At 43.0% G+C, this 114295-nt stretch overlaps 2 protein-coding genes and 1 long non-coding RNA gene across 3 annotated transcripts; 2 read left to right on the forward strand and 1 right to left on the reverse strand.

Annotated features, from left to right (window-relative positions):
• The first annotated feature begins 3158 nt into the window (after nt 1-3158).
• UBE2B (ubiquitin conjugating enzyme E2 B) lies at nt 3159-16813 on the forward strand. Its single transcript, XM_061151315.1, has 6 exons — nt 3159-3325; nt 5415-5495; nt 7336-7361; nt 11517-11606; nt 14148-14236; nt 15497-16813. The coding sequence occupies exons 1-6, from the start codon at nt 3282-3284 to the stop codon at nt 15623-15625; spliced, it is 459 nt and encodes a 152-aa protein (XP_061007298.1). The 5' UTR covers nt 3159-3281; the 3' UTR covers nt 15626-16813.
• Nucleotides 16814-24345: 7532 nt separating this feature from the next.
• Nucleotides 24346-30583, reverse strand: CDKN2AIPNL (CDKN2A interacting protein N-terminal like). The gene is made up of 3 exons (XM_061151316.1): nt 30303-30583; nt 28862-28961; nt 24346-24710 (listed from the first exon to the last, which is right to left on the reverse strand). Exons 1-3 carry the CDS (start codon nt 30539-30541, stop codon nt 24699-24701), a joined length of 351 nt encoding a protein of 116 aa, XP_061007299.1. The 5' UTR covers nt 30542-30583; the 3' UTR covers nt 24346-24698.
• Nucleotides 30584-41798: 11215 nt separating this feature from the next.
• Nucleotides 41799-90086, forward strand: LOC133061396 (uncharacterized). Its single transcript, XR_009693980.1, has 3 exons — nt 41799-41891; nt 50629-50909; nt 90050-90086. It is a non-coding gene; the product is annotated as an uncharacterized LOC133061396 (long non-coding RNA).
• The last annotated feature ends 24209 nt before the right edge of the window (nt 90087-114295 follow it).

A 114295-nucleotide genomic window follows, 5' to 3' on the forward strand; every position in this document is an offset into this window, starting at 1 on the left:
AGACTTCTTGTAAAACGAGACTTACAAGGAAGTCTTGTAAAATTATAGTTTTCTAAGTTACCTAGTTATCTTAATGTTACATAATCTGTTTAACCTCAGCTGTCGACATTCATCCTTAAAACAGGAATAAGACGATTCATAAGAACATTTCTTGAACACCTCTTACATGCTTAAAATTTTTTTCCCTGAAGTCATAGTAATTCTCTTTTTAAAAAATTCCCTTTCTACACGTCAAAACTCGTAAAAGGCCCTCTTTGGAAAAGCAAATAATTCAAAGGGCTCCACCACAAAATAGAGTGACATACAAGGCACCCCACCTCCCGGAATCTTAATTGTCTAAGAACTAGACATGGGGTTCGGATTGAGTGACAGCCTCCAATGAATAAAAAGAATATCACTGGAAATGCCCAGGCAGTGCTGTTTTCGTTACGGCTTTCATTTTCCTGCTAAAAAAAAAAAAGTTAAGCGTAAGAGGCCAAATCTCACTTTGCTTCTGAATAAGAGAAAGCGTTATTATTATCCAATAAATTCTAGTCCAGTTGGTCTTACCCGAACATGCACATTAAAATCACACCTAGAAAAAAATAAAAAATAAAATCACACCTAGAGAGCTTGTTAAAAGGCCCCAACCCCAGAGATCCTGATTTAAATGAGTTAGGGTAAAGAAATTGGTATTTTAAAACATTCCTAAGTGTTTCTATGCTGCGACAGCTTTTATTGAGAGACGGAGGGGAAAGAAAGGTAGTTATGGTTTTTGCTTATCACCATAAAAATATTCAAAATTGTCTTTCCTTTTGAAAAGTTTTTCAACTATATTTTCTATGAGTATCATAGTAAATCTTATACTGGACCCAGACTTGTAAAGCACATTTATTAAATATTTGTTGTTGACTTATAATGTTGCCAAGGATCAAAGCATGAATCAGAGTCCCTGCTCTCAGTGAGCTCACAATCCAGAGCAACTGAGTCTACCCTGTAAAATTATAGCCTTTTTAAATCTATCCTTTCTACAACTAGGTTATGACAGGGTTGGTAACCAGGACAACGTATGATTCTTGCTTATACAATAAAGCTCTTGGACTTCAATGAAACTTACTTGATTTGATCAAAAGCATTACTTCATTCTGGAAAACCATGAACTGTAGATTTCCAAAACAATTATAATTGCTAAACAAATGACATGAGAGATTGTTTTTTTTAAAAATTCTCTTTAGCATTTCACTGTAGGGTAACCCTAACAGTTAGTATGTCTCCATCCTTAGCTATAGGGAAGCTAAGAATTGCTATGCTGCTGCTGCTAAGTCACGTCAGTCGTGTCCAACTCTGTGCGACCCCATAGACGGCAGCCCACCAGGCTCCCCTGTCCCTGGGATTCTCCAGGGACGAATACTGGAGTGGGTTGCTATTTCCTTCTCCAATGCATGAAAGTGAAAAGTGAAAGTGAAGTGGCTCAGTCATGTCTGACTCTTAGCGACCCCATGGACTGTAGTCTACCAGGCTCCTCCGTCCATGGGATTCTCCAGGCAAGAGTACTGGAGTGGGGTGCCATTGCCTTCTCCGAAAGAACTGCTATGGCAGGAAGGAAAAAAAATGAAAATAAGAAAATAACTTTTTGACTTAGAGTATCTATCAAGGGCTATCTATCAAGTATTAGATCTGGCTAACTTGATCACTAAGGCAGTTAATGAAAGCAAGAGAAAGAATTCAGGGGTTGAAGAAAGAGAGGTACCAGAAAAGTAGGGGAAATTAACCTTTTCTAGTTCAATGAAAGTATGCCAAACGCCATATTCCTCATTCTCTCTTCCTGTAACACCTTTGGTTGAGGAATCACCCAAATGGACTTAAAGAGCTCAGGGTTCAGCCTGAGAAAGTCTTAAGAACAGAATTGGAGGCGATAGAGGAAGGGAACTCAGTGACTAGAAATAATGTCAGAATTCCAACGGCCAATATCTCTGAGCCCTGGTGGGGGACATTTCAGGCCATTAACTTACTAGTGTTGCAAATCTGAAATAAGTTACTCAGGTTAGATATACAACCCCTATCCACGACTGCATGATCTCTCCCCCACATGTGAGTCAAATTTTTAGGTTTGACAACCAGTCACCTACACTCCCTTTATACACACACTCTATGATCAAACCCACGCATTTCTTGACAAATACAACGGTACTCCAACTGTAGACAAATCCAAGGACTCTGACACAAAGCCTCAAGTAAGAGCAGACTCATAAAGGAAAAACAAAATTCCGTAATCCTGTGGGGATTGTAAACAAACATTAAACAATCTGCACACTGTTCTTTCATCTCTGCCCAGTATTGTCAACCCTGGAAACACACTGCAATGCTCATACAGTAATATTTGGTGGCCCTCAGGAAGCATTTCAGGGGATTTCGCTTTGTATGGGCCTCAGCATTCAGCTGAGGAAAATGGAGGTCCCTTCACTCTTCCTCAGATGCCAGATTTGATAAGCCATTGAGCCAACCAGAGGGGAGTTTTAAATCCAAACTATTTGGGGCTCTTTTATTTTTTTTATTTTTTATTTTTTGGGGGGGGCTCTATATTAAAGATTTAAGAAGCAAGACAAACTACTGCTTCCGACACAATCTCATCAATAGCTGTTCACAGGACAAACTGGACAAAGAAACTAATAAAAGTGCATACCAGCCCTCAGCCCGTAAATTTAACTACCGGGCCGAAAGACTTGGCTGAAAGTTAGATCCAGGCGACGTTCTCACGTGATCTGTCCTAATGGCGTCATAGGGACACGTGGTTCTAGATACTTCGTCCCCTCCCCCCGGAGGTGGATTGTTGACAACGCCGCCGGCAGTCACGTGACCTTACGTCATCCCACCTCCTTTCCCTGAAATCTCTGGCCCCGGATGCGTCCCTCTCTCCCCACCCGGCTGAGCCTAAACTACTGAAAGAGGGGGAGACGGGTTGGTGTTTCAGTTTCGGTACTTCCTAATCACACCCTCCAGTCTGAGCATAGAGAACAGTAATTGGTCGATTCGTTCAAGGAGACAAAAGGAATAAGGTCCCTGCTGAGGGGCTCCCATAACTACCTCTCCTACGTCCCGTTCCCTTCTCCCCCACCCCTCCCTGCATGGTACCGGCGGAGGGCGGAGGGATCTGGAGGCGGCGGAGGGAGACGTCATTGCAGGGTTGTTTGTGCAACCTCGGCGGCGGCGGTGACCCACAGTGATTCGGCCGCCGCGCCGGGGGGTGGGGGGGCTGCGCGGGACTCTTTTCTTTCAGACTGACCGCGGGGCTGCTGGGGAGCATGTCGACCCCGGCCCGGAGGAGGCTTATGCGGGATTTCAAGCGGTAAGGGCCTTCATTTTCGCCTCAATGACGACTCCTCCCCAAAGCTACGGGGCTAGGGTGGGGATCCGGGACACCTTCCCCTCTTGACCCTAAGAGGGCGGCTGTGGGCCCAGGGGGACAGACGGAAGCCCAGTTCTAGCTCCGTTTTAGCACTCCCTTTTCCTTGGTTGTTCACTTGTCCTACGTAAGAAATGTTGATACTTCCTCACCGCCACCCTACCCCCACAAAAAAGTAAAAAGATGGCTATGGTCTGTCCTACGATTCCCTGCTGCCCATTGCGGCCAGTTGCCTGATACCTCGCCCTAGCTTTCAAACCTCATCCTTCGCCTCTGCACCCTGCGGTGCCTCTCCTCTCTGCCCTAAGAGCGAGCCCTTGCAGAAGCCTTTCCACCGCTAGGTACACCAGTCAGCTTTGTTCGATGGCCTTGCCGTCTTTCCGACTGCCAGGGTTGGGGCCAACTCCCGCCTCCCTCCCCATTCTTTCTGCAGCGAGGGTGGGGTCTGATGCGCGAGGGCCGGAGGTTGTTAACCCATCCTCCGAAACCCGACTCTTTTCCCCCCGCCCGCCTGTAAAGGACCTTGAGAACTGGCTTAGAGGGCTGGGAGTCGGGCTGGCAAACCCGGCTGCCAGTGCTTTCTGGAACTCAGCTCTGTGGCCTGGTGTATAAAGACCTATCTATAGCCTCCAAAGTCTGGAAGAATGCCTTCCTGGAGGCTGGCGCTAACCTGATGCTCCCTGAGCCTCCTTTGTGAAATACGGTTTTGTTAGGAGGTGTTCGAGTTGATGAGGAGGAAGTGACTACCCCCCCCCCCCCCAGTTGTTTTCCTTTGAATGCTTACAGGTACGGAGAAGAAAATATCCAAGAAAACTTAGCGTTACGCCCCCGTGCGCATTTTTAAGTGTTTTTCTAGGGAGACCTGCCCTGCTTGAGAGAAAAAATCCAGTGTAAAAACTTGGATTGGCTTATCAGGAAGTAACCTCTCAGCTTCATTGTAAACCTTTAAATGAGGCACTTGGAAGCCATTGTTTGGGGCTTTGCCCAGTTTGGCCTTGAGTGTATTGGTAACTCAGCCTTTATCTTTGGTGGGCGATAGCACGCAGCGTATCTTCCAAGGGTTCTTTTCGTCCTGACTTGTACTGCTTGAGGTTGACTTAAAGCCATTTTGGGGGGACTAATTCCAAAAATCATATACCACATGACGGTGTGTTTGTGTGTGTATATGTATATTTATATTTAGTGTCCCGTTTACATCCCCCCCCCCCCCCGAAATGACAGTTTTAAAAGGAGATACTCCTTTTGGTGCAAAGCTCGGTTTCTACAGCTTGAAACCATAGATTTCAGATTAGCTCCCATGAGTGAAATTCCATGAGGTTCCTGGCCTTTGGTACCCTGATTTCTCATTGCAGCTCTTTGCTTGATTCTGAGTTGTGTGCTTGGCATCTTCGGTAGTTTTCCAAGGGTCTTCGTTTGCAAGAATTTGTGACAGGTGTTGGAAGGTAGCTTTGTATATGGACGCATGATCTGAGAGGTAAAATGCAGTATTGGTGCAGAGCTTTTAAAATAGGGACTGAGGGAAAACCTAGCCAGAGCTCTGCCCACTCTAAAAGCTACTAACTAAAGCGAATGGAATAAAGTAGCTCTACTGTGCAAAACTAGTTTGCTGATTAAACTGGATGTAAGTGTTTTTCAGTCATTTAATGTTTACACTGAGGTGGGGTCTTTATATTTTGTTTGGGGGAGAGTTTTTTTGGTGGCCATGTTGCCCAAGTAGCTTTGGTTAGGACACACACAGCCTTTGCGTGTTTACAACAGCAAAATTGATGGTTGATAGTGTTTTTTTGCACTTGAGGTTTTTCCTTTGTTGTTATTGATAAAAGTAGTTCTTGAACAGATATCTTAACCTTGGTGATATTTGAAGAGGGATCACTCCCAAGCCATTTAAAGTGGTATGGTTTATTCCAGCACAGCACAAGAACAAGAAAATGGATTTAGTTTGTTTCTCAAAGTAGGTGGTTCAAAGATGTTTGATTGGCCTTCTTAGTGGCCATAATGTTCAACTTTTAAAATTTGTATTCTGGGTTTGTAGATTGCAAGAGGACCCACCTGTGGGTGTCAGTGGCGCACCATCTGAAAACAACATCATGCAGTGGAATGCAGTTATATTTGGGTGAGTTGAAAGAAATAACAAATGGTAGGTATGGTGATTCTTTTAAGAAATTGAATGTGTAACAGCTAGGAATGGGAACTGAGGGATGAGGGATCTTACAGAAACTGTAAGGTAAAAAAAATTCTGATAAAGAGTTTTGGCAGTCAAGTAAAATTTGATTTTATAATCACTGGGTTTTATTTGATAAAAATATCATTTGAGACTACAGGAGAATGATAAGTTAGTTTGTACAAAATGTGCCAAGCAAATGTTTAGTATGCATTCTACTAGAACTGTAAAAAGAGTAGGAACCAAAAATATTGATAACTTCCGCCATAGTAAGAATTTAAATAAAAAATGTTTCACAGCTTAATGAGAAATAGCTGAATGGAGCCTTTTAAAGTGCAGTCTTATATTTTACATATAGTATATATTGCACATAGGCTTATTTGTATAAAAGCATTATTTCTTAATGCTCTTTCTTTGGTTTTCCTGAACTGGATTTTATTTTCTTTCACTCTTTAAAAAAAATTTTTTTCTTTATTATTTTTTGCTGTGTGTGGATTATCTCTAGTTACAGTGCCCTGACTTCTCATTGCAGTGGCTTCTCTTGTTGCAGAGTGAGGCCTTCGAGCTTCAGTAGTCGGAGCACACGGGCTCGGTAGTTGTGACATGAGGGCCCTAGAGTGCACGGGTTCAGTAGCTGTGGTCCGTGGGCTTAGTTGCTCCTCTGCTTGTGGGATCTTCCCAGACCAGGGATCGAACCTGTGTCTCCTGCGTTGGCAGGTGGATTCTTGACCTCTGGACCTCCAGGGAAGTCCCTTTGTTGCTCTTTCTATACTAGCGTTTTGCACTAAAACTTAAAAGGAACACTTCTGTAAACAGAATTCTGAATTGCCATTGACTCCATTTTAAGAGTCTACATTAAAAATTAGTGGGGAAAATGAGTGTGGTTCACCCTTCTAAAGTAAAGTGATATTAAATTTAGGCTGTTAACATGCTGCTTTGAGATCTTGAATGTACCTTGCAAATAATAATTAAACCATACTAATCCAGCTTTGTAAAGCAATTAAAAAAAAAAGAGCCAACAACAAAAAAAGTAACCTTCATGTTGCTGCTCAGGAAAGATGAGGTAGGGATATGGTACAATGAAAAGTTGTGGGCAAAAGAAACTGGCATTCTTGGTGACATCAGATAAATTTAGTCTAGTTGAAGGAGAGCTATTTCTCTTTTGAAAAGCAGGACACTTTGGTATCATAATTGCCTTAAACTAAAGGGTATTGACTTCCATCTTACTGATAATATATCGAAAATAGGAATTTTTCTCTTAAGAATACATATATTTCCAAAAGGATTGATATTTATAAACTGAATTCTTTTTGTGCAAAAATTATGGCAAGTTTCTTTTGTTTTTTGTAAAACCATTCTAAAAGGAAAACTTGGAAAATGAAGTTACTATTTATGTCTTGCGTTTGTTGTTAGTTGCTCAGTTGTGCCTGACTCTGTGACCCCATGGTCTATAGCCCGCCAGGCTCCACTATCCGTGGAATTCTCCAGGCAAGAATGCTGGAGTGGTTAGCCATTCCCTTTTCCAGGGACTCTGCCCAACCCAGGGATCCAATCTGGGTCTCCCACATTGCAGGCATATTCTTTAATGTCTGAGCCACTAAGGAAGCCCCTTTTATGTGTATATAAATAAAAATATCACCAGGACTAAGGTGATATTAAATTAACAAATACTCCACAAATTATCAGAATGAGCTCCTCTTTCTCTTGTTTGAGTTTATCCTTTCCACTCTTTGAAAATCAGGAAAAAGCAGAAATAAAAACTTTTTTTAATCAGAAATCTTCTTGTTTTCAGACCAGAAGGGACACCCTTTGAAGATGGTAAGTCATTCTCAATATGTTTTCCATAGTATTAAGAGGCTTCTTTTAAGTAGGAAATTATAACACCAATCTGTTTAGTTAAGGCTGTTTTCTATTAATAATAGGTCAGATTAAAACTAAAGAATGCTACTGAGAATTTATAGTTTACAAAGAACTTTCTTCCCATGTCAGCTTGATCACCTTCATTGCTAGTTCATTCTGTTACTTTTATATTGGCTCTTGAACTCTGGCCTACGTGGTGGGGTCTGTGTTGAGAATAGTTTTAAATTTAAATGACCTCATAGCGTGCTAGAGGTGTCCCTGAGGTAGACATCAGAAGAGTAATAATCATGCGTTTTTAACTTTGTGTGTGTTGATCAGTGCTCTTAATTGTGTATAACTGCCAGTAGTTTCACTTAACAGCTAGCTTTTGACACCTGTAAATAGTTAGCATTGTACAGAAGCTTTTGCATCTTAAATTCAGTATTTGACCAAGAGCCAGAAAAAGGGAAAACTTGTTCTTATGTGTATTTATAGTTGAACTTATTAAATTGATTTTAACCAGATAAAGTTTCCCTAATATAGCATGAATTTTAAAATGTGTTAAATAGATTTGTCTTAGCACAGCGGCTCCAGAATTAACCCATCAAGGTTATTTATACAAATAATGATTGCAGAAGTATTTTGAAGGAGAAAACCTGAACGTTCAGCAGAAGAAATGGTTAAGCAAAGTATTAAATATCTAGACTGTAGAATATTATGTACCTATTAAAGAATAAGGTAGATCTGGTTGTATGTCTGAGGAGACAAAAGTTGCAGAATATATGTTATAATACCACAGTTTTACTGACTAGCATACATGCAAGTGTGTGCATGTGTTTAAAGGCTTGTATACCATACTGCTATCAGGGGTTACCTCTAGATGGGGGTGGGGGGGTGGGTAAGGAGTTGAAGAGAGGTACTCAAGGGGTTCAGCTTTTGACTCTATACCAAGGATTCTCAAGGGTGGTCCACAAACTCAGGAAAAAAGTTTCCTGAGACCTTTTCAGGGGTTCCCTGTGATCAAAACTGTCTTCATGGCAATAGTAAGGCTTTTTTTAACCTTTTTTATTGTATTAACAGCACTGATGGTACAAAAGCATTAGTGACTAAAACTGGCCCTAAGCAATTTAGTGCCTTGGCACATACTAAGACAGTGGCACCAAACTGTGCTGGGAGTCGTATTTTTTGCTTTTTTTTTTTTTTTTTTTAATAAAAGATGTCAGTTTCACTTTAAAATGTTTTGATGAAAAAGTGGGAATTACTAATATTGCTAAATTCTGACCATTGAGTATGCTGCTTTCTGATATTCTGCTTGATGAAGTTGGAAGTATGCAAACGGCACTTCTCTTGCATACCAGTTTGGTGGTTGGAGGGAAAGCAGATTCTGTAGTTGTTTGAGTTGCAACTTGAATTACTGCTTTTTTCATGAAACATTTTTACTTGAAAAATGACTGACAAACTCTGGTTATTTAGATTTGAGTATGTATTTGGTTGCCATATTCTTAGTGAAAGTGTCAGTTGCTCAGTCGTGTCTGACTCTTGGTGACTCCATGGACCTCGCCAGAGGAGCTCGCCAGGCTCCTTTGTCCATGGAATTCTCTAGGCAAGAATATTGGAGTGGATAGCCATTCCCTTTTCCAGGGGATCTTCCCGACCCAGGGATCAAACCTGTGTATCCCACATTGCAGACAGATTCTTTACCATCTGAGCCACCAGGGAAGATTTTAAATTAAGTTGAGGAAAGTGATTGACAGGATTTGTTGCTGCTGATAAATTATGGTTTCCCAATTCTTTTTTCTCTGATGAGATTAGTAGATGGTATCACCGGTTGTGACTTTGTTTTTGATGGTGTTTCTCTCTCTCTTTAGTCGCTAAGTCATGTCTGACTCTTGTGACCCCATGTACTGTAGCCTGCCAGGCTCCTCTGTCCTTGGTATTCTCCAGGCAAGAATACTGGAGTGGGTTGCCATTTCCTTCTCCAGGTCATCTTCCCGACCTGGGAATTGAACCCGGGTCTCTTGCATTGCAGGCAGATTCTTGACTGACTGAGCTATGAGGGAAGCCCTGGTGTATACAGATATATACAAAATAAAATATGACAACATTTAGATGATTTGGATAACTCAGTGAATTGGTATTTTCCAAATGGCCAGTGTGTTAGAAAATTATGGATGGAGAAAAGATACATGCAATGTGCAATAGTCATTAATCTAAATGATGCAAAAAGTTTATATGGCTTCAAATTTTATGTTGCAGCTAACCTTTAAAAACTTTACCATTTCTTTTATGTAATATCAAAAAAGAATGTCTACCTTTATCTGAAAAGGCTGTGAAAATACTCCTTCCTTTTTCCTTTACATATTTGGAAGAGGCCTGATTTTCTTCATGTATCTCAACCAGAACAGCATGTTGCAACAGATTGAATGCAGAGGCACCTGAGAGAATGCGGCTGTTTTCTCTTAAGCTAATCATTTAAGAGATTTGCAGATAAATAGTGCTACACTTCTCACTAACTTGGTGGGGGAAATATAGTTATTTTCATTAAATGTTACTTAGGTTAATGTGTAATGAGTTTACAGTTAAGTATTTGAAGATTTCCCTGAGTAATCATTTCTAACACAACAAGTATCAACAGTTGTAGCGCATGGTGTGCTGAAGACAGTTTATATCAGTTGTGAGAATGGATTGTTTAAAAATTAGGGGAATTTTTTTTTTAATTAGGGGAATTTTTACCAACCAAAAAGTTGAAATATTTTTAAATGCCATATATGGAAGTGCCATAAAATGGTGTGCTGTTGCATGCATCTCTTCCCATCTTCACGTTCAGTAACCTCACATTTGAAGCTTGGTATGATTGGGAGTAAGAGTATAAAGAGGTCCAGAGACCCCATAAATATGAAGAAAGCAAGCTTAAAGCTGTTTCATATTTGTGTTTACCTGAAATGTTTACATTGTACATTTTGTAATGAAGGAAAATTAAAAGTAAATATAAAAATATATAACATTAGGTATTAAAAATATATTAGGTTATAAGGCTCTTTGCTAATGAACTATACATTTCATAGAACTTCTTAATATATCAGAATGTGAATTAAATAGCACCTTTGATTTTGCTTGTATCTTTGGCCTCCCTAATCCCAAATTTCCAAACAACAAAAAATTTAAAGAGGTAGAGGTTATATATTGAATATATGAACAGTGAAAATAGAATGTTAAATATTTTACTAAATACATGCCTCTGATCTTGGTAGACTGAAGTCATGAGTTTAGAATTTAGGTTGAGAATTTTTTTTTTTTAACTGATAAAATGAGAAGCTTGTGGAGACATCTTGAATGGTTTAAACTTTTATTAACTTCATTAGGAATAGGCTTCAACTTACTGAGTAAGCCCATGGGCTTACTATTGGAGCACCTGTCCAGCCTTCAGGTGTATTTCCTCAAAGTAAAACGTCTCTGGGTAGTGAATAAACACATAAAACTATATTTTAATGGTGGTTGTGTCTGCTAAATAGATTTGTAATTTGAGTTGAGAGCTCTTTGTACACTGAACAGATTGACTTTGTTACAAATGCATAATTTTTTTTTTTTTAATGCCTGTCTCTTGACCAGCAAATAATGATTTAGGCTGACCAAAAATGTACCATATTGGTTTATAACCAACAGTAGACAGTTAGACTAATGCTTACTGATTCTTAACGTACTTAAATGATGGAAACAGAAAAGACTTTTTCACATTAGTGGCCATACCTCCAGTCTGAGTCCTTTGTCATATGATGGTTAGCCCCTCTCAAAATCATTTGGCACCTCCTTCTAAGTTATAGTGAATTATCTGTAGTTACTCAAATGTGCATTTAAAAGTTTGGTAGCTAGGGCAAAATTGCCTGCCAAAAATATGACAATGTTCTCACCAGTAGTATATGTTAAGTGCTTGTACCCCCAAATGCTTGCCAATTTTGTATATTATCAATACATAAATAGAAGTATATTTAGTGTGTTTTATATACTAAACCAAAATTGACATTAATTTTTGTGTGGTTGTGCAAAAGCCAGCGTGGGGTTGGGAATTCATTGGTGACAAGATAGAAAAGTTATACTTGTCATTACTGTAATTATTTTGGTTTGTTTTCTATCTAGGTACTTTTAAACTAGTGATAGAATTTTCTGAAGAATATCCAAATAAACCGCCAACTGTTAGGTTTTTATCCAAAATGTTTCATCCAAATGGTAAGTAGCATTTTATTAACTTTTGCAGATGATAGGAGGAAGAAAGCATTGTTTCATCCTTTTAGGTGTTGCCCATGCTTTTCATTATTAGGGCCCACCTCTCTATGTTGCTTCCATGTCAGTATTAACCATACTTTTTTAGTTTGGAATCTTACCAAGGTTCCTGATTTGAGGAAAGTTTTGTTTTAATAATTTCTGATTTTTAAAAGTAATATCTATTTATTTGTCAGCATGTGAAAGATACTAAAAAGAATTTGTAGCTTAAAGTTGAGCTGTAAAACTACACACAAATTTTCAAAATTGAGATCATGTTATATGTAAAATTAAGTAAATATCCTTTTTCTTTTTTTGGGGGGGGCTGAGCTGTGTGGCATGTCGGATCTTAGTTCCCTAACCAGGGATGGAACCTGCGCCCCCTGCATACGGAGGGTGGAGTCTTAACCACTGGATCACCAGGGAGGTCCTTTGGTTATTTTTGTTATACCTCCATATTAATAGCATGGTTTCCCTTTTTTCCCACTATGAGTGGAAAACTTCATTAACTTCCTAGTTTACTTTTTAAAAAAAATCTCTATTATTAAAAGATTCACATACTGTGCTATTCACCCATTTAAGTTGTATAATTCAATGGTTTTTAGTATCTCGACTGAGTTGTACAGTCATCACCATAATCAATTTTAGAACCTTTTTATCACTCCCAAAAAAATCCCATTCCTGTTAGCAGTCACTCCCCATTCCTATCCCCCTGCCTCCCTGCTTCTCAGCCATAGGCAATCACTGGTTTATTTTCTCTATGTAGGTTTGCTTATTTTGGACATTGCATATAAATGGAGTCATATAATATATGTGGCCCTTGGTAATTGATTTCTTTCAGCTGGCATAGTTTTCAGGTTCATCTCTTGTAACACATAACTATTTCATTTTATTGCTGAATTATAATCCATTGTATGAATAGACTACATTTTGTTTATTTATCAGTTGATGGAATGTTCGGTTTCTAATTTACTTTTGGATTACTTCTCAAAAATAGTTACTAGTTCAAAACTTTAAAATGATTTTGCATTTTCATGGGTTTTACAGAGGTGATGATTTTTGCTCTGAACTTGCTAAGTTTGATGTTCCTCTGGGGTACACAGTAAGCAATTGACTATGCTGCTTTAAAGCTGAGAGTTAAATCTGGTCAAACGCTAACAATTGGAAATACCTAGCACATAGATAGTAATTGAGGCCATGAATAAAGTTGCCCCCAGAGGTTGTGTAAAGGGTATAGATGGAAGAAGACCAAGGATAGAGTCCTGAAGAAGGACAGTATCAAGTGTAATTTACCTCCTCTCCCCAAAAAGGCCTCACTTACTCCTGTTTTGATGTAGAGTGATCAGACTTGTTCTGTGAAGCCTTCCACAATTTGATAGTGTCGATAATATTTAAATGCACTTATTCTTTGTCAACACAGTGATCCTATTTTTGTAAATTTATTGTACATATACATAATCTAGCAAGTGGATAAACATTTATGTTCATTGTTTGTATTATCACATAGTCAGTTCAAGAGGGGGGAAAAATCCACTCAAATGTTAGACTTTTATTTATTTATTTATTTTTTTAAATGTTAGACTTTTAAAACAGTAATCACTTGATTCTTACTTTTATTATGAGAAGAATGCATACTTACTGGAAAAACAAATCAAAGTACAAGGGAAGGTAAATAAGATCCTTCATAATCCTGCTATTTACAGATATCTGCATTTTGGCATTGAGTCTTACAGATGTTTTTGTGACTGCCTGTACTTCAAATTAAAGTATTTGTAAATGATTCTTTACAAGAAATGGAATTATATAAGTAATTGGAAACTTATTAATGTAATATATTAGGGATGTCGTTCTACATTAATTAACATATGGTAGATGTGTATCATTTCTGGCAGCAGTATTGGTATGTGCCATTAATAATATACTGTTACTTAGCCAGTTCCCTCATTGTGGACCACAAATTGTTTGCAGTTTTTTCACTTCTGTAAAGAGTATTATAGAGAACATGCTGTAAATAAAACTTTGCATGTGCATCATTATTACTTTTAAAGTAGAATTGCTATTTCAAAAAATTAGCTCCCCCCCAAGAGCTTTATTTAGGAATATTTAGAAGTGTGGAATTTAAACAGATTTGCTATATGTTATTGGAGAAGGAAGTGGCAACCCACTCCAGTGTTCTTGCCTGGAGAATCCCAGGGACGGCGGAGCCTGGTGGGCTGCCGTGTATGGGGTCGCACAGGGTTGGACTTGACTGAAGCAACTTAGCAGCAGCAGCTATGTTATGTGTTGAAAAAATTTAACTCTCACTCAGCCTCCTCATCAAAAGGTATGTTGTAAAGAGTCCTTAGTTTGAGACGGATTTTCCTGTGAGACAGAAAGTTTTAGTTATAAACCAATGTTTAAGGCTTCTGACTGAGCCAAGCATTTTGTTCGTGGTTAAAAAAAAATTACTGTTTAATTATTAGATATAATCAAGTTAACATGTAACCAATTGTAGTGTTGTCTTTGCAGTGTATGCTGATGGTAGCATATGTTTAGATATCCTTCAGAATAGATGGAGTCCCACATACGATGTATCTTCTATCTTAACATCAATTCAGGTAAGCATGTGTTAGAATGCATCTTAATTTTTCAAGGTTCTATGGAATATAATTGATTCTTTTAGGATCAATTTAAAGGCCAAGTGAACAAACTAACCTTCCCAACACTAAGGTTACCAGTGGCAGACCTCATACAAAATCCTCAGGATTTTCATACAACTGATCTGCGTTTTGATTAGTGACCATGTTGGATCAAATCCATGATAATTTTCCTGATAAAATTAAAGTATAAATTGTTCTCACAGATCAAGTGATTTTGTTTTGTTTCTTCGGGGGTTTTTTTTGTTTGTTTTTTTCTGCATCTTGAAGCCTTGGGGTCTTAGTTCCCCAACCAAAGATAGAACTCGTGCCCCCTGTGATGCAAGTGCAGAATCATAACCACTGGACCACCAGGAAATTCCCTCACAGGTCAAATATTCATGCCTAGAAAGCATAGCCAGAGGTTATGGAAAAAGATGAAAAAATATTGGGGAGAGAGAAAGATAACTGTTTAGTAAAAACATAGAGACATCAAGAAGCTGCAGTGCAGAAAGGCATCATTTTGCCCCATCCAAGAAATGCTGTTTCAAAGGAAAGTAATGTAACTATCCACCAAAGCACTCTGGCAGAATATTTCAGAGTTGACCTTGAATGACAGTTTAGGGGGAAGGTTTGGGGTGGAGTCAAGTTTTAGTTACATGCATTTGAGAGGAGCAGATGTGATATTTTGGTTTGTGGCCTTCAAGTTTTTCTGTCACACTTCTGTTTTAATTTGAGTCATAAACAGTATTTTCAGCCTTCCTGTTATTAATATATTCCCTTGCTCCTAGGTGTGTATTAAAGGAAATAAGGTATACTACCCAACTTACTGTCAGGAATTTGCAAACCTATCACAATAATAGAGTTTAACTTTGGAAAATGTTAGTTGCTGAGCTATTTTATAGACATTGTATATTAACCAAGTCAAATTGTTTAGTTCCCGTTTAATAGCGCAGTATGCTGAAGAATATTTGTTCTTTTCCAGTTTCTTTGAAATTAGAGGTCTTAAGGCAATTGAGAGCTACCTGTTTTGAAAACTTAAGTTTTGTAGCAATAGGAAACTTCTTCCTGTATTTATCAAACTATTTCTGAAAGTGTTTAGATCTGAAAATACATGAGACATACTAATTGCTTCCATTAAGTAATTTCTGTTTTCTATAACTTTTGTGCTCCATATCTGACCCATGTTAATATAAAAAAATAACTCTACATATGTGTTTTTTCTTCTCTCTTTCCTTCTAGTCTCTGCTGGATGAACCGAATCCAAATAGTCCAGCCAATAGTCAGGCAGCACAGCTTTATCAGGAAAACAAACGAGAATATGAGAAAAGAGTTTCGGCCATTGTTGAACAAAGCTGGAATGATTCATAATAGACAACTGGTCTGTTAATCTTTTTCATCATTGTTGTGTATAATTTACCTCTCAGTAGAAAGGCTAACAAATTTTAAGTGCCACAGGTTTTAAGGATTCTGCAGAAAAAAAGTCCTTCAGTTTAGAACCTACAAAAGCTTGTGTATCTTGATTAATGTACTTTTTATTGCATGGTGTGAACTAAGTTATTGCTTACATAAATTTGTAATATATCCTGTTTGTATTTTTTTCCAAGTGTATAATGTTGGTGTGGAGTTTTCATGACAGAATATACACATTTTGTAAATCTGTACTTTTTTCAAATATTGAATGCCTTATTTTTGAATTCTTTAGATTTTTAAATTGGAGAAAAGCACTTAAAGTTTTTTATATATGAATATTACATGTAAAGCTGTTAAAATACATACTTCAGTGCAAGAGACTTTGTCACTTATTTCCTTATCTAAGTAGGAGGGGTTAATAAGTCTCTAGCTCTCTATCAATTGATTGTTTCATTTCCAATTTCAAAAGAACAGATTTATATTTTATCAAGAAATTCAGATTTGATTCTAAATACCAATTATAATCTCAAACTTTATTTTGAATGTACCTGTATTAGTTTTAGTTGAGCAATTATAACTGGTTTGATTCTGTCCAACTCTGTATTTAGGCCACTTATTACTGTTTCTTCATGCACTACTCTTACTGCTAAAGTGTACCCTTTGATTTCACAATTCGCACCTCCACCATGGGGTATTGGCACCTCTACCTTGAGCAGAGAGCTTATGCAACTTACTTTGCTGCTTGATAACACTGTAAAAGATTTTTGATAATGAAGAAAGTAAAATGATCAACATTTAACAAAAATCCATGCCCTACAATTAACAATATAAGAATTTGTTGCATTGGTTTGAACAAGGCAGATATTTGGAAGGAATCTTAGTGTAATTTAAATATTTGAAAACTGCCTTTTAATGCAATTGCCTGTTTATTCTGGAAAAATGTTTTAATACCAGGGCCTGTTGAGTTGCTTTCTCTTGTGGAGATTTTTTTTTTTTTAATCTCCTAAGTTGTATAAAAGCTGTACTGCATCTTAGTTTACTGGATAAACTTAAAACACAGTATTTGTAGAAAGCTTATTCCAAGCTATCCTATGCCTTCAAATAGTATAGAAAATGGAAAATATACAAGTAAATTCTGTTGAACCACCTGTGTAGTCTTTATAGTAGTTAAAACAGCTTATTTCATTAACCCCAAAAGTTTCTTGCACATTCATACTAGCTTAATTAGCTAACAGCATCTTTTCTATTGGAAGATGGATTTTCTTTTCTACTGGAAGACTTAGAAGGGCAATTTCTATAGCTTCTATTAAGCAGAGCTTAGGAAGGAGAAGTGCTGATGTTTCCCTTTAAAAGTTAATACTTGGGAAATTTGGGGATAAGTGTATGATCTCAGGGAACTTTTGATACAATTGAGAGTTAACTCACTGGAATTATTGCCCACGCCCCCTCCCCCCCAAAAAAAGACATTCTGTTTAAAGGTAGTTTTTCGTCATATCAAATGTGTGATACTTTTATATTCAGCTCTAAAACAAATCAGTTTCTTTAGACATTTAATCCAGTGACTGACTCTTAGATTAAATGTGCAGTAGCTTTGATAGTCTCCCCTCTTAATATATTAAATGCTATTTGGATAATACTTCAAAATTTATTTTCATCCTTAACCTGTTTTCTTTCCCCTGTTTCATTCTGTGCTTCCAGTACAGGGGGTGCAGGTTCAGTTTCTGGCTAGGTCACTGAAGTCTCACATGCCATGAAGCACAGCCAAAAAGTAAAAATAAGAAATTTCAAGTACTGCTAGATAGTTATAAGGAAATTATATCTTACTTTACAAAGAGTTAATAAGCTCTAATTCCTAAATTCAACACATGTGCATAAACCTCATACCTAGTCCCCATTCCTATTGGAGAAAATTCTTAGGAACGTTCCACCTTTCAGTTACTCAGGTTTTTTCTTCAGCCTTGGAACAGATTCCTCATTTGGTTGAATACCAGATGTATTTTAGTTTACAAAGTCATGTTATACAAAGAATGTTTACTTTTAACATTTACTACATAAAGTTTATAAATGTATGGCAAGAGGCTAGAACTAATTTATTCATTTTAGTACAAAGTTGGATTTCATGTTAATGTTTAAGTACATTTGTGATGGGTAATTCCTCTGTAACAGTACTTCTAACACATAACTCTGCAAGGCACCATTCTAAGCACTTTAATATCACATTTCAAACTTAAGTAATCTTATGAGGTGCATATTATTGTATTACAGATAAGAAAACTAGATACAGATCAAGTGACTTTCTCAAGGCCAACCAACCAGTATGTGATAGAGCTGGGATCTGAACCCAGGCAGAGTCTGGTCTTTTAGCCAGTAACTGTACTGGCTAATAGCCAGTAACAGTATTCCTTAAGAAATATTAAGGGATTGAGTTTAGTTTTAAAAATTGTACTGAATTTAAATAGTCATCCCAGCTTGTGAAAATTCATAAGTTAGAGTTTTGTATAGACTTGTATCTGTCCAGTGAAGAGGTTTTCAGCATTTTCCACCTTTTTTTAAAATGTAAAAAAAGTCTGAATATAGGAGCACTATCTAGTCTCTGATAGAAAGCACTTGACTTACAGACCCAATTTTTTTCCCCTTTGTAGAAATATCAAGTCTGTGCAGACATAGTCACCCCCCCCCCCAAAATTTAAAAATTCCATGAGTATGAATAACTTTTGGAACTGATCTAAAAATTCTTTTTCATGTTGGTGGAAGGTAGTGAAGAAAGTTACTGAAGATGGCTTATTTAGTTAATAATCTGTTGTATGCCCAGTAAACAAGGTACCTGTCTTAATTTATTCATTTAGTACTCTTTTAAAAAGAGAAGCCTGGTGTTCAAAGCACAGTTATGTTATGAGGTATTTTGATCTCTCAATTCTTCCAGGTTTTAAGAGAGAGAAAATTTTTAGGTTTCGGCAGTGTTTATTACAATTCCTTTCTGCTGCATTCAGCATTGCTGAGTCCCAAAGGAACCTGGTATGTGGGGATTATGTATGTAAATAGAAAAGTCAATAGGTGGAAAGCTGTTAAAGAAACTGTCCATAGGGCAGGGGCCTTGTGCAAAGATGGTAGCCCTGTCACTCCATTTACCATCTAGTTAGGGAAAAACTAAGCTATTGTCTGATAAGGGGAAATTTTAGTTATCTTGTTACTCTAGTATATGATATAGAGCACAAAGATATATTAGAAACAAAATTTTGTTTGAAAGAATTGAGTTTATCCTTTGAAAAAATACACAGATGTGTGTGCTGTTCTGAGTTTCCTGTTCATAGCCTGGACTGGGCTTTCTTTTAGTTGGGCCCAAAAGCTGAATAAGATGCACCCTTTGCAAATCTTAGCTCAGCAACATTAGCTGGTTGAAATCAAGAGCCCTGGAAGGAACGGCTCCAAGCTTCCTCTCTGGCACATGGGGGACTCAGACTTGGGTTAGAAGCCTGCATAGACTGTCAGGAACTCTGCTATTGACGTAGGGCTAAAGCTTGGCCACAAGATGCTTTTGTTTACCAGTGACTTCTGGAATCGTGTTTGGGAAGACTAAATAGTGTGTCCTCTGCTGAGTAAAAGGAAATAACCTTTTAGCTAGAGAGGTCTTTAATATGGTGATGGTCTTGGTTTGGTTACAAGTGTGATGCTTCTGTAGTCTTTTGGGATCAGTTATAACTGATCTAAAGTCTTACCTGGAAGACTGGGATCTTTAATGTACCACTGGGTTAGGAATTTTGTCTAGAGGAGACCAGAGCCTCTCTCTGAAAGGATCCACTCATCAGCCTGATCTACTTTAGTTGCCATTCTTCCTAGAATGCAGGAGAGCATCTGTGGTGTGCTGAACGCTGCCAAAGTGCAAACACAGCACACTTAAGGTAGACTTCTTAATGCTGCTTCCTATCTGAAGCCCCCCTTGCGCTTTCCCCTTTACAAAGGCCTTATGCCAAGAATCCTGCAGCCCACCAGCTGAATTGGACTAGTGGCACTCTAGAACAGAAGAATGCAGATGCAGAGAGTGCAGCTCTTTGGCTAGCCTCTGTGTAAAGTCATCCTACAAAACGTGAGTTGGGAGATTTTCTGTTTGTGTGTTGGTAATACAAAGACAACAGGAAGCTTCTTGTTCGGATAACCATCCTGGGCAGAAAAGAGGAAAGAATCCAGAGACTTCAGCTCGGATCTTAAGCTTTGCCTAAAGGCTTAGAATATGGCCTCCAAAGAAAACTAGATTAGTGACCTTGCTGTATTGTAGTGACTGCACCTGCATGAGCACATAAGGCTGCTGTTTCAGGTGGAGACTCTGGAATATCAGCTGGAAAACTGCCTTTAGAAGACAATCCCAGGGGTTGGGTACAGGAAATTTTTTGCAAGTCAGAAATACGGGTGAGGGCAGTCCTGGGGCCTGGTGGTGAGTGGATGATACCATCTGTTAGGAAGAAAGTTTCCTTTCTAGCTTTTAGCCCTTACAGATCTGTTAGCCCTTACAGATTGGTTCTTTGACAGGGGCTGGGCATTGTGCACAAGGGAGCTTGAGGACAGACCACAGTCACTATGGCACCCTCTGAAGACTGAGGTATCAGGCTGAGCCATAATATAAGCACCATAGAGTGGAGCTAAACACTCGGAACTGCTTTCCAGATAACTCTGACAGTATGTGCACAGACCTGGGCAGGCCAACAGGACAGCAGTGAACCTCCAGGTCCATGCTGTGAATCCTCTGGGAACACTTTTTAATTAGTGGCTTTCTGTTTTTTGTTAGAAAAGTAGAACATTGTCATAAAAAATAGTAAGCACAGAGGTAGAAGGAAGCATGAGTCATTCTCGCCACCTGAGAAACTGAAAACAGCTGGCTTAAGGGGAGTGAGGACTGTGGGTGCTGGTCTAAGACCAAATTTTTCCAGTTGTCTTGAGGCCCAGAATTCACACCCAAGAGTGATAAGGAATCTAGGCAATTTACCGTGTGATACTCTAGGGCAAGACGTCTGCCATTCACCCACTACTAGGGCAAAGTCCACATTAATAGAGAAAGGAGCATGTTCACAGCCTTTAAAAGCCCCAGACCCCTAGATGTAGGGATTCCAAGGCTGGCCATGTGCTGACCCCTTTCCTCCCATCCTGCTTCTTGCCCACTGTCCAGAACAGCACGGTATTTGTGCTGCTGCTATTGTTATGTCACCATGTCTGCTGATAATGCTGGCACCTAATGAGTGCTAGGTCGCATGTTAGGTCCACCCTTTTGCAACTTTGGGGATGAAGCCTGGCATGGAGGGGTGATTATGGGTGTTTATTTTTATCTTATGTAAATTTTAGTTGAAACATTTCATATCTTCCCACCAGGGCCTCAAAGGAAAAGCAGGGCAGAAATGAAACAGTGGGAGCTCACTAAGGGCCAGGTACTAATACAGTTTTTCTATGGAATCCTCCAATTAAAGTAGGAATCATCCTAACACCGAGGAACTCAAGAGGAAGGAATTACTACCAGTCCACAACTACTAAGGATAATGAAACAGTCTTAATGTCAAAGGGAAAGAAAACCGCAGCCCTAGCAGCATGCGGTTTTGGCGCTAGCACTGACAGCAGAGCAGGGGCTTTAGTGACTGGGCCCATGCAGCCCACGGATGACTCTCCTGTTAATCGCCCTTTACTAAAGCACAGGTGGACCAAGACCTGTCTCAGGCTCCTAACAGCATCTTTCTCCCAGGGAAATAGGTTGAAGGGCCTTATTCAAGGATATTTTTGGTTTGCTAACCTACTTTTACTTGGTTGGGAAAGGACAGGACTTGGGCTATGACTGCCTGGATTATGTTCTAAAGAGGCATCCTTGTCTGACAGCATGTCAAGGGGAAAAAACTGGTTCACATGCCAAGGTCTAGAACAGGTAAGAATTTGCTCCACCTAATGGGTGCTCTTAATAGTCTCAAGTTTAGTCTCTGATTTCCAAGGGAATCTGCATACATGATGTAGTCTTGTTACTCCATCTCCTCAGCGGGAACTCTTATCTATGAGCAAGGCTTCAGGCCCACCTCCATCTCAGGTAGGAGCACATGCGAAAAGCTCTGCCTCTACTGCTGGCAGTGTGAAAAAGCCTTCCAAACCAAAATGAGAAAGGCAGTGAAATATTGCTGTGCCTTGCCCCAGGAGTCTTAACTTTGAAGAGACAGAGTAAACTTTGGGAAAGAAACAGAACTTGCTTGGCTTGCTTTTCATTTAAATAAATAGGTTCTCTGGCTATTTATTGATTTTAATGAAAAACAAGCCAGGTAAGGTTCTGTTTCTTAGGGAATGTGTGTGTATACTATCAATGAGGGCAGGTTTTTCTTTTGTTGTTTTTTCCAGCATGTATTTGTTCATTGAAGGAAGCTATTTCCATATGATCACAAACCTTTTAAGTACTAAAATTCTTGCCTCTCAAGGATTGTGTTTATTCTTATTACTACAGAACTGAAAGGTGTCCCTAACCTAGTCAAGAATGAGAGACAGGGCTATATGACAAGATGACTTTCAGTCTCCTTCCAGACATACGGGTACCCAGGCAGAGACTTAAGAGCTGGACAGTTGGGAAGCGCGGTAATATATCTCATGTCAGATACCACAGTGTGTATTTTCACACTCATTTACTACAGATAGCAGAGCAACAGAGGATGGGCAGTGACAGTTAATGTGATTCCACCCAGTGCCCATAGAATAGGTAAGCCACAGATCCAAGTGGATCCTGGAAAAGCTTAGAGGGAATCCTTGCCTGTGCACAGGTAGAAGGGGATTGATCAGGTGGGCCAGACTCCAAGGAATGTTTCAAAAAGCAATTTTCTGGATAACGTGAAAGGGCAACACTATTAACTGAGCACCCTAAACTGTACTGTTAATATAGATGACTCAAACACAGGTCTGAATTGCACAGGTCCACTTATACATAAATTGCTGCCAGTAAACAAGGACCTGCAGTACTACATGATCTGCAGTTGACTGAATCCATGGGTTCCTCTATCAATTGTAGTTGCTTCTCAAAAGGTCTTGAAACTTAGGTCTTTAACAGATGAGAACCTCTCCTAGTCATTACTTGCATACTCTACCATGTCCCTTTGTATAATCTCACTTGATCCTCTCTCTATTTTGTGGGCAAGACTATATATGAGGAGACCAGTAGCTTGCAGCTTGTATCTTACCTGTGAGCACCTGTTTCAAATCCAAAAGTGGGCCATTTTACTTATGCTATAAGGAGTGCTGCAATGCAGAATTTTAGATTTCTATGCCACTTTCTATTCCAAGTAAAACAAAGGATAAAAGTCTAAAATATTGATTAATTTTATAGGGGATATAGCCAGAGGTAAAGATAAGATGAAAAACAGGCAGCTTATCCTGGGGAGAGTAATGGGATCTTGAAAAAGAAAAAGGATATCAAGTAAAAAAGAAGTCTCAGTGAAGCATGGACATTAGTTAAGCGTCTATCAATACTGGCTTGTTAATGATAACAAATGTACCATACAAATGTAAGATGCTAATAATAGAAACTGCAGAGCATACAGGAACTCTATAAACTATTTTTACAAGACTTCCTGTAAATTGTTCTAAAATAAAGTTTTTTTTTAAAAGGCAGTTTAAGCTGAGGAAATAATGAGAGAAAATCCACTAGAAAATGACATCAGAAAATTTGATTAACTGGCGAAGTCTCCAAAAATAAGCTGAATTTGCAATGGATGTGCTCCTGATAAGATACTATTATTGACTATTTTATTGGGGAATTATATCTTGTAGAGACCGGGGCTAGCTGGCTCTTAATCTTAATCCTTGTCACAGGTCTTTGTGGTAGCTATTTCTGATGATGATTTTCCAGGAAAGGCCAAAGGAGAAAAGTGGTTTGTGAGAGGTCCCAGGGTCTTCACTTGGCCCACCCTAGTGGTCACTACAGATCAGAGCTGGAAGCTGCACAGAGATGTGGTGTGCTATTTGGCCTCAGCCTCAAATCATGGGTGAGAGTCGACCCCCTTCTCTGCTTCCAAGCACCAGGCTCCCAGTCACTCTCCTCTTTAACACTTCAGTGTCCTGAGTTCACCAGCAGATTACGCTTGGGCAGGCCCCTATCATATCTTGCCACTATCCCCAGTACCAAGCACAGTGATAAGGGAATCCTGCCGTGACTGACTGTTACACTGCTGTCCCTACGTCAAGTCGCGGTATTTATGCCTAGAGATAAGCATGTTAAGAGTGGGTACTAAATAAGAAAGAGGAACGGGGCGGGGGGTAAGAAACATACATCAACTGAAAGAGGAAAATTAATGAGAACTTCAGAGCAAAGCAGCACTGCACTAAATAAGTATTTCTTGAGGGACTGTACAAGGCAATTCCTCAAGTCTAGAAAACCAAACCTCAGGCTCCCTCCAGGAAGAAAGAACATGGGCTTTTTACTCAGCAGCCTGGAAGGCCTTACAGAGACCAAGCTGTGGAATCTTGTTTCAATGAGGGTTTTTTTTTTTTTTTTTTTTAAATAAGGCTGCCTCTATGAGCTGGTAGATAACCTGAAGCCCTATGATTTTGATTTTCACTCATCTCTAAAAGAGGTGAAATGTGTGTGGAAACGGTATATGGATGGTATAAACTTCAGCTAGAAATAAGGGATATGATTTGCCTCAGTCAGCAGACAAAAAAGACTATAAGCAAAATCACACTTAAAGGTACATTGTTGAAAAATCCAAAGTGTATAATTCTTTACCTGCCATTATTACATCAACATAAAAAAAAAATAGGCATTTTAAACATTTTGACCAACAAAAATAAGAGGGCATGATTTATAAATACATAAATACCCATGCATACTTTTACAATGATAGCTATTAGAAAAATGAGAACTTTAAAAATGCCAATCCAGACAAGATTCCCTTTCATTCCAATTGCCTCTTTCCTACATGTTGTTAATACCAAGAGTCTTAAGAGGCCGCTGAGGTCAATGTTGCATTCATGCCAGCCTCCTTTCCAAGCCTGTAACTAATGATGAAAGTGTGATGAATCTTCTGCCTTAGCTTTGATGCTAGGGAAAAAAAGAAAAAGTTAGTAGCCACGTAGTCTAATGAATCAAACTCATAAGTAAAAATACAGCAGTGATACAAATTTTATGTTCTACCCAGATGGTATGTAGGTAGACTCAGAAATTATTAAGATTTTACTATATACAGAAGATAGAGCAAAAAACTGACCATACCATCCATTTGGAAGCCAGATTTTTTGTTTTGTCACCTGTGATCTGTTAATGTTCACAATTTACAGTGATAACAGAAATACTTAAAAAATAACTTTTTCCATGGCATGCTCTGCAATGAAGGCTTAAAAACAGAATCACACAAACCCTTTACTGTTCTAAATTAAGATCAGTTGAATCCAGGTAGTAATTCACAACATTTCACATTGACTCAGGATATTTAGAAGATGTAAAGGTTATGTGTTTCTGAATTTCACACTATTATAAACTGTAAACGCATGTCTTCAAATAGTGGTGAACTGAAGCAGATACATTCTTTCTGGGTACTTTCTAGCACCTTTGGTAAATTTAAACTTGGCTTTAGACAACTTTTAAGTAGGGTGTAAAGAAATCATTTTGGCTGTCACCTATCTGAATGGATTTCCTTAACATTTAGCAGTGAAAGTGAGTCAATCAGAGTCTTTTTAGCAATCAGTTTTCAAGGTATGACCTATTTCCTGGCATAAGCCTGTCATATCAGTCTTTGAGAAGTGAAGAAGCAAAATTCCTCAGCAAGAGCAAAATATAAGAGGTCTTTCTCCTTTGAGAAGAATGCAGTTATCACCTAAAGAAACCATGTTTATTCCAAAGGGAAAGAGAATCCTGTAAGCCCTCTCTTCAATTTCCAATGGGACAGACCAAGACTACAGCAGCAGCAGAGCTGCCCCTGGCTTTGGCTGTTTTAAATCTGCTCTTTGACACTAGTGTTGGTAGGTGATTCACTCATGCTGGGCACCAGGCAACAGACTGGCCCGTAGGGTCAGACACAGCTCTTCTGGCTGGTTCTATTTCTGTGGATAAAGGGAAAAAGAAAGGTAGCTCCACAGAGCATTTATCTTAGGATCCAAGACAAAACCTGATTTAACTACTCTGGCAGGCTGAAAAAAAATTTTTTTAATACTCACAAATACTTCCCATCTTACTAGAATCACATCTTCCATCAGTGAAGTGGCTGCTCCATTACTTTAGAGCTTGCCAAGACTGGATATAATGTACAAGAGAAATTCTTAGAAAGGCAAGCACACTTTTCTAACTTCTCTTACACATTTCATATTTAGTCACTTTCCATACCGCCATTTTCCCTCTTGGATAAAAATGTTCTCAGGAAAAATGAAGTTATTATGTGGACAGATTCTTTCTTTGGCCAATAAGGATAACTTCCTAGTCAATCACTGCTTTTTCTCCTTAAGACAATGCCTTGGAAATAATATAAACAGCCTCAGTAACAACACCATTCCTGAGTGAGCTGCTGCACTTGATAAATTATTACTCATTAATGGGTGAAGTGGTCGATCACAAAGTTCTGCTGGTAGGTACCTTGGGAGGGCCGTTAGATAATTCAGATTGTTCAATGTATTTGTGTGTGAATCCCCTTTTTTCCAGAGAAAAATCATACACTGCAACTGTCTTGACAAATACCACCTGTCAGAGTCCCATGCTCATTTCTTTTATCAGATTTGCCCACACTGCCCCCTCCTTAAAAAAAAAAAGCTGGACAGACCTCAGTTTTACTGGCCTTAAAAGTGCCAAATAGCCATAAAGTATTTTTTTTTAATCTTTAAAGAACTTACATCTCTAAGTAATCTTCACTATCCAGTCTCTGGATACCAATGATGCCAGGCGATTCATTTTCACTTGGTAGCTAGCTTCAAAACCCAACTAAAACTCTTAGAGCTAAGAATCAAGTCTGGGCAGAACCATAACTGACCTTTTCAAGTGCATGGCTCAACATCAAGGTTCTTCATTTTGTTTGTCTCTGGGCTGGCAATGGTGCTTAATGTTTGCCAACCTCTATTACATGCAAAAACCTCAGGCAAGACACACAAACTGCTGCAAAGCCCCCAGGCCTCTCTTTCCAGTGGGCATGCAGGGTGGCTTTCAGAAGAGCCGGGACAGCCTTCAACACACCACAATTCTGTCATGGAACAGGTGAGATGACTCATTCGCAGGACAGGCTTATCTAAAAGACTCTTTACCAACTGGCAAAACACTACACATGCTCCAAGTATCTCACTTTTCAGAATCTACTTAGCTTCATTTTCAGTGACACAGTCTAAAATCAAACTCGGTTACTAAAAAAACCTAGGTTTTATTTGAAGGAAGTTCAAACATACATAATCCAAAAGTGCTATAGAAATGCAGCTACCCTGAAGGCTTCTTCCAGGTAACTAGGTGCCAGTGATTAGTCTGATGGCAGAGCTGGCTTCAGGGATGCCAAAGTTCATCTCTGAGGACTCTACTCTGGAGGCTGATACTGTGCATTAAGTGTCAAAAATGAACAAGGGATTCAAAAATGAACCCAGGACAGGGGTTCCCTACATTTTTGAGGTTCCAGACCCCTTTACAAAATGTTTTAACAGTTTAGAAATTCTTCCCCTCACCACACACACATACTTCTTCACTCTGGTCTATGGATAATGTTAGGGACATGCTTGTTAATTACAAAAACTCCTTAGTCTCATCTGGAGTCTGAAACCCAAAAATCATGAAGTGTTACGACCTCCAGTATCCCAGCATGACTGTAAAGAGAGAAATATAATATTTATGAGAAAAAAAGATCTTGGAGAGGGCAGACCACCTCTTAGGAGCAAAAAGTCAAGGAAAGAATTGCCATGAGCAGTCAGGAAATGAAAGCTCATCCTATTCCCTGCCTGCCCTAACCCATGGGGTGCAATCAGGTGGCCAGAAATTATCTAACTGTCCCATGCCTGGGCCCCAGGAACCTCACGACCTGGATACTAAGGGACTTACCCCAGGTTTTGTTGTTTTGTTTTTAATATTTTATAGAATTCCAAAAGTCACAAATTCCCAATTCACAATGGCTCCCTGGCTACAAACAGTGGCCCTGTTAACAGCTGATATGAAAAACAAAATAGCCCCTTGAACTCAACCTGAAACTTTTGATTCCAGATTCAGTTAAAAAACAATACTTTTAAAGGGAAACTATCTGAAATCAAGTGGGGTTTGCTGTTTGGGGCTGAAGTACTTTCGGGGCAGCTGAAGATTTGATTAGTTCCCGAGACCCACACTGAAGGGAACCTTTTTCTATGCCCTGCTTCCCAAAACAAGACCCAAGTGGGGTGAGGCAAGTGTTTGCCTATGTTTCTGAGATGAGAACTAAAAGAGGCTAGCAGTCTTCGCTCTTTTGGTCAATTTTGTAAGCATTTTCTGAGCACCCTCTCTAGTGTATGCCTATATCAGGTTTCAGAGTGAAAAGGACTAATATCTTAAGCACCATCTCATCTCTCAGGAAGCTTACCATGTGCCCTTAAAAAGGTCTGGGTGAAGTGCTATGGGGGATGAGGAAACAATTAATTCCTAAGGAGACCAGGGCAAATAAAAAGCCTATCTTGGGAGACAGTGGAAAGCAGTTGGTATCCTCTGAGCTTTCTTCTGCCACACTCTATGGCCCCTGCCCCCACAGGCAAATAGAAGGCTTGTTAGGCAACAGCTCACTATGGAAAAAATTCACAGCCTCAGATCAGACCAAGCCTGGCAGAATAGGAAACAGTTATGATGTGTGGATATCACACCATCCACATTTCCATCAACAAGTCAGAGGCCAAACAAGTCTGGTGGTGTCCTCAACCACTGGGGTAAGGATAAGTTAATGTTATCAATAAGATTTTTTAATAAGTGGGAAACTGTAGCACTCTAACCAACATTTTCTTAAAATTCAAGCAAAAAGCTCAAAAGAGAATGTTCCTAAAGGAACTGAAGAGGTTGAATTTATATGTTACTCCACCCACAATGTGTAATTTACCTACTGAGTTGTTATCTGGTTATGAAAAGGTTTATACCAGTTACAGAGGAATAAAATCAAAGGGCTTAGATTGGGGTAGTAAACAAGAACATTCAGAAAACAATACACTCTAATACATCACCATAAAGGCAGGGGCCATTAGCTCTATACCATTTCAAATGCACTTGGAACTCCTGTTTACCTTTTTCATTAATTCACTTCTGGTAGTAAACTGCGGCAGGTCTTCCACTTCAATCCCATCAGCCATTTCCATCACCTTGTCTAAAAGGTCTTTGTTGTAACTGCACAATAAAAAGTAGTAAGATAAAAACCCTGGAAGAATTATTGTCACGGTGGGCTAAAAAGAAATTGCAGGTAGCTGGACTATAAACTCAACTCTCAGAGGAACAATTTGATGCTACTGGGGAAACTGATAGATGTTCAACATCAAGTTAGAAAATAGTTCTTCCGCATATGGCTACAGAAGCAGCACTAGGAATGCCAACAGAGCAGGTGTTGTAAGATTTACAAAACAAGACTTACAAAAATAGAGGCACTGTACATCTGGCAGTACGTATTCATGGATGTGGTATGAGGGCCAATTTTTTTTTTTTGGAACATGTGGAATACTGATCTAATGAAAATAACATTACTTGTTCATTTGTCCAATATTCTTACTTTTGCCTGATCTTGCATCTTGTTAACTAAAATGTACTAGGGGCACCTGGAAGTCAGAGAAACGGGAGGGATGCAGCTGGCACTGCTTCCCCAAATCCTGTTCCAGTAACTCCCCAAATATGAAAGCAAAACCAAGTGGCTTAGGACTGGAGGGCCATGTGACCACACAGCCATAAGGAGCACAGAGACCAGAACTAAGTCAACTAAGTCATTTCATTATCCTAACAGAATTTCAGGAAATGCTAAATAAAAGGATGGAGCCTAAAGATTTGCCACCCGCTTCATGGAGTGGTAGAGTGCCATATCAAGCATTTCAAACACAGTTCCTTGAAGGCATTTATTATTTTCATAAAAGGAAAGGCAAAGAGGCAAAGACTGCTCCTTGCTACTGGGTCCAGCAGACTAGGATGTGAGAGAAAAAGCCAAGGGCCACAAACTACATCCTGCCATATATGGTAAAATCCACCAATCTTGCCAGAAGCTGCATGGTCCTAAGTAAGTCTCTTTCCCTCTCTTCAGCTGCTTATGTAAACTGGGGATCTCAGTTTCTGTCCCTGCACGTTTGCCACGTGGAAGAAAGCAGCTAATGAACTTAAAATTATGCACTCAGAAAGAGGATGGTTTAAAGTAATTACAATAATAATACAAAATATTTGTCTTTTGTATTACAAAATAATACAAACTCGATCGCCTAGCATGTATAGGGCTCTTCTTGCTAGATGACAGCCTGTGCTAAGTGCTTTTCATCCTTTAATACTGTAGTCATCACAATTCATTTTCCAGATGAGAAAGTCGAAGCTCTGAGAGGTTAAGTATCTTTTCAAGAACTGGCTAAAGTGGGACTCTGCCTTAGGCCTGGCTAGTACGGGTGGAGACTGGGGACGGGGTCAGCCTTGGGCAGGGGTTAGCCCTGGGGATAGGGCTGCGGGTTGGGACAAGGTCAGTTAGCCGGCAGGGGTCCGCACCTGCAACCCAGGAAGAGGTGGTTGGCCCAGACCATGGAGAGGGACAGCAGCTGGTCCAGGCGGCCGCCGCCGTCGGGTGGATCGCGATAGTCGGGCAGGTGGCGCAGGATGAATTCCATGCGGGCCTTCCATTGCTTCTCGCTCTCCGAGTAGGAGCGGAACTGCTCAGCGAAGTCAGTCGCTCGCCGCACACCCGAGATCAGCTCCTCCACGGCAGCGGCCGCCTCGCCACCCACCATGGCGCCCTCCACCGCTAACGGCTGGACCCGCCCACCGCCTTCCCGACGTGCACTGCGCCACCTCACTGCGGCTAGAGGAGCACGGGCGGCGCGCGACTGCGCAGGAGGATTGGTCTGGAGCGCCCTCGGCGGGCGTGGCGGCCTCACCCAGCCCGAACCGGCTCCTCAGACCTGCAGCCGGCGCCTCTGGAGTGGCTCTACCTCAGGGCCTCAGGGGCAGTTCTCACTGGACCCGGTGGGAAACCAGTAGGGAAACGGAGGCCTTCCCAAACACAGAGCAAGGACGGCCCTCTCCCATTCAGCAGCTGGATGTCAGTCAGGGCTTTTACTGCGTCCTTGACCTGGGAATTCCCCGAGCACCTGGCCGGCGGACCGTTGCCCACAGTTCCGAGGACTTACAGGTGTAGCTGCTCAGGGTCTACTTTTATCCATTCCCAGAGGCCTTGACACTCCACCCACCTTGTGGCCTGCTTTCCTGGAACCAGCCAGCGATCCAGCTGAGTGCTTGCCAGACCCTTTGCTAGCTGCTGGGATGGTATGAGGGCAAACTGAATGCACTCCTCTAGTGAACTTTAGTCTGCTGGGCGAGATAGACATTATTAGTGAATACTTAATAATTGCTTAAGGGAAAGTTTTCAGCGTTGACAAAGTTTAATAAAAGAGAGACTCAGTGCCAGGAGCATGAATAAGCAAGAGACCTGATGCAGACTTGGGGGTCAGGGAAATGATACTGGAGAGCTGAGGAATTTACAGGAGTTAACTACACGGCAAAGAAGTAGGGCACCGCAGGAGACCCTCAACTGGTGAGAGAACTGCAAGATCTGTATGACAAATCCTAGAGTAGGGGAACAGTGGAGGAGATAAGGATACAAAGATCACCAAGGACAGTAGATCATGAAAGGAGTTGTGATCTAGGCCCTAAAAGGAATGGGGAGCCACTGAAGGATTTTAACCAGGTATTTCCAAAAGATGTTGGCAGGAGCCATAATGGATGTGTCTGGAGGAAATGAGCAGGTGAGTTAGCCTGACTCTGCTGTCAGTTCTAGGGTCAGGTAGACCCACTGACAAACGAGCTCATAAATGCTGAATTTCACATCTCATTCAGGTATAGGAACTGGGAAACCATTTGCACTTCCGTCAACCTGGGGAAGTTATTGAGCTAATAGGCTTCCCCATCTTCCCCCATCAAATGTGGGTTAGAGTACAGAACTAAGACTAGAATCCAGGATCCAAGGCTTCAGTGTGAGTCCAGTATTGTGAGGCTTAGGAGCAAAGCAACCAATGAGTTGTCTCCTGCTTCCGCAGCTTGTGATGAGACTTCAGGGCCTCTAGCAGGCAGAAAACAGGTATAGAATGGAAATATCAGGCAGTCTCACAAGTAGACTGTGCCTGCAAAAACCAGCACCAGGCTCAGTGATGTCCACTGTGGTTAACAGTAGGAAGGCATGCTACTCTTACCCTGGTTATTGGGAAGAATGTGAACAGACATGTGAAATCAGACAGACTCAGCTTCTTCACATCAGTCAGCAATAGGTGCCCAGAACTGGGGTTCCCGAAATTAAGTGTACATTACATCACCTGAGGAGCTTGTTAAAATAACAGATTCCTTAAGAGTTGCCTGGTGGTCCAGTGGTTAGGATTTGGTGCTTTCACTGCCATGGCCCAGGTTCAGTCCCTGGTCAAGAAACTGAAATTATGAAAGCTGTGAGACGTAGCCAAAAATAGCAGAGTCCCAGGCCCATAACTGGATTTTGCGTCATGGCTCCAGGAAATTGATTCCATCTGCAGCTGACCAAACTTTGAAAAACATTGATGAAGGTTCTTGGGGCCAAATTCTTGGTCACCTGATTGTATGATGGAGAGGTTGACCCAGAAATAGGAACCTGGACTTTGTGACCAACAACTGCAGCTACATAGCTAACTCGTGTACAGGCTAAGAGGTCATCTGGCAACTAGCTCATTTAGAATCATCTTTAATAATGATGAGACATATGCATATGTGTACCTACATATAGACATGTTCATACATGCATGCAGGTTGTAAGAACTCAAATGTACAGAAATAGGTATTCTTTTTTATACTATGATCTTGTTAACATTATACTTTCAAAATGTAGCCTAAAAATGTTAGTTAATATTAACATTTTCAGGGCCCTGTGGCAAGTCCAGTCCCTGCCCAGGTTATTGTTTCTAACTCATTTCTGTGATTCAGATTTTCTTAAAGTGAAGTACTTATATAGACAAGTACAGTTTTCCAACCTTATCTTCTTTTTAAAACATCATTGTGTGTGTGTGAAAGTTGTTCAGTTGTGTCCAACTCTTTGCGACTCCATGGACGATAGCCTGCCAGTCTCCTCTGTTCATGCAATTCTCCAGGCAAGAATACTGGAGTGGGTACAATTGAGTATTTTAAATGGATGAATTTAGTGGTTTCAATATATTCACAGATTTGTGCAACCATCAACACAAATTAAATATAAAACATTTTCATCACCCCTAAAAGAGACTCCATACACAGTAGCAATTGCTGTGCACTCCCTCAAGCCCCTGGCAACAACTAATCTACTTTTTACCTCTATAGGTTTCCTATTCTGGGCATTTAACATTAGTGGAATCATACAATGTGTGGTCTCTTGTGACTAGCTCTTCACTTATGTAATGTTTTCAAGATTCATCCATGTTGTAGCATGTGTTAGTATTTCATTCCATTTTTATGGCTGAGTAACTTTCCATCATATGGATACACTTCATTTTGTTTATCCTTTCATCAGTTGCTAGACATTTGGATTGTTTCTACACCTTGACTAGTATAAATAGTGCTACTGTGAACATTCATGTACCGCACTTACAAGCTAAAAGTTTCCCTTGTCATAGTTTCAGTGGATGCTGGCAAAATATTTAAGACTCCTAAGACAGAGACAAAGAATTCTCTGAATCACAGTACAGCAAACAGCATAAGCTTCATGTTTGCATTGGCTCCTCTTGTCCCTTAAGTCCCACGGGGGTTATGACAAAAGGTCAGCAGTGGATAAGGTACAAAGAGGTACAGGCAATGGATTTGTATGACTGCTGAGGAACCCCAAGTTTAGGGAACATCAATCTTTTATAAGGGCTTCCCAGGTGGCGCTAGCGGTAAATAATCTGCCAGCCATGCAGGAGATAAAAGAAACGAAGGTTCTATTCCTGGGTTGGGAAGATCCCTTGGAGGAAGATGTGGCAACCTGTTGAGTATTCTTGCCTGGAGAATCCCATGGACAGAGGAGCCTGGTGGGCTACAGTCCGTGGGGTCGCAAAGAGTCAGACATGACTGAATGCACGCACACAATCTTTCATAAAAGGCTGCAAGCAAACCTGCTCAACATTTGCCCTAGAGAAGTACATTATCTTTTTTATCTGGACAGTAAACAAACTGACCCTTTATTTTGAAGATAGACACTATCCCTAGACTGCTTCGTGGACAAATATCCTTGAAAAGACAATCTGGAGCTAAAGGGCAATTAGTGTCTAACTCTAATGGGAATGACTAGAACGGGAAAGACTAGAGATCTCTTCAAGAAAATTAGAGATACCAAGGAAACATTTCATGCAAAGATGGGTTCGATAAAGGACAGAAATGGTATGGACCTAACAGAAGCAGAAGATATTAAGAAGAGGTGGCAAGAATACACAGAAGAACTATACAAAAAAGATCTTCACGACCCAGATAATCACAATGGTGTGATCACTCACCTAGAGCCACACATCCTGGAATGTGAAGTCAGGTGGGCCTTAGAAAGCATCACTATGAATAAAGCTAGTGGAGGTGATGGAATTTCAGTTGAGCTATTTCACATCCTGAAAGATGATGCTGTGAAAGTGTTGCACTCAATATGTCAGCAAATTTGGAAAACTCAGCAGTGGCCACAGGATTTGAAAAGGTCCATTTTCACTCCAATCCCTAAGAAAGGCAATCCCAAAGAATGATCAAACTACCGCACAATTTCACTCATCTCACACGCTAGTAAAGTAATGCTCAAAATTCTCCAAGCCAGACATCAGCAATACGTGAACCGTGAACTTCCAGATGTTCAACCTGGTTTTAGAAAAGGCAGAGGAACCAGAGATCAAATTGCCAATATCCGCTGGATCATCGAAAAAGCAAGAGAGTTCCAGAAAAACATCTATTTCTGCTTTATTGACTACGCCAAAGCCTTCGACTGTGTGGATCACAATAAACAGTGGAAAATTCTGAAAGAGATGGGAATACCAGACCACCTGACCTGCCTCTTGAGAAACCTGTATGCAGGTCAAGAAGCAACAGTTAGAACTGGACATGGAACAACAGACTGGTTCCAAATAGGGAAAGGAGTACATCAAGGCTGTATATTGTCACCCTGCTTATTTAACTTATATGCAGAGTACATCATGAGAAACGCTGGGCTGGATGAAGCACAAGCTGGAATCAAGATTGCCAGGAGAAATATCAATAACCTCAGATATGCCGATGACATCACCCTTATGGCAGAAAGTGAAGAGGAACTAAAAAGCCTCTTGATGAAAGTGAAAGAGGAGAGTGAAAAAGTTGACTTAAAGCTTAACATTCAGAAAACTAAGATCATGGCATCTGATCCCATCATTTCATGGAAAATAGATGGGGAGACAGTGGAAACAGTGTCAGACTTTATTTTTTTGGGCTCCAAAATCACTGCAGATGGTAATTGCAGCCATGAAATTAAAAGACGCTTACTCCTTGGAAAGAAAGTTATGACCAACCTAGATAGCATATTAAAAAGCAGAGACATTACTTTGCCAACCAAGGTCCATCTAGTCAAGGCTATGGTTTTTCCAGTGGTCATGTATGGATGTGAGAGTTGGACTATGAAGAAAGCTGAGCACTGAAAAGTTGATGCTTTTGAACTATGGTGTTGGAGAAGACTCTTTGAGAGTCCCTTGGACTGCAAGGAGATCCACCCAGTCCATCCTAAAGGAGATCAGTCCTGGGTGTTCATTGGAAGGACTGATGCTGAAGCTGAAACTCCAATCATTTGGCCAGCTCATGCGAAGAGTTGACTCATTGGAAAAGACCCTGATGCTGGGAGGGATTGGGGGCAGGAGGAGAAGGGGGCGACAGAGGATGAGATGACTGGATGGCATCACCGACTCGATGGGCATGAGTTTGAGCAGACTCTGGGAGTTGGTGATGGACAGGGAGGCCTGGCATGCTGCAATTCATGGGGTCGCAAAGAGTCGGACATGACTGAGCGACTGAACTGAACTGAGTGTCTTAACTCTTAAGATGTGCAGATATATAAGACACCCATGGAAAATTGTTTCCCAGCATAGGTTTTTTTTTCTTTTTCTTTCTTTGCATGTGGTCGTCTAATTGGTCCAGTTCAATTTGTTGAAAAAGACTATCTTTTTTCCATTCAATTATTGTACTTTAATATCTTTGTCAAGAATTAATTGACCACCTATGTGTGAATCTATTTCTGGAGTCTGTTCTGCTCCATTGATCTATGTGTATATCTTTTTACCAATACAATAGTGTCTTGATTACTGTAGCTCAAAGAGCAAGCTTTTTCTGTAAAGGGTGGGCTATTATAGAATTCCTGTTAGATACTTTCCTTTGTTTCTTTTTTCAATTGTTTAAAAACATGAAAATCATTTTTCGGCAACTCCTGCTGTAGCTTTATGGTAAGTCTTTAGATCATGTTATTTGAATTATTCAGCTGTGTTCTTTCACAAAATTGTTTTGGCTATTTTAGTCTATTGCTTTTCAATACAAATTTTAGCATCATGGAGAAGGAAATGGCAACCCACTCCAGTATCCTTGCCTGGAAAAGTCCATGGACAGAGGAGCCTGGCGGGCTGCAGTCCATGGGGTTACATGACTGAGCATGTGTGCACAAGGGTGGAGGGAGATGGGTTGGTAGTAGAACTAAAAAAAAAAAAAAAAAAAAAATTAGCATCAGTTTCTCAATGTTTAGAAAAACAAAGCTGCTAGGATTTTAATTGGGATTGCATTGAATCTATGGATCAATGGAGGAGAATTAACATTTTAGCAATATCGGGTCTTCCAATTCATAAACATGGTATATCTCCATTTATTTAGGTCTTATGGTATATTTTAAAATCTGTTGAAACATTAGATTTAAACACTTATTTGCCACTTTACTTTTTATTCTTCATTCATTCTCTACTTCTTACTTTCTATTTGTTTCACTCTTCTTTTACCTGAAAAATTTGTTAACATTTCCTTTAGTCTGTTAGTGGCAGCTCACTTTTTGTCAAATTTAAAATTTTTATTTTCCTTCTATGTTAATTGTTTGGCTGAATATAAATTACCCCCAAACCTAGAGACTTAAAACAATAACTGTCTATTGTCTCACAGTTTCTGTGAATTAGGAATTTTGGCATAGTTTAACTGGGTGGTTCTGGCTCAGGGTCTCTGATGAGGTTTCAGTACATTTGCTGGTTAGTGCTTTAGTTCTGTGAAGGCTTGGGTAGGACCACAGGAGCCACCTCTAAGATGGCTCCGTCACATGCCTGTCTCAGGGCTCCGTTTGTCCTGACATGGACTCTGCAGGGCTGCTCGTGTGTCCTCACCTGGTGGAGCCCTTCCTTCAGAGCAAGCAAACCAAGGAGTACGGGAGAGCGGCAATATCTTGTATGACACGGACTCATAGCTTCCATACCATCGCTCTAACTTAGAAGTAAATTATTAAGTCCACTACATGTTTGAGGGCAAGATTATTTTAGGCTCCACCTTTTAAATAGAGTGTCAGAGAATTTGTGAATGAATTTTAAACCACTACATTTTCTTTTATTTAAAAATTTTTTTCTCTTCTCTTGTTTTTCCCTTTTCTTTCTTCTCTTTCTTCTTCTTCTGACTCTTTCTGCCTCTCCGCTCTCCTCCTTCTAAGATTGTTTTCTAGAATATTCTTCACCAATTATTTTAATTGTGGGCCTAGAAACTTTTAAGAGAATTCTAAAAGATACTTTAGAAAATACTCTAGAATACTTCTATTCAATTCTTTTACTGCTGATAGAATTTAAGCTGTTTTAAGTAGTTCAAAATGGAGTCACAGTGGCCAATGTGAACTTCCATATTAGTTGTTTTGAAATGTCTGATGTAGAATTGTGAGTGTCTTAGTGTTAGAAATTAAAAGTGTTACTTTAGATAAGAATTTTGTTTGGTAATCTGCAGAAAGACTTCATTGGAACAGAAGGAACACTGAATAGAGACAAGACTCCCTGTGGTGTAATCATTATACCCTAATGGTGGACTCCTTAAAATAAGACTTTAGATTGTCTAAGCAGGGGATGCAGGTTCAGTCCTGGTCAGAGAATTTAGATCACATCTGCTGTGGAGCAACTAAGCTCACAACTAGAGAGTCTGTGCACCATAATGTGCTGCAACTTAAGACTTAACATAGCCAAATAAATAAATTTTTTTTTTTAAAAAAGGTCATTGAGTCAGGTGACTTGAAAGCTCTTTGCTGGAGGACCGGATTCTAGTCTGCTGAGAGCTGTTCATACCAAAACTGCCAGAGACTGTTGGAGTAGAGGGTGACTGCTCACTCAGGCTTGTTGTGAGACCTGTTGAGGGATTGGGGATCACTGCTGAGATGTCTCCTTCTGGGGACTTCCCCTTGGAGTGGTTCGTTACCCTTTTCTATTTTCACTACTTTGACTGAACTGTGTTGTGTGTTAGTTGTGTGCAACAGACCAAATGATTATGCATTGAGTATTGGCTGTGTTTCGTACATCTCCAATCCTGTGTTCTTACCTGGCCTTACCGCTGGGCCCTGCCACAAGGTGTCTTTGTCTACATGTCCTTGCATCTCTATATTGTATTATGTGAAAGTTCCTGCTGTGTTATTTGGTACATATTCATAGTTTAAATGTTCATGATGAATTTCATAGCCTTTGGCATTTAAACGTACTTATCTTTATCTTGTTTGAAGCTTTTTGTCTTGAATTTTGTGTTGTCAGATATTAAGATTTTTAATGTTTTTATTTTTCTGGTATGCTTGTCTTTGCCCATCCTTTCATTTTAACCTTTCTGAGTCATTTTGTCGTAGATGTATATAGCCTAGAGTTGGATTAGGCTTTGCAATCTATTTTGAAAACCATTCTAAAAATAGATGAGTTAAACCCACTTATATTTATTGAATTGACAGATATATTTGGTTTCAATTCTGTCATATTACTTTATGTTGTGTTTTCATTATGTGTTTTTGTATTTGCCCTTTTTCTTAATGTAGTTTTGATACTTAGGAAGGTTTGTATTTTTGCTCTAAAAGTTACCTTTGTAAAATACCCTGGATCCACTCTTTCTGGGGACTGTATCTTGATTCTCTACTATGAGCAACAATAAAATTACCTTTTAATTTCACCCTCTCTGCCTCAAGCCTCCTCTGCCATTCAGTCAATAGAATTAGTGTTTATGTTGAATATGATTAAGCTTCTACTTGATTTGGAAACTTTAAATACTATCCTTTGAATCAAATAATTTGAGGTGATCAGTAAACTTATTCTTACTCCTATTTTCTCTTTAATTTTTTATTAACAATGAGAAATGTCTACAATATTAAGTAAGGCATGTAACATCTGCATTCTGATCTGTCACCCTAATCTCTGTATTTGTTTTACTCTTATTTCTACAATTTAATACAGCCAATGCTCAAGGAAGTTCCTTTAATCCTGATTTCCTCAGGCTTGCTCAGGAGTGCTGCAACTGCTGTCCCATAGTTCTAGCAGGTGCCTCTGAAAAGGCTCATGAGAATAGTATTCTCTGATTTCTTACAGATTTTTAAATGTTTGTCTGCAGGCTGTGTACTTGATCAGTTTGGCTGGACAGAACTCTTGGCCTGTACTTTACTTTCTTTGAGAGTCTTGCAGGTTTGGGTCTACTGTTTATAGTAGTGCTTGTTGCCCTGGAGAAGTGGTTGAAATGTGGGGCTGGGGGAGCTCTCTGTTGCCAGTGATGAACTTCTGATATGGACCCTTTGAGAAATCACCTGTCCCCTGGATTTCAGAGCTTGGTTCAGGAGAGCTTCTGTTTCTCAGATTTCTTTACAGCCATTGTCTCTAGGAAAATTGGACCCACATTTTAAAGGTTTTGTATTTTTTTAACAGTGCTTCCCAAGACTTTTCAATGTCCCCAGCAATTCTGCTTTTTTCAATTTAGACCTTGTTTTCATAGTTCCTTTTCATAGTAGAGTCCTCTCCTTCCAGAAGGGAATCATTGCTGAGATTTCTGAGCTCTGTGAGGCTATTCATCCCCTCTTTACTCAAGGTTTTCACCAGGTTTCCTGCTCGTTTTCACCTCTGGCAGGTCTTTAAAAACACTTTGGAGGTTGCATTTTTCTCCTGGTTTCACCAACTACGTAGTTGACAGGTCTGCTGTTGTCCTTGTTAAGTATGGGACAATTCAGAACTAAACTGTTCCTTCAGAAATGGAACATTTTCCTATTTTGAAATTATAATAAAAAATATTATTTCCACTAAGACATTCTTTCAGCTAAACCTCTGTGGACATCAGGGTTTTTTTTCCTGCTGACAAACTCCTAAAAGTGAAATTCCTGGTTCAGAAGGGCATGCACACTTTTACTATGCCAAAGTATCCCCTAGAAAGTTTGCACCTGAGTTTCCACATCTACCAGCCAGAGTCTTCCTCTTTAAAGCTGGCGAACAGTTTCTGCAATCACTGCTCGGCACATTCTAATGTTTCCAGACTCTCTTGAGCAAAACCTCCCTTCTCTTTGTGCAGGCTCCCACTTTGTGGCTGGTGCTCTGTAAAAGACCCCCCTGCCTAAAGGCCATGGCATGGAGGCCTGAGACTGGAAAAACAGCTAGTCCTTATTTACCTTCCAGCACTTTCAGCTCTTCTGTTCTGATTTTGGTCTTGAAAATGGAGGCCAGTCCAACAGGTGAAAACACTCCTGGAAATGGCTCAAGGCCTCCTAGTGGGCGGTCTGATGAGAGCACTGAACCAGGGACTCCAGGGCTTCCTTTTTCTCAGCAAATAACCTAAACTTATAATGGTCCTGGAGGTATCAAATGAAAAAACATACTTAGTTTCCCTCCATACGTGACAAAACTATTCCAAAATAGCCAAATGGTCTGGAGAAACGGCTTTATTCTTACTCGTCCTGCTTTGGAAAAGTTGACACTGGAGGTGCCTTAAAAATACCGAGTGGAGAGAGCTCTTGGATCTGGCCTCTCAAGCCTTTGTAGAGAATGGTTTTCCCAGCCAAAGCTGGGAAACATTAAAAGTTTTGAAACTCTGGGATCCACGGCTATTAAAGAAATATCTAAATTCTAAATATTTTTCTCCCAGGGCTTCTCTGGTATCCTGCCTAGCCAACAGCAGAAGGCTCTCAGAGAGACAAATAATATGCACAACTTTTTTTAGCCCGCTTATGATAATTATCTCAAATTAACATCACAAGGCAGTGAAAATTACATTCCCCAAAGGCTTCCTACTGCAGGAAGTTACTCTGCTCCTTACTGCAAAGGTAGTAAAGATTAAAATCAGGTTAGCTTCTGTTGTGCAAAAGTTCGTTAATCCATTATTTATATTCATATAAGATGGTGGGTTTTTTAAAAATCAAAATCATGAATGCTTTAACCTGTTGTAAATGTAAGCTTAACTTTTTTTTTTCTGTTGAATTAGATTAGTCTTCTCTCTGATAGAAATGTTAAGATTGGTATCCTTAAAACAGCAGTTGAGTGGCTGCTTTTTAACCTACCTGAATGGACGTTCAGCTTTCAGATCACAGAAAGTTATAGTTCCTTGCTATTTTGTACGCCTCGGGGCATACCAGGAGTTGAGTTTGCCTTATTTTAAGCACAGTACTGATGAACTGAAGTGCTGACATGGAAGGAGGTGGAGGAGGGAAGTCGGAGACCAGGTTACACGGGAGCAAAGGACACCATTGGAGAGGCCCTAGGACGGTCTTCCTGTCTTTGAAGGGCTGTTTTGTAAAAGATGGTTCATTCTTCGTTGCTTTTTGAGGTAGACCTAGGGCCAAAGAGTGAGAACTCTATATTAGATTTCATCTTTAAATAGAAGAACTTTATAAGAGATGTCTGAAAAATAAAAAAAGCTTCCTTGACTCAAACCGAGCTCCCAGCCATCGCACATCTACAATAAATTCATGATTGAACCAGATACATAATTAAATATTTCACAATTTAAAAAAATATGATAGGAAGAGCTCAAAATGTCTTTTAAAAAGCAAATTCTCTTGTTACCTGTTAATTTTGCAGAATAGGACACTGTGGCTGATCATCTTAATCCCAGTTGGAGTTCTGAAACCTGGTTGCCTTTGACATCTACTGACAAAAGGGCTACTCACATAAGGTATAATTAATAGCAAAAACTTAATAATGCTTTATATTTGCGTTCTCCCTCATTTTTAAATATCCAAATGTTAGCTCTTTCTCTTTCTCTATATACATTTAGGTATGTGTATTTCCAAATTATGAATTTATATATTCCAGAGATAATTTTAGCTTTCAGGAGGACTCACATATCCTTTGTATTAATTCTGTTAACCCCAAAGAACCGTTTCCCAACATTCCTACCATTGGTCAGTGGCGGAAGAGGACTTCCCCACAGTTCAAGAACAAAATTCTCCATGAGAGTGAAACTCTTAAGTAAGCACATAGTACACTTTTTGTGTAAGAAATTTGCTGAAAGAGGTAGTTCTTCCAAACAACCCATCAAAAAATGGGCTGAAGACTTAAATAGACATTTCTCCAAAGAAGATATTCAGATGGCCAACAGGCTTGATTGAAAAGATGCCTCACATTGCTAATTACTAGAGAAGTGTAAATCAGAACTACAGTGAGGTATCACCAGTGTGACACCAGTCAGAATGGACATCACCAAAAAGTCTACAAATAATAAATGCTAGAGGAGGTATGAAGAAAATGGAACCCTCCTACACTGTTGATGGGAATGTAAATTGGTGGAGCCACTATGGAGAACAGCATGGAGATTCCTTAAAAAACTGAAAATAAAGTTGCAATATATCCAGCAGTCCCACTCTTAGGCATATATTCAGAAAAGACAAAAACTCTGATTCAAAAAGATCTATGCATCCCAGTGTTCATTGTAGCATTATTTACAATAGCTAAGACATGGAAGCAACTTAAGTGTCGATCAACAGATGAATGCATAAGTATATGATATATGGCACAGTGCAGTATTAGTCATAAAAGAGAATGAAATAATGCCATTTGCAGCAACATGAATGGACCTAAAGATTATCATACTGAGTGAAGTAAGTCAGAAGTAAGTCAGAGAAAGACAAATATCATATGATATCACTCATATGTGGAATCTAAAAAAATGATACAAATGAATTTATTTATAAAACAGCAACAGACTCACAGATATAGAAAACAAATTTATGGTTACCAAAGGGGGAAGGGGAGAGGAAGGGATAAATTAGGAGTTTGGGATTAACAGATACACACTACTATATATTAAATAGATAAATAATAAGGACTATATTTTATAATAATGTATAATAGAAAACAAGGACCTATAACTTATAATGGAGTAGGAAATGGCAACCCACTCCAGTATTCTTGCCTGGAGAATCCCATGGACTGTATCCTGCCAGGCTCCTCTGTCCAGTTAATTCTACAACTCACAGCCTGTTAATTAGCCTCACAAGCCTTCTCCTTATAAACCAATTTAGGTCGCAAGAGTCAGATGTGACTTAGTGACTCAATCACTCCCACCACCATACCTTATAATAACCTATAACTGAATCTCTTTGCCGTACACCTGCAACTAACACAACATTGTAAATCAGGTATACTTCAGGGACCTCCCTGGTAGTCCAGTGGTTAGGAATCTGCCTACCAATGCAGGGGACACAGGTTCGATCCCTGGTCCAGGAAGACCCCACATGCTGCAGGGCAGCTAAGCCCAGGCGCCACAACTGCTGAGCCCAAACACCACAACTACTGATGCCTGCATACCCTGGAGCCTGTGCTCCACAACAAAAAGAAGCCACCACAGTGAGAATTCTATGCACCACAACAAAGAGTAGCCCTGACTTGCCACAATTAGGGAAAAGTTCACATGCAGCAACAACGACCCAGCACAACCAGAAGTCGACCCAGCACAACCAGAAGTAAATAAATAAAGCTGAGAGACTGAGATTATTCATTATATAAAAAATTGTACTTCAATAAAAAGGAGATAGTCTTTCAAAAAAAAAAAAAGGAGATAGTTTTTCAATAAAAAGCAAGAAAGGGCAATTCCCTGGTAGTCCATTGATTAGGACTCAGCACTTTCACTGTTGGGGCCTGAGTTCAATCGCTGGTTGGGCAACTAAGATCCTGTAAGCCATGTGGCCTGGCAGAAGGAAAAAAAACAACTAGCAATTTTGGTTTTTTATTATAAAAAAAAAAGGCAAGAAGGGATGATATGAATGTGGTTTTAATCCTGAATGTAGCTAAAATAGGTTTGTTTCTTATCTTGCCCTGTCTCTTTGCAAGAAAGAAAATGCAGCGAAGGGATGGTGATGAATGCAAGAGCCCTAGGCTCATCTCTTATGTCCTGAGGGACAGATAGAGGCAGGTTGCCAGGTGCTGGGCCCTGGGGTGGACACAGCTGCCAGTCACAGGGCAAGAACTGCACTTTATAATACTTTGGACTCACCAAGACTGGCCAAGGACTGGTTGGCACCATGCCCTAACTAGATACCAGATTGCTTCTCAGCATCTAACCAGTAAGTTTTGTCACATGCTGTGTCCTCTTCCACACTGTGACTATTAAGTGCAGACAAACTTTCTGGTTCCACCCTGTCTTTAGCCACAGTATTAACTTGTGGGGCTAATGGAAGAGTCACATTTTAATGTGCCAGATTTAGCGCACACAGAGAAATACCTAAGCTTGGTTAAATTTGGATTTCAGATAAATAATTTTTTAGTATTAGTATATCCCAAATGTGTTCTCTCTAGCAACCTACTGCATTTTTCCAATCAGTATTTAAGAGTTTGAAAGGAAAAATGAATGAATGAATAAATGAATGGTCAGGAAGAGCAATAGGACAGAAACAAATCACAGAGGTGTAATTAATGAAAATTTAACACTTAAAAAAATAGTTTGTCAATTTAAAATTTTGTTGTTCTTCAATTGCTAAGTTGTGTCCAACTCTGTGCAACCCCATGGATTGCAGCACACCAGGCTTCATTGTCTCCCAAAATTTGCTCAAATTCATGTCCATTAAGTCAGTGATGCTATCTAACCATCTCATCCTCTGCTGCTGCCTTCTCTTTTTGCTTTCAGTCTTCCTCAGCATCAGGATATTTTCCAATGAGTCGGCTCTTTGTATCATGTGGCCAAAGTATTGGAGCTTCAGCCTCAGCATCAGTCCTTTCAATGAATATTCAGGGTTGATTTCCTTTAAGATTGACTGGTTTGATCTCCTTGCTGTCCAAGGAACTCTCAAGAGTCTTCTCCAACACCACAGTTCAAAAGTATCAATTCTTCAGCGCTCAGCCTTCTTTATGGTCCAACTCTCACATCTATACATGATTACTGGAAAAACTATAGCTTGGACTATATGGCTCTATGTTGGCAAAGTGATATCTCTGCTTTTTAATATGCTGCCTAAGTTTGTCATAGCTTTTCTTCCAAGGAGCAAGTGTCTTTTAATTTCATGGCTGCAGTCACCATCTGCAGTGATTTTGAAGCCCAAGAAAATAAAATCTGTCACTGCTTCCACAGTTTTCCCATCTATTTGCCATGAAGTGATGGGACTGCATGCCATGATCTTAGTTTTTTGAATGTTGAGTTTCAAGCCAGCTTTTTCACCTTTCTTTTTCACCTTCATCAAGAAACTTTTAGTTCCTTTTTACTTTCTGTCATTAGCGTGATATCATCTGCGTATCTGAGATTGTTGATATTTCTCCCAGCAATCTTTTTTTTTTTTTTTCTCCCAGCAATCTTGATTCCAGCTTGTGATTCATCCAGCCTGGCATTTCTCATGATGTCCTCTGCATATAAATTAAATAAGCAGAGTGACAATATACAGCCTGTCGTTCTCCTTTCCCAATTTTTAACCAGTCCATTTTTCCATGTCCAATTCTAACAGTCACTTCATGACCTGCATACAGGTTTCTCAGGAGATAGGTGAGGTAGTCTGGTATCTCTTTAAGAATTTTCCACAGTTTGTCATGATCCACACAGTCAAAGGCTTTAGCGTAGTCAATGAAGCAGAAGTAGATATTTTTCTGGAATTACCTTGCTTTCTCTGTGATCTAGTGAATGTTGGCAATTTGACCTCTGATTCCTCTGCTTTTTCTAAACCTAGCTGGTACATTTGAAGTTCTCAGTTCATGTACTGCTAAAGCCTAGCTTGAAGGATTTTGAGCATTACCTTGCTAGCATATGAAATGAGCACAATTGTACTATAGGAACAGTAGTTTGAACATTGTTTGGCATTGCCCTTCTTTGGGATTGGAATGTAAACTGACCTTTTCAAGTCAAGTGGCCCCTGGGTGAGTTTTAAATATTTAAATTTAAAATATTTTCTAATGATTTTTCTTAATTTAAAAAATTTATTTATTTTTAATTGAAGGATAATTGCTTTATAGTACTGTGTTGGTTTCTGCCAAGCATCAACATGAATCAGCCATGGGTATGCATTTGTCCCTGTTCCTCCCTCTTGAACCTCCCTCCCACCACTCTCCCCATCCCACCCCTCTAGATAATTTTTTTTATTTTCATAAAAATAACACATACACGTCCCCAAATTAAAAAATCAAATAGAACTAAAAGGCACGTGGTGAAAAATAGTGACCTTCTATCCCACCCAACCCTAACTCCCTGCTTGATGCCTAGCGGTACCCAGTTAAACTTTCATCTGTTTCTCCCAGTTTTAACCTTTCTAAATCATATATTATAGTGTTCATTCGTTGATCTGTCAATTTTAAACATTACCCATTTATTTGTAATTATGGAATATGAAGATTGATTTCTTTTACTCTCTTCTACCTACATCCTCCTTCCCTTTTCTCCAGCTTCCCAGTACTGTACATCACAGATATTGATTAATCAGTAATCTGTGTTAACATTATTATAGCTCTGTAAATTGTTTTGTGTTGCCTTTATCTTCTTTTACATTTTAAGTGTTGTGGGTTTATAGGTAGGTAGCAGTTGCCTCAGACTTTTTTTATTGACTCAGTTTTTGGTAAACTTATTGCTAATTCTTGCAGCCATCTAATAGCCCCTGAACATAATTTCCCACCTCTTCACACCTGTTAGGTAATCCATCTGGCCCATCTGGCACCAGATATCCTTCACCATCATCCTGAGAATGCCTCTGCCCTCTCCTGGGTGTTTCTTGCTCATTCTTGGACTGTTCTCTTATTTGGGTGAGAGAGTATAAAGTATTTCATTCTTCTTTTATCTGGGTGGAGAGCTTCCTAAGAAAGGGAGCATGAGAGGCAAATTATTTGTGATCTTCCGTGTTTTCAAGTATTTTTTGTTCTACCATTTCTCTTAATGGTTTAAGTTTAGATTTCTAAGCTAAAATAATTCTCATTCAGAATTCTGAATCTGTGACTCCATTATCCTCCAGCTTCCAGTGTTGCTACTGAGAGGTCTGGTGTTATTCTCATCCCTGATCGTTTCAACTGACCTGTATTTCCTTTCTGAGTTCTTTTGGAGCCTTTTCTTTATCCCTGGTGTTTTGACATTTCATGAAAGTGAGTCTTGAAATAGAAATCTTATTTTCTCTCCCTGAATATTTCATAGCATTTGTAAAGCTTTCTTCTCCTCTCTAAACATATGCATTCTTCCTCCCTCCCCCACACCTACCTTTCATGTCTGAGGCTTTCATTAAATGTCTGGGGATCTTGGCTCTCTGATCATATTTAGGAACTATGTGCTGAATAGATGATTGGATAGTCAGCACGCATGGGTGGATCTTGTTTGTCAGTGGACTTCCCTGTAGAGGGTGGCTGGTCATGAGCTGGCTCTTCTTCTGGGGGTCTGTATCCATATCATGTATGTATCTATAGGTCTTTCCCTTGAGTGTGCTGTTTCTTCAGAAAAGAGTTCTTGAGTCTTCAGTCTAGAATATGCCTGTTTATCAAGCTTCCTAGAAACAGGATGAGAAAAAGGGGCTGGCAGTTTACCTCTTAGTTTCAGAGTTTCCATTTATTTTCCCCATATTTTCAGTTTTGTGCTCCATACTCACCTTCTGCAGTGCCTGAGGAGCTGACCCAAGTTCCCCAGTGGGCACTTCATGCTTCCTGCAGGAACAAGCGAGGTGGGATTTGTGCCCTCATGCAGTCTCCACCATCCCCTCCTGTGTGCAGCCCTGCCCGCCCTGTCCCAGAAACCTGCCCACTTCTTATCCGGAAGCTCTCTGTAGGCATCAGGCCTTCAGCCTCCCTGTGCTGCCATGTGGCTCCCCACTGCTTCCTGTCTTTCAGAAATGTGCTGAGGTACTCCGTCTGCTGCCATGTGTTCCCAGCTGCCACGTCCTCCCCTATTTGCATAGACTTGTCAATATGTAACTCTTTTTATTCCTTTATGTTTGTAGTAGGGCTTTGGGAGGGAGCAGACAGAGATTCTTGAGAGGTTCTTCTGTCATATTTGTTCAGAAGTTCTTTAGAGTCCCTTTTCACTTTGAATTACTTGGGGGGAACAATTTCCAGCCATATTCTGAAATAACTTCTGCTGTCAGTCAACACAGTCACCTTTTCAAAAATTGGAATATAGTTGCTTTATGTTGCTGAGTCTGTTTCTGCCATACAGCAGAGTGAATTACCCATACATATACATACATCCCTTTTTTGGATTTCCTTCCCATTTAGGTCACCACAGAGCACCAAGTTCCTGTGCTATACAAAGAATACTGTATATAGTAGTATATATAGATGTCAATCCCAATCTCCCAATTCATCCCACCCCATTCCCCAGCATAGTCATTCTTTATTTTATTTTGAGCTAGGTGTTTCTTTGTGGGAAATGGAGCAAAGTCCACATACACACATTGTTTAATCATGTTAGTAAGACACTTTTGACCTTTTGAACAAGATCCAAATGTTCTTCTCTGCTTTTGTCTAGGAATGGGGTCAGAAAAGCATGAGAGGCAGTTTGAAACATGGCCTTGGCACCAATGCTTACTGGACCTGCTCTGTCTTTTGGACTTGAATAAAAGCAGGGAGAATGCTGAAATACCATCTTCTTTGAATTAATCATGAGCCCCACCTCTCCTGCTATCTTGTGTTTATACATTACTGCTACTGTGTTATATCTGCTGGCGGATCTCCTTTCATCTTCTGGCCATACAAAACCTTCTTCATTTAAAGCTGCACGTGTGGCTCTTGAATTAAGAGGGCATTTTAGCAATAATTCCTCACTCCTCTTATTGAAGGGCTCAAAGTCTTAGGAAAGGATCACTGCTGTTTCAGTGTGCTGTGGCGGCTGACATCTTAAAGTCCAGACAAGGAGAGAGAGCAGGGTCAGGAGGGTGTTACAGGGAAGGATGACTCTGTGGACGGGGCAAGGGTTAGCAGAACAACAGTAGATCAGGATGGAGAGGCTTTTGAAGGCCACACTAAGGACTTTGCACTGTCCTGCAGGCAGTAGGGAGCCACCCAAGGAATCTTGAGCAGGAGAGTGACATGAGACAAACTGAGCTTTAAGATAATTAAGCTTATGGGACTTCCCTAGTGGTCCAGTGGTTGAGAATCTACCTTCTAATTCAGGGAACACCAGTTTAATCCCTGGTCAGGGAACTAAGATGATACACACCAAGGGGCAACTAAGCCTGCATGTCACGACCAGAGAGAAGCATGCACACCACAACTATAGAAGCCCATGTGCTACAGGGAAAGATCCCGCATGCTGCAACGAAGATCCCAGGGCAGCTGAGACCAGGCCCAGCCAAATAAATAAACACTTTTAAAAAGGAAAAGAAATTTAAGCTTATAGCTGTCAGTGGGAGGGTTTGGAGCAGGGAGAGGTTGGAGTCTAGGTGGCCCATTAGACAAAGGGTCTCTTAATCCTGCCACATAGATGACTGGAAGAGCGTTATAAAAATGGGTACCCTAGCCTTACCCTGCCGGATTTTGTTTCATGTGGTGTAGAGAGGGGACTAAGGATATGTGTTCTCAGTACATTCATCAGGTGCAGCACTGAGCTGGAAGGCTATTGAAACAAGCCAATAAAGGGCCCTGGACCTCAAATATGGGGCTGTGACTCTGGGAGGTGAAGGAGGACACAGACTGGTGGGAGGCTGCCCTTAGGGTGGGAAGTAGGGGGAGAGCAAAGGGGAGGGATGGAGTCCCACCTGACCTCTGACTATTTAAGGCCTGAGGGGAGGGAGGCATGAGGAATACCATCAAGTTGGGCCTCAAGAGCCAAATGGAGGCCGGGCCCCTCCTGCAGGAGAATCTAGAAGAAGATCATAATTAGGAGAAGATGACGATGGGGGACGTTCGTGATGCCAGAGAGGCCTGGGATTTGGGGGAAGATGACTACGAGCATCTGGCTCCTACTATAGTCATGGAATATGTGAAGCTGGGAAAAGGAGACTATTGTTCAGATCCTTCTGTTCGCACATGTGCATGGACACATGCATGGCTACATGTGAACACAGAAGTAGACACACAGTCTTCCTCTGCAGGAGGCAGAAAGTGTGGTGGTTCAGAGACTGGGCTCTGGAATCCAGCAGCCCTGTCCCTGAGACTCTGGAAGCCTCAGCCTCCTTACCAATAGAAAGCCAGTGCCACTAGCAGTTAACTCAATATGGTTGTTGTGATGACTTGATGAGACGCTGCATGCCAAGGCTGGGCACAGAGCCTGGCACGCAGGGAGCACTCCATAATGGTAGCTCTGAGTAATACTAAAAAAATGTGATCTGACTTCTGAAGCCAGGGAGCCATAAAATATTTCATTCAGTGTATCTCACTTGTGAAGCCGGAGAGCCATAAAGTATTTCATTCAGTGTTAGGAGACGAGTCCACAGGAAGGCATGAAAGCTCTCATTTCTTGCTACCCACTCCGGGTGGCTTTCTCTGGGTGTGTGTTTGCTGAGTCCTTTGCCTTTTATTTCTAGGACTTCTGGAGAAATGACAGTCCCTTGCTACTGTGTTTAATTGGAGAGGATCTCAGAGATCTGAGATTATAATTATGACGCCCTAAATGCCGAGCTCTTCAAAAGTCTGCCATTGCCCTTGCTGTCACCCTGAACAGCTCTGAAAATCCAATCCCTGCAACCCCCAGAGCATGCCCTGGGTCTCTCAGCCACGCCTCACCTGGGAAATCTGAGTGATGGTGACGTGCAGGCAGCAGGAAGACACGCAGTAAACCCAGGAGCCTGTGATGAGCTCAGAAGAGGTGAGTTGATGATCTGCTATTTATAGCCCCACTAAGAGGCTCTGGCCGCCAGCTCTATGTGAGGCTGGGTGGAAATGATGCCTTCGCAGAGCTGAGAGCACAGAATGAAATTGGTGATTCATGGGCAGCAGTCACTTGAAATACAAATGCTCCTATGTCCCAGCCTCACCAGCCTTTCAGATGCCCACTTAGGAAGCATGTAGACAGAGTTGTTAGTCTACTGCCTCCACTGTGCATGCCTTTGGGCAGGATGCGCGGACAAGGAGGTTCTGCCTCAATAAGGGGCCTGAAAAGGGCAGCAGTGCTCCTCAGAGTAGTGCAAGAGCCTGAGCCTGCCCCTCCCAGGGCCTCAGCCAGAGCCCAGGTCAGGACTGAGTAAGAGGCAAGAAGCCCTGGGCTAGCCGGAGGCCTGCCGGTCAGAGAGAGAGGACAGTTCCTGCTCCTGCCCTGTCTCCAGGGGCAACGCTGGCCACAGAGCAGCTTCCTGGTGACTCTTGTTCTGCTGAACATGCAAATATGGACTTTGAGGAAATCCTGATAGCTTTTGTCTCCTCCCAATTCCATAGCCCAGTACCTGTCACCTGAAATAGCTGTTGTTTATTTTCCTTGGTAATATCTTGGCTTCCAGGTCAAAGTCTACTTGGAGGCCCCAACTCAACTCACAATCTGTGACGAATGTGGTAGGGGGTCTCTTAACTTCCTGCAACCAAGACTGGATTGAAAGGGTCAAACCAAGATAATGGGAGCACAAACCAATCGAGCTCTGGAGCCAGACTGTCTGGGCTCCAATTCTGTCTGCACATGTACCAGCTTCGCGGCCACCATCACATGCCTTTCTTAGACTCAGTTTCCTCCCTGGTAAAGTAGAGATAATAACAGAACCTACCTCACTGGGTTATGGGGAAGATGCAAAGAAGGAACATATGCGAAGTGGTCAGCGCATCACTAGGCACTCGGAAGGGCTCAGTAAGTGGGAGCTGCCACTGCTGCGTGCTCATTCTTGCTGCATCATCTGGGCCCCTACAGTGACACCATCCTCTGCTCACAGCCTTTGGCACCAAGATTTCTCGTGAAGGTGGTGTCCTGAGCCTCAAGAAACTCTCTGTCCATCACAAGCATCCCCCGCTTCAGGCTGCCCTGTATGATGGAGCTCACCCCCAGGCAGCTTGGCTTTGCATGGCCTGCCCCTGCCCTTGCCAAGGAATCAATTGTCTATCTTTGGTTTGGGCCATGCCTGGGCATGACCACTCTACTGTTTCTCTCCTCTGGGCCTAGGGTGTCCCTTGGGGGATTAACTATCACACCCCAGTGAAGGACTTCACCTGAGGGCCCCAGGTATTAACTCGAGGTTGTAGCCAGCAGTTTGCCTACCAAGAGAGGGCCTGAGCAGTAGGCAGGTTGGGCCCACCTCACCTACCAGTTGGACACACAGCACAATCTGCTGAGTCATGAAGGCCCATGAGGCCTTGGCTGTACATTCTCTCATCTCTAGCTGTCGGCCAAAACATAATTGTAGTTGTCACTTTGGCAGCAAGATGCTGTGTGATATGTCCTAATACAATTGCCTCTGCTCCATAGCACTGAGCTCTGGGGAGGTGGGAGGAATCTGCAGCTGCTCCTGTGGAGAGAGCCATTCTAGAGAGTGGTCTGTGTGATGTTCAACCAGGTGCAGCCTCAAGGGTGGTGTGAGCACCAGGGTAAGGCCCCGCATTAGAACAGGCATTGGCACGCCTGCATCTGCATCTGTATAGTGTAATTCTGATTACATCAGTTAATAAGAGAGAGGCTGTCTTTGAAGTGAGGCATTTGGGGCAGCTACAAGGTTTGGAAAACAGCCTTTAGACTTATGCACAAGTTGGACTCCAGTGTGCCTGAGCTGAATGAGTGGTTAGACAGTGGGGTACGTGATGTTGGGAGATGGTGCCAGAAGTATACCTGGGTCCAGATTGCAAATCTAGGAACTTGAAGGCCAGGCCATGGAGCTTGGACTTGATCCTGCAGGCACTGGGGAACCACTGAGGGTTGAAGGGAGAAAATGATGTAGTCATATGACATTGGGTATCTGGGCTCAAACATCCCAAGTAGTTGTGTTAGGAGTGAAGCTCACCCTCCCTGTGGCAGTGGAGGGTGTTCTGGAATGCCTGGAGCAGCAGCCCCAGGATTCAGGGGTGACCATGACGCTGTTCTTAGTAGGTAGTGTGGGAAGGGTCAGCTCTGGTCAGGCCAGCTGCGAGTGTACAGCGAGTGAGAGGAGGACTGTGTTCCTGCCTGCCTTCTTCATCAGTTTTCCTAGACTAGAGTTCAGTAGCAAAGCACCTGTGTGCAGATGTGCCAAATGCAAGGGATGGCACACACTCATGCCAAAAGTTAGGGGCTTAGAGATGGTCCCACTGCCTGTGGGTATTGCCTCCTTCACCACACACACACTAAGAGAACAGCAGAGACAAACATCCAAGCCTGGAGAAATTCCTGGAAGGAAGCTTCTATCTTCATGAACTTAAATGCCAGTTTATAGGTTGGTTAATGAAGACAAAAGAATGTGAAGCCATTACTAGTGGATGAGCCTCCCTTGAGCGTGGAAGTCAGAGTATATCTGGACCATCATGTAAGTCAGGAGGAACACAGGATTCAACTGACAAAAATTGTATGTACCCTGCTCAGAAGCGCATTGTTGTGCAAGCAGTGGTTTGGCAGTGATTCTTTCCTTCCAGTGGCCAGCCAGGGAGGGCGGGATGCCTCTCAGTTGTCAGGGGAGGAAGGGGAGGGAGAAGAAGGAATGTTCCCATTCTGGCATGATCTTCCATTAGTGTTCCCTGCGTTGGGCTGCCAAGAGAGCGAGAGGGAGGGGACGTGACAAGTATTGAACAGTGAGGAAGGTCCCTCTCCTGGACAGCCCTGACACAGAGTGTGTGTGGAGGGAGGGTGCCTGGAGCCCTTTGACCTGTGGGTGTAGCCTGAACCTTATCCTCTTCCCTGAAGACAGGCAGTACATCATAACCACCACTGGCTGCCCAGGGCTGGCTTGGAGCAATATGCCAAGAGGTAGTTTTTCTTATTTGATTTGCTTTTCCCTTTAAATTTTAAAGTATCAGATTTTTTTTTTTCTTGGCTGTGCCTAGATGTGGCATGCAGACTCTTATTTTTTTCATATTTGTGGCTTATGGGATCTAGGTTCCCCCACCAGGGATTGAACCTTGGGCCCCTGCATTGGAAGCACAGAGCCTTAGTCACTGGATCACCGGGTAAGTCCCAACAAGTATCCAATTTAAAAATTTTAAAATATAACATACAATCAGCAAAGTTCAAACAACTATATGTACAGCTTAACAAATAACTATAAAGTTAATGTTATTATTTTTTTATAGGGAAAAGTTTAAAAAAAGAAAACAGATGACCCTTAAACCTTTGCCTGGCTAAGGTGGCATCCACTGAAATTCTTATAACACAATTTAAAAATTAAAATAGTACAAAAAATATAAAATGAAAAGTTAAGTGCCTCTACCCTCCATTTTCCCCACAGGTGAACTCTAACAGCTTCTTGTGTATCCTAAATTTTTTTCTCTAATCATTAATATTTCTAAAGTGAGTATGTGATCATACAAACTTTGTCTGTATTTAATGATAAATTTTAAAAGAGGATGTAATCATGCCTGTCCCATGATATAAAATTAACATGTCAAAGATTTAGTTTAACTCATTAATTAATGACAGAACCACTAAAACATTACAATCAATTCAAAGGAGAACTCACAGTATCACACATGATAGTCAGATAAGGAATGCTGAAATCATTTCAGAAATAGATGCAAAATTGGCCAATATGCACAAGGCAATAGTCAGTTGTCTTCCACTAGACACAATTTGTATTACTGTGAGCAGGAATTATTTGCATTACTATCAAGTTTTACAACTTCACTTCCATCTTTAGAGCTGAGAAATGTCTAGTCAAAGACAAACAAAAGCAGAAAGAACCTAGGTGGGTAAGTTATTCAGGATACCCACTAAATTCAACATCTTTCACAGTTTTCACTACACTTGTAATTGGCTCCCTCCCTACTTCCCTCCTTGGAATTCCCCTGCCAACAACCCTTGTTGCCCTGTTTGTACCAGCTGACGTGTTGTACGTGTTCCAGATTATGGGCCAGGGCAGAAAGCCTAGCATGAGAGGACCAACAAGCACCCAGGCTGGGCCAGCCAAGTGCTCCTATAGCCCTGACACTGCTTCTTTGGTGGTGGGCCCTGGAGTTGTGAGTCAGGCTGACTCAGAACCGGTGATCATGTTGGGTCTTGTAAAAGATGGCTAAGGGTTTTGTGAAAAAGGCAAGAGATTAGAAATGCAGGGAGGTCCATTTCTCCATCAGCCTGGAAGGATGTTGCGGTTGAGCTGTCGAGAAGAAAAACTACGATGTCCACTGCTTTGGCAAAACCTCAGATGTGTGGCCTCCTGGCCAAATGTCTGCGATTTCATATTGTTGGAGCATTCATGGTCCCCCTGGGGTTTGCAACTTTCTATAAGTTTGCTGTGGCGGAACGAAGAAAGAAGGCATATGCAGATTTCTACAGAAATTATGATTCCATGAAAGATTTTGAGGAGATGAGGAAGGCTGGTATCTTTCAGAGTGCAAAGTGATTTGGAATATAAAGAATTTCTTTGGGTTGAGTTCCTTGGAAGTTTCCTGTGTTCCTGAACTATGAAACTATGACTATCTGGGGTGAGAAATAGTCTCTCAATAAATAAACAATTAACAAATAGAAATGCAGGGAGAAAGGGCCTGTAGTCCAGCACTAAAGATGGAATGGTTGTCCAATGAGCTTCCAGTTCCTGAGATGACTGTGCATTTGGATTCTGTGAGAGTCCTCTTTATACTGGAGTCAGCTTGGGTGGGTGTCTGTTTCAATAATTCCTTACCCAAGGGAATAGCTGACATGCAAGATATATGATGACCGAAGGAGCTGAGGTGGTGTCTGAGGCAGTTTCTCATAGAGTCCAGGGTCTGTGTTGGCACCACAGGGCGTTACGTCAGCAGAGTGGGTCTATGACATGGTAGAAAAGAACAAATACCTGCCTCACAGTAGAAAAGAAGAAATACCCTTGGGCAATCACCTCATCTCCTATGAACAGGTTTTCTTATCTTAAAAGTAGGAGGCCATGCTTCTTTCTGGCCTTCTCCCAGGGTCCCATGAAGGTCCAGTGGGAGACATGAGTGTGAGCCTGTTGCCAAGGCCAGTCATGTGGTAGGAAGTGAGCCCACAGTGCTCCCAGGACAGGAGGAGTCAGCCCCTCTGTGCAGAGTGCTCTCGGAGGAGTGCTGTGGGCAGATTTGTACTGTAGAACTGTCACTCTGGCTGCCGTGGAGAGTGGTTGGAGGGGAACAGACTAGAGGCATAAATACCTGTTTGGCAGTGGCTCCAGGCATCTAAGCAGAAGTGATGACCTGAACTGAGGAAACAAGTGGAGGGAACTGATTCAAGAAATGTTTTGGCCAGGATTTAACCTGAGAAACGAGACAATGATGACTGTCATGTTTTCAGCAAGAACAACTACGTGGTTAGGGTGTCGCCATCTCAGAAGAAAGAAACCACAGGAGGAGAAGCAGATTTGGGGGAGGGGGAGAAGCTGGACATTGGTGAGTTCAGTTTGAGATGTGGTGAGTATGAAGGACCTATCTGCATGTGGGTAGGGGCATCCAAAGGCAGATGGACACACACAGGTCTAAAACCTAAGGAGCGGGTTGGGCTGTGAAGCTGGAGGGAATGTGGACACCGACAAATTTATATGAGTGTGGCTGGGCAGGATAGGGCAGGGGAAGGAGTGGAGAGGCATCATGCCTTCAGCCCTAAAATTCACAATTGTTGAGAATGCAGGTCGGGGAGTGGCTGAGGGCAAGGAGAGGATGTTTGGAACACCTGTTAGGGGAAATAGCAGAGAATCTGACCCAGGCCTAGCAGTACAGGGGCCCTGGTGGCTCATAGAGGTCATAAATCTGCATTGATGTTGACCTATCCTCCTTGGGGTTTTCTCCAGGACATGGAAACCAGGAAGGTAGGTCGGACTGTAGTGCCTGGGCTGCAGTCTTGCAAGACAGTTGTGGAAGAAGGTTTACTTCCTTCTGAGTGTGTAGCCAAGAGAGCTAACTGTTCACAAAAACAAACAAACAAAAAACAAAAACCACAGTGTATCCCTTGTCCTTCCATAGAACAGAGCTGAAGCTAGAAAGGGGCTTCCCAGCAGGGGCTACATTTCCCAGCACACACTGCTCCCCTCACATCTGCTACATATGAGAGGAGTCAAGTGACACATTCTGGCCAGTGGGATGTTGATCAGGGACAACATCTGTGATCAGTTGTTGATCAGTGTATTTTCTAGCCCCAAATAGTTAAGAAGCAGATGTGCCTTCTCCACCCTTCTTTTCTCCTTTTAGTTTGAGGTCCCCTTGGAAATCACATGTTGGAGACAGCAGAGCCACAAGGTGGAAGGATCTTGGTCCCAGAATCATCACTTGGAGGACAGATACCACCAATTAGAAACACCTATGTGAACTGAACAAGAAATCAGTGATACTGTCTGAGCCAATATACATTTTGGAATTTGTTTGTTATAGCATCTAAGCATTACCTTAACTAGTACAGGGTTTAAGAAATTTATTGGTTGTTCAGATGATTCTCCAGACCAGGTCTTTGTTAAAGTGCCAGAGCAGGAGTGGAGAGCAGACTAGAAAAATCTAGAAAGCCAGAGATCAAGGCCTCTGGTAGAGGAGGCTAAAATTTCAGAGAGAAGGTATTCCGCAGTGTGGCAAGAGCCAATGGGAGAAGGTGAGGAGTCTTAAGCAGGTCTGGGAACCATAATGCTGGGGGTCAGGAATCATGTTGGGTGCTTAGTCCACTTGGTAATTGTGATCTCTGATAAAGCAGGACACTGATAAAGCAGGAGAGGGAGGGTCAGAGGGCTGACCATTGTCTTGCAACCAGGGCAATGAGAAGTGTTTTAGTTAAAAACTAGGCTAACAGGGCTGACATCACTCTGCCCTGTCAACTGCCATGGTTGAGTGGATCTGAGCAGGGTGTCTCATCACTGGTGAGAATTTGTTCAGTAGGTCACGGAGATGCACACCTGAAAGCTGGTCCATGAAAGGAACACCTGTAAATTCTGAGGCAGGCTGGCTCCATCCGGAAACAGCCAGACCCACAGCAAGAGTGCTTTCTTCAGTCAGTAGAGCAGCTTGGCACTCCCCAGATTGCTTATTTACACATATTTTTGAGCCTCATGGATATCCCATATAAAGACAGTGTCTCTCTGCCAGGTAAGGTCACCAAAGTGTTAAATAAGTGAGAGCACTCAGGAGGGGGTGGAGCCAGGGTCTCCTCATCCTTGGCCAGTGCTTCTCATTATAAAATTTCTTTTACAAACATTTTTAGACATTAACCACCCATCATCTTGGGGAGATTTTGGCCTCAACATGCCGCTAGCAGCAGAAATGACGGGGGTGGCCTCCCAAGGCACTTTCAGTTAGCAATTCTTAAAAGAGTCTCTGAATGAGTGATTCCAAAATAAAACTAGGAATAGGAATGACAGAAAACTCAAGATAATAGCTGTGAAAATAAGAGAAGTTTATATCTCTTCAAAAAACATCAGAGATAAATGTAAGGGTTGCTAAGGCCCTCCACAGTTTCAGAGGGTCAAGACTCCTGTTTTGTTGCTCTCCTCTATTGTTGTGTAAACAAATGACCTCAAAACTCAGTGGCTTAAAACAACAATAAATATTTATTATGTCACAGTTTCTGTGTCAGTAATTCAGGAGTGACTTTTTTGGGTGGTTCCAGCTTAAGCTTTCTCATAAGGTTGTAGTCTAAGGGAGCTGTGATCACTTGAAGGCTTGACTGGCACCACAGCATTGCTGGCAAATTGGTTCTGGCTGTTGGCAGGAAGCCTCAGTTCCTCACCACCTATAATCCTCCATAGGGTTGCTTGAGTGTGCTTACAACATGGCAGCTGGCTTCCACTAGCCTAGAGCAAGTGATCCAAAAGAGAATAAGGCAGAAGCTGCAATGTCTTTTATGAAGGACTCTCAGAAGTCACACTATCATTTCTGCAATACCCTATTAGGTACATGTCAGTCCTGTTGAATATGGGAGAGAATGAAACAAGGACATACCAGAAGTTGAGAATCACTGGAGGCCATCTCAGAAGATAGGCTACCATATCTGCCATCTTCACAGAGTGGTTTCATCCTCATGTTCTAATGCAGCTACTCTTACTCCAGCTATCATATCACAAAAGGTGATTTGTGGCTAGCATGAAGAAAGTAGGGTATGCCTTTTCCTTTAAAGATACTTTAGAAGTTGGATATACCATCCTACTTATATCTCATTGACCAAAACTTAGTCATATAGCCTGAAAAGAGGCTGGGAAATGTAGTATTTATTTTGGATGCCATGTGCTCAGCTAGACCAGATATCAGGGGACACATGGCAGTCTCTCAGCAATGTTCCTGTGTATATATAGTTCAAAGGATGGAGTGGGAAGGGGAGCATATAGAACATCACTATCTTAGGTTACTGGCATGGCTAAGGACTTCTGACCCATCTTGTCTGGGAATTGTGTGTGTGTGTGTGTGGGTGGTGCAGGGACAGGGGAGGAGTGCATATAAGTACTCTACTCGGCAATTAGAGAATCTCAGTGTCCAGAGGAAATAGTCCTTAGAAGAACTCAGGAGACAAATGAGCGTTAAAAACAAACCAAGTCCTAGAAACCCAGCCAAGAGTGGTCCCAAGAATTAGGATGATCCAGAAAGTGAGGAGATTGTCACAGGAGATGCTGTGAGAGCCACCTTACTCTACACCCAGACCTGCAAGTTTAAATAAATTCTAAGCAGCCCTATTTATGATCCAAATGCAGAAGCACAGATGGGTAACTCTACCAGCTGTGTTTTTAAAAGATCATATGATTCCTGATCAATGAACCGAAGAGACCAAATGCAAATGTGTTTAGTGCTGAGCTGCAGATTTGCCCAGAGACCTCTTAGAGACCAGAGCCAGGGCTTGAGCAGCCAGCTGGGTGCTGACTCAAGTTGGGGGTGAGCCCAGCTTTGGAGCCTGGCTAAGCAGAAGATGAGCCGTCAGCCAGCCAGAGAATTCTAAGGCTTGAGAAGCCCACAGAAAGCTGCCCTGGCAGAAGGAGGGCAAGGCTCTGACTTGGCCAAGTGACCAGTAACAGAGGGCACTGGCATTCTAGAGGAATGCAAAGTCTGGAGCAAGAAGCCTAGAGCTGGGGCATCCAAGGGGGCAGCTAGTACTGCCAAGGCCCCTGTGGCCAAGGCTGGCTCTCTCCTCACTGCCAAGGCCTGCCTGGACCTTGGATCTTTATCTTGAGGGTGGAAGAGATGGATTGGGGATTTTGCTTCATGGAGGGTGGCTGCGGTCTTCTACCTGCCTGGTGAGTTTCGAGTGCCCTGCCCATTTCCCAAGCTGGATACTGTCCTGGGTCCAGAGTCCACTTCCAGATGGAGTGTCAGGACACCCTGAGTAGACAGCATGCTCACTTCCCCTGGGTCACAGCCCATGGGCTGTCAATCATCACCACACTGCTACTGCACAAGGGTCAACCCCTACAGCTGCAGCCTTCCCCTCTCTGCCTTAGTCCAAGTGCGAAGTTCACTGAGAACTTGCTGGACCTCTACAGGTCTGAGGACCTTTTCAGGAAAGACATCTCTAGGTGTGACTGACTGATATCCGGTTCCAAACTCAGGTTGGGGTAGAGAGCTGTTGGAGGCTAAGGGTAACTGATAGGGGGTGGTGAGGAAGGATAAAGCATCCCCAAGTGGCCTGGAATTGGCTTGGGAATTCTAGGACTGTGCTTCGTGGCTCTGTTGCACCAATCCTTGCTGAGTTCCTGCTCAATGAGGCAGACACTAGGCTACCCACTAGGGACCCAGAGCAGAGGAAGGCTCACATGACATCACACCAGACCATAAATAAAGCAAAACAGCAGAGGGTGCAATATGCAGTGATAGGCTAAATACAAGACATGGAAACAACGGAGGAGGGGAGCGTGCTAGTAGAGTGGTAATGGAACGCTTCACTTCACAGAAGAGGTGATACCTTTCTGAAAGAGCAGGAGTTCCTCAGTCTCCGTGGGGCCAGGTGAGAACAGGCCTCCAGGCAAAGGGAAGAGCAGGCCCCAGAGCTCTTAGCTGAGAGACCACCAGAGGTAGAGGAAGAGATTTTCCTAGCCTAATGTGTTCATTAGACTCTGAAGGGTCTGGGCCCTTTCGGGTTGCAGTGCCCTTGATCTCTTTCCACTAAGCACCTCGGAGGAGTCAGAGAAGGGAGAAAGTGCTCTCTCTCTGTTCATTGGGTTTTCTTTCAACTTTGAATCTTTGGTACCTGGTCATAGAAGTGGGAGAACTATAATTATGAAGAGGAGAAGGGAGGGTTCTTTGATTTTGAAGAACCTGCCCAAGGCCCAGTTCATTCTGGGTAGGTCCTTAAGTGCCCCTGGATGGCTCCTTAGGCATGATTGTCCCCAGCAGCCTCTGATGGAGCAGGAGGCAGGGCTGGGAGGTTCGCAGAGTGGGGGACACTAGCCTACCCTTCCTGCTGTCAGACCCAGTTCCTTGGGGTGTCTGCGCCTCTCTGGAACCCTTGGGAACCCTCAGCATTGCCAAAGCACCTGACCTGCCTCTTGCAGGTGACCCTCCAGTGTAAGAATAGTCATCTGGCTCTAGTTGGCATATACTAGTAACTTTTTTGGTGGTATACAGGCTTGCTTTTCCTCTGGGAAGCAGGGAAATGTGATATGCAAATGAATCACTAGGTGACCCAAAATCAAACAGCTGCTCTGGAGTTCTTCTATGAAGGCAAAAGGAACTAGAGGCCCCCAGAGGTTCAGTTGGCACCACCTTCTTTCCGGGTGAGGGTGGGCAAGTGAGACTGAACCAAAGGTACACTGAGATGTCACCTTGTCTCTAGCCACAGGGGAGCCAGGAACCTCAGGCAGAGCTGCAAGTGCCCAGCAAGGCTTTGGGAAGATTTATGGTGCAGGTAGAGGCTGGGTCCTCAGTGCTGAGATTCTGAGCCCAGTTTATTCATCCAGAAACCTCTTTCTCCTGATTGTTGCTCTTCTCAGTGGGCAGTACAAATAGCCTCCTGACAGGTCTGGCCTTTCTCTCATTTTTGCCATTTCCAGGCCCAAGGCCTAGCTTAGGTCACATCTTTCTGTTTCAGAAGCCCCTTAATATAAATTCTTGGTCTGGCATTCAAGACCTTACATCCTATAGTGCTAATTCACCTCTCATAAGTCTTCTATAAACTCCTCCTCCAGCCCAGTGTATGCCCATCCTTTTTTTGTCCTCGGCTCCTAAAGCTCTCTCATTTTTGAGCCTTGCATCTTGCCTTTCCCTGGTCCAAAGTCCCCCTAGCTGCTGCTGCCCTCCTGACCAGGCCCAGCTCCAGTGGAGTCTCACCTATCAAGTCTTCCTTTTCACACTCTGAACCTATAGCCTATGGGATGAAACTTTTTACTAGATTTGTATCTTTAATTATAGGAGTCATCCATGCTTGTAAAAACATTCCCACATCATAGAAGTGAGTGTGTGTCCTACCAGCTCTCCTCTCCCTAGAACTCACCCCAGTCAACTGTCAGGCAGGAGATAGAGCCTTTGAGAACCTTCCATCACCACTTGACATGGTGGTGGTAGGGAGGAGCAGAGGTGGTGGAAGTTTTCAGAGAGTGGTGACTTGTGTTGGCTTTGGAAAAAAGTCCTCAAGGTCCGACTATGGGACCCCTTGATTTCTTTAAAAGAACAGAGCCCCAGGGAAGCATTTCTCATTCACAGGCAGATATTCATTCTGTTCACCCAAGGGCCAGAAACTCAAGTTCAGAGGCAAACAGGCTGCTGGAGAATCCTCTTGGCCTAGCACAACCTCCACTACAAGGCCAGACTGAACTGAGCAGGAAGTCAGGCAGTTTTAATGGCATGGTCTTGGTCAGATAGAGAGGGAGTTTGAACCCTGGCCTTCTTTTCTCCAAACTGGGCCCTTGCCTGACCCCTGTACATCCATGTTTTGGCTGGTCAGCCTGGAACCCCCCCACCTACCCTGGTCCCTGCTCACAAAGCAGTGTTTCTCCTGACAGTGTGGCTCAGGAGAAGAACCTACCAAAGGGACTTTCATCCTCCTTAGAGTAGGAGCTAGAGGAAGAAGCAGGGCTGTGCTGGAGTCTCCTTCTCCAGGGGTTCCAGCCCATGTTTCCAGGCAGTTTGAGGAACAGGGGGTAGATGTCTTTCCTAAATGACCCTAGGTATCACATTTCCACCCAACACACTCCAATTCAAATAAATGTTTAAAAAAGAGAAGGGACTGGGGCTCACCAGAGTGGGACTATGTGTGTGTGTGTGCTAAGTTGCTTCAGTCATGTCTGACTCTTTGTGACCCTATGGACTACAGTCCATAGCCTGCCAGGCTCCTCTGTCCATGTGGTTCTCCAGGCAAGAATACTGGAATGGGTTGCTGTTTCTTCCTCCAGAGGATCTTCCCAACCCAGGAATTGAACCTGAGTCTTTTATATCTCCTGTATTGGCAGGCAGTTTCTTTACCACTGAACCATCTGGGAAACCCTAAGGTATGACCAGCTAACGTCAATTTAAGGATGTCAGGGAAAGCTCCAAGGTATTGGCATATAAACTGACACTTGAAAAATAGGCAGGAGGTGGTCAGGTGAAGGTGAGAAGAGTATTCCACAAAGAAGGAACACTACTAGCCAAGGCCTACCAGTGAGAGGGAGCATGACTTTCGAGAAACTAGAAATTCACTGTGGCTGAGCCTAGTATGTGAGAGGGATGTGGTTGGAGAAGTCAACTGCTTGGGTGTGCAAACCTCAGGGCTTTGTCCCAGTGGCCACAGGAAGTCAAGGAAGGGTTTTAGGAAGATAAGTGACATTTTAGACAGATGACTCATGGACCATGAGCTGGAGGTAATAAGTTTGCAGGAAATGAATGCCTTTGAGTGAGCAATAATGGTAGCCTAGACTAGGGCAGGCACAGGGGAAGTTGAGAGGAAGTAGAATTCAACACAGCATGTGGGGGTGAGGGAGAAGAAGGAATCTGGAGCTCCTCGCACACATGTAAGGATTGAAGGCCAGTGGCCAGTGATAAGCTCCAATCTGGCCATCTAGCCTGCTGACATCAGTGCAGACCTGATTGGGCCCCCAAATCTTGATTCAGGCATATCATGTACACACAGAGGCTGGCAGACACCATAATCCTGTGGAAGATACCCCAGGTCCACAGATGGGCACTCCCAGCCAACCCAGTGCTCACCTGACCTACAAACTAGATATCCTCATCAATCAGCAACACTCAGAAATCTTTCTTTGAATAAAGAACAGAGATAGTTCAGAAACAACTCCATTTCTCCCCCTTCTCCAACCTAAACTGCTGGAACAGTGTCTCTGGCAGTAAAACTCCTATTTGGCACTCAATCTTTGGCCTCTAGTCTTAACTAGACTTAACCAGAGGCTTTCACCAACCACAGGGACCTGAAGAGGCTTCAACAAAGTTGGATACACCTTATATGTTCTTTGCACAGTTCTGATATTCTACACTCTGTGGTCTGTCTTTAAGTTCTCCTGGGCACTTGGAGAGCAGCCCAATAGGGGCTGATAGTGTACCTGAGGCCATGACACTGGGCAGCATTGAGCTGTAGGGAATAGTGGAAGAATAGTAGGAATCCCAGACCAGTTGGTTATGGTCTCCAGCTCCCCAGGTGACCCTTCCTCTTTGGGTCTGTCCCTCCAGTCCCCAGGCCTTTGCACATGCTATTCCCTCTGCCTGAAATATGCTTCCTTTTCCCTTTGTCTGTTTGACTCATCCTTCAGGTCTCTGCTTTCTCAGGGAAGACCTCACTGATTTCTCAATCCAGGTCATATTCTTTAGTTAAATATTTCCCTGGAGTCATGTTTTATTACTTCTTTCATGAGGGGTTTTTGTTTATTTGGTTGTTTGCTACCATCTGCCTCCCCCAGCAGACTGTGCCTTCCATGAGAGAGGGGCTCTGTCTTACTCATTGTTGTATCCCCAGCCCCTGGCAAGGGACCTGACCAGTAGTAGGCAGTGAATGAATGCATGAATTAAGAGATGGCTAGATTTCACTTGGCAAAAAAAAGCTGAATTGGGTGAGACCCTTCCTAGCACTGACAAAATCTTCTAGGCCTCTGTCATTTCACCTCTGAAATAGGAAGACTGTTCCCTGCTTGCTGCTTTACTTCTGTATCTAAAATGACTCCAGATAGCCTGATAAAGTTTGGGATGCTTTAAAAACAACTAGGATAAAGGTTCTCATTTGGCTCAAGGACCTTATTTTCTGATCCCTAGTCATACATATATGAACCCTGAGACAGAAATTCAGGCTGTGCCAGAAACACCAGAGCCCTCTGTCAGAGCTGAAGTTACACAGCCCCTTCCGGAGGGGAAGAGTTGCCAGACGCCCCATCCATGCCTCCTAGAGGTAGGGCAGTAATGGCTCTCCTATGTGCTGGTGGCCAGGCAGGCGGGGTGAGTGAGTGTCAAAACTCAGAACTGGGAATTAAGCCCCATTATGGGTTCAGAGTGCTCCCTACTCATTTATCCATCTGTTTGTCTTCAGCGATGGACTGAGTGTAGGAGTTTTTCTGAGGCAGAGCCAGAGATAAGGCTTAGAGCCCAGTGAGTCATCTCTCAAGAGTCTAGGCTGCGCAAGAAAGCTGCCTGCATCCACCATTGCTTTCACTGCTGCAGGTGGACCTCACCTGCTGAGGTTTAGATCTGCTTATAAGATGCACCAGGATGGGGAGACCATCTCTATAATCTTCACAAAGGTATCCTCAGCTGAAAGGTATCCCAGCCATCCTCTCCCCAGGGGCTCAGAACTACCCATTCTTATTCTCCCCAGTCATGAGGATACATGCTCCCTCTGGAAGGGGTAGCTGGCTGGACTAGAAGAATGAACTGGTCAGGGGTCAGAGTGACCCAGCTACATCAAAATTAGCGCTAATATCCCTAAGAGCCAGGATAGGGAGTTCCAGGTCCTAACAGATTAACAAGGTTGTTCAGGAGCTGAAAAACCTAAAGGAGGGAAAGGAGGAGCCATTTGATTCTAGAGGAGCCATTTCATGGCTTAGGAATGCAATGCCCATTATACAGATGGGTAAACTGCTGCCATGGAGACGTGCTTCTGATAGAGGCCTAGGAGGGGCCAGAAATTTTGGTATTTTAGAGAAGAGTAGCCTCTTGCCCCATCTCTTCAATATACTAAGTCTGTGCCTTCTCCTTCTGCTCGGACCACCATTCATTCTTACTGCACTGCAGGTTCCTGGCCACACTGGGATGCCTCTAGCTAGCCTAGGCCCTACTTAAAGTCACAAGGGTCAGTATAATCACTGTCAAAATCTTGACACTGTTTTCTTCAGATATAGAAAAATCCATACTAAAATTCACATGGAATCTCAAGGGATCCTGAATTGCCAAAACAATCTTGGAAAAGAACAAACTTGGAGGCCTCATATTACTTAATCTCAAAACTTACTTCAGAGCTATAGTAATCAAAAGAGTGTGGCACTGGTAGAGAGGCAGACACATAGACTAATGAAATATAATAGAGAGCCTAGAAATAAATCTTTGCATGTATAGTCAGATGGTTTTTGACAAGGGTGCCAAGACACCCTTGAAAGGAAAGGACAGTCTTTTCAAAAAATAGTTTTGGGAAAACTGGATATCTACATTTATTTATTTTGGATATCTACATTTAAAAGAATAAAGTTGGATCCTTACTTTACACCATATACAAATATTAACTCATAGTGGATCAAAGACCTAAACATAGAGCTAAACAATAAAATTCTTTTTCTTAAGAGTAAAATTAAACTTTACAGTAATTTGTTTCTATATACAAAGAATTATAGTTTATGCTTACAGGGACTCCTAGCAAAGGGCACCCCTCTTTTTCACTAAGAGTTTCACTTACTGCTGAATCTATAGGGGCAAAGTGGGGACAAAAAAGTTGATTGAACTCACCTGACATGCCTTCTGCCCCTTTCTTAAAAATATGAAGATAGGTCTCTATTGTCAGCTTGTTTTTTTGCCAAGACTTAGAAAGTTGCTCTTCTATGAGCTACTATGTGCTACACTCGCCCATCTTCAACCCTCTCACCTACATGCACACACAAGCAGCACCCACCTCAGACCTGGAGACCACATTAAACTATAAAACTCTTAAAACATAAGGGAAAAGCTCCGTATCATTTGGATTTGGCAATGATTTCTTGCAAATGACACCAAGAGCACAGAGAACAAAAGGAAAAATAGATAAACTGGGTTTCATCAAAGTTAAAAAACTTTTGTGCATCAAAGGACAATACCAATACCAATATAGTGAAAAGGCAACCCACAGAATGGGAGAAATATTTGCAAATCATATAAAGGGTTAATATTCAGAATATATAAAGAACTGCTACAACTCAACAACAAAAAACAAACATACAAATTTTAAAATGGACAAAGGCCTTGAACAGACATTTCTCCAAAGAAAAGAAACACATGAACAAGGTATTCGGTATCACTAACTATTAGGAAATTTAAAAAAATAAAATCACTGTGAGATACTACTTCACACCATTTGAATGACTACTACTGAAAAAAAAAAAAACTAAACAGAACAGAAAATAGCATGTGTTGGTAAGGATGTGGAGAAATTGGAACCGTTGTGCATTGCCAGTGAGAATGTAAAATGGTGCAGCTGCTGTGGGAAATGATATGGCAGTTCCTCAAAGAATTACCATATGATCCAGTGATTCCATTTCTGGGTATACTCCTAAAATAACTGAAAGCAGAGACTTGAACAGATGTTTGTACACTTGGGTTCACAGCAGTATAATTCACAATAGACAAAAAAGTGGTAACAACTCAAATGCACATCAATGGATGAATCAATAAACAAAATGAGGTATACACATAAAATGGAATATTATTCATTCTTAAAACAGAAGGGAATTCTGACATATATGACAGGACAGATGAACTGTGAAGATATTATGCTAGGTGAAATAAAACAGACACAAGAAGACAAATATTGTATGATTCCACTTGTATAAGGTACCTGGAGTAGTCAAGTTCATAGAGACAGTAGAATGGTGGTTGTGGGCTAGTGGATGATGCTAAGGTATGCGGAATTATTGTTTAATGGGTACACAGTTTCATTTTGGGATGATGAAAAAGTCCTGGAGATGGATGGTGGTGATTGTTGTACAGTAATGTGTATTTACTTAATGTCACTAAACCATTGTTGTTCAGTACCTAAATCATATCCAAATCTTTGCGACCTCATGGACTGCAGCATGGCAGGCTGTCCTTCACTATTGCCCAGGGTTTGCTCAAATTCATGCTCATTGAGCCAGTGATGCTATCTAACCATCTCCTCCTCTGTCACCCGCTTCTCCTTTTGCCTCCAATCTTTCCCAGAATCGGGGTCTTTTCCAATAGTTCTGTGCCACTAAACTATACACTTTAAAATAGTTAAAATGGCAAATTTTATGTTACATATATTTTACCACAATAAAAAAAGAAAAAGTTGAATGAGAGTCAGGCACCTAAATCTTTAAGTGTCCTTTTTTGAGAGCTTACTTCTGACCCCTGACCCTAGGAGATAGTGGGAGGGGTGGGGGCAAAGGAAAGGGGCTGTCTATTCCCCACCTCCACCCCAACCACCCTTTATTCCTACCTCTCTAACTCGTGGTCGTTTTGTATGTCTGTTATGTGTCTGTTGTCTCGATTGTGGCTGTCATTCTGAAGTAGGTAGACTCAAGAATAAAGAAGTGTGACAGTAGGAGGTGACAGGTGTTGGGAAGATAGATTCAGGTTCAGCAGAGAGTCTCAGAGCCTTGGAGGTGGCTGGCAGATCAAAAAGTCTTCCTCGTCTTAGAAGATAAGTAAGTGACAGTTAAGAGGTCAGAGAGATGGGAGAGTCATAGTCAAGCTAGGGGCACGCAGAATAAGGCCACTGGCAACGGAATTCTGTGGTCAAGATAGCAGGAGGTGAGGCTGGAGTCATATTGGGCAGGACATTTACCCAAGGGGACAACAGCCCCCTGGAAGGTCTGTAGTAGGAGAGAGATCCATTTGACTTACATTCTGAGAAGCTCACTCTGGCTACTGGGTGAAGAATGAACAGCAGGGGGCATGGGTGGGAGCAGGCAGACAGTGAGAAGCTGCTGCAGACATTCAGAAGAGAGATGGTGGTGGCTTGGCCTGGGTGGTGCCAGTGGAGGTGGAGGGCTATGGACAGATTCTAGACAGTGTCAGGAGGAAGAGATGCCAAGACCTGCAGCTAGATTGGCCATGGGGCTCAGGAGCTCGCTGCCTCTGGGATGTGGGTGGCTAGGTGGGTGGTAATACCACTTACTGAGATCTAACCAGTTTCAAGGACAGGTTGAAGGGACAAGGCTGGCACCTGGTTGCTGAGAGTTGAGGGATCAGTTCACCTTTGCTGATTACACATCACAACTCTTATACTCAGAAAGTTCTTTGAGTCTAACCCTGACCTTCCAGTTGCAATTGGAGCTCCAGCCATTCCAGGCTGCCCTTGGTGAGTCTGCTTGGAGCTGAGTGGGGCTGAGGCATGGGCTGGCGGCCAAGGGCTTGGGTGGCAGGCATGCCTCTTGCATGACCGCTAACATGCATGCCAACCTGCAGTGCCCATCAGACTCAGACCCGGGTAGACCTGCCAGGGTGCGTGGGCAGGGGGACCCAGTGCAAGAGCCTCCTGCCCCAAGCACTTCAGGTCCACACATGCCCTTCATCCTGCCTCTGGAGTCCTCTCTCAGATCAGAAGCATCCCCCAGGGCCCTCAAGAAAGGCTCTTCTTCATGAGTCCTTCAGAGGTAGGAGGTGGAGAGCAAATCCTCTGATCTTGATGCCAGACACAAATTCCAAGAAATTACTCACCAAAGGGCAAAGCTTCAGAACCTTGGGCAAGGGGCCTTGCCCCGTGGTCTGATCCGAATAGCTGGTCTGCATGGGCTGTGGCTCTGGGGGCTCTCAGAGCTGTGCCAGGCATAACTTCTTCCAGGGCTGGGCTGCCCTACACCTCATCTTATCAAACTGCAACTGGGGACTGGGGAGCCATGGGCAGAAGCCCCCTTGGATCTGCCCCCCAGCTGGCCAACAGGGACCCTCAAAGCCCACAGACCTACCCAAGACTGACTTGCCATGTATTTGGGGTCTCATTAGCAGCTTCCTCATCCCTAATCCCTATCATGCCCTTCTGGAAAGTGTTAATCAGTGCTACAATGGCCTCCATCCTGGAAGCCTGCTCCCTGACACCCATAGCGAAGGGTCCCAGTCTTGGCCTTGCATGAGTTTCCCATTCCCAGAAGCTGGGATCAGATGACCAGCCTACTCAGGTTTCCCACCCACCGCTTAGCTCCCCTGGGCCTGGCTCACAGGGCCCATGGCCACAGGCCATGTCTGGTGTAGTCACAGGCCTGCCGAAGGGTAAGGGGATGAGCACTGGGAAGGGACGAGGTGACCTGGGTTCCAGCTGGCTGGGGCCGAGCCAGGGAGCTGTCCCAGGAGAGATGACATGGTGGGAGTCATGAACTCTGGAGGAGCAGTGTGGATTCCATGGCTTCTCCTGCAGAAGCTTGTGTGATGCAGCCTTGAGAGGCAGGTCTCTAGGGGACTAGCCCTGTAACAGAGTGCTCCTTCCCCCTGATGCCTCCTGTTCCATGCTTTCATGGCTTGAGTGGTGAGGACACCTTCATTATAGGAGCGGGGTCTCCAGGATCTTCAGCCCCGGGCCTGGTTCTGCCTGTAAGTCAACACAGAAACACCTGTCTTTGACCACCTCTCCACAATCCTGTGAGCGCCTTCAAATCACCCTGCTCCTGGCTGGGCTCCTTGATTTGCTCGAGAGGGCTGCATGGGGGTAAAAGGGGCCCACAAAGTGTCCAGGGTCCACTTCAGGCAGGGGCTGGGCCTGGCCATGTGCAGAAATGTTGTAGGGAGTGAGACTTGCCAGGGACCAGCGAGAGTGCTAAGAGAAGGACTGATGGCTACAAGGTTAGGTCACCTGGGGGAGACTCAGCCACAGTGTGTTCTCCCAGCAGCCACCTCTGATGGCTCCAAGGGCTCCCCCACATCCTAATCACTTTCGTCTCCTGCCTCAGCCACTGCCAAGAGCACTAGACTCTCGAGGGTGAGCAAGCAAGTGAGCTAGCAAAGTCAAGACTGTGCCCTCCTTTCCTGCCATCCTTCTGCCCCAGGTTCTAGGCATAGGATAGAAGTGCCCATCCCTGCATGCCATCCTACTCTGTAGTAAACAAGGCAACCCACACGCCAGGCCCCTCTGCTCATAATATTGTGTCCTGTGACTCTCCTGGGGGAGGTTAGCGCTCCCTCTATTTCCATGTCCATACACGGACCCTGGCCAGCGTGCCCTCCATGCTTAGGGAACCCCTCAGGAATTTTCAGCGGTCAGGCCATTTGTTTCTCTGTTCCTGGTAATGCCCTGAGACAGGAAACCCCACCTGCCTGAGGAGGAAACGTCAGGCAGTGACGAGAGATGGAGAAGGGCATATTACTGTGAAAAGGAGTGATGGGAAGGTGAAGACCCTCTCCCCTTTGCCCCTTGTTTACCACCCCTCTCTGGCCAGGTGATTCTCCCACTTGCCACCACAGCAATCTCTTGGAAGAAAGAGGCTGAAATCTCTCGGGGCTCTGGATATTTGGAAGATGGGGTCAGGGATAGGAGGACTGCTAGAAGAAACCCCCAGGGAACAGCTGTGACCTAGGAAGGATTCCTCATGGGCCTATCAGCTTGCTCTAAAACTGCATGGTAGGCAGCCTCCTTCGGGTCTGAGGGACCCTTACCCTCCCAAAGGAGCCTGATTTTTGCTAGGTCCTGCAGGGTCAGGTTAGTAAGCCAGGTACAGCCTCCCACACTTTTAGATGAGCCCTCAGAGAGTCAGACATCTGGGTCTCAGTGTCACTCTGGCTACTTGCCAAAGCTTCCTGTGTTTCTGCCCCGCTGAGTCTCAGTTTATGCATCTATAAAATGGGTATCACCATTCCAAGGGCTCAAAAGAAGTTGATTAAAAAAAATTTTTTTTTTAATATTTCCCTTTTCTGCCTGCCATTCATTCCAAAAGCCTACTCTCCTTAGCAAGTTTTGGTTAAACACTGCCTTAGTCAGATACTCTTGAAAGGTGACTGGGGACATAATGAGCTTCTCATCTTTTGGGGAGGATGCATTTTTTCTGGTGTCACTGGACCCTCCAGCCCCCTTCCTCAGACTGGCCATAAGTTGAGACCTGTAGGCAGCACCGTGAAAGGCAGCATAGGGCTGCCCCTATGCTATGCCCAGATGATTCCAATCCAAGGGACTGCAGCCTGGGCAAAGATGTCAACACAACATTCCTCTGCTAATGGGAGCTTAAGCTTTCACTGGCCCAAGCAGGACTCTGACTCTCCGCCATGCCATGCTTGATATCACTGACACCTGTTGGCTGAGCTCTTATTTTGCACCAGGCAACTTGATAGGCTAGAAGGCAGGCAGTGGGCAGAAAGGAAGGTTAGCCATGCTTCGATGGGTCCCCAGAGACCAGCGGTATCCTCATACACATGGCACTGAGGTTCCACGCTAGCAAAATCCTCAAGTAAGGAACTTTCCCTGGAGAGCCAGTCAAGGAGGGCAGGGAGGGTTCAGCCAGGTCTCCAGGCCCCCTCACACCCTTAATGAGGTGGCAGTGCCATCAGGTATCTGGTCCAGCAGGCTGAACAGAGAGAGCAGTCCTCTCACAGTTAAGGGAAAATAGGATGTTGGGTATGCTAGCAAGCTCAAAAGCAGAGAGTTGGCAATAAATCAAGAACTGAAAAGCAATGTCAGTGCTTCAAACTAAATTTCCGAGCCCAGGAAACAATTGTGCATTAAAATCCATTGAAAGGAAAAAAAATCTATTAAAACTTCAGGAGAAATGCTTTGCTATAAATTAGATTTTTCTGCCAACCAGGATAATTCAATAATTTCCCCTTGACATTCTCGAGATTGCTCTTTGGGGGGAATTATGATGCTTTGAAGTTGGGAGTGATTTGTTTCCAAGAAAAGATTAAGAGTCAACTGGGAGTGGAGGTAAGAGGGCAAAGAGGGGGCTCTTTTACTAAAAAGGAAGGGGGGGCCCTTTGGGCGTTCCATGCCACTGGACAGAGATTATTCACAATGGCCAGGAGGACTGCAGTGTAGGGCTTGACCAGGGCATGCCCCAGGCCAGACATGACTCTGACAGGAGAGTGTGTGTATATGGGGGCGGGGGGGGGGGTTTGGGAAGCTCTTGGGGTCCTCCAATATCATCTTATAGTTGGGGCAGCCTCAGTCTTAAGGCTTTCCTAAATGACTGTCTAAAACCGTCCTCAACCCTTATGGAACCAAAGTTGGTTTCAGGTGCCCAAGGTCACTTTTTTTTTAAACTTTTTAATTTTATATTGGAGTATAGCCAATTAACAATGTTGTGATAGATTCAGGTGAAGAGCAAAGGGACTCATACATATACATGTATCTTTCTCCCCCAGACTGCTGTCCCATTCAAGCTGCCACATAACATTGAGCAGAATTCCATGTGTTGTACAGTAGGATCCAAGGTCAATTCTTAGTTCTGGGTGCAGGACGGGCAGAGGTGGCAACCTGCCTCCCTGTCTTCCTTTTCTCCATTGCTGTGCAAGAGTAAGCACAAGCCAGGACCCCACCCCCATATCTTATTTATCTCCTGTAATTTGGGGCTTTGATCCTAGCCCCTGTCAAACCCTGATCTCTCTGCACAAGATCCAATACAGTCAAGATGCCAGCCTGTCTCTGGTTGGCCAGAGCCACTCTGACTGGACAAGGTAGCTGGCAGAGGAGGGTGCCAGGAAAGGGCAGGGATCTTGGAGGACTGGGCACAATCAGACAGGCCATGGGGTGCCAGCCTCCAAGCACCTATGGGTGAGGGGCAAGGGACCGGAGTCAGGACTTGGGCAGGACAGGGCTTCAAAGTCAGTCTGCCTGGCTGTGAATTCTGGCTCCTCCATTGGAAAGTCTCTTAACCTCTCTATGCCTTGATTTTGGTATCTGTAAAATGGGGTAATACTAGTTCCTACATTATAGATAGAACTAAATGTGACAATGTGTATGAAGCCCCTAGCACCATGCTTGGCACACAGCAGGGATACTTAGGATTAATGGTATCTTTAGGACAGTCTTTCCCACTGCAGGAAATCCATCTCCTGCAGCCCTTTATTTAGGCCCCCTTCTCCTTTCTCTCCCACCAAACCTTGCCTGTCCCTAAGGACGTGCTAGTCACTCAGTCGTGTCTGACTCTTTGCGACCCCATGGACTGTGGCCTGACAAGTTCTTCTGTTCATGGGATTCTTCGAGCAAGAATACTGGAGTAGGTTGCCATTTCCTTCTCCAGGGTCCCTGAGGATTACCTCCTCAAACAGAACCATGAAGAATGATGTTTGCCTGTAAAGCTGGGCTGCCTGCTGGGCACTATCATACAGTTGTGGTTGGGAAAACTTTACCTATGAGTGGTCATTCATTGTTGCTACTAACTACCCTCACAGGAAGGTTGGTTGGTATTAAAATTCTCTCATTTGGCAGAGGCTCTGGGAGGTAAACTGACATTGTTCAAGGTCACATATCTGGGAGAAGAGGTTGGAGCTGGGACTGGGGCCCACGTCAAACCAGTTCAACCACAGAGGACTAGGCATATTCATCTTAAAATTCATCTTTCCTTCCTTCTCTTCCTTCCTTTTCCCCATGAATCATTGCCTCCCAGAGCCCACGCAATGGCCACTGAGGCAGAGTGGCAAACTGAGGCAGGGATACGTGGGAGTCATTTTCTTTCCAATATTCTCTGCGTCTCCAGGAGGAAGATCACAGGCCCCAGCAGAAAGAGGTCAAAGGGGAAGGAAGTGGGAGAGTCTGGGAAAGTTTCCATTTGAGCAGCTGTCAGAACAAGCCATTCACTTGGACACTGCCTGACTCACAGAATAGAGGAGTTCTGAGTTTTAAAGGTCATCTCATCCCACCCTCTTTTTGAATCACGTCTTCCACAGGTGCTCCCCCACCCTAGATAACAGGGAGCTCACTTCCGCCCAGAGCCAGCCCTGGGGTGTTCTGTGCTCCTCCACCCCTTGTGGGGCTCGCTCTTGGCTTTCTGTGGCACGGCCCTGGCCCTGACCCTACACAGGCAGGGACCAGCCAGCAGTAATGGGGTGCTGGGTGTCGCCTGCTTCTCACTTGGCAAGGCCCGATGTTTGGGGAGCTACTCTGTGAGCAAGGCAGGGCCTTTCCGGAGACCACATCTCTCCAGAGGAAAGGGCTGGGTGCTGGCAGCCCAGTGTTCCCTGGGGACCTAGCCCTGTGCCTAGGAGTTTCCCCTCAGAATGGAGGTCAAAGGGAAACTTAGGGCTGGGGAACTTTGCCACCACCTGAAACCAGGCTGGGAGTTCAGCAGATGCATAATCAAGACCACTGCATTTGCCTCAAAAATGATAAATATTTGTACTGAGTTAGACCCCAGGCCAGGGGATGTCCAGGTTTCTGGTTTTGCCTAGGAAAGCACCCTTATGGACCCGGCTAGCTACCTGGAAGGGCAGGATATGAGAGACATGGGAGCTGGGAAGGGGCAAAAGGTGTCTGGGGGGTTGGAAACTGGCCCTTACCATTCAGTAGCTGTGTGACCTTGAGCAAGTCTATTGGCATCTCTGAGCCTCAGATTCCTTGTCTTTGAGTGGAGGTAATGGTAGCGCCTACTTCAGAGCTTTGCTGGAGATAACAAGACAGGATGCCGGCGAAGTGCCGAACATATAGTGAGCGCTCTGAGAGTGCCAGCTTTTGTTGCTATTTGCAGCAGACGGGGAAACCCGTGGGAAATCCGGGCGCATCTGGGAAGCTGGGGGCGGTGGGCCGGTCTTCCCGGAGCCCCGGGGCGGGGCGGGGCGGCGCGTCCCAGGTTGGGCCCCGCCTCCCCTGTCCCGTTCCTCTGGGCCGGCGGAGCCTCCTTGCTGCCGCCGCAGCTGAGTCACTGCGGCCCGGCCGGCCGTTGGCCTTATCTCAAGAAGTGTCTACCCCCTGAAAGCCCCCGGCCGGCCCGCCCGGCTACAGCTAATTTGGTCAAGTCCCTCCGGCAGTTCTGGAAAAATTCCCGGGCCAGTCAGTTTGGGGTTCTTAGGAAAGAGGGACCCTCCTTTCGGACTCTCTGGAGGTATCCAGGAAGCCCCCGGCCTAGAAAAATCTCCCTGTGCCTCTTGGCACAGCGCCTATCTTTCCGCCGTTGGCTAAACTTTCCTTGGGATTGTAAGCATTGACTACTTCAGGCTTCTCTTTTTAAAATGCGCATTCCCACTCAGTGCATTAAAGGGAAAACCAGAAGACTGGAACAGCGGGGAGGCTGGACCCTAGGAGCCAAGGAGGGGAGGGGTACTGAGGGGCCCGCCTGGGATTTGGCTGCCTCCTAGGCTCCCTCAGGCCCCGCCTGCCCGGCTCCCAGCCCCCAGGACTCAAGGGGAAGTGGTGGGAGGGGGAGGGGGAAATCGAGCTGACAGATTCTGTAAACAGAGCCGGTTTGGGCCTCCGCCAAGGACTGGGTGTCCTGGCCCTTGCTGGGTGTGAGGCCCATCCGCGGCTCTGCAGGCCGCCCCGCCCTGCCCGGCTGCCCCGGAGGTGCCCGACCCATAGGCAGCTCCAGCCAGGATGTGTCTTGAGTTTGGGGAAGTTGGCAAATTCCCACTTGGGAAATGTGTCCCGAACTGTGGGTAGGGGCTTCTTTCTGAGAACTGTCACTGATAGTTCATTCACCAAGTGCCAGATTGAGGCATGGAGACAGCCTCTGGTCCCTGCCCAGGGTAGAAGCTGGTACCGGGTTTTCCTCCATCCCCCCCTCTCCACCTCTGATCCTACCCTGCAATGTTCTGCTGCTGCCTGAAGCAGAATGTTAGGAGGCTGAGAGAGGAGGCTCAGGTTCTGAGAACGCTTCAAGACCCATTCCTGCCCCCATTGGCTTGTTGTCAAGTGTAGTATCCCCTGCTTTTGATCTCACAAGAGCACCCAGAGAGCAGCAAGAGATGACCTGGAAAGGAGGAGAGGGAAAGGACAGGCGTCCAGGGGTAGGGATACTCAAGGATGGAAGTAATAGCCAGGAGTGGATATGTGGGAAGGGCGCGCGGGGGGGGGGGGGGGGGGGGGGCGGGGCGGTCTTTGAGTGTTTAAGGAAACAGGTGGCTGAGGGATATGGCCCGCCAACAGGTGGAGACAGCTGTGGGCTGTGCCTTGGAGGAGAAGAACAGGCAAGATGTGAAGAGGAGTCCTGGCGGCAGGAGAGGAGAGAGGTTGACCAATGAAATCTGTAGGGCTGGCTCCAAACGCCAGTCATAAGTTCTGGACTTCATCGTTAGGGCGATGTGCCCCTGGATGATAACGGGTGGAGTGGTCAAAAAATGAGTCCCATGGACAAGTACGTTTGGGAAGCAGTGTTTTCATAAAACATAAACACCATTCACTGCAGACTTTACCTGAGCCTTTTTTTCATATGCTAGTTAATGAGCATCTTTGTTCTCCAAGAAAGGGACAAAGTATGCAGAAGACCCTCTGCCACCTTAAACCCAGCCCCATGGGACTTGGTGCTCTTCTGATACACACTGGGTTAACAAGTGTATCTTCCTTGCTGGCTGTAGCCCAGGTGGAATGGATGGCACATGTAGTCACCAAGGAAATCCTGGTCTTCCTAGAAACCCAGATTCAATGACCATCTCCTCAAAGGGAAGTGAGCCTGTAGAAGCCCAGGCAAGGGGCCATGGTCATAACAGAAATCTTTGAGTCTGGCAGACTCACAAATCTGGGGTACAGGCTCCAGGCAATATCCTGTTACCAAAATCAGGTTCCCAGGTTAACTTTGGTGAATCAGGGATACCTGGTCATGGTTATGGAACCCCATGGCCTATGCAGAAAACATACTGACTAGAGGTTATAGGTTGTGGCATTAAGGCTGGCTGAGGCTGCATTCATTGTAGTTCCTCCATTAAGACATATGCTGAGCTGAGCATTATATGGCCAACTGTCTGACTCCACATAAAGCAAAGGAGCAAAGGTAGTCCTAAAAAATTAGGCTTTCTCACTGCTTTAGTAAAGCAGTGGCATATAAGCTATGCTGCTCAGGGACCCCTTTGACAAAGTGTAACCAACACAAAGACCTGCCTCCTCACTGGAAGGTAGAGGGTGACTAGAAGAGATAGTGGAACCTGCATAAGACCTTCCTGGACATTTCAGAGCATTTCTTGGGGCTCCCAGAAATCCTTGGGGCACCAAGTAGAAGGCTGCAGAAACCTTGATTGAGCAGATGAGAATCAGGGATATATAAGCTGGAACCACGCCTGGGTCCCCTTTGTCCTCACAGGCTGGGGAAGCAGTGTGTGTACCTGTATCCTTGCTATACCTGCAAGTTGCTCCAATAACTGCTAAGACATAGTATGGTGATGACATTTTATGTGTAGTGTGAGAGCATGCTGAGAAACAAGAGGTCCGTGGGAGCTAGCACCTCCAGGGAAGGGAGCTCCAAGATGAGGCAGGGTGTGGCAAGTCTTTTCAGATGGCTAAGTTATAGTGCTACAGAGAAAAGAGGATTGGCTTGGCCGCTCCAGCCAGCATCAGGATAGAAGGCTGGAGAGGCCCAGAGAGTCATCATCACCAACTTCTTTGAGAAACTGGATCTTAGGCTTAGAAATATAGTGTGTCTCATGAGGGCTTGCAAATCCTCAAGCCCTCCCCTGCACTGGACCTCACTCCTGCTCCTCATGAGCTGATGCGCCTCCCAAGTCTTCTCCATGTATTTTCCTTTCCTCCTTGCTCACGTTACTCCCTAGCCTGTTGCTTTCCAATACCCCAACATGGCACTGAAATGGCTTTGGCTGAGTATTACCAGAGTCCTCCTACCTGTCAGAGCCATTGATGTTTTAAAAAATAAACAGCTTGATTGGGATCTAATTCACACACCATACAATTCAGCTATTTAAAGTATACAACTCAATGGTTTTTAGGATATTCAGAGTTGTGCAATGATCACCACAGTCAATTTCAGAACACTTCATCACCCTCCTCAAAAAACCATGCCCATTAGGAATCGTTTTATTTGTCCCCTCATGCTCCACTTCTAGACCTAGATTACCACTAGTCTACTTTCTGTCTTTATGGATTTGCCTGTTCTGGATATTTCATTTAAATGGACTCATATATAATATGTGACTTCTTTCACTTACATAATGTTTTCAAGGTTCACCCATGTTGTACCAGGTATTAGAATTTCATTAATTTTTATGGCTGGATAATATTCCATTGTACGGATATACTTTATTTGATTTATCCATTCATCAGTCATGGACATTTAGCTTGTTTCTACATTTTGGATATTGCGAATAATGCTACTATGGACATTCACATATGAGTGTTTGTGTGGACATATATTTTCATTTCCTTGGGTATATTGCTGGGAGTAATTGCTAGGTTATATGGTGACTCTATGTTTAATGTTTTGAGGAACTGTCAGGTTGTTTTTCCAAAGCAGCTGTATTGTTTAATGTTCCCATCAGCAGTGTGTGGGGGTTCCAATTTTTCCACATTCTTCCCAGCATTTATTATTATCTGTCCTTTCTTTTTTTAAAGATAGAAGTATAGTCAATTTACAGTATTGTGTTAACTTCTGCAGTATAGCAAACTGATTCAGTTATATATATATATATATATTCTTTTTAATATTCTTTTCCATCATGGTTTATCACAGGATATTGAATATGGTTCCTTGTATTATATAATAGGACCTTATTATTTATCTATTCTATATATAATAGTTTGCATTTGCTAACCCCAAACTCTCACTCTGTATATGTCCTTTTGACTACAAGTTATCATAGTAATATGACATAGTATCTCATTATAGTTTGATTTGCTTTTCCCTGATGGCTAATGATGTTGAATGTTTTTTCATGTGCTTATTGGCCATTTGCACTATGTGTTCTTTGAAGAAATGTATATACAGATCCTTTATCCATTTATTTAACTATTTGTCTTTCTATTATTGAATTGTAAGAGTCATTTATATATTCTATATACAAGTCTCTTGTCAGATACATGATTTGTAAAAATTTTCTTCCATCATCTGGGTTGTTCTTTTTACTTTCTTGATGATGCTGTCTGCAGCACAAACTTTTTTTTTTATTTTGACATAGTCCAATTTATCTCTTTTTTTTTTATTTTGACATAGTCCAATTTATCTCTTTTTTCTTTGATTGCTTGTGCTTTTGATTTCATAGCTATGTAGCCATTGCCTAATCTAAGTAACAAATATTTATTCCTATGATTTCTCTTAAGAATTTTAGAGTTTTACATGAGACATGTAGGTCTTTGATCTGTTCTGAATTAATTTTTCCAGATGGAGTGAGATAGGGATCTGACTTTTGTGTGTGAATATTTAGTTGTTCCAGCACTATTTGTTGAAGACTATTCTTCCCCTGTTGAATTGTCCTGCTACCCTTGTAGAAAATCTGTTGACATCAGGAAATTTCCTGGCAGTCCTGAGGTTGGGACTCTGTGCTTTTGCTGCTGAGGACCCAGGTTCAATCCCAGTATGGAGAACTAAGATCCTACAAGCCATGTGACACTGTGGGCAAAGAAAAAAAAAACAAAAAAACAGTTGACCTTAAATGTAAGGAAGGGTTTATTTCTGAATTTTCAGTTCTGTTCTGTTGATCTGTATGTCTGATCCTTATGCCAGAATCACACAGTCTTGTTGACTGTAGCTTTGTGTAATAAGTTTTGAAAGCAGAATGTGTGAGTGAGTTCTTTTTTTCCCTCCAGGTTGTTTTGGTTGTTCTTGCTCCCTTGCATTGCCACATGAATTTTAGGATCAGCTTGTCACTTTCTCCAAAGAAGCCCATTGGAATTTCATGGAGGTTGCATTCAATCTATAAATTACTATCTCAACAACATTAAGTCTTCTGATCCATGGTTATGGGATGTCTTTCCATTTATTTAGATTTTCTTTAATTTCTTTCAAAAATACTTTGTAGTTTTCAGTATGTATCTTACAGTACCTTGTTAAATTTATTCCTAAGTATTTTATTCTTTGTGAATTTTTCTTAATTCATTTTTGGATTATATTGCTAGTATATAGAAATACAGTAGATGTTTGTGTATTGATTTTGTATTCTGCAAACTTGCTGATCTTATTTATTAGTTCTAATAGTTGTTTAGTGGATTTCTTGGGATTTTCTATATATCAGATCATGTCATCTGTGAATAAAGATGGTTTTTCTTCTTTCTTTCTGGTCCAGATGCCATTTATTTCTTTTACTTGCCTAATTACCCTGACTAGAAATTTCATTACAGTATTAAATAGAAGTGGCAAGAGTGGACATTCTTGTCTTATTTCTGACCTTCAGGGGAAAGCATTCAGCCTCTCCTCATTTCTTAGAGTTTTTTGGTAGATGTTCTTTATCAGGCTGAGGAAGTTCCTGTCTATTCCTAGTTTGTGAGTGTTTTTAGCATGAAGAAGTGTTGAATTTTGTCAAAAGCTGTTGATATTATCATGTGGTTTTTCTTCTTTATTCTATTGCTGTGATATATATATATTAGTTTCAGACGTTAAAAAAAACAACTTGTGTTCCTGAAATAAATCACACTTGGTCATGGTTTATAAACCTGTTTGTATGTTGCTGGATTTGATTTTCTAATATTTTTTTGAGGATTTATATATAGATAGATAGATATAGATATATTCATAAAATATATTGGTCTGTAGTTTTCTGATTTTGATACCAGAGTAATACTGACCTCCTACTGTTTATATTTTTAAATGACTTGGTTTTCATATTGCAGAAATAAGAAAATACAGAAAAGTATAACTAAATTTAAAATTACTCTTAATCCCACAAGTAGAGTACCACTGTTAGTATTTAAAAGTATTTCCTTCCCATTTTTCCTATGCTTATACATATTAAAATAAGAAATTGGCATCATGCTCTGTAGGAAGTTTGGAATGCTGTTTTGCTTTTTGTAAATGTTAAAATTACATTTGTGAGCTACAGTGGAGTGTTGTTCTTGTTATTATTTAGTTGCTAAGTCATGTCTGACTCTGTGACCCCATGGAACTGTAGCCCACTAGGCTACTTCCTCTGAGTTGTCATTTCCTTCTCCAGGTGATCTTCCCAACCCAGGGATCGAACCCGTGACTCCTGCATTGGCAGGTGGAATCTTTACCACTGAGCCACTAGGGAAACCCAATGTTATTCATCCATAAAAAGTAATGACAGTCTGTAACATGGATGAACTTTAAAAATATAATGCTATGTGAAAAAGTCAAACACAAAAGTCATATATTGTATGGTTCCATTTCTTTTTTTGTTGTGTGTGTGTCTCAGTATGGTTCCATTTCTCTAAGATAGCCATAAATTAAGGTAGATCCATAGAAACAGAATGCAGATTGGTGGTTGCCAGAGGCTAGAGACTGTGTGTGTTTGGGAGGTGGGAGGACTGTGGAATGGAGAGTATGGAATGCTTAGTGAGTGCAGGGTTTACTTTTTGAGGTGAGGATAATGTTTGGAACTATTCAGAGGTGGCGGTTGCACAATGCTGTGAATGTACTAAATGCCACTAAATTGTTCATCTTAAAATGATTATCTTTAAAAACAAACAAACAAACAAAAAATGATTATCTTTATGTTAAGCGAATTTTACCTCAATACAAAAATTGTGAGCTTTAGTGTATGTGATAAAACTCTTTAAAAGTGTGATTTTAAAATATTTTATTAGATTTTTTAAATTACAATATGTGCATATTTTGTTATGAAATAAAGTAATAGTTAAGGTTTATGTGCAAATCTCAGAATCTCATAATTTCTTAGCAACTATAGAATATTTCATTAGAGATATGCTTTATTTTGTTATATATATATAGCTCTTCTAAAATTATTGTCATGTATCATGCTGTAGCCATAACACTGTTTCTTAGAAGTGAATTATTTCCCAAGTTATTATTTCCTAAACCAATTATCATTTACTTAAAATTAAATCCTGTAAGTGAGTGGGTCAAAAGGGAGGAATCAACATTTATAAGATTCTTTAAGTTCACTGCCAATTTTTTTACACAGTGCCAGCAGTTATTATATTTTAAATAAATCTTTGCTGAAAAAGGCAAAAAATAAAGTTTTATAAGATACTGTAGGGGAATATCTTCACAATTACAGAAGAGGGAAAAATTTCTTAAGCTAGACTCACTCAAAGAAACATAAAATTAATATGTAAATTGAATTATTCTCAAATTAAAGTTCCCTGTTCATCAAAATGTTATTACAAGTTAACTAGAAAGATACAGATTCAGAGAAAATACTGACAAATCATATAACTAATAAATGGCTTGTATCCAGATTTTATCAAGAACTCCTATAAATTCATAAGAAAAGAACTGAGTGATTGCAAAAATATTCTGTATAAAAACTTTAGAGTGTACCTAAAGTAGTATTTAGGGGAAAATCTATAGCATTAAATATATGTATTTGAAAAGAATTGTTGAAAATATCAGCCAAAGATGTATTTCAGGAAGTTATATTCAAAGAAAGTAGAAGAATGAAATAATAAACAGAAGAGGAGAAATCAATGAAATAGAAACCAAACATACAATAGAATATTTTAATACTAAACTTTGTTTTTCAAAAAAATAAGAAAATTTAAATAACTCTTTATTATGAGACTAATAAAGACAAAAGAGAATAAACAAATAATAGTAAGAATGAAGAAGAGGATATTACTAGAGAACCATACACATTTAGAGGATACTGGGAAGATATTAAAGAACAACTTAATGCCAATAAATGTAAAAAGTTCAAATAAAATGGAAAAAATCTCTAGAAATAATAATTTAGAAAAAGTGACTCATAAAAAAGTGACTCATGAAGAAATGGAAAATCTGAATAGTCCCCTAAATATTAAAGAGATTGAATCAGTGTCTATCTATATATTTACTTATTTAAAATTGAAGTATAGTTGATGCACAATTTTACATGTTACATGATTCACAATTTTAAAGGTTATATTCCATTTATAGTTACTATAAAATACTGACTATATTCCCTGTGTTGTACAATATAACCTTGAAGCTTATTTATTTTATACATAATACTTTGTACGTCTTAATCCACTACACCTATCTTGCCCCAACCCCATTCCATCTTCCCTCTGGTTGTTGTTCAGTCACTAAATTGTGTCCAGCTCTTTTCAATCCCATGGATTGCAACGCAACCAGGCTTCCCTGTGTTAACCACTAGTTTATTCTCTGTCTGGGAATGTGTTTCTTTTTTGTTATATTCACTAGCTTGTTTTATTTTTTAGATTCCACATATAAGAAATATTGGGTTGACCAAAAATCTGTTCGAGTTTTTCAGTTTTTACCATAGATATGATGGAAACCCCCAAATGAATTTTTTTGCCAACTCAATATCATACAATGTTTGCCTTTCTCTGACATTTCACTTAGCATAATATTCTCCAATTTCATCATGTTATTGCAAATGGCAAAATTTCATTCTTTTTATGACTGGTATTTCACTGTATATGTACATTTAGACATTTGTCTATATGTATATATATGTGTTACATACATATATAAATATATATACACACATACACACACATATATATATCACATCTTCTTTATCCATTCTGTTGATGGACACTTAGGTTGCTATTATGTCTCGACAATTGTAAATAATGCGCTGTGAACCTTGGGGGAGGTGCATGTATCTTTTTTATGTAGTGTTCTTGTGGTTTTTTGTGGATTCCACTCAGGAGTGGAATTGCTGGGTCATATGATAGTTCTATTTTTAGTTTTTTGAGAAACCTCTGTACTGTTTTCCATAGTGGCTGCACTAATTTGCATCCCCACCAACAGTTACAAGAGTTCCTTTTTCTCCACATCTTCACCAATATTGTTATTTGTGTTCTTTTTGATGATAGCCCTTCTGACGTATGTAAGGTGATGTCTCATTGTAGTTTTGATTAGTGTTTCTGTGATGGTTAATAATGTGGAGCATCTTTTCATGTGCCGGTTGATCATCTGCATGTCCTCTATGGAAAAAATGTCTATTCATGTCTTCTGTCCATTTTTTTTTTGATCAAGTTGTTTGTTTTTTGATGTTGAGTTGTAAAAGCTATTTATATATTTTAAATATTAACCCGTTATTGGTCACATCATTTGCAAATATTTTCTCCCATTCAGTAGATTTTTTGTTTTGTCAATGGTTTTCTTTACTGTGCAAAAACTTTTAAGTTTAGTTAGGTCCCATCAGTTTAATTTTGCTTTCTTTTCCTTTGCTTTAGGAGTCTGATCAAAAAAATTATTGCTACAATTTATATCAAAGAGTGTTCTGCCTATGTTTTCTTTTCTAGGAGTTTTATGGTTTCTGGTCTTATATTTAGGTCTCTAATCCATTTTGAGTTTATTTTTGTATATGGTATTAGAGAATGTTTTATTTCATTGTTTTGTATGTATGTGTCCACTTTCCCCTGGAGAAGGCAATGGCACCCCACTCCAGTACTCTTGCCTGGAAAATCCCATGGATGGAGGAGCCTGGTAGGCTGCAGTCCATGGGGTCGCTAAGAGTCAGACACGACTGAGTGACTTCACTTTCACTTTTCACTTTCATGCATTGGAGAAGGAAATGGCAACCCACTCCAGTATTCGTGCCTGGAGAATCCCAGGGACAGGGGAGCCTGGTGGGCTGCCGTCTATGGGGTCTCACAGAGTCGGACACAACTGAAGTGACTTAGCAGTAGCAGCAGCAGTCCACTTTCCCCAGTACCACTTATTAGAGACTCTCTTTTCTCCATTGTATATTCTTCCATCCTGTGTCATAGATTAATTGATCATAAAAGCATGGCTATATTTCTGGACTCTCTACTCTCTCCCGTTGATCTATGTGTCTGTTTTTATGCCAGTTACATACCGTTTGATTACTATCACTTTGTAGTATAGTCTGAAGTCAGGGAGAGTGATTCTTCCTTCTCTGTTCTTCCTCAAAATTATTTTGGCTGTTTAGAGTCTCCTGTGTTTCCATACAAATTTTAACATTATTTTTTCTAGTTCTATGAAAAATGCCCTTGGTAATTTTTTTGTCCTTGGTATTCTGATAGAAATTGCATTGAATCTATAGATTGCCTTTGATAATATGATCATTTTAACCATATTAAATATTAATTTTTCCAATCCATGAATACAGTCTATCTCTCCATCTGTTGTGTGTTGTCTTCAGTTTCTTTCATCAGTAGTTTATAGGTTTCCAAGTACAAGTCTTTTACCTCCTTAAGCATGTTTATTCTGATATACTTTATTGAATCAGTAATTAAAATCTTCCCCAAAGAAAACTTCAAAGCCAGATAGCTTTACCTGTGAATTATAGTGAACATTCAAGGAAAATAAAATTTCATTCATACAAAAACTTCTAGAAATTTAGAAGTTTCTACTCTCCTAAAACCAAAGTTACACTCCTCAACTCATTTCATGGAACTAATATGACCCTAACCCCCAAATCTGACAGGATCAATATAGGAAAACTAAAGGGCAATAGCTCAGTGGTAAAGAGTCTGCCTGCAGTGCGGGAAACACAGGAGATGCAGGTTCAATTCCTGAGTCAGGAAAATCCCCTGGAGGAGGAAATGGCAACCCACTCCAGTATTCTTGCCTGGAAAATTCCATGAGCAGAGGAGGCTGGTAGGCTACAATCCAAGAGGTCACAAAGAGTTGGACCCAACTGGGGATGTGTGCATACGTGTATGCATGAATGCATACATTTATGAACTTATGTTCACTTATGACATAGATATAAAAATGCTAACCCCCCCCAAAAAAATGCTAACCAAAGTATTATTGAACAAAATTTAGGATCATATAAAAAGTATTACTGGACTTCCCTGGCAGTCCGGAGGTTAAGACTCTGCGCTTCCAATGTAGGGGGCAAGGGTTCAATCCCTGGTCAGGGAACTAAGATACCATATGCTGTGTGGCATGGCCATAAAGAAAAAAAGAGAAAAAAAATCTTTTAAAAAGTATTATTAAAAAAATTAGGATCATATGACCAAGTTATAATTAATTCTATGAATATGTTTTGTTTAATATTAAAAAATATTAATATAATTTATCATGTTAACAGATTAAAGGGAAAAGTTTTATGGTTATCTCAATAGATAAAGCAAAATTATTTAATAAAACTCAACATCCATTAAATCAAACGGTGAATAGTTAAAAAATTTTTGCCAAACTGGAACTGGGAAGAAAATTCCTTAATTTTCTAAAAGCTGTCTTTTGAAAAAAAAACTAAAGCAAGCATCGTACTTAGTGGTGAAACAGTGAAAGTTTTTCCTTTTGAAAATTGGAACAAAACAAAGATATCCATTACTACCACTTTTTTTCAACGTTATACTGGAGGTTATAGCCAGCACAGTGAAGAAAGAAAAGGAATAAAGACTGGAAAAAGAAAGAAAACTGCCAGTATATATAGATGATAGGATAGTGTACAGAGGGATTGAAAAATAATCTATCAGTAGTTAGAATTATTAAAAGAGCTCAGCCAGTGTCCTGGACTTTAAAAATCAATGTACTTAATAGCAGCAACTAAGAGAAAAGTTTTGAAGGATAGCATTTGTGATATCAATTAAAAATGCCAAATCACTAGGAATAAATCTAATGAAAGTTAAGTAAATCTTCAATGCAGAAAAAAGTGAAAGCATTTTATGGACAGAAATTAAAGATCTTAGTAAGTGGAGATATGATGTTCATGGCTTGGAAGACTCGATATTACAAAGATTGTCAGTTCTTCCCAAAGTAATCTACAGATCCAATTTTATTTCTAATAAAAACTCATCAGGATTTTTTTTGTGAACTATGACACAAACATCTTTATATGGACATGCAAATTTATATGCAAAAGGCCAAGAATAGCTAAGTCATTCTGGAGGAAAGAACAAGACTAGAGGAATTGCTGTGCCAGATTACTATACAGTTAGAGATTAAGAGAGTGTGGCATTGAATAGTGTGCATGCTCAGTCACTCAGTTGTGTCCTACTCTTTTGTGATGCCATGGACTGTAGCCCACCAGGCTCCTCTGTCCATGGGATTTTCCAGGCAAGAATACTGGAGTAAGTTGCCATTTGCTTCTTCAGAGGATCTTCCCAACCCAGAGATCAAACTTGAGTCTGCTGTGTCTCCTGCATTGGCAGGCAAATTCTTTACCACTGAGCCACCTGGGAAGCCCCAGGTGTAGACAATTTTAATGGAATGCTTCCCAGGTGGTGCAGTGGTGGAGAATCCTTCTTCCAGTGCAGGTGATGCAGGAGAAGTGGGTTCGATCCCTGGGTCGGGAAGATCCCCTGGAAAAGGAAATGGCAAGCGGTTCCAGTATTCTTGCCTGAGAAATTCCATAGATAGAGGAACCTGGCGGGCTACAGACTACAATCCATGGGTTGGCAAAGAGTCAGACACAACTGAGCAACTGAGCATGCGTGCACACACACACAATTCTGTGGAATAGAGAGAACATTATGGAAACAGACCTGCACAAATCCAGATGCTTGATTTGTAACAGAGATGGCGTGTGTAGCAGTGGCAAAAAGATGGACTCTCAAATAGACTTGGCTGGAACAACTAGATATCCATATCAAAAAAGAATTAAATTGGGACTTCCGTAGTGGTCCAGTGGTTAAGACACCAGGCTTACACCGCAGGAGGCAGGGCTTCTATCCCTGGTGAGTGAACTAGGATCCTGCATGCTGCACAGCATGGCCAAAAAAATAGGAGGAAACAAAAATAATTAAATCAGACCCCTATCTCACACCATACACCAAAATCGACTCCATGGGCATATAAGTATAAAAGACAAAACTGTAATTTTAAAATAATAATGTAGAAGGATATCTTCATAATCTTGGGTAAGGAAAATTTTCTTAAACAAAGTGCAAAAAGCAATACTATAAGAGAAATACTAATAAAATGAAGAATCACTCTTTATCAAAGACACTAAGAGAGTTAAAAGGCAAGCTATAGAATAGCAGAAGATTATTGCAAGAGATAAGATTAACAAAGGGCTTTTATCTAGAATATATACAGACTCATTCAATTCAGTTCAGTCGCTCAGTCGTGTCCGACTCTTTGCGACCCCATGAATCGCAGCACGCCAGGCCTCCCTGTCCACCACCAACTCCCGGAGTTTAATCAAACTCATGTCCATTGAGTCAGTGATGCCATCTAGCCATCTCATCCTCTGTTGCCCCCTTCTCTTCCTGCCCCCAATCCCTCCCAGCATCAGGGTCTTTTCCAATGAGTCAACTCTTCGCATGAGCTGGCCAAATGATTGGAGTTTCAGCTTCAGCATCAGTCCTTCCAATGAACACCCAGGACTGATCTCCTTTAGGATGGACTAGCTGGATCTCCTTACAGTCCAAGGGACTCTCAAGAGTCTTCTCCAACACCACAGTTCAAAAGCATCAGTTTTTCGGTGCTCAGCTTTCTTCACAGTCCAACTCTCACATCCATACATGACCACTGGAAAAACCATAGCCTTGACTAGATGGACCTTGGTTGGCAAAGTAATGTCTCTGCTTTTTAATATGCTATCTAGGTTGGTCATAACTTTCCTTCCAAGGAGTAAGCGTCTTTTAATTTCATGGTTGCAATCACCATCTGCAGTGATTTTGGAGCCCCCAAAAATAAAGTCTGACACTGTTTCCACTGTTTCCCCATCTATTTGCCATGAAGTGATGGGACTAGATGCCATGACCTTCGTTTACTGAATGTTAAGCTTTAAGCCAACTTTTTCACTCTCCTCTTTCACTTTCATCAAGAGGCTTTTTAGTTCCTCTTCACTTTCTGCCATGTGGGTGGTGTCATCTGCCTATCTGAGGTTATTGATATTTCTCCCGGCAATCTTGATTCCAGTTTGTGCTTCTTTCAGCCCAGCATTTCTCATGATGTACTCTGCATAAAGTTAAATAAGCAGGGTGACAATATACAGCCTTGACGTACTCCTTTTCCTATTTGGAACCAGTCTGTCAGAGGCGGCGGCCGAGACGAGCTACCCCACGCCCGAGGTCAGGGGTGGCGGTCAAGAGGAGCAACCCCCACTCCGAGGTAAGGAGCAGCCATAAATGGCCTAGCCTTCATATCCTTCCTTTGTTCACTCACACAATACAGGCTGTTCTGGGAAGAGACAGGCACCATCTGCAGCTCCAGTGAACTCCGAAGAAGCTTGCAGGTTTCTGCTGATCACACTCGCTGCAACTGGAGAGCAAATTCTTCCTTGAGGAGGAATCTGGGTGGCACATCTTTGCAACTGCCAAAGGCCAAACTGGCCACAACCTAAATGTCAACTGCAGAGAGGTTAAACTCTGCTGTGTTCTTACAACATACCCATAATTCCCCAGTGTTTCTTCATGTACCTCTGAGGCCCATCTGTTCCAGGGCAATGCATGATCCTATCCTTGCCAATACTTAATATGGGCAGTCTTAAGAATTCTAGTTCTTTTAGCTGTAGTTTTAATTAGTATTTCCCTAATGACAAATGATGTTAAGCATCTTCTCATGTGTTTGTTATGTAAATATCAGTTTGGCTAAAGTTTTCTTCAGTTGGTCTTTTGCTCATTTTTATATTATATTTGTATGTGTAATTTTGTATATGGCTCATACTTATAGGCCTTTAATTCACATCAAGTTAATTTTTGTATGTGGTCTATGATGTGAGTAAGGGTCAAGATTCATTATCTTGCACGTGTGCTAAGTCCCTTCAGTCTTGTCCGACTCTTTGCGACCCTATGGACTGCAGCCCACCAGGCTGCTCTGTCCATGGGATTCTCCAAGCAAGGATACTGGAGTGGGTTGCCAGTAATTCCAGGGGAAAGATTATTCCCTACTGAGTTGCCTTGGTACTGTTGAAAACCACTTGATTGGGTATTGTGTGAGTCTGTTTCTATCTTTACATTAATATCACGCCTTTTTATTCCCCATGTTATACTATACATCCTTGAGCCTACCTTACATTCAGTCTGTACCTCCCCACCCCTGTGTTGCCCTTCCCCACCATTGGTAACCACTAGTTTGCTCTCTGTATCTGTAAGTCTCCTTCTTTTTTTGTTACACAGCCTCACTTTAAATCGATGACCACAACCCTTCCCAAGTGAGACCTAAAAGCTTGCCCAGGATTCATACTTCGTCCCCAGGTCTACTCGCACACTCTCTCCCAGCCGATTGCTTCACACCTCCTCCACCTCACTCTCAGCTAACAACCTCTTCCTAGTTTAAGAAAACAGAAGAGAAGTTCCATGGGCGCCACCACTACTTCCTCCACCCACCTGCATCTGTGCTCGTCAACTCTGCCTTCCCTTTCGCTGATGTGGGTGAACCTTCCATGCTCCTTTTTAAGGACAGCCCCCTTTTTTTGTGCAGCAGATGCCATCTCCACCTGTTTATTCGACTTCAGTCCAACATTTATCCACTTCTCACCTGCATCATCAAAATTCCCCTCTCTCCAAAATTATTACCAACAACACACAAAAATACTGTAATTTTTCCATCTTAAAGAAAAACCTTCCCTTGGCCTTATATCCCCTTCAAACTGTCACCCTATTTCTCTGCTCCTATTTATGGCACAACTCCTGAAAGGAATTGACTCTTCTTGCCACCTTCAAGTCCTTTCTTCCCTTGCTTTCTCCCAACCACTCCCATCAGCCCTCACCACTACGGTAAGACTGCCTCTGTCAAGGACTCTCCATGTTGTTAAATCTCAAGCCTCACTTTTGTTGCCTCTTCATAGGACATGAGAGTTCATCTCTCCCTCCTTGGTGCCTGGATCATCACCCTCCTCTCCTGGTTTCCCTCCTGTCTCTGTGGCTGCTCCTTCACAAAGTGCCCCTTTGCTGACATTTCCTCATCTCTAAGGCTCAGTCCCCGGACCTCTTATCTCCACTCACTCCATTGCTAATCTTCTCCAGTGTCCTGGCTTTAAATATAATTCAGTTGTTGACGACTTCCAAATTTATATCCTTGGCCTAAATCTTTTTCTGTATTCCCACTCATATTGTCTCCAGGCAGTCTCCTGAAGCTGAATCATGGCTCCCCCCGCAAACAGGCCCAAGCTTACCAAGTCTGCCCAGTCCAGAGCTTGCCCACTTCCATGTAGACATTTGAGTTTTAAACCCCAATTAGAAGATAAAAATTAAGACTTTCCTTCTGCACGGGTCTTTGGAGCCAGGGCATCTGGAATAGCTAAGAAGCTCAGGGGGCAGCACTCCTGGGTGGGTCAGGCACTCCTGTGCCCGCATCTTCCATGCACACAGGTGCCTGCCCCTCCACACCTGTGCACTCTGTCTGCTCCGTGTCTCCTTCCCGCTTCCTCCCCAAGTGCAGGGACATAGTGACTTTCCAGGAAGACCCAGTCCTGAGGACACTGGCCTTCCATCTTGTGGACTTGATGCATTGTCTCTCCTTTGGACTCCTTAGTTCTCTGGGATCCTACAGCGCCCAGACCAAGTGGGGAGCTTTGTAATGCCCCTCTGGCTCCTTTCCTACCTTCTCTGGGCTTACTGCTCTGGATCCATACCTAACCTGGGAAACCCACCTGGACTTCCAAGGTGGGTTATGTTCCCCCAGCCCAGTACCCGCAGCTGGAAGACAGAAAGAGCTGTTCACTGCAGCAGGAGGCATCCAACCTCCAAGAAGCCTCCTAAGTGGGCTTCTTAGCAGCAGATGAGACATAGGGCCATCTTCCCCTCCCCACACCACTCAAGGCTGCAATTTTGCAAACCAAGAATTAAAGGCTGGAATACTCAACGCCCTGCGGTCTCCCGAAGTGGGAGGATCCTAAAGGAGGATCAGCTTCCCTCAGAAGGCACATTGGCAGGAGGTACACGGGTAAACAAGCAATCTTGGGGCAATGCTAATCTGCTTTTTCCTTTTCTTCAGAGTGTTTGGCTGAGTCTAAATTGAATTATTAATCTAGTCCTGTGTGCCCATGTCACTTTTTCAGACAACCAGTTTATTCATGACTCGCCCACTATCAATTTCAACATGCAATTTGCAATGAAATTTGACTGATCAGCAATACCATAATTAGTTGCAAATGTCTGTGCTTGTATTTGTTTGGTGTAGGGGCTTTTTCATTAAAGTGACGGAGGCCAATAAATGCCATGACTTTGCTCTGGGATATGGGACTAGCAGCTGCTGTATTTTGGGCCAGAAACAGGCAAGCTGGTAAAGAGATTGTGGGGATTTGAAGCTGTAGCACCAGGAGTTGTGTTTTTACCTTAATACATTTGTGTTCACAAAGAGGAATCTGAGTTGGGCAGATAATTACATGTGTAACATGTGAGGAATAAATGAACTGGAGTTACTCTGTTTGGCCTCTCCCTCACTCTCAGATCTGCTTGTATGCCTCCAGTACATAGCGGGCTTCCTACCAGGTGAGGCAGCTCTACTTGTGAGAAATTTCTTCCTTGCCTGGGCTCCCACCTGCCAGTTGTATGTCTGTCCCACCTAATCCAGGGTTCTGGTCTCAACGTAGAAACTGTTGCATGAGCTTGGGCCAATCTCTTAGCTTCAATTTATGCATCTGGGAAAAGGGAATTATGCGGTTGTCTTGTCTCAAGGATTTATAAAAGTCAGAGTTTTTAGCTGCAAGCAACAGAAGTCAATTCTTAAGCAGATTGACTTAGTTGACTTAAGTTAAATTGATTTAAGCAGAAAAAGAATAAGAATATTGAGCAGCGCAGAGAATCTCTGGGCAGAGAAGCAGCTCCAAAGACTCCACAGCTTCGCACAAGGCCCCCAGTCACAGTACAGAACTCAGGCAGAGCCTTGCTGCTGTCACTGCACCACCACCACCACCATGCACCACGCTGTGCAGGCTGGTCTGCAGCCTCCTGCCCTTGCCCTCGGGTATCACAGTCTCCACCGCCCCAGAACGTGAGCCTGCTGCACCCATGATAACCACCAAGTGCTTCTTCAGGCCAGTAGCTCCTGGGTCACAATCTGGAGCCTGTATGTCTGATTGTCAAAGCCTAAGTCAGGGGCCCTTGCCCAGTCATGAGCAGGCTGGGAAACACATGCACGTGGTACTTTCAGCCTCTCTGGTGGGAAGTAGGCTCAGCCTCAGAATGAGGGGAATTCCCCATCACAGGAAGAGGGTTCCGATCCTGGGTAGCCAAAAAGAAGAACAAAGAATCAAATATGATAGTAGATGTCAAAGGGGTTTGAAAAGTTACCAAGCTCCACACACCTGCTGAAGATGATTATTCATTTTAAAAATACTTCTGCATATACTGAAGGAAGAAAGTTGTGGCCCCTGCCCTCAGAGAGAGCACAATACAATCAGGAAATTAAGCAGGCATGGGCCAGATGACCCCTGCTCCAGGCAGGGGCTGGTAACTCTTGGGGATTTCAGGGTGCCCCAGTTATACTCTGATTCACTATGAGGCACGAAGTTCAGTGGAGTGGGCAACGTTTAGGGGGTTTCTTGGAGGTGAGAGGTATCTCATGTTCTCATTTTGTATCCTAGAGCTATGCATCCACCCACTGATGTCTTGTACAGACCCACACACAAGGATTCCTGCCCATACATGTCTGTTCCCTGCTGAGAACTGTTGTAGTTTTCCTGCTTAGTGTCCATCCCTCCTCTTCTGGTAACAGCCACCTAACTTTCACCTAGGAACTACTCCTCTTGTCATTTTCAGCACGGGTACTTCAGGTGGTTCATTCTTTGTCTTGAGAGTCACATGTGAATCAGGCCTGGCCAATCAGAGTAGCATAATGCATTGTATGCTATTCACAGTTGCATAATAGTTGGTTTAGGGATGGGCATGTGACATAAGCCAAGCCATGAGGTCTATTGGAACGAATACCAGCTGTCTGAGTGGCCAAGAAAAATATGTCGTCCTTTCATCTGAATTTGGAGATGTGAGGGTGTCAACTTGGAGCTGTTTCCAGCTGTCTTGCCATCACAGCCTAAGAACAGAGGCAATGCTAAAGAAAGCAGAAATGAAGACTAGCCTGGTCCTCAACAAGAACCTACTGTACAGCACAGGGAACTATACTCAATATTTTGTAATAACCTATAAGGAAACAGAATTTGAAAAAGAATATATATACATATATATATATGTATATATATATAAGGCTTCCCTGGTGGCTCAGATGGTAAAGAATCTGCCTGCAATGCGGGAGACATAAGTTCAGTCCCTGGGTTGGGAGATCCCCTGAAGGAAGGCATGGCAACCCATTCCAGTATTCTTGCCTGGAGAATCCCCATGGACAGAGGAGCCTGGTGAGCTGCAGATTTCGAGGTCGCAAAGAGTTGGACACGACTGAGCAACTAAGCCCAGCACAGCACGTATATAAAAAACTGAATCACTTTGCTGTACGCTTGAAACTAACACAACATTGTAAATCAACCATGCTTTAAGAAAAAAAAGAATGACCTGATCCTGTTGACATTTTTGAGGCCCTGGACCAAGCTGTACCTGAAGCCCCTGAACTTTTCCATTATGTAAACCCACCAAACAAATACATAGATCCCTTTTGCTTAAGCAGGTTTGGGTGAATTTCATATTACTTAAAGCTAAAAGAGTTCTAATTGATACACACACACACACAACACACACACACACACACACACTCTCTGCTAAAGCACCAGCCTTGAGCCAACTCATTAGGACTATCCACAATGAAATCAACAGAGGGCCTTCTCTTTGGAACAACAGTTCTTCAGAGCCCCATGAGAAGGCAAGTCTCCCAAACCATTCATTTTATAGATGGTGACCCAGAGGGACAACTAACCAACAACTCAGAATACATGGCATAGACCTTAGCTATTATGAAGGGACTCCCTAGTCTCCCCAAATCTCAGTCTTAAGTCCACAGAAGCCAGTCTGAGGATGTATAGCTAGAAACAAGCTGATCATGTAGCTGAGGCAACTCAACCAAGAACGTACATTGTCTATGTAGAGTTCAAGAAACTAACCTAGGTCTATTATAAAATTCTTCCTGGCATCCTAATGATGGTCCTTGCTCTTAATGACTAGCCTTCAAAGTGTAGAAAGCATGACTCAAACTTAAATGGAGCTATCTTCTTTCCCAAGATATGGAGGGGGCTTCTTTCAGAGATGCAGTCAGTTCTATCATTCCAAGGATTGAAGACCTGGACCAGAGAGAGTGACTTGAGGGCAGGATCCAATTCTGAGAAACCCTACTTGAAGATGTTAACAGTAACAATGACTCAGGGTCACGTGAATTAGAAGCTGCTCAGAGACAGACCAGATGGGGATATTCCCCAATAGACTCTGAGAGCAGCTTGCCACCCCTCTATCAGTCCTGAGCTGCTAAGTCAGCTACACAGGTGGATAACCGTGGCACAAGTGGAGAGATCTGTTCAGGCATATGGAGCCCCTGTTGTATTTATAGCACCATATGACAACTGTGGGATGCCTAACCCTACATGGAGTCTCACTGTTTTTACCCACAGTCGGAACAATGGGTTTCCTAGACTGGCCCCAGCTTCACATATGCTGTCCAGTTGTCAGACTCCACATTCACATTTGGGTTTCTGAGATAGTAGGGCCCACTGATGCCTGGGCAAGACTCTGTTGCCTGTAGGGCCAAGGATCTGGTATTGCATGTAACTTGTAGACCCTGGTGCCCCCTACAAACCCAAGCTCAGCAGAATTGTTAGCAATGGATGGATATGTCATTCCTGAATCACTTTTGGAATTGGGTTGGCAAGTATTTGCAGTCTAGGAAATAAGTTGAGACATTGCCTTGAATCTCTCTCTCCTCCAGTTCTGAGTTTCTGCACACAAGCATCACTGCCCACTGACACCCTACTCACATGCAGCCCAGATCAGGCACCATACCTTTTGCCTGCCTCTAGAACAGGGGTCTGTAAACTATTTCTGTACAGGGTCAGAGTGAATATTTTAGACATTGTGGTCCATAGGTCCATATGGTCTCTTGCAGCTGCTCAACTCTGCCTTGTAATGTGAAAATAGCCAGAAACAATATGTAAATTAATGGGCTTGGCTGTGTTCCTATATGAACACTGAAATTTGAATTTCATATAATTTCTACTTGTCATGAAATATTATTCTTCTTTAAGTTTGTTTTGAACCATTAAAAAATGTAAAAACTATTCTTAGCTGATGGGCTATTCAAAATAGCCAGAGGGCCAGATCCCTCCAGTCATAGTTTGCTAATTCCCTATTCTAGAATGTCCTGTCCTGGGGCCCGGACTCCCAGAGTCACTGAGGCGGTCACGTCCTGTAGAAATGTGGGTGATAATAAAGTAACCAACCCTTCTGGTTTGCCCAGAACTGAGGGGTTTCCCAGGATGTGGGATTTTGGGTGCTAAAACCAGGACAGTTGGTCACCCTAGGTAGTAATCAATCACCCAAAGAGATGGTAGCAGGAAGCAGTTGGCCAGGGTTCCAGAATGGCCCCTTAGAGCCTGCCCCATGCACTGCCTTGTCCTGTGGTTTGTGGTGGGGCCTTGACCCACCCTGCTTGGCCCTCAGCAGTGAGACGCCCCCTCCTCCAAGCAAGAAGACTTCTGTGGTCTGGGCGCTCTCAAAAGGCAGGAAGTTGAATCATCAGCTCTGGTAACGTCTCCGTCATCCTGTGGGTCCAGGCCCAGGGGGACTGACTCCACACTTTGCTGCTTTTTCTGAAAACAAAGCTCCAAAGGGAGGCTTCTATTGAGGTTTCTGAAGGAAAGAAAGCTTACATCAGGTAGGGAGGAGAGCTGGGTGGCAGGTCCATTGGGGCTCTCACTCAACTTTGGCCTGAGCTTGCTGTGTGACCTTCAGTTATTTTCTCACCCTTTCTGTTTCTGGGCTTTGGCTTCTACCACAGAAATGCTGATTCTTGAAATCCCCTTGAATTAGGAGTGTGGTGACCAAAGAGACAGCATCCTTGTTTTCTGGAAGAGTTATTCTAGCTTTATGACCAGGGATGCAGGATACTCAAACACACATCCTTGTCTTCCACTCACCTGGAAGCAGGACCTGACCAACTTACCCTGGTTCAGACTGTGAGACTTTAGGAACGTGACAAGACTGGACTTAATGGGCTGAAAGAGAGGGGCAAAGTAGCCCACCAGGCTCCTCTGTCCATGGACTTTCCCAGGAAGAATAATGGAGCATGTTGCCATTTCCTACTCCAGGGGATCTTCCTGACCCAGGGATAGAACCCACCATCTCTTGCATTAGCAGATAGATTCTTCACCCCTGTGCCACCTGGGGAGCCCTACAGGTAATAACAATGGTACTCTCTACTAACTGCTCTTTATTAATGCCAGCCCCTGGGTGATCTCATTTGATCCTCACAATGACCCTTCAAGATAAGGACTATCATTATTTCCATTTTATTTATTTATTATTCTTTCTGGCCATACCACATGGCTTATGGGATCTTAGTTCCTTGACCAAGGATTGAACCCAGGCCTCTGGCAGTAGAGATTCAGAGTCCTAACTACTGGGCCACCAGGGAAGTCCTTGTTATTTCCATTTTATAAGTGAAGTAAATAAGCTACAAAGAGGTCAAGTACCTTGCCCATGTTCAAACAGCTACCAAATGGTGGAGTAGGCATTAACCGCTTTGTTAGACTGAAGCTTTGAGATTCAGGGGCTGTGGGCTGAACTCAGGAAGCCCACAGATGGCAGTGGGGAGGGATGAGCTTCCCAGAGGAGTCTAGGGTAGGGTGGGGGGCATGTGTTCTTCCTCCCTAATATTGCTCAAAGACCTGCAGAGAACGCTTAGAAGTCTGGGGTGTGCCGGGCTATAGGATCATGCTCCTGGAGGAGGGAGATGATACCCCACAGATTCTCCAGATGGTCTCCACGGGCCTGTAAGGAAACTGGATGCATGGCAGGGTTTGCTGCAGAATGGGAGCAAAGAACAAAGATAGCTGCCCTTGCTCCAAAGGTACCCCCAGATGGTCTGTATACTCCTCCTGGCCTTATGCCTGAGGTACCATACTCAGGGCTCACACCATGGGCTACAGGGCCCAGGCCATGCCTTGCTTGGTTTCCTTCTTTCTCTGCAAGAAAAGAGACAGTGGGAAATGGGCAGGTCTAACCAGGCTTATAGAGGACCAAGCCCCAGATGGGCCAGTAGGGCCACTGACAGGATGTGCTTCCTGGAGTGGAGGCAGCCCCACCATAGGTGTCCTCAGTTACCCATCAGGTAGACAGTCCTGGGGAAAGACACAACCCAGCTGTCCTGGCCACTAACTGGACCCCCAACATGGGCTTAAGCTAGGCCTAGAGATTCCTTCTCTGATCAGCAATCAGGTTCCAGGCCAGCCTCAGCTAAACCCCTGAGCATACCTTACCTTTTTTGGGGCACCATGAAATTCTCTACAAAGTCCTTTATCTAAAAAGGATTTATTGATGCCCACTGTCCTCAGATGGTAAAGAATCCACCTGCAATGTACAAAACCTGGGTTAGATACCTGGGTTGGGAAGATCCCCTGGAAAAGGGCATGGCAACCCACTCCGGTATTCTTACCTGGAGAAGTCCATGAACAGAGGAGCCTGGTGGGCTACAGTCCATAGGGTTGCAAAGAGTAGGACACAACTGTGCAACTAACACACACACACACACACACACACTGTGTGAGCAGTGACTGGATTAGTAAGAGTGGGGATTTTAGAAGCTTCATTAGCTTAAGGACCTACTGGGGGCCAGGCCTGGACCGATGTCTTGGGGTGGAGGGAGGGGGTGTGGAATCTGGGTGCAGGGACTGAGGCTACCCTCCTGACACTTGGACCTCTGTTCCCCGCTGCCTTTCCTGCCGCCTAGGCCTCAGGAGCCAAACTCTCCCTGCAGACATTTGACTTCTATTACCTGGCTATTTTAGGCAGCCCTGCTGAGCTAGACTTGATTATGGCAAAACTGAAATAGTTTCTTATTAGATGTGGCTGGCTTATCCTTCCAAGAGAATCTTTTTAGGACCCCTGGGATCTTGTGGTAAGAATGGCCCTCATCCTACCCTCCAGTCCTTCTGGCATGAACGGAATAGCAGCCCAGTCTCATCCATGGCCTCTGCACAGAATCTGAGTTTCATGGGCACATGTGGGGCTGAGGGCCAGGGGCAGCAACAGTACTTCTAGCCAGATCTTGGCTCTGCCCTCTTCCCTGCTCCCAGTTCCTCCCCCACAGAAGAAAGGGCAGAACAGGATTGGCCAGGTGAGGACACTGGGACTATGCCTGAGGAGAGACTGTTCTGGCCCTCTCCAGCTTCCTGCCAGTGTCAGCCTGGGTGTGGAGCCTGGGAGGCCCTAGTCCTTCCCGGTCCAAAGGTCACTAACAGCCCAGGGGCTGCATGTGGAGGGGGCTGTTCTTCAGCCAGGGAGGTGCAGGACAAAGGAGGGCGGGCTGCAGAGAAGAAAGAGGCTGAGCTTTGTGCACATCTCAGGTCCTGAGTGCATCTCTGCCTGGGCCGGCTGGACCACAGGGCTTCCCTCTGGGTTTCCCCCACCCCCCAGCCTGGACAAAGCTCTGCAGAATAGCCCATCTTCAGCTCTTCCTGCTCCTGGGTGGCAAGTCTCCTGTAGGACTTGAGTGGGATAACACCAGGCTGCCAGGCTCCAGAGGCCAAGTCATGCCCAGCTACTCCTATCAGACAGTCGCTACCCTGCAAGGCATCTGTCCCCATCAGGGATAAGTGCTGTCAGACTTGCCAGTTAAACCTGCCTCAGGTAGCCAGGGCTCCATTGTTACCTTGGTCACTGGTGGGGCCAAGTGGGCTCGATGGGGATCCAAGTGGTGAGAGTGGGGGCCAACCTCAGGACTCCAAGGGAGCTCCTGGAAGGTGCAGTGTGTCCAGAGTAAGGGAGACCATGGCAACTGGGGCTGTTGGAGTGGAGTGTTTCTGCTCAGAGGAGCGGGGAGCCCTGTCTTGGGACAGTGAGGGATGGTGAGGAGAGAGCTTGGAAATGGCTGAGGGGCTGCTCTCCAGGCCTTCACCTGGGCGCTGTGTTGTAGACTAAACAGCACACTGTTAGACCGTGCGACTCTCAGAGATCAGAGGAAGGCGCCGGCACTTCCAGGTCAGTGCCTGAGAGCACTTCCTGAAGACGTGGGTGTGCCAATAAAGAAAGAAAAACTACTCAGACTGGGGGGGCTGTGGGAGCAAGAGTCTGGAGGTGGGAACATATCAGACAGGTGTTAGGACCCATGAGAAGCCCAGGGAAATGTGTACAAAGGTTATGGGTGAGGAAATGGCAAACAGTGGAACACTCTGGCCCTGAGCTCCATGCCCTTCCAAGCCTTTGTCCACTGTTAGGGGGTGAATTGTGTCCCCACAAAAAGATATACTGAAGCTGTAACCTACCCCGCTACCTGTTAACATGACCTTATTTGGAAATAAGGTCTCTGCAGAAATAGTTAAGATGACATCATTAGGGTGGGCCCTAATCCAACACAATGTGGATGCTTGTAAGAAGAGGGAAATTCGGACAGAGACACAGGCAGACGTGAAGAACACCTTGTGGAGACACACAGACACAGAAGGAAGACAGACTCGTGAAGATGAAGGCAGAGATTGCAGTTGTGCAGCCACAAACCAAGGAACAGAGAGCAGGAAGGAGGGAGCCCAGCCCTGCCAACACCTTGATTTCAAACTTCTAGCCTCCAGAACTGTGAGAGAACAGATTTCTGTTGTTTTAAGCCACCAAGTTTGTGGCACTTGGTTATGGCAGCCCCGGGAGACTAATGCACCAGGTTGATCCTGCTGCCTGGGTCACCTTTCCTTCCTGTCTAGACCCTTCCAGCTAGCCTGCTCACTGCCTTTGAGTGCTACCACCTGCTGCATGCTGCACAGTCTAATGTGACTTCCCTGAGTCACCTGATGCTGAGCCCTCGTCCAATAGACCTGTAAAGTTTGATAGCCAGCCTACCTCCCAGACTAGACTGTTAGCTCCTTCAGGGCAGGGCTGGCAGCATGGGGCTTGGTACACAGTGGGTGCTCAGTCAGTGTGAGGTAAATGGAGGGGTCATTGAGACTGGCACTTGCCATCTGTTCCTCCACAGCCTAGCCCAGCTCAGGTGGGCACAGAGTTGCCCAGAGAGGTTACAGCATCATCTGTGCAGACCGCTTTCAGCTCCTCCACATTCCAGTTCCCTCCTGGTCCCATGTAAGTCTGAAGAACTTGGGGAAATTCCTAACCTTCTCTTTCAATCGGGCCACTGGCCCTAGGAGTTTGCCACAACGTAAAACTGCTCAGGTCCCTCCAACAAGGGGACTGTGTCTGTGGCTCGATGACTCATGCACACTGATCCATCCCGCAGCCTTGGGCGGGACCCAGGGCTGGGGATCATGCCAGACAGCGCAGGCTAGGAGCTTGGACGTCCCGTTGCCCCAGCCCAGTCCCAGGAACGGAGTGTTCTCAAGGCTTCAGGACAAAAATTTGGAAGCAGGGAATCAACTCTCATTTGAACTGAGACCTGAGTGACAAAAAGGAGCCCAAAGAGGAAACAGTGAGTTCAAAGGCCCTGAGGTAGGAATGAGCTTGGCATGATGAGAGACTGAGCAGAAGGCAGTGGAGGCTGAAGCCTGGTGAAAGAGAGGTCAGCGAGAGGACATGTGATTAGATTGGGCCCACGTGGATAATCCAGGATAATCCCTCCATCTCAGGTTCTTAATTTAATCATATCTTCAAAGTCTCTATTGCTATATAAGTAACATGTTGCAGGTTCTGGGGAACACGACATAGCCATCTTTAGGGGGCATTATCCTACCTGACAGTTATCTCTCTCAGCCTCCTGTCTTTTTCACTCTTTCACTTCATTTCTGTTTACCTTTCTACCTCCCTATGTGGATCTGGTCATGGATCTCTTGACCTGTCATCTAGCCACAATTTATCTCTCTTCCTACCCCCTAACCAGTATCAACAAGTTATTTATCAATCTATCATTCCTCCCTGGCTTTAATCTTTCAATCTAATAATTTCATCACCCCTCAGCCATCAATCTAATAAACTAACTTTTAAACTCAATCTATCATTCAGTGCCCTCTGTCCATTATGAATTATCAATCATCTAGCTCCATATTTGCATGTGTCACATATGTGGATATTTTTTCTCAATGCTTGCAAATAAATTCAATTAGTATTCGCTGAGTGCTTGTCATCTGCCCAATTTTACGTTGTGTATCAGTGAGATAAAGGGCCGATGACAGCCCTGTAGTTACATTTGGATCTCTTTATCATCATCATCATCACGATCAATGCCATCATTGCCCAGTCCATGTACACTGTTCAAATCTGTTATCCACATAGAGGCCATTTTTATTTATTCATATTTATTTTTGGCTGTGCTGGGTCTTTGTTGCGGCACGTGGGCTTTCTCTAGTTGTGGCGAGGGAGGCCACTCTTTCCTGTGGTGCACGGGCTTCTCCTTGCAGTGGCTCCTCTTGTTTCAGAGCACAGGCTCTAGACTGTGGGCTCAGTAGTTGTGGCAAGAGGGTTTAGCTGCCTATAGCATCTGGGAGTTTTCCTGGCCAGGGATCGAATCCATGTCCCCAGCATTGGCAGGCGTATTCTTAACCACTGGATCACCACACAAGTCCCAGGGACCATTTTTATATGAACTTTCCAGATAAATCCAAGGTGCTCTAGTCTGACTTTTGCTCACTAGCCATCCTATGTTTGCATAAATAATGCAGACTCATTTTAACTTGATCTTAGATAAAGTGTGGGTAGAAAAGTATATCTGCTGGGCAAGCATCTTATGCATCAAATAACAAATCCTAAAATTATACGGAAATTGTTTTTAGGTTGTCTGTGCAAATAGCACAAAAGATGGGAACTCCAGAGAAGTGGCATCAGGCATACGTGGGCACATGCAGACACAATGACACGACACACACATACACATCCATGTGGGTACACACAAATGTATACATGCACACACAAGCACATGTGTACCCTCTCTCTTCCCTCTCTCCGTGCACAGTTGCTCCTTCCTTCCCCCCAGACACACACAGGGCCAAAGCAGGCGCTTCTGCACTGACTCACGTCCCGCCTTACCTTGTTTCCGGTCTAGGAATCTTACCTCCCTACCTGGGTTTTGAGGTCTTCTGGGGCAAGAGTGGTGCCTGCTCTTCCTTGGGCCTACCCTTAAGTAGGTACTACTTAAGAGCTACCTACCCTTAAGAGCTGCTTGCCTCTCCTTGAACTCTGAAAGCAGTTGGGGGTCAGGGAGATAAGGAACTAGATGTCCAGTGGCAGAAGCTCTCCAGGGGAGTCCCTATTGCCAAACACAGTTTCCCCTGTACCCTAGGAAACTGCCTTTCCTGCCCTAGCTGGATGTCAGGGTGATGCAAGATTTCCTTCTTCCACAGAACTATCCTAGAGAAGCTGTGTTAGGTGGATAAGCAGCCTGGATGTGGCCTAGGTAGAGAGCGGTTTGACAAGAATACCCTTGTTTCTAAGCATCTCTGTTGCACAGGCATCCAGCACCAATTCCTGTCCAAGCCTCTCCCCAGGGCCCTGGCAGGGGATCCAGCACATTTGGAAGCAACTTGCCACCTGTTAGAGCTGCAGGTCCTAGATGTCCAGCAGCTATAGTGCCCAAGGTCACCCCAGGCTCAGAAGTCTCTTTGTCTGCAGTCCTAAAGGCGGGATAGCTTATTCACTTGTGCCTGCAGGAGGCTCCCAAGGCAGCCACCTTGCACCCTGGAACGCTTCCTGGCAATGGGAGGCTGGTCAACACCATTCATGAATCCTTGACTGTGGTGTGGCATCTCAGAGCCAGTTGACCGTACTGCTTCTGACTCCACACTGAGCCTTGGTCCTATTTACATATTTGACACACACTCCCATGCAAATCCAGTGTATGTCCCTTCACATCTGTAGTATCCTCAGGGCTGGGACCTCGTGTAACACATCCTTATAGCCTGAAGCCAGGCCAGACCAACTGTAGGGACTGTATACAGAACAGGTCTGCCCCTGCACACACCCGCGTCCCACAGGCCCAGAGCCCAAGCCCTGGCCTCAAGCACCGTCTCCTTCTCTCACCCAAGCTAGAACCCTCACTCAGTGGGTTTCATTAACTGTGTAGGGCCCAGCAGGTATTGAATTTACCCCTACACTTGTTCCCTAAGGAGCCATGTTGGACCAGGTCCCCTCAAGCCAGATGTGTTGGAAAGAAAATGTGCTCTACCTGTCAGAGGAGGGGGTTCCTCCCAGAGGCCATGCTGCTCAGAAACATCTCTCTTCCCACCCTGGTTCCCAGGCACAGCCTGACTCATGCCCTAGTCTCAGCCGGCCAAAGGCCAAGTGAGGCTTCTCTGTGCCCTTCCTGGAGTTCAGCCTCCATTGGGGGGTGAGGAGCGTCTGGAATAGACTTAGAATCCCAGGCTGGCCAGCTGGAGAAGTCCAAACAGGCTCCAGGCCACCCAGGAGTCAGCACGGGGGCTAGACCAGAGAGCAGACGTCTTGTCCCTGCCTGCCAGGACCATGCTCTAACCTTGGTTGGGCTGGGAGAGTCCATCCTTCCACCCCACTGATGCTTCTGCTCTTGGAGAATTCTGAGCGCCTGTGGGGCAACCAGCATTGCCCAAATGCAAAGGGCTCCTTAAGACTCCCCTGACAACCACAGAGTTACCTCTTCCTCTCCAGCTCCACAGCCCTACCCCAGCCCCTGACCCCCTCCCCAACCTTACTCCTTTCACTCCAACATAGGCAACTGGTCATCACCATTCACTACATTTATTTCTATGAAGCTATGTATATCTGTGTATCTGTGTTCAGTTTAAAATGTAGACTTCTGTAGGTATTTTTTTTTTAAGTAAATGAGATCATACTGTACATGTTACCCTAAAACTGTCTTTTCACTTAACACTTTTCTTGGGGCTCTTTCTACATCAGACGCACAAAACCACACAATGTTTTTTCGTTTGCTGTCTTCTTTTTTGCTCTTGGTTTATTTAGTAAGTTCTCTAGTGACAAACATTCAAGCTATTTCAAGTTTTTCAGTGTTACAAACATTGCTGTAATGATGCTCTTAAACAGATCCTCTTGTGCCCACATCAGAGGGTCTCTCTGAGGGAGATTCTTGGAAATTAACTTCACATTCTTGTCTTTTCCTTCCAATTTGAGGCAACCATAGGGCCTCACCTTTCATCCTCAAGAAGCATACTAGTATATTTTTCTGTACAAAGGGAGGTCTATAGTCCAGGTAGACACCACCCATCTCTGTAGAATATCCTCCATCCTCCCATCTCATGTGAATTTCCATCTATATGTAGGTCCATCTCCAGGCCCTTTTAAAGAAACTCTCTTGACCAACTCACAGGCTCTATGATAGCTTGTTTTTACTTTGACCTTCCCATCTATGCTTAAGGAGTTATTTTTCTAAATGGGACTAAATCCCTAGGAGACTGAATCTTGGCCTGGAACTCACTGCCCTAAGATGAAGCCTTGTTTGTGTGGGTGCTTGTAAAATGCATGTTATTTCTAATAAAACCAAGTTACCTTCAGTGTGGCTATGAACTCATCAGTAAATGCATGGGAAGGGTCTTTGTAAGACTGTCACACTGACTGGGGGTGGAAGGTTGGATGGGACTTTGATTTATGAGAAACCCTGAAAAAAACAGACAGTTTTTCTCACACTATTCAACTTGGTTGGGACCCAGTGCCTTTGGTTCTTGGATTGGGCCAGGCCCCTCAGCTCTGAGTGGGTTGTCTCACACTTTGACTCTGGTCAAGCTGGCCCCTGACTTGGCTGGAGTTACTGCCTGCTGCCAGTTTCTGGGGAGGTGTTTCGAGGCCCCAGGGATCTCATTTGCCCTCTGCCATCTGTGGCCACTGGACTGGAGCTGGAGTCTGAGAAGGGACAGGTGGCCTGGCTGGCACCTCATCTAGCCATCTCCTGGGGCTGGTCAGTACCATCTTGAAACCAGCTGGCGAGGGCTCCAGAGGGGTCCCTCTCCCCGGCATGTATTTGTGGCACCACAGAAAAAGCCAAGGCTGGGTCCTGCCAGGTCAGTGTCTTCAGGCACGGACACAGCCTTAGGCAGCTTTTCTCTCTATTCCAAACCCCAACTGCAGCCCCTGCTTAGAGCCTGGGAGGCAGAAGCTGCTGAATTTGTCCTCCCTTGAATGCCAAACTGTGTGCTCTGCACAGGGCTTGATGCAGAGTAGGCAGCCAGGGAATATTTATTGAATGGTCAACAGAATGAATGCTCACCCTCCTTTAGGGGCAGCCACCTAATGCCACTGTGTGTGGGAGGGTGAGAATTGGATTCCAGACACAGAGGAGACAGAAGAAAGTGTGAACAAACCTCACTTCTGTCTATGTAATCGTCCCAGATTTCATATTTCCCTTCAGGATTCCCAGGAATTCTTCAGGAACTCTAATGTTAGGTTAAGTGTGATCCACTTTTCCTAAGCCTCCATACCTGTGCTACTTCAGGCATGATCTGTGAACCAGCAGCATCAGCATCATCTGGGAACTTGTTAGAAATGCAGAATATCAGGCCCCACCCCAGACCTAATGAGTCAGAATCTGCTCTTGAACAAGATCCCAGGTGCTTTACGTGCGCGTACTTTAAGTACTGCCTTCAGCAGCCAGTGATTTCTCACCTGGCACAGAGGTTGGCTGCTAGAGAGCTACATCTGGGCTTCTGCCTACCTTGATGACTCAGACAAATTATCAAGTCAGATATCTTTTTCTCTGCAGTCTGTGAATACTGTCTAGAACATAGTAGGCACTCAATAAAAATTCAGTAAGTAAATATTGAATGATTATCATGCTATTTTCTCAATTTAGGGTGCCTACAGTATGCTGGACCTCTGCTTCTGGACATAAATTGCAAGTTATTAGAAAGATTTTGTGTCCCCAATAAGAGCTTCAGGAAGAATGGCTGTTATTGAATAAACAATTAGTGAATGCCAGACCAAAGCTTGGTACCATGCGGAAAGTTCTCAGTGTTTTTAAAAGTGTGGTTCAAGGCCAAGGGCCTGAAGCATGACCTGCTGCTTGTTAAAAATGCAGACCCCCAGACCCTGCCCCAGACCTGCCATTGAGAACCTTTGGGGATGAGGCCCTTAAATCTACATTTTTAACAAGCATCCCAGGCACTCTAAAGTTTGAGAATGATCACATCCTTAATTTTAGAGGAGGAAATTAAAGAAACAGATTTGTGCAGATTCACAGAGCTGGTGGATAGGACTCAGACCCATGACTGCCTGAATCTGGAATCCACAATTTTAACCATATTGTCTGTTATACTGGCAAAGCGAATGCCCAGGCTGGCTGTGTGTATTTAGCCACCTATATCATTTTGTGTGTATTTCATGTATTCACAAAAATTTGCTAGACTGTGAACTCTTAGGAAATCTTAGAAGGCGGTGAATGTGTTTTATTTCTCTCAGTATCTGTAGCATCCATTATCATGCATGTCATCTGGACTATTCTCAACAAAAGTAGTTTCAATTGAATTTCTACACATGCATAATTATCCATTTCTACAATCATGTATATACAGATTACCTCTCATTTTCAGGTAGATTCTTGAAATCAGCTGTAACAACTATAAATGTTCCCACTCTTCACTCGTTCAAACTTGTGCTCGTGCCACTCCATTGACATGGCTTTTGTTAAGATCACCGGTAGCCTCCATGTGGCTGAACCTGATGATCACTTGTCAGTCCTTATCTTACCTGACCCCTTGGCAGCTTTGGACGTTGGGCTTTCCTCTGTCCTAAAATTCCCTTCACTTGGCTTCCAGGACATTCCTTCTATCTCTGAATGCTATTGCTCCTTTTTTCACTTTTTTTTCCAATTCTTTTTTTATTTTTAGTGTGAAAAAATACACATAACATAAATTTTACTATCTTAACCTTTTTTAAGTGTGCAGTTCAGTGATATTAAGTACATTCACATTGTTGTGCAACCATCACCACCATCCATCTTCAGAACTCTTTCATTTTGTAAAATTGAAACTCTATATCTGTTAAACAATAACTCCCCATTTTCCCCTTTCCCCAGCCCCTGGCAGCCACCATTCTACTTTTTGTCTCTATGAATTTCACCACTCTAGGTATCTCATGCAAGTGGAATCAAGCAACATTTATCTTTTTGTAACTGGCTTATTTCAGTAGCATAGGAACCTCAAGGTTCATCCATGTGGTATTGCATATTGCAGAATTTCTTTCCTTTTTAAATTTGAAAAATATTCTATTTTATACACACACACACACACACACACACACATACCACATTTTGCTTATCCATTCATCCATCAATGGATACTGGGTTTCTTCCACATTTTAGCTACTGTGAATACTGCTGCTGTGAACATAAGTATACAAATACCTGTTCAAGATCTTGCTTTCAATTCTTTGAGTACACACCAAAAATGGAATTGCTGGATCATATGGTAATTCTGTCTTTAATTTTTTGAGAAATGGCTGTACTGTTTTCCACAGTGGTTGTACTATTTTACATCCCTATCAACAATGCACAAGTGTTCTAATTTCTCCACATCCTTGTCAACACTTGTTTTTTTTTTTTTTTAATAGTAGCTATCCTAATGGATGTGAGGCAGTACCTCAGTGTAGCATTTCCCTAATGATGAGTGATGTTGAGCATCTTTTCATGTGCTTATTGGTCATTTGTATTTCTTCTTTGGAGAAATATCGGATTACTCTCTTCTTAACAACACCTTGCTTCTTCATCTTCCAGACCTCTTAACCTTGCAGTGCTCAAGGATGCCATCCTTGGACCTCTTCTCTTTCTATACCTACCTTCTTGGTGATTCAGACATCACTTGTTGTTGTTGTTGTTGTTCAGTTACTAAGGTTGACTCTTTGTGACCCCATGGACTGCAGCACACCAGGCCTCCCTGTCCCTCACCATCTCACCAAATTTGCCCAAGTTCATATCCATTGCATTGGTGATGCCAAGCAGCCATCTCATCCTCAGATGCCCTCTTCTCCTTCTGCCCTCAATCTTTCCCAACATCAGGGACTTTACCATTGAGTTAGTTGTTCCCATCAAATGACCAAATTACTGGAGCTTCAGCTCCAGCATCAGTCCTTCCAACGAATATTCAGGGTTGATTTCCCTTAAGATTGACTGGTTTCATCTTGCTGTCCAAGGGATTTTCAGGAGTCCTCTCCAGCACCACAGTTCACAGGCATCAATTCTTTGGCGTTCTGCCTTCTTTACAGTCCAGCTCTCACAACTCTACGTGACCACCGGGAAGACCATAGACTTGACTATACAGACCTTTGTCGGCAGAGTAATGTCTCTGCTTTTCAACACACTGTCTAGATTTGTCATAGTTTTCCTGCCAAGAAGCAATTGTCTTCTGATTTCATGGCTGCAGTCACCATCCGCAGTGATTTTAGAGCCTGAGAAGAGGAAATCTGTCACTACTTCCACCTTTTCCTTTTCTATTTGCCATGAAGTAATGGCAAACATCACTGTAGCTTTAAATACTATCTACCTGGTGATGACTCTCAAGTGATACCTTCCCCAGACCTCGCCCCTGGGCTGAGGTTGCATTTCAAGCTGCTTACAGAATAGCTGCACTTAGATATCTAATATGCACCTCAAGCTTGGCATGTCTTATGCTGAGATCCTTATACTTCCTCCAAACCTACTCTTTTTACAGTTTCCCCTATCTAGGTTAATGGTGACTCCCTCTTTGCATTGGTTCAAGGCAAAACTCTTGTTGTCTTTGACTTCTCGTTTTCTCACACCCCATCAAAAAATCCTGTCAGAGCTCTCTTCAAACTATATACAGAATTTGACCACTTCCACTGCTATAACACTCTAGTCCAAGTTAAAACATCATCTCCCACCTGTTTTATTATGGTGAACTTCTAACTGATCTTCCTGCTTCAACCTTTCCCCTTCAGTTTGTCCTTCATCTGACGGAAGGGTGACCTGTGCAATCGAGTGTCAGAATATACCTTTTTCTTCTCATAACCCTCCATATTATTCCTAGCAAAAGCCAAATTCCTAACAATGCCATAAATAATCTCTTCCTTGTATGTGTACATATTAAGCACTTTCCTACCTGAAGGTTTTTGCACTTGTTTGTCTCTGTGTAGAGAAAGTGGTCCTTAATCTTTATTTCATGTCATGGACCCCTTTGGCAGCCTGTGATGCCTGTAGACTCTGAATATCTTTAAATCCATAAAATAAGCTTCATAAATTATAAAGACCAACTATACTGAAATGTTGTTGTTGTTGTTTATTTGCTAGGTCATGTCTGACTTTCTCAAACCCATGAACTATAGCCCGCCAGGCTTCTCTGTCCATGGGATTCTCCAGGCAAGAATACTGAAATGGGTAGCCATTTCCTTCTCTGAGGGATCTTCCCAACCCAGGGATTGAACCTGCATCTCCTGCAGTGGCAGGCTTCCATGGGCTCAGTGGTAAAGAATCTGCCTACCAATGCAGGAAATGCAGGTTCGATCCCTGAGTCAGGAAGATCCCCCAGAGAAGGGAATGGCTACCCACTCTGGTATTTTTCCCTGGGAAATTCCATGGATAGAGGAGCCTGGTAGGCTACAGTCTATGGAATCTAACCCCCCGCCCCCAAGAAAAGACCCTCAAAACATTTTTTAAATGTGTAATATAGTAATATATATGTTTCATATGAATCCATTAAATGTCAAGAGCTAACAGCATAATTTTGAAGTAGTGATGAGTGTTATGATATTTTAAGGTAATAGCAACAACTATAATATGATATGAAAATATCTGTGATTTCTATAGGCAACAATATCATAGGTGCTGTGATTTTCTGTCTGCTTTCATAATCAAAGAACATGCCAAATTTTAACTAGTGAAAATTAATATATAATTTTTGTTTCCCATCTAAGGTCAAGACTCCCTGAATTCTATACTCAGACCTCTGGAGGGAGGTGTCTATGACTTCACATTAAGAATTCCCAGCTTAAAGTAAAAAATCTCTCTTGGTAAATGTCACATTGTACTTGAAAATATGTGGGTTATTTTCAAATATCTTTTGATATTGATTTTTAACATAAGTCCACAGTGACAAGAGAATAGACTCTGTGTGATTTCAATACCTGTAGACCATGAAATTTTTGTACCTTACTTTATGTCCCTGGATATGTTCCAGTGTGTCCTGGTTTATAGTCTATGGGAACTTGAATTGAATTTGTAGCCTGCTGTCATGTGAAAATTGTATAAATCTTAACTACGTTGAATTGGTTCATAGTGCTTTTCGGATCAACTATATCCTTCTACTTTTCTGTCTATTCATTCTATTAATTTTTGAGAGTTTGATATTGAAACTCCAACTAAATATCTTAATTTATCTACTTAAAAAAGAATTGTAATATACAGTGGAACTATATGTAACTTTGTTGTATATTTTCCAAGTCTCCTGTAAATGTGTTATTGTACTTTCATAATTTAAAAAATAAAAAAGAAAGAAGGAAAAAAAAAAAGAATCCCTAGCTCAGAATGCTCTTCCTCCATAAACCCTCACAACTCATTCCCTCATCTCCTTTTACTCAAAAGCCACCTTCTCAGCAATTTTTCTCTAAGGACTCTATTTAAATTGCATCTTCACATTCCCTATCCCCCTTTCTACTTAATTCTTCTCCACAGCACCTACTAACCTTCAAATATAGGTTTTTTTCAACTTTAAAAAATTATGTATTTCCTTTAACTAGAAAGTCAGAATAGGCTTTTTTTTTTTTTAATTGGAGGATAATTTCTTTGCAATATTGTGTTGGTTTCTGGTTGCTTGGGGGTTCCTCCTGTCTGCCTGGTTGTCAGAGGTCCCCCACCAGCAGTGTGGTGAGTATCCTGTGTGTGAGGAGACACTGACTCTGTCTTTCCTCTCTACCATCTTGGCTCCGCCTCTAGAGAATAGGCATTTTTTTCTATCATGTTTGTGCTGTGTTCTCAGCACCTAGAATGATGCTTAACATACAGAAGGCACGCACTAAATATTTGTTGAAAATAATTAATGATTATATCTCCAAGGACACCAAGTTTCTCTTTTTTTCTGTTAAAAGTTAATGAATGATTTGTGAAAGTTTTAACAAGGATTGAGGAGTTCTAATTAGCTTCAATGCTATCATTCTATTTACATTTCCAAGGTTAACCTTAAACAGTAGCACAGAACTGTGCAAAGTCAAGGATTCTAATGGAGCACCCCATCCTAAACAAGAAGTACCTTCCAAGGACTATTTAGGTGACCTGGATCTCACCCAAAGTCAGGGAAACTACCCCAGAAAAAAGCGCTGCTCATACAATTATTTCTTGCCAATATAGCAATCAGGCTCCCATCCCCAAGCAAACCAGTAATGCTAATACTTTTTATTTTTGGCAGTGTGGAAATGGAAATGGAAAGCACATAGGTCCTGGGTTCTGCTGGACTAGGTGCCAGTTCTGCTACCACTTGCTAGCTGTTTGACTGTTGGTAAGTTGCTAAATCTTTTGAATAGGTAACATGCATTTTCCTGAGGATGAAGTAGGATGACTAACAGTCCACAGCCCAGAGCAGGTGCCCTATAAATGGTCATTCACTCCCTCTTCTTCCTCTAGGTCATTTAATAACTGCTTGCCTTGGGATCAGGATGGCTAAGAGGAGGAGCCTGTCCATGTCCTCTCCTACATGCGAACCCTCTACAACTAGCTCTAACAAGAGCAGTTCCCTTCAACTGTGCCACTGTAGCTTGGTATCTTCACTCTCACCTCAGATATGCAGCTACCATCTGGACTTGACCATGAAGTCCACAATCATTCAGTTTTTTCTCCTGGCCTTCCCTTTGGCCCATGGTGGGAGATCCTTTTATATGTCCCTCAGTTTCTCAGTGCTAACAGCTTTCGGGGAGTGTATTCGCACCCTTCCAAAATGTAGGCACCAGGGAAAGTGCTAACGCGCACCGTATACACTAAGTCAGGCCCTGCTATACACTTACAGTCCATGTATATGTATACATGGCCTCAGGAAGCCTCCAACCACCCCATTCTACAGAAGAGGAAAAAGAGACCCAGAGATGAATTCACCTGCACATATGAAGCAGCCTTGGAACTGCAGAGACAGGATTAGAGCCTCCGTATTTAACCATTTTGTTACATGCTCAGAGTCTGGGACACCTGTTTCTGGGCACTGAGCTTGAGGTTCGGAAAACCTACCAACTGACTACTGAAGGCTGGAGCAGATCTAATTGGGAGGTGATACCCAGCCCCTCAATCTTGCTGGCAAGCCTCCTTAGACTTTGTGAATGAAGGCCAAGGAAGAGAAATG

This window comes from Dama dama, chromosome 9, assembly GCF_033118175.1.
Source record: "Dama dama isolate Ldn47 chromosome 9, ASM3311817v1, whole genome shotgun sequence".
Lineage (NCBI taxonomy): Eukaryota > Metazoa > Chordata > Mammalia > Artiodactyla > Cervidae > Dama > Dama dama.

Coding starts and splice junctions, on each gene's coding strand:
- UBE2B (XM_061151315.1), top strand. CDS start 3,282: ATGTCGACCCCGGCCCGGAGGAGGCTTATGCGGGATTTCAAGCG. Junction 3,326..5,414: donor CTTATGCGGGATTTCAAGCG/GTAAGGGCCTTC, acceptor CTGGGTTTGTAG/ATTGCAAGAGGACCCACCTG. Junction 5,496..7,335: donor TGGAATGCAGTTATATTTGG/GTGAGTTGAAAG, acceptor TCTTGTTTTCAG/ACCAGAAGGGACACCCTTTG.
- CDKN2AIPNL (XM_061151316.1), bottom strand. CDS start 30,541: ATGGTGGGTGGCGAGGCGGCCGCTGCCGTGGAGGAGCTGATCTCGGGT. Junction 28,962..30,302: donor CACCTCTTCCTGGGTTGCAG/GTGCGGACCCCT, acceptor TTTATTGTGCAG/TTACAACAAAGACCTTTTAG.